This window comes from Topomyia yanbarensis, chromosome 2 (genome assembly GCF_030247195.1).
Source record: "Topomyia yanbarensis strain Yona2022 chromosome 2, ASM3024719v1, whole genome shotgun sequence".
Classification (NCBI taxonomy): domain Eukaryota; kingdom Metazoa; phylum Arthropoda; class Insecta; order Diptera; family Culicidae; genus Topomyia; species Topomyia yanbarensis.
In genome coordinates this window covers 22,064,779-22,186,674 of record NC_080671.1, presented here as the reverse complement: position 1 = coordinate 22,186,674, position 121,896 = coordinate 22,064,779, and the positions used below count along the sequence as shown (strand labels likewise).

At 39.4% G+C, this 121,896-nt stretch overlaps 5 protein-coding genes across 7 annotated transcripts; 3 read left to right on the top strand and 2 right to left on the bottom strand.

Moving 5' to 3' along the window:
• The first annotated feature begins 2,487 nt into the window (after positions 1–2,487).
• Positions 2,488–38,746, top strand: LOC131682638 (transport and Golgi organization protein 1). Of its 3 annotated transcripts, XM_058964288.1 has the most exons (11): positions 2,488–2,633; positions 2,849–4,429; positions 4,817–5,184; positions 5,241–6,035; positions 6,098–6,258; positions 6,330–6,431; positions 17,775–17,810; positions 17,941–18,149; positions 18,212–18,811; positions 37,639–37,671; positions 38,263–38,746. In XM_058964288.1, exons 1-10 carry the CDS (start codon positions 2,528–2,530, stop codon positions 37,641–37,643), a joined length of 3,963 nt encoding a protein of 1,320 aa, XP_058820271.1. In that variant the 5' UTR covers positions 2,488–2,527; the 3' UTR covers positions 37,644–37,671; positions 38,263–38,746. The 3 variants fall into 3 exon arrangements, with proteins under 3 accessions (XP_058820271.1, XP_058820269.1, XP_058820270.1); XM_058964286.1 differs by lacking the exon at positions 37,639–37,671; XM_058964287.1 differs by lacking the exons at positions 17,775–17,810; positions 37,639–37,671.
• Positions 38,747–39,364: 618 nt separating this feature from the next.
• Positions 39,365–40,547, top strand: LOC131682645 (uncharacterized). The gene is made up of 3 exons (XM_058964296.1): positions 39,365–39,857; positions 39,916–40,343; positions 40,402–40,547. The coding sequence occupies exons 1-3, from the start codon at positions 39,391–39,393 to the stop codon at positions 40,545–40,547; spliced, it is 1,041 nt and encodes a 346-aa protein (XP_058820279.1). The 5' UTR covers positions 39,365–39,390.
• Positions 40,532–96,945, bottom strand: LOC131682639 (xanthine dehydrogenase). Its single transcript, XM_058964290.1, has 6 exons — positions 96,650–96,945; positions 60,540–61,624; positions 58,953–60,477; positions 58,630–58,898; positions 40,720–41,761; positions 40,532–40,657 (listed from the first exon to the last, which is right to left on the bottom strand). Exons 1-6 carry the CDS (start codon positions 96,716–96,718, stop codon positions 40,607–40,609), a joined length of 4,041 nt encoding a protein of 1,346 aa, XP_058820273.1. The 5' UTR covers positions 96,719–96,945; the 3' UTR covers positions 40,532–40,606.
• On the bottom strand, positions 93,240–111,330 carry LOC131682647 (cytochrome c oxidase assembly protein COX20, mitochondrial). The gene is made up of 4 exons (XM_058964297.1): positions 111,230–111,330; positions 110,985–111,172; positions 110,793–110,915; positions 93,240–93,251 (listed from the first exon to the last, which is right to left on the bottom strand). Exons 1-3 carry the CDS (start codon positions 111,284–111,286, stop codon positions 110,795–110,797), a joined length of 366 nt encoding a protein of 121 aa, XP_058820280.1. The 5' UTR covers positions 111,287–111,330; the 3' UTR covers positions 93,240–93,251; positions 110,793–110,794.
• LOC131682640 (uncharacterized) lies at positions 108,025–110,693 on the top strand. Its single transcript, XM_058964291.1, has 3 exons — positions 108,025–108,678; positions 108,732–110,084; positions 110,213–110,693. The coding sequence occupies exons 1-3, from the start codon at positions 108,122–108,124 to the stop codon at positions 110,628–110,630; spliced, it is 2,328 nt and encodes a 775-aa protein (XP_058820274.1). The 5' UTR covers positions 108,025–108,121; the 3' UTR covers positions 110,631–110,693.
• Positions 111,331–121,896: the final 10,566 nt, after the last annotated feature.

Genomic DNA, 121,896 nt, shown 5'->3' with positions numbered 1-121,896 from the left:
CCGCGCTTAGCCCATCTGTCATAATATCGTGATTTTGGATAGCGAAGGGCTGAATGATAACACATTTTGTTCCAAAAAACAGCCCTGCGTTATGCAACACTTTGTGCAGGTTGATTATACCAGGTGCAAGTGGTGCCAAATTCACCAAGTTCCGTAAAATTCCCTTTAAATTACAGAATTGATAAAATTGCTTAAATGAGCTAAACTAATTAATCAAATCCTGTTTTAAAAACTGTCCTTGCGTTTAAACCAAAATGGGAACCTTATTACTACCACTACATTACTTAATTTCAAGCGCAAATAGCAAATACATGTGCTAGTTAAACCAAAAATTTACTGGCAACATCACAACGGCATTTAGGAAGCAGTTGCCTATTGGACGGCACAGGGTAGCGTACCTCCACAGCCACGGACTTCTAACTCAGCTACACTGGATGTGAAAACACACAGCGCAGTGATCTGCTTCGCCCGCCGTTCAACAAGCAACTGAGCTGGCTCAGCGAAATCGGTCCGTTTAAATAGTCGATGATGACGTCATCCATAGAAGCGTAGCGCGCTAGGTACACAAATCTGTCGTGCTGGACTAGGGAAGTGCTATCTTCTGTGTGTAAATGCGCGATATTTTGACTAGGTTGTTCATTATTTAAATTTTTAATGCGATGATATCAAAAATCTTCGGGTTTATCTATTGGAATCTATTCTTAGAAGTATTTCGGGGTGATATGCGCAAAAAATTTGAAAATTTATCGTGAGATGGCTGAATTATATGCGTTTAAAATTGGACCACTTTTCGTTACATACCATTTTTGTAGAATTTGCAACGTGCACCCCTATATCGAAAACAAAGACGTAGTCCTACGTCAAAAAAATTGATCTGGCAAAAACAATTTTTGTTTCGCAATTGTCATTAAAAAAAACTATTTTCTTACAATCGATCTTTTTGTCTAGAAAAATCGAGAATTTTCCGAGATATCAGTATAAAACATTACTTATTACTTGACTGTGCGGGGATTTGGCTGGGTTCAATTAAGTGTGTATGTATATGCAAGCCCTCCACAGTTAAATAAAACAACCTGCAGAATAAGTTCTTTTAACTTACTTTTGAGTTGTGCGTCGCTTTCGCACTTATTAGTGTTGTCAAAAAGAGAGAATCGACTCAGTCAAGGTCTTCCGTGGAGGAAGGTACTTTTGAGTTGTTTGGGGTGAACTCAAAATTAGGTAAATTAAACTTAAATTTGAGTATAAAAAACCTATCAATGAGTTGTAATTTTTGCCGTGGTTAAATGGAAACTACCTTCAACACGATTTACCTAATGTTAAGTTCCCCCACGATACCACGAGATTTAGTCAAAGGAACTCAATTTTAGGTAGTTTTTCGTTTCCGTGTCAGTATGAATTATTTTTTACGTTTACTAATGCATCGAACCAACGTGATAGCTTCTTTTTGTTAGCAGACATTTTTTCAGGACGAAATTGAAATTGCAAATTAACTGCATGAAATTATAACAAATAGAATAAGAAAAGGGATCTAAGTGAGAAGTATTTCATTTAAAAGTAAAAAAAATAATGTTCGTGTATTGGGACTCGAACCCAGGTCGGTTACCATTCGTCATGGTTCGCTAATCGTGTCAATTTTTGGAGTAGGTACAATTACCTTTGTTAAATACATAATTCAGCCAAAAGTCAAAGGTGGTATAAAGGCAAATGTATAGGTAGAAACAACCTTTTGAAGACATGTAGTGCAGCTTAATTAAAGGTAATAGTATTTGTAACATCATTTATTCAACTCGTTCAGTATATTTAAGATGGTTGAATAAAAGCATTAATATTGTCGCTACTACATTTGTTAGTAGTATAGTTCAGCCTGGTTTGACCTGGCGAATACTGGAGTTTAAATAGGCTGAATAAACTGTTAATGTTTAAATAGTTCAGCGAAAGTCTTATTCGGCTTAAATAGCCTTTAATCTGCTTTTAATCTGCAAGTAGTCTTATAGTTCAGCTCCTAATGTTTGTTGGGTTGTAAGTGGTTTCAAAATGTATGGAACCAATTTTTCACTGTTACATCGCTTAACGACCTCCCTTTTTCGATGTACAATCGGGTTTACAATGAAATTGATTGTAGAAACAACAAATTTGATTGTATATTCATTGTACATTTTCCAACATATCTAAGCTTTTTACATCGTATTTCATTAAAATGTAACAATGAAAATCACTGTAACTCCGTTATACATTTTTATTCGGGAGATCATCAAACAATTCAATTGCCGAACGATCTGTAATTAATTTAGTTACCGAACTGATTACCAATCGTTCAGACGTTGAAAGTTTGAAAAATAATTTCATTATTTTATTTAATAATTTTTATTTATTATCCGTGTACTACATCGTGAACTACACTGCCGCACATTCATTAGCCCCTCGTGGAGCGATTTGACTGTGAATTGACGTTTCATTCGACAAACTGTCATATTTGAATAGTGTGTGTAAAAGGAGTGATGTGGCTTTACGGACTGCGAGAAAAATCATGAAAAAGTTAAATTTTACTGGTTTTGTACATATTTACTGCCTTGTTTTAGTATTAACTTTAACCAGAAGTAGTGCGAAAGAATGTGGAGATCCGGATTGCAAGAGTAAGTTACAGGATCGGTGTATTTTGAACGGTTGAAGTACTCGTTGAACTTTCTTGATATAACTAGCGAAACAGTACAGTCTGTGGAAAGCGAACAAACAGCTCGTTTCATTGCTCATGTACTAGAAAGTGTAAATTTCTAGGACAACACTTTCAATGTTTTTTTTATGCAGACGTTGTTAACTCATGTTTTTGTCTTTCTCATATTTTTTTTAGCTTCGATTGCAACGGCCTACGCAACGCTAAATTATTTTGGCGGTGGCGATCAGAAGGTAACACTTTCCACGAACGACAAAGTGGAAATCCTGGGGAGAAATATAGGCAAGGATAAAGATTACCTGATCAGAAAAGCAGATGGTAAGGAAGGGTTGGCCAGCCGAAAATTTCTGAAAGAATTGAAGATTTTGGTCAAAAAGGATGATCTTGTTTTGATTCCGGAAAATGAACCAACTAAAATCAACCCTTCGCCAGCTGTTGAACCAAACGTGATAGCTGGCACTACCCTTTTAAGTAATCCGGAAATTACCGAGAAGCACATCACTAATGAACAGCCACAGGCTAGTGAAAAATCGCCGGATCTAGAAATTGTCCCTTCGGCAAACGTTAGTCCGCCAACAAATAGTCTTCCCTCGGAGCCCAATGAAGTACCTAAGGTAGAAAGTAGCGATGCAAAATCGAATGAGACAGAGGAAGAAGATGATGAAGATAATGAGGTTGATGAAGAGGCGGGGGTTGACGACGACGACGACGAAGAAGAAGAGGCTGAAGAAGATGAATCTGAGGAAGTTACAGGTGGATCTAGTGAGCAGATAGAGGAACAAACTGTTGAACAGACTGCCACTACACAGAGTTCTGAATCAAAAAATGAAACCGCTACTGATGATTTGAAGGCTAGTTTACCAGAAAAAACTGAACAACAAGCTGCTGAGAAGATGCAGAGTTCAGAGTTAAAAAATGCGACTGATTCTGTTGATTCCGAATCAGGTTTACCAGAGCAAATGAAAAAACAAACAGTTGAAAATGCTGAACAAATTGTGCAGGGCTTAGAATCAAAAAGTGAAACTATATCGATTGATTCAGAATCAAGCTTGTCGGAGGAAAAGAAAGATGCGCCTGAAATACAATTGACAGAGGAAAAACAGTCAACAATACAGTTAACAGAGGAACGATCAGTCGAAGTGCCACTTGTCGTGATGGCAGCTTCCGAACCGACCGTATTTACTACCCATACTCCTATAGACGAAACAACGAAAGAAGCAGAGCAAAATTCGAATCACATCAATGATACTGTTCTCGAAACATCAACGGTAAACGATTCGATAACTGCCACAATGGAAGAGATTCCAACAAGAGAACAATCTGAAAGCATTGAGTTTTCAACAAAAACAGTTTCGGAAGCCGTAACTACCACGATAGTTCCTGATGATCCGCGCCAAGAAATTCCGGTAACAGAGGAACCAGAATCGTCGACAGAGATACCAGTGACCACTAATACTAATCAAGCTACACAAGAGCAGCTACCACGGCACGAGCCTGATTTACCGAAACAACCTCATCAGCTGCTACGTGGTGGATTGGGCAATTTGTTAGCTCATTCGCATCACCACCATCATCACGGAAATGGTCATCATCATCATCACCATGGTCATGACCATCATCGACATGAAGAAACTAGCCAAGAACAGATTGATGTGCAAGGTCAAACAGACGACGGTGCTTTCCTGGGGAGCCTTGTAGATGGACATACCCGTTCAGGCATAGAAAACAAAGTTATCGATTCGCACGAGCAGCAAGAAGGTAAGCGCTCAAACTGTAGCATTACTTGGCGGTCAGAATATCGTAGATCGGGTAAAATACCAATTTCGTCTGATAAACGCAATGCTCGTGAGCTTTACATTAAGGATGTGTATTTTAGTCACAGTTACTTGCTTACATTCTCTCCGCGAATACAACAAACTGCGTCGTCATTGCTCAAATACACGCTTACGTTAAAATATGATTCACTTTTTGAGTATAAATAGACTGTGAGGGAAGGAAGTGCCAACCACAAAAATATAAACACGTATTTGTTTTATGTTTTTGCATCTTTGTCAGATCGCGTTCGTTCGTTTTACGCGCCTTCGAATACCGATTATAAAACCAAATCAGCGTAATAAGATTTGTTATATCTTCTTTCATTTCAAGCTGCTCCCGAAAACGGATACTGCGACCAACAATCATGCCCGCAGCCTAACCCGGCACAGCCACCATCAGTCCAGCAGCACGCAAATGGATTCCATCATCCAATGGTAGGCAACAAAAATCCATCGTCCGATTCGATGGCCTCCCAACATGAATCACCACCGGCGGAAGATTCGGTTGTTTCATCATCAACGATCCCCGATGAACCGGAACAAGATCATATTGACTATGCTCAAATGTTCATTCTGGAGCTGTTCAAGCTGAGTGATTTAATTTTGCTGCTGGCAATCACTTCCTTCACGCTAATTGTGTTTTCGTTGGGACATTATTTAATCAATAAAAACCGGAAGGAGAAACCGTTGATTTATAAGGTAAATATGAAGATGAAATGTATTCTTTCTCACACTTATACGACACTCATTTCCAGCTAAACATGATTGAGAGGGATCTGATGGCCTCGCACAAGGAGAACGCAATGCTGAAAAGTGATCTGATGGAAACCAGACACAAGCTGACCAGTATCGAAAATAATTCATTTGGATCGAACGATATGGTTATCGCACTTCGTCAGGAACTGGAAGATGCCGAACAGACGAAGCTCGAGTTGCAGGAACAAATAGCCTCACTGGAGAAGGAACTTGAAAATGCTGCGGAGGCAGGGCTGGAATTGAATAAAATGGTAGCGGAGTTGTTGAACCAAAGTGGTAGTGATTCAATTGCGCTTACGGTAGACGAACTGCAGCGGCAGTTAAATGAACAGCAGCAAACGATTCTGTCGATGAACACTACACTGGCTGACAAAAGTCGGGAAAACAGCGAACTGCAAATAGTTCTGTCCAATCAATCGACTAAATTTGCTCAGGAACTGGAAGATTTACAGCAGTCCTTCAACGATTTGAAGCTTGAAAAGCATAATTTGGAAATTGAACTGAATAATTTGAAGAGCGGTCAGAGTTCTCAGGTAGAAACTTTGCGCAAGGAATCTAGCTCCGAAATTAGTAAACTGAACAAGGAAGTTAAATTGTTTCAATCGAAGTGGGAAGATAGCAAGAAGTCGCTAAATGCGGCCGAAGCGAAGCTTGCGGCAATGCAGGAGTGTTTGAACGACGTTAAACGGGGTACCAATCTGGATGGACTAATCAAGCATGTAGATTTGAAGGCGGAGGTCACGGTATTACAGAAGGAAAACTACAACCTACAGGACCGTCTGCAAGGAGAAATTGTAATGAACATCATACTATTAGGGGAGTGATAATGTATCATGTTTTCAATGACGATTTTTAGGTGGCTCGACAACTCTTGGACGATCATGTCAAAATCGTTAACGAAGAAATTTCCACATTGAAGAAGGATTATAGCCAAGCAGAGAAGGAAAAACTGGAATCCGAAACACGATTGGAAGTACTTTCAACCTACTTCAAGGACAAGGAGACCCAATTGCAAAAGTATGTTCATCAGCCCGTGTAAAAAATGTAACATTGTCGAAGAACGACATATATACAATCTTTTGTTTTAGAGAACTGAGCATAAAGGAAGCCATGTGGATGCAGCAGCAAGGTGAAACTACAAGTACCGTGGAGAGGATTCGTACAATGCAGGATGAGATACAGCAGTTAAAGTAAGTATTTGATAAAAATATTAGGGTAAGGATGTACAAGATGGGTCACCTAAAGATTGAACATCAATGGTTCGATATCTCAAATTCAACTGCTTCGCGTGAATTTACCGCAATCAGCATTTAATTTTTAAAAGTCTATTTTATTACTTCCAAGCTGACCAAAGTTTTTCATTTGTCGTGTGTCGACAGAATGAATGAAGAAGTTGACATTTTTTGCATTCACAGCCGAGTTGGAAAGAAAAATCAATTTACAGCTGTAACTTGGCTTGAACCGCAATTGATTGAACGACTTCGCTGCACCGAACGAATGAGTGATTAAGTAAATAACCGAAATGTGGCCTTGAACGCAGCAGTGCATGAATTGACATTCGGTCCTCTTTCAAGCTCAAATAGAAAAGTCAATAATTCGCAGAACACGATAGGAAGCAAGTCAATTGCTTCTAGACATTTTACGTACTTACGTTAGACTATGGCAGTTGGCTTTGTGCTTCGGTACGTGTCACATCGCTATCGAGTGCTGTGCTAAACGATTCAATAACAATCTATTATCTCATCTCTTCTTCTTCCGAATATTGTTGAGCTAATCAATGCCCGCCGACCAGGCTGTGTGCTGTGTAAGGAAACACAGTACCCCAGATGTGGGGCACGGCAATCTAAACTGCTCAAAGATCGCCTATCAATCATTAAGTTATTTGAATTGGACTATGTATGAGCTTTTCCCATTTCAAATATTTTAATGATGCTGCCAATAAATTGGTTGCTGAAATCAACGATGATGTCCAGTTTACAATTCCTCAACGTTTTGTTGAATGCCTTGGAGTAGCATACATTGAACCTGAGGTGGACAATGCTGAACTGAAAACTGCGAAGGCTTTCGATATACCCAAAATGGCTGAGGATTGTAATCCTCTAATAATTGACGCACAACGTACTGTCAAGAAATCGGATGATGGTAAAGACAAACCGTTGCATATCATAATAATTACGTTTCAAGGATTAGATCTTCCGTCACACGTTGAAATCCATCAAGTAGGTACTGTACCCAATCAAACGATAAGTGTACCCGATTCGTCAATGTGCTGTCGGTTAGAACACCATAAATAGAGCTGTTTAAAAGCTCACTTCTTTGTAGCAGTTGTGTCGATGAAGTTGGCTCTGAACATGAATGTGACCAATCTACACCGCGTTGTGTGAACTGCAAAGTTTTCTCATCGAGCAAACGACGATAAAATTACTTAGCAAAAGAGAACAGATGCTGAACGTCGTCAAACCTCTCAAGGTCACACTGATTGGTTCAGTGTTGAAAACACCACACCAACAACATTAGCTGCAATACCACCCAGCGACAAAGAAGGAAAACGCGCATCTCCGCAGATTTATTATCCCGATGTCCCTCCACCCAAACGCAAATATGATTCGAATGCACTTGCACTTGACTTGCATGCCAGTCTCAAGGTACATATTTGTAAATATCGAGCGTCGGGTCAGACGAATTAATGACGACTTCGTCACCGATGTGCTGGAAGTGTCACTCGAAGAAGCAGATATGCGAGAGAATATTAATGTGTGTCTCATCGACCTATCCACAGTATGCAATTCCACTGTAATGTTTACGGTGGTCAGTCCCATATTCTATGGAATTCCCTAACTATATGGGACTGACTTGCGATTATAGGCAGAGCAGGAACTCAACAAACAGCTCATCAGTTCAGTTGTAGCGATGGAAAAATTACGATAATTTCAGTATGTGTACATTCGCAAGCATCAGTTTCTCGAGCCGAGTTTAAGAGCTTCATGTTGTCAGTACAGTACCTGCACCTTATACAATAGCAGGAAGTTTCAACGCAAAACACTCCTTGTCGGACAATTAATCGGAAAATCTCCATGGCCACCTTCTGTCTTAGGTCTGGGATTCGTGTAAACTGGCAATTCTGAATAACAGTGAACCGACTCGTTTCAATGCGAACCGGTCATGGAGCTCAATTGACATCACGTTTGTTTCATCGGAGTTGAGTTTTTTAGACTTTGGCATGTTCAAGAATCACCAATTGAAAGTGACCACTAGTCGATCATATTCGGATCTGCTGCAACATCAATCATAAAGCATAAGGGACCAGTAAAAAAATCACCGATAAACTTGACGAGCTCATAGACAACTTTTCGGACGAACCAACATTTGAGCGCTTTGTTGAATGCGTTTGCTATTGAATTTTTGGCTGTGATACCGAAATGAGTGTCTAACATCTCAAAAATTTCGCAACAATAAAGGGAAAAGGAACTTATAGCAGACAAAGCACTCACACGAGCTACCTACAAGCTGTGGAAACGCTTTGACTCTTTTATATTAAATTTTGTATTTGATTATATTGCTCAGTTTACATTACATTTCTAATTCAATATATTGGGTGTTCAGTGGAGTGACAAAAAAATACGACCCCTGGGTCGATTCCTAGTCCAATCAAGGGTGCTTGATACAAATTTGAGGCAAATCGGACAAATCTAGCAACCGGAAGTTTGTGTGGAATTTTTCGACAATTTACATGGAGAAAGCCGAATAGTTAGAATTTTCACTACTAGGTGGCACGGTATGCATCAGTATACAGTGAAATATTTGGATAGTATATTTAGAAGAATTTTAATACATAATATGAGTCAGCTCTCAGCTAGAAAATTTTAAATTAAGTAGCATTTTTTGTGTTTCGGATTCTCCTCGTCAGTAGCTAACAGCTGACTGGGCCGCTAGCTAGACACTAGATCCAAAACCCAGTCAGCTGTTAGCTACTGACAAGGAGAATCCGAAACACACACAAAAAATATGACAATTTGAGTTAGGTTAAATGCACCTATGCATAAATACAGGGGTTCACCCCAATTTACATTCTGAATTAGAAAATTTTAGTTCTATATGAGATAGAAACTAAAAGACTTCTACAAAGTTGTAGAACATACATTTCTCAGTAATTTATTTGAACATGTCCATATGCTAGCCTTCTTCTTTAAAAAGTTAGTGATGGCCCGCTGTATTCTGTAAAACATGGAACAAAAAATTTCTAGCCAAAAGATGACTCATTTTATGTACTAAAATTTCCACCACCGTGGGCTTGGTGGTGTACTCCAGATTGCAATTTTTTTATACTTGGGGCTTTGTAGCTTGGAGACCTTGGATTCTGTTGGTCTCCAGAATCTAATAGCAACATGGCGCGTGCCTAAGGTGGTGGATAGAAGCGAAGGGATACCCTGACGGCTGGCAGATTGAATTATTTTTGCCGTCAATTCAACTAGATCCAGACCGATGCAGTATCCTATGGTTGTTGGTTCATTACTTATAATCTAAATTCAATATCATTCAATTTACACATGTTTTAAAACTTAAGGTTGCACAGAGAATGCGCAAAATTCGCAAACGAAAAAAGCTGTTTTTTCCACACCGTATGTCAGATCTTCATAAAAAATCAATCAGCGTGTGTAGAATGTTGTTACAGTACTGCTGATTGATTTTTATGAAGATCTGACATACGGTGTGGAAAAAAACTGCTTTTTTCGTTTACGAATTTTGCGCATTCTCTGTGCAACCTTAAGTCAATAGGGATCTTTAATTTGGAAAAATTGTGCCAATTTTTCATATGTATTGATAGCGGGTGTTCTTACGAGTACACTCTTATCATTCTTAAACCTTAATTATTCTTTTCTGATTTTCAAATTAAAAAAAAAACCTGTTTTAATCCACCTAGCGGTGCAATTGTGCCTTTCTCATTTCTCTAAACTATGGCACGGAGGCTTTTTATGTTCAACATAATTGTGGAAATGTCCATTACATTCTTAGTACACTTTGCACTTATACACAATGGCATGCCAGCCACGAACTTGATGAGCTACGTGTCGACGGTGAAACACTTGAAACAAAAAAATATCATACTCCATTAGCCTAATCAGCATTAGATCAATGTTATCTGCTTGCTAACTCATTTTGTCATGCGGGGCTGGGTATGTGAAGAGGGCGAAAGTCCCATGAACGAACGACTCCCCAGCTTAAATTGGTATGCTTTGTGATACAGTGGTGGTTTAAAGATGATGGGGTTGAAAGGGAGGGGTATGAGGGCTGGATGGGGTGGTGGTCTGAGGGGTGATTTAAGGAGATTTTTAAAGGAGGGGCGCGAACAGTAGAGGGGGGGGGTGTAACCCCTCTCCGTAAACCTTCAACTACGCCCCTGTTAAAATCCAGAAACCCTAAACGAGTCGAAAAAAAAAATTGGCCGGGATTAGGTTGACGTTTTTCAGAGTGATTGCATAACCTTTCTATATGAGAAAGGCAAAAATGTGCCAAAATCCAAAAAAGTGAATCGTAGTCAAATTTTTTTTTCGAGTTTGCATCAAATCTCGACGTTTCATGCACCTTGAACACATTTAGCATCAAAAATAAAAATTCTATTTTTAATTTTTCCTATAGTTTATATGAGAAATTTCTGTGTGGCCGCACTCTGAAACCCGTAATTCCGGAACCAGAATTCCGATCGATCCAAAATTCAATAGCAGCCGATGGGAAGGTTGCACCTTTCATTTGAGACTAAGTTTGGGCAAATCGGTCCAGCCATCTCTGAGAAAAATGAGTGACATTATTTGACACATACGCACATACATACACACACACATACACACACATACACACACATACATACATACACACACACATACAGACTTTTTCCGATCTCGACGAACTGAGTCGAATGGGATATGACACTCGGCCCTCCGGGCCGGGATTAGGTTGACGTTTTTCAGAGTGATTGCATAACCTTTCTATATGAGAAAGGCAAAAATGTGCCAAAATCCAAAAAAGTGAATCGTAGTCAAATTTTTTTTTCGAGTTTGCATCAAATCTCGACGTTTCATGCACCTTGAACACATTTAGCATCAAAAATAAAAATTCTATTTTTAATTTTTCCTATAGTTTATATGAGAAATTTCTGTGTGGCCGCACTCTGAAACCCGTAATTCCGGAACCAGAATTCCGATCGATCCAAAATTCAATAGCAGCCGATGGGAAGGTTGCACCTTTCATTTGAGACTAAGTTTGGGCAAATCGGTCCAGCCATCTCTGAGAAAAATGAGTGACATTATTTGACACATACGCACATACATACACACACACACATACACACACATACACACACATACACACACATACATACATACACACACACATACAGACTTTTTCCGATCTCGACGAACTGAGTCGAATGGGATATGACACTCGGCCCTCCGGGCCGGGATTAGGTTGACGTTTTTCAGAGTGATTGCATAACCTTTCTATATGAGAAAGGCAAAAGAACAAATCTCGACAAACATATAATTACGGCCTAAAAGCCAACTGTCAAAATCCACTTTGAATGGAAATTCCGGACAAACCGTCACTAGTCGAACACAGTTCACAACAGTTTATGAAAGAGAAAACTTTTCTCTTTCGTTTACTACCAACATTTGTGATTGGCGTGTAACGGTTTGTCCGGAATTTCCATTCTAAGTGGATTTTGACAGTTGGCTTTTAGGCCGTAATCATATGTTTGTCGAGAAATTAAATTCAACCAATGAACTGACAGTTGTCCTACTAAATGACGTATCTGCAAATATCTCGTTCGCCTCATTGTTAACTGGGACAGCACCCCACACAGCATGATCTGGTACTTTGTCAATCCGCTAGCAGCCTGCCATCCCAAGTTTCATCTGCCAACTATGGTAAATCTGATGAGGCAACCTATAGAGTCGTGCAAGTCGTATGGGTTTGGATGTGTTGTTGTCCTAAAAGGAAAGAAACTAAAAAATGTTTTTTTCAATAGTTTCGGGCTTAAAAATTGAAAAAGGACTGAGATATTAACTCACGGTGCTAATCTGCATCAGAATATGCCTTAATCCGTACACCCCTAAAGATCCCTATTAGCCAAACTATTGGGATCATAGCAATTTAAACCCAAATATGAAGTAAACATCATTCAATTGCACAATGTATTAAATTTAAAATTTAAGTGAACTATCCAAAGTATTGGGACCAGTGTTTCAAATAAACCACACATTTCACACCAAGGAGCCTGTTTCCAAAGGAGCGGTGGAAACCAATCATTGTTATGCACGTTTCTGGGAGTGAGTAAAAAAATCAAAGCAATCCAAGTGGGTTTTGACTCTTAGGTTTTCGCTCCTGGTTTTGGCTCCTCCTGTCCACTCCGGTTTGTGATTCTTGTTCTGTCGCCGTTTCAAACTTTGCTTTGCTGTTTAATTTCTCAATTATTCCAGCAGAAGGTACAGGGTGCGCCAGCTGGATGTATCCTTTTACAACATTGAGCAACTTCGCCATTTTTAGCCGTTTTCACAAGTAAACAAGTTTTTTAGGATATTTAATGCCATTTATGATAAACCAGGTTTATTATACAATATTTATTTATTTATTAACAGATTAAGGCCGAAGTGGCCTGTGCCGTATACAAAAGATTCCTCCATTCCACTCGGTCCATGGCCGCGCGTCGCCAGCCACGCAGTCTGCGAAGGGTCCGCAAATCGTCTTCCACCTGGTCGATCCATCGTGCTCGCTGCGCGCCACGTCTTCTTGTACCGGTCGGATTGCAATTGAGAACCGTTTTCACCGGGCTATTGTCCGACATTCTGGCTACGTGCCCGGCCCACCGTAGTCGTCCGATTTTCGCGGTATGACAGATGGGCGGCTCCCCCAACAGCTGATGCAACTCATGGTTCATTCGCCGTCTCCATGTGCCGTCTTCTATTTGCACTCCACCTTAGATGGTACGCAGCACTTTCCGTTCGAAGACACCAAGTGCGCGTTGGTCCTCCACGAGCATGGTCCAGGTCTCGTGCCCGTAGAGAACTACCGGTCTAATCAGCGTCTTGTAGATGGTCAACTTCGTACGACGGCGAACTCTGTTCGACCGAAGTATCTTGCGGAGGCCAAAGTAAGCACGATTTCCTGCCACGATGCGTCTACGAATCTCTCTGCTGGTATCATTGTCGGCGGTCACCAGTGAGCCCAAGTACACGAACTCTTCAACCACCTCGATTTCGTCGCCACCGATGCAAACTCGAAGCGGGCGGTTCTCATTCTCTTCTCGTGAACCTCTTCCTATCATGTACTTTGTCTTCGACGTGTTGATGGCAAGTCCGACGCGCTTGGCTTCTCTTTTCAGTCTGATGTAGGCTTCCTCTATCTTCTCAAAGTTTCGTGCAATAATATCAACGTCATCGGCGAAGCCAAGTAGCTGAACGGACTTTGTGACAATCGTACCACTCGTGTCGATCCCTGCTCTTCTTATTACACCTTCCAGCGCGATGTTGAATAACAGACACGAGAGACCATCACCTTGCCGTAACCCTCTGCGTGATTCGAAGGGACTCGAGAGCGTCCCTGAGACACGTACTACGCACATCACCCGATCCATCGTCGCCTTCACTAATCGCGTCAGTTTGTCCGGGAATTTTTGAACTTAGCGTACCCGATTTACCCTAAAAACTACTATCACAACCCCGCACCAAAATGGCTGTCGACCAGTGTAATTGATTCTTCTGTCGTCTTCAGACACCTGTCTTTAAATGATTTCACAAATATTCAGATGTGCGGCTGGTGTTTACATGGAATGAGCGACAATCAATCACGAATAAACAGTTTCAGTCGAAAGTTCTGGAAATCGTTTTTTCGGTGTTTAGGCTAGTTTTCACCCAAAGGATATAAATAGGTATGGTTTCACCAATATTCAAATAAATTTCTCATATTGCATACTAGCTCCCATTATGAAGTTGCCAGGAAAATAACGAATTCCCCGACTGGAGAGAATTTTACCAAATGGTGTCTGCTATTAGCACATAACGAAACAAACTAAATACAGTAACCGTCAAGCTAGCTAGTCGCTGCTTCGAATAAATGTTCCTTTGGCGAATAGTCTCCCGAATAGATGATTCGTTTGTCACCGTCAAACTCCTGGATTCAAATGATACTAACATAAACAAATCTGTAGTATACTGGTATGTTCGATTGGCGCTCCATATTGATTACTCTGCCCGAAATATACTTTCGAGATATGTTCTCAAATATTTCAAATGTAATACAGAATTTGTGACCATATTTCCGACTGATTAGTGGAAAAATTATACAATTCCGATTAGTATAATGAAAAATACTAACGTTCAAAAACTATCAATCCTGTTTCTTCCGAAATTTTGAAAACGAATCACCATATTGAAAGGTGAAAGCACATGTGATGTAGCTATATATTCCGTGAGACTAAGCTCTATTTTCACACTTAGTGTCTGTTACACCTTATGCATTGTAGATCTAATACGAGTTTGTTTAAAATCAATCGAAAGTGTGTGGGCACGGAACATTGATCAATTTTTCTACATTTTTTCGAATAACTTTCTTCAAATCAGGTAGTCGTAACTGTTTGCATTTTTAAAACAAGTACTGGTACCCATAGATTGAAAACGTCCAAATTGTTTGGTAATTTATTTCGTTTTACTATCAAAATAAAATAAATTTGTTGTAAATTTTCATTCGTTGTTTTTGGGGTAACTTTGATCAGCAAAATATGTGTATCGAAATATGAAGTAACGCCACCGACAAACTGACATGACACTGTATTTTCAAATTTGGCAAGATATTATTAGAGAGTCGACGCAAAATTTTGTAACTCGTACTGTCAAACGGACGTTCGTTTGACAGTACGAGTTACGAAATTTTCAGTCAACTCTCTAATAATCATCGAAATTACTCTATGTAACTAGAGTTCCTCCAGTAGAAGTTTGGACAAGAGAAAATAGACAACCATAGTTTCAAGGCACTTGGCTCAAAGAAGTTGGGCTATACTTGAAATAGAAATCTATAACCTTAGAAATATATGTTCTAGTTTTGTTGAACATTTGATAAACAGCTGAATAAATTTTGTAAACATATATATAAACAATATTTGACAAAATATGAGGTAAATCAGGGCAAATGGCATACACTGCATTTTCGGCGAAAGATCTACGGTCCGATCGTAAATCGTTTCATTCTCGGAAATGGAATAGTTTATTAATCAATGTGATAATAAATCACGAAGTTGTTGTAACGGCATTTAATTAGCAAGGCACTGGAAGGTGAAGTATATTTTTCAATATTATGAGCCATAGTACTCAAGAGAGAGCAAGGAGTTGAAGGAAGAAAGTTTATAAAAGCGTGGAATAGAGTCATTTAAGCAAGCTTAGAGTTTGCCGGCGACTTAACCTTTTGCATGCTACCGCAGGAGTTAGGATCTTTTGGCATTAGAATGCAAATCACCTGAGTCTGCGGCATGTCCGGACGAGCGTAAAGTAACTTGTTACTTCATGCTGTCGGAACCGACTTGAAGTTGATTCAATTTTTTCGATTCACTTTTCATGGAGTCAACCAGAGAACAAAGCCAGTCAATACCGCAATATTGTCCGTGCTTTTCCAAAGGAGACACGATGATTATTTTTCGTCGCAGCAAGATTCGTAGCGCTATTCGGCGCACGATTCGGCGCAATGTATTTCTTATGGGATGACACTTTAATAAAAGGTGGTGCAATTTTGTGTAAAAACCTTATTGTAAACAAAACATACGAAAACCTGAAACTTTAGAAGCATAGTTTTAGTCAGTTTTATTGAGAAATTCAGTTAAAGTAAATAATTAGCACACATTAAACTTGAGTAATACATATTTTTCGACGTTCTTCGGCATTTATTATCAAATGCGCCCATTCAATTCGTTGCCTCAAAATGATTAAACGACTCGTTTCCAATGAAACGTACAATACTTTCTACTTAAAACGTTAATATATGATGCTCCGCTCATTTGAATTCGTAAAACTTCTGCTCGTTTGAATATGTCTTGTCCAGACTTTTACTAGAGGACATTTAGAAAAGACATGTTAAGTAATGATGTGTAACTCATTATAAAGATGGAGCTACTGTTCCGAGTTTAAATTATTTGCCAAAAAATTTCACTGAAATCGTTCTAGTTGTCATGTCAGTTTGTCGGTGGTAACGCTCCAAATGTTGTGTAGATTGCATATCTGCAGGCGATTTTTTTACCCGATATTGTGTCGTTTCGTAAAAAAAACAAAATTGCGTGGAAGGATACGGCCGATTTTTTTTCTCGAACTTTTTCGGGAAAATTGTCGAAATAAAATAGCAATAAAAACCTCGGATTTTTTAAATAAATTATTGGACAAAAATATTTACGGTTTCTAAAAAAGTGATCAGTTCAATTGAAGTTGGTTGATTTCATTAATATACAAGGAATTGTTTGAACGGATTGAAACGATGCAGGAATGCTGCATCATTTTCAATGTGAATTTGTGGTCATAAAAGTACATTAAATGACAAAATAATCGTTGTCGGTAGATGCTGAGCATGTTTAGAATATGGTTTGTATTTTGTTTGGATGATGTTGTTATGGGGAATCATCTTATCGTACGTCACTGAAAAAAGTCTCATTTGATCAATCTTACCCCGGTGATCAAAGATACCCCGTTTTACGGCACACAATCAGGGGCACGATACGTTACTGTTTGTCCAGTAAATAGAATTGATTGTTTATTCAACAGATAACTATATTGCCCATAACAGCATAAGAGTCCCATGTTGAAAAACAGCAAGCCGAGAAAAACGCTGTTCAAGAGTGTCCCATCCATTGAGCCAAATGGATGGGACAACCATGTTTTGGTATTTTTTTTTTGATATTTTCTGAACAAACCCGGTAATCTTGTTTGTGCAGTGTGATTAAGTGGTGATACAGAATACAATCCAACGGATAACTCATTTTCGACAAAAATCCACATGGGACTCTTATGCGTTTATGGGCATTATAGTGGAGTCATTATTAGCATTAGCCCATTGCGAGATGAGAAGATAGACTGCTCAAAAATTGTTTATCTGTTTCGAAGTTTCAAATTACCACATTTCACTCGATTTCCAATATTTCCGCGATCGAATATCCGAAATAGACACAATCGAACTTCAAAACGACTCAAAAACGCTGTTCCATGGGAAAGTCAACTGTGTTGGTACAAAAGAAAACTCGCTTCTTGGAACAGTCAAACTTAAAACTTACTATATTCATCATCTTCAACCGTTAATCAAATTAAAATAATATATTTTGTGCTTAAATGTTTGAATGAACGAGAGAAAAATAAACGGACAGTGATGAATTATGGAGTGTCTATTCCAAATTAGAAAATACCACGATCTACGGTTAGGATTAGATAGTCTTGTGACCCATCTTGCTCTACCTTACCCGGTAGGTTACATTCGATGTTGTTTGTGTTTCATGTGTCGACTCTTTCATGCAGCTCAGTTCATTCGCTTATTGAGCAGTACGAAGCACGGTATTTTGATTTTTGTTATGTTTTTAGCCTTAGTAAACGGCTAGCAATTTTGATCTTAGTATATTGCGTCTGTTTTTCTGACCTGTGTGTTTGTGAAAGGATATTTTCAACAATATTTTACTAATTTCAGATCCCAAAACGACAAGTTACGTGTAGAAATCGAAGCACAAACCACGGCCCATAAAGCTCAGTACACGGCTTTGGAAACACGGTCTCACGATGCATGGCTTGCGGCCCGACAAGCCGAACGACGACTCGAAGAAGCTCGCAACGAATCCAGCGCCTTGAGGCGTAAGCTGACAGCTCTCGGGGATGTTTCCGCAACTAACCCAATGACAGGTAAATTTAAAGCGGCATTTCGAAGGTCTATTCCGATAATAAATCGTGTATCATAATTTCAGATGGCATGCTCCCAAACCCGGTTCCTCCGCCAGACCTAAACCACGCAGCCTCTTCACCATTACGAGTGGAGTCTCCAAATGCTCCCATGATGGGTCTTCCTCCACCTCCCTTCATCCCGCCACCGTTCGGGCAACCGTTCCTCCCACCATTCATGCCTCCTCCGCTGCCAGGAGAGATGCGTCCTGCTCCTCTTGGGCGACTTATGTCTCCACCCCCGAATCGGTACAGTCCTAACATGATCGACACACGTGACCGGTTTAGTCCAGATCGTGGTCGATACTCTCCGGACAGCCGATATGATTATTCTGTGATGTCCAACTACGAAACGGAAACCGATTTCAGTCCACCACCTTCACCTCCACCCCATTCTCGGCGGTCCAACTATGACCGCGAACGCGATCATCGATCCGATCGGGATCGTGACCGTGATCGGGACCGAGATCATGACCTGCGTGATCGAGAGCGAGACATAAGGGAACGAGATGGTCGAACCAGTGGCAGTGGAGGAACTGGTGGAAAGTATCCGAAAGCGTTTTCACCACCCGGAATGAGGACCACCTCCCCGCCTATCCAGGATCCTAGGAATAAAAAATATCAAGGTAGTAGCAATCATTACTCCGATGAAGAGTTTGACGAGTGGTAGAGCCTGCAATAATATGCTCAGCGTGAATTGGAGTCGCTTTAGAATATTTTGCGGGAAACAAAATCTATTCAGTCTACCCATTCTATGTTGGATATTCTATACGCTTAGCTAGAGATGTTCATTTAGTAATGCACATTCATAAACACATACTAGTGGTGCTCGCACATTACTCTTATTGCCCAAAGATAAAACCAACCGCAATTGGAATGAGCAGTTCAAATTAACTTATTTGCGGTGCGTTCATTGCTAACCAATCATTAAAGGGCGCATCCTCCACCATCATCCCGGTGTCACTTCCGAATCTATAACCTTGTGCCCACTAGTACAATCGTTAACAACTTTGAATAATGTTCTGATTGGGCAATAGTTATTGGTCGAAAAAACTTACTAACGATATCAACAAAAAACAAAATAAGAAAATACAAACGGAACGTATTCAGAAGAAGTTGTGCCGTGTTCATATGTACAAAAGAAAGCTCATTATCAGTCGTTGTCCTCCCACGATCACTAACAAGTTGCTTGTTTAATTTTGGTTAAGTGCATGGCTACTATTTAATATAATTTATATTTGCTTACAAATTATGCTATGAAGCCTTTACGGACTTGTGTTGTTTCGTCCGTAGACGTCCTAGACTTAATATTGAAGACATTTCATGCGATTTTTCTGTTCTGGCGTTTTATTCTGTTCCTATATGTTAACGTTTTGATTTTACGCAGTTTGTGCAGTTTTTTGTTGGGTTAGCATTCTTCACATTTGCTCGATGGTCCCAAACTTTACACTTCATTCGCCTTCATTATAGTAGAAGTGGGGCTGAAATGCACCACTGCACGCAATAGAATCTAATGCACGTGTGCCTGAATCGCACAAATTTCCTGTTGGTTACCTCCTATGCCTCGACTTCTGCAGTGTTGTAAAGGGTTCTGGCATTCCAAATAAGTAATGAACCTAGACGAGACAAGTCTATTAGTTTCTTTCTACAATTTTAGAACTCGTTCAATCAAAGTGGTACATGAGTCACCCATCGTAGGAACAATGCTTTCATAAACTTCTCAGCACTTCTTCCTCACACAAAAAGGATTTAATCACATCTCGAATTTTCGATTCATGATTCAAAGTACCCGTATTTCTCGATCAATATAAACAATACACCAAATTCTTTTTTTGCACGGGGGATGCGTTCCGTGCAAAAAAAAACGTGTGAAAAAAATCCGTGTTATTTCGAGAAACCGTGTAAAAAAATCCGTGCTATTTCGAGAAACCGTGCAAAAAAAATCCGTGTTATTGTGAGAAACCGTGCAAAAAAAATCCGTGCTATTTTGAGAAACCGTGCAAAAAAAATCCGTGTTATTTTGAGAAACCGTGTAAAAAAAAATCCGTGCTATTTTGAGAAACCGTGTAAAAAAAATCTGAATTTTTTTTTTTAATTAACAGCTATTTTCTTATGGTATTTAACAATGAATACTGTTGGACATTTTAAATGCACAAGGGGGCTGTCAATGTGCCCAGTAGAAGTTTTTTAATTTTTCGAGGAGGTTTTTTAGAAAAATGTAAGTTTTTTTTTTCGTTAAAAGAAGTTATTGTCCTTTGAAAAGCAATAGTTAAAATGGTAAAATGTTTCAACTATTTAGAGTTTGTTAACTTTTTGTAGATTACACTGTGCTACAGTGATTTTAAACTTTTAAAATGAACTAGTATAACAAATGCGATACAAAGTAATGTACACACGAAAATTTGAAGCAAAAAAACATTTTTTGGGACCTTTGCCACAACAAAATTAGCTACGTTGTCATTTTCAGCCGATTTTCGGTTTTGTAACATTTGTTGAACGAAGAAAACTAGACCTTTCGAACAGTATGCGGTCATATACAGTTTGGTAAGAAACATTGTTCGATTCTGGGACAACAATATCAAAATTGTATTTTTTTGCGATTTTTTCATGTAAATGGTTATCTTCTCATAAAAAGAATTTTCATGAAAAGTAAAAAAATCATTTTGATGCAAAGACTCTTGCGCAATTGAAATGTCAGAAATTGTCAATTTTCAGCGGCCTATTGACTTTTACTTAATTAAATACTCTTTCCTGGAAAGAGGCAGCATTTGCCATTTTGCAATGTTGACATTTGCCATTTTGCAATGTTTGATTAAAAATTCTTTCCTGAAAAGTTGAAAAATTCGTTATTTTTCACTTAGCGAATCTAGTTTTTTTAACGACTGCAACCTATGCCATGGTGGATATCGGTCCGTCCCGCGAGGCAAACTTTGCAAAATCGTACGAAATTGCGACTATCTGCCAATTAAACACCGATCTTCAGGAGGACGATAAAGTTTTGTGCATGTGTGTCTCAAAAAGTGTGATGTCCTCTAATTTGTCTACTTCTAAAAAATATTCTCCTGCCAGTGCGTTTGAGTCGTCTATATCTATACTAAACCAATTTAGAATTAGAACCGCCTTTGTTTCTATTCTTTTCTTTCGTCTCCTAGGTCTGAAGCGGATCAATCGACTATTAATAAATATGATAAAATATGCCAGCAGTATTGGCCCTTATTCGCAAATACTTTATTCACTACAACTGTGCTATATTTCTTCTCGATCTTATAACAGAATTTGAAAATCTCTGTTCTAAATAGTCGATATTAGTAGTTGTTATGATGTACAATACATTAGGAAAATATGCTAGTAGGACCACTCATCCACAAACCAGTCATGAACACATCCGTACCAACGAGAATGGATCATACCAGACGAAGGCCACAGGTCCAGCACCAACTTGTCCCATCTCAGTAAAAAAATAGACTTGTGCCTGTTCCTAACTCTTTGAAAGCTCTATTAAATCAGAGATCACTAATTCGTTGATAAAAAGAAACATCAGTCGTTATCTACTCAGACCAAACAATACGTATTGCGTATCCCTGCATATTAAAATCTCCGCTATCAGTTTCTAGCTTATCAAACTGAACAAGCAAAATTAATATACATTGTGTAGTGGCACTACCCGGGGGAACTTGGCCAAATACCAATTGCTCCATTGCCAATGCGATGTGATATATGAACCGGAATATTATTTGATGATATCTAAAAAGCATACAATCCAATACAAACCATAGCCTAACATTATTGATTTTCAACTACCATAACTTGAATTTTGATTAACAACTCTTTTCCTAAAATTGAAAAATACGCGATTTTTACACATTGGCAGATCATCCCCATTTGTATTGCAAATATCCAATGCCATTTATTTTCAGCTGGCGTTACTAAATGCCTATTAAAAAAAAATATTTTTTTTGCACGGTTTCTCGAAATAACACGGATTTTTTTTGCACGGTTTCTCAAAATAACACGGATTTTTTTGCACGGTTTCTCGAAATAACACGGATTTTTTTTACACGGTTTCTCGAAATAGCACGGATTTTTTTTGCACGGTTTTTTTTTCACGGGATGATCAAATCATTAAACTGGTATATCGAAATAGGTGCTTTATACATAAAAATCGTGTTATTTTGCAAAACCGTGCAAAAAAAGTCGTGCAAAAAAAATCCGTGCAAAAAAAGTGCGTGCAAAAACAGAATCCGGTGTAACGGGAATAGCTCGTTCTAAAATTATTCATCATTAGTTTCACTAGGTACAAAGTCTGAAACAGTCGCGTCGCGGCTATCGAAAGCGGTAACAATTTTTTGCAGTCTTCGTGAAATAGAATGTTTTCTTATGGTGTAAAATTGAGTTTATACTTACGGAAGTTACCTTTATCCAGTTCCATCACCTATGTCATTCATTACTGATATCATTCAACAAGTTAGCTTAAGTAGATCGTTTCATTTTCAGAAACCTAAAACACGTAGTTGAAAGTGAATTGGAATTAAGATGTATGTAGAAGGGAACCGCGTAATGACCCCAAGTTCATTAAAATGCACGTGGTGATTCTAACGGTGTTTATGTGGCGAGGATGCAGGACAATAGACATATATCTTTCTAACTAATAATGCATCAGTACTTTAATTAATTTGACCTGCGAAAACATGGAATTTTCTGGAAATCACTGAAAAAAGAAAAATTTCAAACCGACATTTTATATGGTTTCATATAAAACCAGAAAATATTAATACTAAGCTTTTCTGGACCAATAACAGATTTTCCTCCTGAGAATATGGAAAATTGAAGCTCTCAGATACCTACAGTTGCCCACAATCAACTTCCATCGAGCTATCAACGCATACCGCTCTTTAAAGTTTGTGCAAATGCTAAGTACTCCGAATGCAGACAAACCTGTGACGTAATTCACGAAGTTTTTGGCGTTTTGAAAATACGAAAAGAAAATACTCATCGGTATCTTCAGATGTGTTTCTTGAAAAGGCTGTTTCCGCATCGATGTCTGAGTCATGTGAATTATTTGCACGGCATTTTGCTGGTACTATGCAATATTTAATCCCAAAAGGGAAAAATTGAATTTTTGTGATTTAAATTCATCTCGTCAGTAACTAGCACTAACTTGGGATTAAGCTAGTCGGTGTATCTAAACTAGTTCCCAAAATTAGCACTGGTTAGACACTATATCCAAACTGTCACACGACATATATGACACTGAAAATAACTGGCTTACCTTTAAGAATGTTTGAACATTGAAGTACTAGTTTGGATACATCGTCTAACTTGTCCCTAAGTTGGTGCTTGTTACTGACAAGATGAATTAAAAATTAAAAAAATCAACTAAACTTTTATTCTTCGATGTATCTATGCTTTGTCTCGACCGTTGAGTTCAATTTTTAATCGTTCGTTTGAGCAAACCCTATAATTTTCTCACATTTGGAAGCAATCGTCCATGTGTCTCATTTTTTTTTAATATGGCGATAGACGAAATATTGCAAATTATCGTGGAATTACCAGCTATTCAGCTTCTTCGAAATTATCTGAGGTTATTGCGAGAGGTGCTGTTTTAGACTGCAACGAACATGTAGTTCCGTGGATCAGTATGGATTCATTCAAGGGATATCAGTTACAACAAATTTGTTAAACTTCAAAAGGGAGCAACTTGCGTTGCGTAAGCACGGTATACTTCGTAGATTGCAGACTGATGACTCTCATTTCCAGCTAGACTACTTGAGGAGCATTGTTTGGGAATAACAATTGATCCAGTCCGAGCGAGATTTTCGCTTGAGAGCCACCATTGGGGGCCACGACTATCTTTACCGTAACTTGGGATGAGAAAGGAAGTGTTGATGTGGTACTTACTTAACGGAAGGCCCCGACTCAGTGACACTCCCATAAGTACCATGGATTGGGTAGTGGGTGGGTTGTCAGGATTCGCTTCAAGCAAGCGATGCGACTGAGAATATATTTTCGTGCATGTTTGAATAGTTTATTGACTGTAGGATACGTAAATCTTCTAGGCGTTTAAACTCTGGCTAATCGTTTATCGAGATTGTTTCATCGAAAATAACTTGAACTCCGGACAGCCGGCTGTCGTGAGTGTTGTCGACAATGTAAAATGGACCGTAAACAATGAGTTTAAAAGTGGTATGGTGGAACATTCACAAATTATGTCACGCAAAAAATACCCAATACTAACTCTCTGTCATATTACCGCGTTATTTTCCCCCATGGTCTAATACGAATCAAATTCTTTTAGTTTTTCCTTCATTTTGTAGTAGCACTTTTATGTCGCTACACGCAAAAGTGTTTATGTTCTATATAAATTCCTATATACATGGAGCAATCGTGCGTAAAAGGCCGATTGCGTCAAAGCACATGACGTGCTCCCCTCCCATTTATGTCACAATTACTCATATCTTGAGCGTTTTTTCAAAACGTCATATCTGCAATGAGTTACTCTCTTTGTTTACTTTCTCTTTCGATTTTTACGGCGTCACTACAACACTTTTCACTTATTTTACAGTACAGATCGAAAGACGGTGGTTTTAACTAGCATATTATGCAAAGAGCTGAGGGATAAATGTTAAAGTGACCGAATTATTAACAGAAGAGAAAGTAAACAAAGAGAGTAACTCATTGCAAATATGACGTTTTGAAAAAACGCTCAAGATATCTCTTCCTCCTAATAGCGTGGCAGAATTTATAAATGGTCCTTATTGGTAATCACAAGCATATTGAGATCCCGTAACTTGAAACGTTCCGATATTACAATGAAGTCGCGAAACAAAAAAATATAAATGCTGCGTTCCTAAACGATATTAACATCATGCACGAATCAAACACCCCCTGTTTCCAAATAGTACGTACATATTCTTAGCTCAGTATAATTGACTGATGAGTTAATGGACTAAAACTAAAGCATTAAATACGACCATAAAACATTTGTTCCTCGTGCTGAAATGATTGCCGCAAATTGGTAATTGGATTTGAATTGATCTTGCGAATTGTCAATTCTCCACCTTCATACATAATTCAAAAGTCATTCACTCAGAAAAGACCATGCGTATTTCCCACACGCATTAAAGACCCAGTGGATTCGTTTCCTAGTTGGTCCAATAAACACTAAACAAACAAATAAATTAGTTTGCTCAGTCTAAAGTAATGTCAGCTCGATTGGCATCAACCGGCGGATACGTGTTCCCTTACAATGCCATCAAATGAAAGTACATTTAAAATTACGAGAACATATGTGCAATTCAGAATATAACAAAATGAAGATTGCTTAATTTTTTGCATTTAAAAAAAGATCGGAAAAATTAGTTGTAGGGTGATGAGCCCATTTTCGCTATGTTTCTATTATCACCCTACCCATTTGAAGCCGTTGGTTAGAGCAGTGTCCGCCATCTTTGTTCAACGCATTGAGTCAAATGATAGCGCAACAATAGGGACACTCGATTCGAGTTTTCGTTGCGCTCAAACACGAGAATCACACTGTTTCCAGCGCATTTGTGTTATTATATTGGTTCTAAACAACGAAGCAAAGCTGTTTATGTCAATTTTTACGCATTCCAATAATTGTAGGCCGAGAAATTAATGAATTAGTGAGGCACCCTGCTTAGTATGGTGAAAATAGGCACTTTACCCTATAACCAAGGTAGTTCATTTTCAAAGATAGCACTGCTGATGAATCACTGTATAAAAATTGGTGATAAGGGACGCGGACGAAAATAGCTAACCACCGCCTAAATTTCAAAAGGGAGCAACTTGGGACCTTTACCATTTTTTACATTTTTTCAACGATATCGACATAGCACTGTACTTTATCTTTGCTATTATGAAGAATTGTTGGAGCCTTCAACTTTTGCTAAAGTTTTTTGTGGATGTATGTAACAAAACTAAAATTGTTATTAAGTGGAAAAATCCCAAGTGATTACGTTCCGTAGTATTTTATGCCCTGGGGGTTTTTAGATTTTTACGAGTTGTCTAATTTGTTTAATGTTTAATGTTTTGCGAGGGTCATTTGAAGTTTCCGGCCTTACCGACAAAAAATCATGGTACATTAAAATTTCAAGTCATTCCAATTAGTACAAAATACATGGCACCCTTCCAAAGTTGATAGGTGACATTTGTTAACAACTATGGATAAAATCGAGTATCGCACGGTGATATGCAAGGGATAAAACTCAAAAAGTGAATCAAAAATCAGAATATATTGGCTCAAATGGCAAGTTCTCCGTAGGCAGTTAAGAATTTGTGCGCAGTGCTGCATTCGGTAACCGTAAACAGAAAACCTTCCTACACGGTCGCAAGCACTCATATTCGACTCTCTTTCCGTGTAAGTTCTCACACTGAGACAGCAACATATACTGTCAATCCCTACTACGTGAGTGCCTTTGCGCAAAATTGTTCTGTCTTTTTGCTCTTTTGCTCGCTTGGTTTCGTTTCAGCTTGACTGAAACCTCTCGATGACAGTCAGTTTCGAAAATTATTGTCATTAAGTCTGGCAAGGGAAGTTTCAAATTCTGCACGTTGTATCGTCTTGAATTCAATATTACAGTTCAAATACATTACCTATTTAAAATTGGTTTGGTTGCTAGCCGAAGATTGTTCGAGAAAAATTGTATTTCAATTTCCTTCGCCGTTTTGACAAGAGTTGTAATAGAATTACGCGCATTCATAAATTCATTCGATGTATGACTGGAACATGCTTAAGCAATGTAATATTTTATAATATAATATTCGTGTTGTATTCTATGGGCTTCCCTAATAATATATAACTGATTTTTGTTTTTCGCAGTCTAGAGTATAGAGAAGATAGAAAACCTAACCTATTCCCAATCGCAGTAGCCAGAGTTAAAATGCAAAAAAAATCAAAACAAATAGATTTTAGTTTTATCGTCATGTTGATGTGTTCGGTTAGTTAAAAAATGTGCTCTATCTGTTGATAAATATGTTTACAGTAAACCAGGTCAAAAAGCATATAAGTGTCTTTCAAGTTTAAATATCAGTATATTACTGATTTCAATCGAATTTAAGGCAAGTGCGAAGGGTCAATAAATATTGGCTAGTGATTGAATCATATGGTGATAATTCAATGATTAAAAACGACGCTTGTTGAATTTGCGAGATAGACGAAGCAGCGCGATGTAAACAAAACGGAAAGAGGAGAATTTGCATAGTGTTGTCACTTGACTCTGCTCGCACTCTCCCTCGTCACTGTTGTTGGCACTCACTATGCTCAGTTTTGGTTGCTCAAGTTCTCTCAACTGAAAAAGACGATCATTTTGATGTGTGACCGAAGTTTTACGTACATTTTGATGAAAAAATGATAGTCATGATTTTGTGCAACTCTGTTTGTGCGTTGCTGCTGTTTCTTATCATTTCTTGGGCGGAAGGAAACGACAAGGAAGTGTGGGGAAGTAGAATTGGAAGGGTAGGAAAAATAACAGCACCAAAACGAAAAGCAGATCATTTAAACTCACAAGTAGTCCAAAACGCCTGCGAGTAAGCCTAAAGCTTTTTGCCACATTGGATAAGAAACTTTAGCATGTCTCTGTGTTTCAGTCGTTCAAACACGGTGTCGTCTATGTAAGTACGACCAAAAATTTGAAATCGCAATTACGCTACTGCTGAGCAGTTGCACATCAGGTTCCGAAGTCGGATTCACAAAGGTCACATGAAAATGACTCAGTGTGCTGAATAGTTGCCATGTGATAATTCAGTTTGCAGTGGCCGGTTAAAGCCCTGGTCAGTATGCCTCAGTGCAGTTTCGAATAATGTAGGAGATCTCTAGAAATAACTGGACACGCACGCCTTTGTTTGGCAACACGTTTGTGGATTTCTCCAACGATTGCAGTACTCGCACGAAGCCCCGGACCGTATTTTTCTCTTATCAAACTTATCGAAATTAGTAGGGCGGGCTCAAGACCAACGAAGTTAATCACTGCTTCTGCCATGGCCAAATCGTCAGCCCATTGATTTCCAGTAATACGGAATATCCAGGAACACAGACAAGATAGAAAGTGTTGGCAATGCTTAGTTCCTCGATTTGGGTTCGGCACGTGATCACTAGCTTGGGCGTGGTTTGTCTGAGCTAAGGGCCTTGATTGCAGCCTGACTATTTGAGTAGAAGTTTATAGCTGTCGGACAAGATCTGTTGAAGGGCCGATTGTACCCTTCGAGAAGATTTCAGCTTGGAATACAGTACAGTATCTACCTAGCGAATGAGATTGTTCCAATTTCATTTCGCGACAGTAGACACCAGTACCGACACGTTTCACCTTCAAAGAACCGTCAGTGTAACAAACCACTTGCATTTGTTGTGTATAGTCAGTCAATCACTCCCCTCGAGAGGGAATCTTCACACGAAATGTCCTGTAAGGAAAACTACATGTGAATGTAATATCGCACTGGTGACAATAATATCTTCAGCCCATGTAACTGTTTGTGACCACAGTCGTGTATGACTGTTCCAAATCCCAGTTTGAGGTGTATGGGTAATGGTTTGATATTTAGAGCCTCAAGGGCAGCAGTCGGAGTTGTGGTAAAGGCACCAGTCAATGCCATGAGCGCTATTTTTTGCAGATGTCTTATCTTTGACTGGACCGTCATCACTTCTCCCCTCTGCCACCACACAAGGCATCCGTATGACAGTATTGGACGTACAATTGTCGTGTAAATCCAATAGATATATTTAGGTTTGAGACCCCAGGTCTTTCCAAAAGTTTGTCTGCACGGCCCGAAGCCACGCAAATTTTCTGGACTCCGAACGCAATGTGGGCAGACCAGTTCAGCTTGGAATCCAATATAGCTCCAACGTATTTGACTTGATCTGGACTGTGCTCCTTCAGCTCCTTCTCTCGAAAAATCGGCAAGAAATCTCCAACGTAAAACATGATAAATAATAAGCCTAAAGCCTTATTCTGCATTACGACGGATCACATTTTCGAACGAATATGGTACGATCGAAGCAGGCTCCCGTTTGATTTTGTGATTATTTGCACGGCATGAAAGTGAAAAAGTGATCCGTCGTAAGGCAGAATAAGGGTGTTTATATCGTTACAGCGTCAGAACCCGAACACCATTATCGTAAAGGGTCTCTTATGATGAAACAATAATAATAATATCGTTGCATACAAGAATAAAAGTCGACTAAAGCACTTTGTAAGGAATGTTTTTTAATAATAGTTTTTTAATAATTAATCGCGGTGGCAGCTGTGGTACGAGCCACCTTGTGTCATTTTTGTTTGAACCAGGGGCTGTTCTGGCCCAAACTGCTGTCAGTTTATACGTTTTAACAACGGTTTAGGTTGTAACCTGGCTCACTTCCACTTTGGGCGATAGCGACATTGGTGAAGATCTGCGGGTCGTATGCTACCAGGAAAGGGAAGCAAAGGACGCGCGCGTGGAACTGTTAGCGTATCCGTCATACAAATTAAAGTTTTCGGTACAGTTAATACGTATTTTAGGCCGCTCAAATTTATTTCGTATTCTTTCCGATCCTGCTGCTTGCTTCGCGCTCGTTCCGATTTTTGACCGTCTATCCAAAGTGCACCTTCACTCTAAGATCTATTGTCTACCAAGACATACCTCCTGATCTTTTCCCTTTCCTACTAACACAATTTCGTTCCCGTGGCGCTTGTGGAGATGCAGAGATAAACTCGGCCTCTATATCAACAGAGAGTGTCGAACTAACATTTCTTCCCTTCTTCGGTAGAACAGCATTTGGCCTACGTCGTTATTTTATGAAAGGATTTAGTGTTGATTGCTCCTGCCAAGCATAATTTTTTGGTTCATTGTGCATTCTCACTGATTCGGTCAATCACAAAGTTCAACTAAAGGGCGAACACGAAATTATTGCGACACATTCAACAGGGCATAACTTTTTTACCATTGGGTAAAAATCAACCAAATTTTGCACACTTTCTCATTGATGTGTATTGTTTACATGCTGTCAAACTTGAAGTCGTGTTTTTTCGATTCAACGAAAATGGAGGTGAACCAACGCGAGTCGAGAGAACAAATTCTTTCCAAACACCTGGAATTTCCTGACCTGTCGCACCGGCAGTTGGGAAAAATGTTGAACATTCACCATTCAACCGTCTCCAGAGTGTTGAAGCGGTTCCAGGAGCGGTTGACGTTGGACCACGGCAAAGGAGCTGGAAGAAAACCGGGACCGGAGAACAAAAAGACGGAAGGAAAGATGAAGCGGATGATTAAAGCAAATCCCAACGTCTCAAGCCGTGATTTAGCTAAAAAGATCGGCATGTCGCAGAGCTACGTCCAGAATGCAAAGAAAAGAGCTGGACTACATACATACAAGGTACAGAACTTCCCAAATCGCGATGAGCGGCAACAATCGACGGCTAAAACTCGGACACGGAAGCTCTACGAGAAGATGCTGACAAAATATGGCTGCTGTGTGATGGACGACGAAACGTATATAAAAGCCGATTTTAAGCAAATTCCGGGGTTGGAGTTTTTCACCGGCAAGAGCCAGTTCTATGTGGACGACAAATTTAAGAAGAAGAAAATGTCGAAGTTCGCCCCCAAATATCTCATTTGGCAGGCCATCTGCTCTTGCGGACTGAGGAGTGAGCCTATCATGACAAAGGGCGCAGTAAATGGCGAGATCTACAAATCTGAGTGCCTCGAGAAGCGCCTTTTGCCGTTCTTGCAGCAGCACGACGAAGCTCCGCTATTTTGGCCAGATTTGGCATCTTGCCACTATTCTAAAAGTGTCCTGGAGTGGTATGAGGCCAATTCTTTCCATTTTGTTCCAAAGGACATGAATCCGCCAAACTGTCCAAAGCTGCGCCTGGTGGAGCAACTGAGAAACTGGTACCGGATGACACTGTAAAGACTTTGATGGAGGGCATCAAGCGAAAATGCGTTCAATTTTACACTTAAGGCTCCATCGATTAACATTTCTTTTGATTTTTTGAAGTAAATATATGTATAAAACTACCCTAAAATTTTGGTTTGATTTTAAACATTATAAGAAAATTGCCATGACATTTTCGGTGTCGCAATAATTTCGTGTTCGCCCTTTACGCACAGAGGAGCAACTGGGGTCGAATCCTGACCAAAATTATTTATTGCTGCTATTGCTGTTATTATGCCTTAATATGAACTAAAAATTGACAATAACTTGTTTTTGGAACAATTTGGCATCTATCCACATACCAGTGCACAGTGGTCCAGGAAGCGAAATTAGCGGGAAACAATTGTTAACGCATTCATCTTTAGGTTTAGAGATTTTGTGTCTTAGAAACATTTATTGTGCGTGACAAACTGCATCTTTTGGCTGAAACGGTTTTAGGGTGGCCCTTAAAATGTCAAAGTTGTAGACATTATTTCAAATTATAGTTCAGAGAGAATGATACATTCTTCTGCAATATTCTAGACCAATCAATTTTGAGCAACTTTGTTGAAGATACTAAATTTGTATCTCAAACCGTTTTCATTTTATAGCGAGTTCCATATCATAACTTAGGGTGTCTCTCAAAAAAGCAGTTTTCTCCGTACAGTTTTTTAATATGATTTTTCTCACAAAAGTACCCTTCAGTGTACTTTTAGAACATGATTAGAGGCAACTTTTGCTGAAGAAAGATCTTATCTTAATTTTATCTTGTCTGGTTCAAAAGTTATACTTAATTTTCACTAAAAAATACGCTCTTTTCAAATGTCGATATCTCAAAAGGGGGAAAACGAAAATTGATAATTTTGATTGCATTTGAAAGGCTGTACTTTTGCCTATAATATATTGAAAAATTAGAGAACGCTTTTTTGTCTTTCTCAAATAAATCAAATTTAAGTAAAAGCATTTTTGCGTATAATCCTACAGCGCTCATATTAAAAAAAATATTTGTTTTACGCGGATTCTGTGAATTCTTGTCAAGACTTTTCAAGGATCACATACACTTGCAGGCTTTTCATATTGCAAATAGGGTGATGACCCTATTTTGGGCTCACTCGTTAGGGTGGCGCACTCTATCAGTAATTGCTCGATCTATGTACAATCGTTGAAATGCATATAAATTATGATCAATGCGTTAGGGTCAATATATTTGCTTTATTCCTGAAAACCAGTATATTAAATAACTTGTATACGAGCGCAATAGAAACTAGAATCGATTTCCTCTTACTTCCACCCTACCATACCACCAACAAACATAATGGAGCTATCGAAAATGCAAATATACACTGAAGTCTTTTTAGGCGGTTTTTTATGCGCGCATCCCCTACATAAAGAAGCCTAAGTGTACAGTATGTAAAATAATTAAAGACACCCTCGTTCTTTTCTATTTAATCCCATTACCACTACTACTAGTATTACTGATACTGCTACCTGCTGAAACCGTTCCTGCAAATGAACGAAATCGATTGTAAATATGTGTAGATTTTGGGAAATCTTGGCAATAATTCAAAGCAAATTATAGGTCAAGTCATTGGTGATTGGTGGTCTTTACCCTATCTGCATTAGGAAAAGCCTGCAAATGTATGTGACCCTTGAAAAGTCTTTATAAGAATTCACAGAATCAGCGTAAAACAAATATTTTTTAATATGAGCGCTGTAGGATTATACGCAAAAATGCTTTTACTTAAATTTGATTTATTTGAGAAAGACAAAAAAGCGTTCTCCAATTTTTCAATATATTATAGGCAAAAGTACAGCCTTTCAAATGCAATCAAAATTATCAATTTTTGTTTGCCCCCTTTTGAGATATCGACATTTGAAAAGAGCGTATTTTTTAGTGAAAATTAAGTATAACTTTTGAACCAGACAAGATAAAATTTTTCTTTCTTCAGCAAAAGTTGCCTCTAATCATGTTCTAAAAGTACACCGAAGGGTACTTTTGTGAGAAAAATCATATTAAAAAACTGTACGGAGAAAACTGCTTTTTTGAGAGACACCCTAAGTTATGATATGGAACTCACTATAAAATGAAAATGGTTTGAGATACAAATTTAGTATCTTCAACAAAGTTGCTCAGAATTGATTGTTCTAGAATATTGCAGAAGAAAGTATCATTCTCTCTGAACTATAATTTGAGATAATGTCTACAACTTTGACATTTTAAGGGCCACCCTAAAACCGTTTCAGCCAAAAGATGCAGTTTGTCACGCACAATAAATGTTTCTAAGACACCAAATCTCTAAACCTAAAGATGAATGCGTTAGCAATTGTTTCCCGCTAATTTCGCTTCCTGGACCACTGTGCAGTGCAGAGGTTAATTTTTTATATCCTTTCGAATACTAATTATTTCGAGGAGATCTCTGTGAATACATTTGTTTTTGTTTTTCTAGTAGCATAAACAGTTGATCGGTCGAAAAGGGATTGGATATTCATACAAATACATACTATTTGAACTTACAGCATTTTGGTGTACTATAAATTAGTAAAAATTTCAATATTTTAAATCGCTTGGAATTTGTGGATTAGACTGTTGTTTTTTGGATAGCTGGAATCTTGTTTTGTAATATTGCTTCAGTAACTTTGACGGATGTTTAAATGTTTAAAAAAGGTACTTTTAAAGTAGGTGCCATACATAGCGGCACTACTGTTTTCAATTATTTTTAAGCTGAGGTTATTTAAATAGTTGTGTTCAACTACGTTTGTTATTATATTGTCTTATTTAATGCAGTCATCATCATTAGTAAGCGATATTGCTGGATACATAATGAAAAATTCTTTAACAATTTTTGACATACTCCTTATTTTGCCATATTATGCAGTATGCTTTTAGGTATGTAAAAAAATAAAATCAAACAAAAAATGGAGCAAAATAGAGTTTATTTGGTTATCTTTTCTACTTTTGTCGTGACTAACGACTTACCTTTCAATATAGGGGCCCCTTTTCAAAATTTTGGAAAAAAAAGATGATGTAAGATTTTGAACGCTTATGTCTTTTCTTGTACTGAATGGATTTAATCAATGTCTTCGGCATTTTGTCGAAAATATTTGTACCAATGTTGTATTAAATTTCGGAATATATAGGACATTCATTATCAACGGAAAAATAGTGTTTTGAAAAATCTTTCGAAAACGACTCGGAAAAGTGAAAATTTTCAGCCCATCCCGCACAGAGCCGTCAATATGGTGCACCAACCGAACAAAAATTTTAAAAATTGGTCCACTACATGTTTGTTCCTATGATTATTCGTATTGGGTTGCTTGACGAGAGCAGTTGGTGGGGGAAAGCCGGCATATTCGTTTTGGTTATGCCACTAAAAACCGGACGGAAATGTACGGCACGAGAACGAGCGAGAAAGCGATAGTAGTGCATATTAGCGAAAGCGTTACGTACATTTTGAACCTTAATAACAGGTTTTTGCAAATCCTTCCAAGAAACTCAGTGAATGTGGCAACTCTACCACTAAGCGAAAGCTACACCAAAACGAATGATGCAAATATTTTCATTTATCGCACAAAAGGAGGGCCTTTCATCTGCATCGAAAAGTTAATAAATAGGAACGCCTTGATGCAAAGCGTGCTCATTCGGTGTGACCTGCGAAAGGGGAATGATCATATGTGTGTGCGCATTAAAAACAATCGTCGGCAAGGTTTGAATCATTTCAAAAGATTCTCGTCTTGTATCAACATAGTTATCTACAAACCGTCCTTATTAGTACGAATGAAAAATGGAAAAGTATGGGTTGGTAATGTATATGACATAACAGGGGTGTCATGACCACACTTCGAAGTTATTTCAAATCTTGCAAAGCATAAATTTGATATAATTTCAATGATTGTTCCTATATGAATGAAATGAAGGTCAATGCGGCAATAACTTTGCAATCTATAGAACATTTTTATATTTTTAGTTATCATATATTAAAGTCATCTCTTCCAAACAACTTAACCCTCTGCTGCCAACCTCGTGGTTTTGCAGGGTTAAGGAGAATCATTGTAAAATGTCCAATACACGATTTTATGTTGTTACCTCCACTAAAACACTTCAGAACACTCCCACCTGTCATACATGTACATTGTCTGGTTGTTGAAGTCATTATGTGAAATTATTGACCTGTATTCAATGCGGAGAACTCGGTAATAAAATTGTTTTACTGAATATACTAACGAACGGGATCCCCAGGAAAATTTCGCTGAGCCCGGTGAATCGAACTTAATGCGTAAAATTTAGCCATTTGAAAGAGATACAAGAAGAATTTTAAGAATATGATCATCGCGGTTATGTCCCGGACATTACACGCCCCTAGTTTTTCGCTAAGCTTGTTCATTTCTGTACGCTAGGAAAAAGACTCCGATGGTTGTTTCAAGAGATTTTAACATTGATATTTCAAAGCAAGAAAATATGAAATTTGTTCATTTCATGATTGAATGTCTCAACGAGCTTAGAATCCAGCGCATTTCTTTCAAAGCAGACGCCAACAACAAAGGTTCTTTTCAGAACCACCATAATTATTACTAAGAATAACTTGAAATATTCCAACATATTTCACTGAGTATCATTCGATTTGAATTACAAGTCAAACGAGTAGTCACGACACTCCGGTTATGTCCTAGACATTACCCACCCATCTTTTTTACCTTTCAAAGCCTAAGACATTTAAGAAAAAAATCTCAAAACCCTTCAAGAGACACTTTAAAACAGTTTAAGCTTCTCGTTTTTTAAAGGATGATTTGAAAGGGGCTTCAACACTCCGGTAGTCTTGTCATTATCCACATTTAGATGACCGTCTGAAACTGTAAGACGACTTCGCCTGAATTTAATAATGATGTGCACTCAGAGCACTGCATGACTTCGGGAGGGTTAAACAACATTCTAATCAGTTCTCATGCGAACTTTCAACTACGGGTGTTTGGTGTAAACTTCTAACAGCAATTCGTGCAACTTTTAATGCGAAATTTCTTAGAACATTAAGTTCGGTTGATACTTTATATAGCTTACTATTCAGCGCGAAATTAAGCACATCAAAGTGTTCCAATTTAGATACGATATATATTACATTTTAACAATTTTTTGTTGGTATTTTAGAAAAATCTGCATTTTGAGCAAAAATCTGTTATCTGTATGTACAGAATCTTGGTCACAAAATCATCAGAAAAATCTGTAAACTACGGTATAATCTGCATATGAGGCAACCCTGCACGCCACACATAATTTAAAGAGCAAGAGAGTGGGGTCTCTCACGCCCAACCACCCCATCTCCAGCGCAAAGAAAAGAGCGTTCTGCTTGTTCTGTGGTATATGAACATTGTATGCATGAAACTAGCGCGTCTGTGCATCATTGGAATGATTGCTGACGGCAATCATGGAATACGCATATTGCCCCTGAAGAGTTTGATCTGGCACACATCGTTTGCTTACTGAGGTCAGAAAGCAAACTGACGATTTTTTCATGTGTTCTGTTTTTATATGTGTGCCGCATTTCATTGGATGACAAAGGGACAGTCCCAGCAGCGCTCGCTGCTCGGTAGAATTGTACGGGCCAAGCATGGAGTAGATAATTACTGCTTTCACAAAACCTATTATTTCCATTATTTTCAGTAATTGTACATATTACGGAATTAGACACAAAATTGTTGTATATATTTCCAATGAGATAGCTCAAAAATCTTATTTTTTCATTCAGTACAACGGGAGATATTCATGTTCAAAAACTCGGGTAAAATTCCGGCCAAAATTTGAAATGGGGTCCTTATAATGAAACGTTAGAAGTATTCTGCTTCAAAAGTATTTTGGTTATTGGCCAGGAATTTGTTCTAGTTACTCATCTGTGCTACGGGCAGCCTACCTAAGCTAAGCTAATGATTATGCTGTAGGTTTTAAAGCTAATGATTATGCTGTAGGTTTTAAAGCGACGCATACAGAGGAGAGTCACAGTCCGATCTTCACGTTTACAGTTAATATCCGATTTTCAAAGCGGTTTTTATGAAGTTAGTTCAGTTGTTCCTCGTTTTATTTATATGGTTTATATTTTGCTCAATATAAACCATATAGGGTGATGAGCCTATTTGCACCATGTTTCTATTATCACCCTACCCATTTGAAGCCGTTAGTTAGAGCAGTGTCTGCCATCTTTGTTCAACGCATTGAGTCAAATGGTAGCGCAACAATAGGGGCACTCGATTCGAGTTTTCATTGTGCTCAAACATGAGAATTTTACTGTTTTCAACGCATTTGTGTTATTATATTGGTTTTTAACAACGAAGCAAAGCGGTTCATGTCAATTTTTACGCATTCCATTGATTGTAAGGCAAGAAATTACCGAATTAGTGAGGCACCTTGCTTAGTATGGTGAAAATAGGCTCATCACCCTACATAAGTCGCACCGAAATCAGTTGCCAAATAATTGGCATGAGTTTCTATTCGTTTATTTAGAATATTCCTAATCAATATTAATAAATCTTCCTTTTACTTTTTTGAATAAAATAATGGCGCACTAGGATAACTTCCAATACTGGTGCATGATTTTAGAGGTAATAAGCTTGTCGAGAGCTAAATTTGCATTGGTCATAATTGCGTCTGAACAATAATTCAGTAGAATAGCCTCTTTCATTATTGCTATATCCCAAGTCCCCCATTTTTATGATTTGCTGTAGTAGAAAATACCACTCCCGTGATACACCTGTGAATGCAGAAGTATCCTCGGTTGCTAGTAACAATTTATGTCGGACTAACATTTCTTCGTACCCCTGCATTCTGATATTGTCGGCTTCTTAAGCGCGTGTGAGAAATGTAACCCAGGTCTGTTTTTATTTATTAAAACTGTTCGAACTATCGAACTTCCTGTGGAAATACTTGGATATACAATCTCATTTCATGCTAATCTAGCGTATGCTTTTTATGTTCACATTTGATTGTCAAAAATCATAAACCACCATCCCACTCACAGCAAACAAAAATAAGCTTCTTGTTTGACGGCTCGTAGAATTTCATTTATTTTAAAATGATTTTTCCTTCGTTTCTAAATCTTTCTTTCCGATTTTGATATCTTACGACTTGGTTGCCAACTTTCCGTTTCCGGTCTTCGCGAAAAACAAATACATAAAACAACGAAAATCCTATAGGTGGTTTCAGTTCCGGCTCACAGGACTCGACCGCGACCCGAAAGAGCGGCAAACAGTATACTAACGCAAATAGGAAACCTTCGCCATGAGCTGTATTCTGTATCGAGCTAAATGTAATATATGTTTGTGGATTCATTAGGCATTTTCGTAGAGGAATAATGTGTTTCTTAATCATGCAGCAGTACAACACTTGTTAGTTATTTTTACTTTTATTCAGCAGGCATTTATGAAACATTTCTTTTAACTATTCTATTGAGAAATTCGAAAATGTTAGCCATGTTAGGGAACAAGTTCAATTTTTGACGATAGTCAACTTTACCGGATTTCGCGATTGATCTTCTACTATTGGTACGAATTTATGTTGAGCTAGGATGGAAATGTAACCGTTTCCTTTATATGATTTAATATAGAGCGAAGAGAAGCAAAATAGCTTGAGCACGTTTTGGTTAACTAAATATTAAAGTGATCCCTATTTATATGAAAACCGACGTCTTTTCAAGTCTGATGACATCCCAGTAGCCTTTGAGTGTTCGCTTCAGATTCGCTGTCACCGATAATAATCGAAAACAACAAAATTATGACCTCCGTGAGTCAAACACTGCAAACCGTTCCAACTAGTCCGGTTACCGAACGACGAACTCCCTCGCGAAAGATACCGTCACCCTATCGTACCGTGCCGGCAAGGAGTCGATTCACCAAATCTCCCAACAAAGTGTCCCGTAACAATACGTTCATAGCGCCCAGTCGAGTGGAACACAATGGAGTCAATGATGATGAACACCCTCAGGAGGAGCCTTTCGAAGTGGTGTCCAAAGCTAAATGTGCTAGTGCTGGCGCGGTGGACGATCTGAGGGATCAGCAGGACGGTGCCAATTTGATTGATATTTTTCAAGGGGAGGATATCAAGTTTTCTGGTATGGTTTTTTTATGGTCATATGAAAACAAATAAGAAAAATATGTAACTTTGTTCAGTTATTTTATTTGGTTTAATTAATATAGTATCAAACTTTCATTTATTTGTCTATTGATAATAAGCTTTCCTTATCTCTGTCAGTCAGTCAGTCTTTCTTTTTCTTGTTAGATATGTAGTAAAATGTTCTACAATGTTATCCTAATTACTTTCCTTCAATGACATTAACAGTTCTACTAACTGCAGAAGAATCTGAAGCTCATGAGGACCCTTGTCAACTACCCCAACTTCCAGTAATCTCGGTGGCCAAAGTCTCCAAAAAGGCTAGCGCCATTCCTGTTAAAACTAAGTCTTTCCTTGGTCGGCCGATCCGATCACAGCGGAGCATCATCAGTGGCAATGATTCAAAAACCATCAAATTTCTGCTCAAACTGACCACTAAAAGCTACTTCGAAACCCTGAGATACGAAATTGATCGCATCAAGGAAAGTGATCGTAAAATGCAAGATCAAACTAGTTCACATGCACACTCGATCATGGCTTTGATCAGCAGGGGAGTCGATTTTGATAGAAAAATGAACGATTTGCGAGAGCAGAATGCAAGGTTACTGGTTGAAACAAGGGAAAAGGATCGAGCCCAACAGGATACAGTTAATGCAATCACTACTGAGTTGAATGAGCTGAAGTCAGTGCTGCCCAAACTGATTATCTTTTGATATGTCTAATTTTTCACATTATTACAGATCCGTTTGCAATCTACTTTTGAAGAACATCGAAAAAGATCACGAGTTGGAGGTTCTTGCGAGAAAGTTACGCAAATCGAAAAAGTTTGACTCAAATACGTACAAAATGCTCAAGTCCCAACTTAGAAAACCCATTCAGGGAAAGAGCGAATCCAGGAAATCAATGGTTAAATTAGTACAGCAAAAATCACCTTGTTCTCTCCCGTCGAAAACAAGAAGCGAAAACATCATAGGCAACCAAAAATCCAAAGGATCACGCCGATCGCTTGCTCGAATCAAAAGCGACTGGTCCTCGCTTTCCAGCATGTCATCGGTGTCCACCGGAACGGACATGTTGAGTGACATTGAAATGACCTCAGACAAAAAGAGTGGTAGCAGTGCAGCTTCGCAAAAAACTCCCAATACATCCGCCGAAAACTGTATTGTGGGTGAGTCGTTCATTGTTGGATATTCTGTAATTGTCTATAATTTAACATTTTGTTTTAGATCCAAATATCTCAACGAAAAAGCAAAAAACGAAAAATAATGAAACTAAGGGCAAGCAGTCAAGCTTAATGAAAATTTTCTGCTGCGGTAGACGTTCAAAAACTAACAAGGAAGTTAAATCTATTGAAAATTTCGAAGTAGTTTAACATCTTTATTTACTATTTATAATATACAATGAAACATGTTTTTAAACATTTATATAACCTTACGGCATAACATTCCACGGGGTATATGATTTTGGCTCCGCTTCCGTGAACTGAAAAATTGGACATAGTTACTCAATTTGATTCTAATTCATTGCCAGACAATCAAACTAACCTTCTTCGTAATATCATCCTGACACGCAAGTCGAATCCTAGATGAAGTAGCGGGCGAAACCATATTGAAATCATCACTAAAATTTTCCTCCTGGCGAGCTGCCGATATGGCCTCTCGAATGCCAAAGAATACCGAGGATGCCAGAAATAGCGGCGGTTCTCCAACAGCTTTCGAAGAGTACACCGCCCTTGGGTTCGGAGCTCCCGTCAGCAGAGATACATTGAACTCACCAGGGATATCGGCGAATCCGGGTATTTTGTATGCTCCCGGTCCTCTGGAGTATACCGTACCGGTTGGAGAGTATACCATTTCCTCCAAAGTGAACAGACCGTAGCCTTGCATGAATCCTCCTTCGATTTGGCCAATATCGATCGCTGGATTGATACTGGATCCCAGATCCATCACAATATCCGTTCGGATCACTTGGTGATCTCCTGTCAAACAATCAATTTCCACTTCAGAGCAGGCGGCACCGAACGTGAAATAGTTGAACGGATTGCCAGAATTTGTAGCAAAATCATAACCGATGTCAGGAGTAGCGTAAAAGCCGGTTGCGGATAACGAAACTCGATCAAAGTACGCTCTGGTGATCCAAAAGTCCCAATCTTTATCGGGGAACTGTTTCCTGTAGGGTTCCAACCGATCGAAGATAATTTTACATGCATTCATAACTGCCATTCCATTCAGATCTGATCCTGCACTAGCGGCCGTCGGTGGAGTGTTGGGTACCTTGTCAGTAGCCGTCTCGGAAATGTGAATTCTCTCGAATGGAATCTTCAAAGTTGTAGCTGCAACCTGAATCATCTTCGTGTGCAAACCCTGCCCCATTTCAGTTCCACCGTGGGACAGCAGTACTGCGCCATCTTGATACACGTGAACCAGCGCTCCAGATTGATTTAGGTGAACAGCGGTGAAGGCAATGCCGAACATGGTTGGAACAATGCTGATACCACGCTTGCGCCAGCGGTTTTGTTTATTAAATTGGTTGATCGCTGCTCGACGATCCTCGTAGTCGGACGATTCGATTACTTCCGTCCAGCATCTTGAACAGAGATAAAATACAATTGTAAGATTTGTTTCCTTCGATTTATGTTTTATATTGTTGGTTGTATTTCAACAAATTGCTATTGAGCCTAATAAGGTTTTATCAAATTGAGATTTGGAAAAATACAAAAATATAAGTATAAAAAAAATGAATTAATAACAAAATGATGCAAGATACTATAATACCGATTGTACATGCAAATAAATCCATTTGACCGAAAGTAGACCAATAAGTTTGTGAATGATACACTCTTTAATGTTGAACATCGTATGTACACTCCCACTAACGTCGTCGAGATTGACGTGGTTATCAAATAATCTTACGCCGATTAAGATACTTCATGTTTACCAGTTAAATTCAATATCAAGACACAGGTGAAGAAAAAGTGAGTACTCTTTTGAAATCATTTCGGTTGTACTTTGAAGGTTATCCTGTTGGATAAGCTTCGATATCCGACATTCCTAAAGTCATGACCCACAGTAAATGCATTGTAAAGCGGCCCTTGCACGTTCAATATATACGAGTATTGTCGATATTGTTTCAATACGTCAATCCCATTTGAAATGTACATCGTCAATACAACTTTTTTTCATTACACGTACAATACTTTAGTCAATACTGTCTAGTATTGACAAAAATATTAAACGTGTAAGGCCCGCTTAACGAATCGAAGTACTCAAAGTGCAAAATAAGCTGAAAAAGGTCTCCTTTGTGGTGGTAATCGCAATTCTGCACATAATTGTCCGATGTACAAGCGTTTGGATAAGCTTAAATGTTTCACAAAGATGCGATCCATATACACTTTTGAGCAAACTTCGAAGCTTATTGCATTGCAAAATACATTTTCCAACCTATCTGACGATGATGTGAGGAGTTCGGAAGGGGATAACGAAACATTTCAACTCTTTATGTCAAAAGGAAGATAAACTATCGCGCAAGAAATGGACAGAACTATCCAAACCATCTGCTTCAAAGAAATAAACGACGATCAAAATAGGTTCCCCTGGTTTGAAAATTCAATGATAAATCAATTTTAAACAAGGTTGATAACAATACAATTGTGGAATGTATTTACAATGTTTTTGAAGTTCTGAATCCACTTAAAAATAGCATCTCTTCCTGGCTCCCAACTATTGGCGAATTATCCAAGCAATTAGTCGTAAAATGGGCTTTTCCAACTTCACTAATCAGTTTCAATGGCTCAGTGGCACAGTGACTCTCAGAGCGTGTAGATGTGTTTTTGAGTCCGTACAGTGTAGCGTAGTAAAACAAAGTTTGCTAATTTGCTGTCAAAGTTATCCTGAGCCTTCTTCGCCTCTTCGAGGTTTTGGAATTTTGTGTTTACCTGTTAACAGTTATATGACCAACAGAGCAGTGGCAGTGTGTATCATCTTGTGAGTTACCGTTATAAATAAGTTAAGTATCGCTATTATATTGCGTTCCCCTCTCTTGGTTCTCCTACTAACGTGCACTGGGCACTAGGCCCATGCAAAAATGATTCCGCTGACAATGACTCGCCTCAAGGTAAGATGACGTAATCTTCTTCCAAGCCAAAGACAAAAAGTGTTTGAATTTACTGAGATTTTTCAAGCTCTGACGGAACGATATTCGGCCGTGACAGAAATATCAAAAACGATATTGCTGGCTACAGGCCCTTTGCGAAGAAGTACGGAGTATATATACCAACTAATCGGGTTGAAGCCTGCGGGGTCGTCTCCGATTCGAGTCTGATTTGCGAGGATTTGCTGACACATGGGTGTACTATTTTAAAGACCCCATGCTCCAGCTAGTGAAGATATTGGAGTGCAAACGTTTGCATTCAGCAGCAGTCGCAGCTGGCGCAAAGAGGAATGACCTTCGTCGGGTCGACTCTACCCAACAACCTCTAAATTTACAACATTTAACACTTTTAAATGACCCTTAAAAGAATCTTTATAAGTTTTCTCCCTGCAGTAAAACATTTTTGATGCATTTGACTGCAAAATGCCCCCTTCCTTTCAGCGATTGTATCGTTTGATGGCTAATTCATCATCGAGGTCACGGATCTGATCACTGTTCTACAGTGGAATTGCAGGAGTGTAACCCCGAAAATCGTTCCTTTGAAATTTAAATAAAAAATTTGTAATGCGATGCAATTGCATTATGCGTAGCATGACTTACTTCAGAACTTTCACTTTTTTAATATTATTCGACTGGATCGAGAAGACTCTCACAGAGGAGTACTTTTGGGGATCAAAAAGTGCCTTTCCTTCAATCGAATCGACCTCCCCTCGACACCAGGCATTGAAGTTGTCGCTTGCCAAACCAGAATTAAAGGCAAAGTTACCTTCAGACCAAAATCGATCAACCTCACTCCACGAGCTTTACGACATCTCCAATATGACCATTTTGAACACGGGTAAAATGACACGGATTCCCGCTCCTCCAATGCGCCCGAGCGCCTTAGACTTGTCCTTCTGCTCGACTTCGCTGCGGACAGATTACATGTGGAAGGTATCATAACAGTTTTTGCAACCGACCGAGACGGTTGTGCCTCCAGGTGGAAGGTTTTGTTCTCGAGAGAGTGACGGAGTGCGAGACGCTGTATGCGTTATTGTGGGAGAGAGAGAGATAGAGACCAGTTTGTTAAGTGTGAGTCGACAGTTGATACGTCGGAGGCGTGGTCAACGGCATCCTCGACAAGTGGTGTTTTCACAGCAAACCGCGGGTAGACGAATTTGCCTACCGCGGTGGCAGAAATCGACAGTGATCGTGCCTGTACACACAGAAAAAAATATAGTGTATTGGTGTCGTCGGGCAATTCTAATCGACGAGAGGGAAGCGTCACAGGTAGACCCATTTGCTCTATTTGTCTACCGCAGAAGTGGTACGACGAATAAGGAAAACAAGTGGCACCGAAAAGTACCGCATCGACAGTGGGATTTTCGCAGCAAGCCACAGGTAGCCACATTTGTCTACCGAGGTGGTGGAAACGGAGAGAGCGCGCTTGTGGTGGTGATACCGACGAGCAGCTTAATCGGAGAGAGTTTTGAAGTGTTGTTTCTCTACTGAAGAAGCAACGCGACGAAGAAGGACAGCAAGTGTCACATTGTCAAACAACGGGCACCGAGTTTACAACGTAACACATGAGGTGTGTTCTACCGGTGTCTTCGTCACCTAATAGATAGCAGATAACAGGTATATTTTTCATTCCTTTTTGTGATAGTTTTTCTTATTAGGTAAAATGGATGAAGAGATGGGAGAACGAGTAACAGACCCTCCCCCTAAGCCTTATGCTGAAAATGTAAATCCGACTAGAATTAAAATTTACCCAGAGTCGTCAACGGGACCATGGATTGTATTTATTAGGCGTAAAGCAAAGGCGCTAAATATCATTCAAATTTCTAAAGATTTGACTTCGCGATTCTCGGATGTAAAAGAGATCGTCAAAGTTAATAAAGATAAAATACGCATTGTCGTTGGTAGTTTCAAACAAGCCAATGCAATTGCTTCTTGCGAGCTTTTTACGCGTGAATATAGAGCGTATATTCCTTCAAAAGAAATTGAAATTGATGGGGTCATCACAGAATCGAGTTTGACTGTTGATGACTTAGTTAAGCATGGGGTTGGTCGTTTCAAAGACACCATACTTAAAGACGTAAAAATACTTGAATGCAAGCAATTGCATTCAGTATCACACGAAGGAGATAAAAAAGTTTATCGACTGTCTGACTCATTTCGAGTGACTTTCGCTGGGTCTGCGCTGCCCAACTATGTCATTATCGATAAGATTCGTCTCCCTGTTCGCCTTTTTATCCCTCGTGTAATGAATTGCCTTAATTGCAAACAGCTTGGCCACACAGCCACTTACTGTTCCAATAAGGCACGGTGTGGCAAATGTGGGGGTTCTCATCAAGAGGATACATGCAATGAAAATTCAGAAAAATGTTTAATGTGCGGAGAAAACTCACATGAGCTCCCTGCATGCCCCATTTATAAATTGCGAGAGGATAAAATTAAACGATCCTTGAAGGAGAGGTCTAAGCGCTCCTATGCAGAAATGTTGAAAAATGCTACCCCTAAACCCATCTTCTTAGAAAACACTTACGCATCTCTATTTTCGGAACAGTCTGACTCTGACGGAGCGTGCGAAGGTACATCATTTGTTTTACCCGGAAATTCCAGAAAAAGAAAACAGTCTTCTTTTCCCAAGCTGCCAAGAAAGGGCCTTAAAATTTCTCCACCAATAGATAAACTGCGCCCAAAACCGAAAAATTCCGATTCAAAACCGAAATCAATTCCTCCCGGTTTTGGGAACGTACAATCCAAACAGAACACCATTACTGGAAATAATAAAATTTCGACTTCCTCTGAGCCTCAGCCGGGGGTAGGATTATTGAAATTTTCTGAAATTGTTGATTGGATTTTTAAAGCATTCAATATTTCTGAACCACTAAAGAGTATACTTTCAGCTTTCCTCCCAACAATTAGAACATTTTTAGAGCAGCTGATTGCTCAATGGCCCATCCTTGCAGCGATTGTATCTTTCAATGGGTAATTCACCTCCTCCAATGAAAGATTCCATCACTGTTTTACAGTGGAATTGCAGAAGTATCATACCTAAAATTGATTCCTTAAAAATTTTACTGCATAATTTAAAATGCGATGCTTTTGCTCTATGTGAAACATGGCTTACCTCAAACATTGATTTCAACTTAAATGATTTCAACATTATTCGCCTAGACCGAGACACCCCGTATGGAGGAGTGCTTCTAGGAATTAAAAAGTGCTATTCTTTCTATAGAATTAACATCCCCTTGTTTGCGGGCATTGAGGCTGTAGCTGTCCAAACGAACATTAAAGGCAAAGACATGTCTATCGCTTCTATATATATACCTCCCAAAGTTCAAATTGGACAACGTCAAATTTTTGAGGTAGTGGAATCCATGGCTGCTCCGCGTCTGATACTGGGAGACTTCAACTCGCACGGTGTATTGTGGGGTTCCCTCTACAATGATAATCGATCCTCTTTGATATACAATGTTTGTGACGAATTTAATATGACAGTTTTAAATACTGGCGAATCAACACGCATCCCCAGACCTCCTGCACGTCCAAGTGCATTAGATCTATCTCTGTGCTCGACATCACTTCGGTTAGATTGCACGTGGAAGGTTGTACCTGATCCTCACGGTAGCGATCATTTGCCAATCGTTGTTTCAATTAACAGTGAATTAGGCCTTACGAATTCAATCAATGTTCCTTATGACTTAACACGAAATATTGATTGGAAAACATACGAAACATTAATTTCCACTTCTCTTGCTTCGACAGAAGAGCTACCCCCTACCGAAGAATATGAATTCCTAGCGGGTTTAATTATTGAAGCAGCAGAACAAGCCCAAACGAAATGCAATCCTGGAATGACAATAAATAGACGGCCCCCTAATCCTTGGTGGGACAAAGAGTGCTCTGATGCATATGAAGCTAAACAAGTTGCCTACAAAGAAATTATGAAACAGAAAGGGGGTATACGTGAGAACTTTGAAAATTATTTCATTTTGCAAAACAAATTTGACAGTATACGTCGTGCCAAAAAATCTAGTTATTGGAGACACTTCGTTAATGGCTTGTCAAGAGAAACATCAATGAGTACTCTTTGGAGCACAGCCAGAAGAATGAGGAATCGAAACGTGACTAATGAAAGCGAAGATTTTTCGAATCGTTGGATATTTAATTTTGCCAAGAAAATTTGTCCCGATTCTGCTCCTGCGCAGGAAATCACTCGCGATGCTCCCACAAGTAACGATTTCATAGATTCGCCTTTGACAATGATGGAATTCTCAATTGCACTCCTCTCATGCAACAATAATGCTCCGGGACTAGACAGAATTAAATTCAACTTGGTGAAGAATCTGCCTGACCTAGCAAAAAGACGCTTGTTGAATTTATTCAATAAGCTTCTTGAGCAGAACATTGTCCCGCACGACTGGAGACAAGTGAGAGTTATCGCTATTCCAAAACCGGGAAAACCAGCTTCCGATCATAACTCGTATCGACCGATTGCAATGCTATCCTGCATCAGGAAATTGTTGGAAAAAATTATCCTACGACGTCTCGACAATTGGGTTGAGGCGAACGGCTTGCTATCAGATACCCAGTTTGGTTTTCGGAGGGGAAAGGGAACGAATGATTGTCTGGCGCTACTTTCGTCAGAAATCCAACTTGCTTACGCAAAAAAAGAACAAATGGCGTCTGTGTTCTTAGACATAAAAGGAGCATTCGACTCAGTCTCCATTGATGTTCTCTCGGAGAAGCTACATCAATGTGGTCTTTCACCAATATTAAATAATTATTTATACAATTTATTGTCAGAAAAGCACATGCATTTTTCATATGGCGATTTGGCGACACTCAGAATAAGTTACATGGGCCTCCCACAAGGTTCTTGTTTAAGCCCCCTTCTCTACAATTTTTACGTGAATGATATTGATAATTGTATTGTCAGCCCATGCACTCTAAGACAACTTGCAGATGATGGCGTGGTTTCTGTTACAGGACCAAAAGCCTTAAATTTACAACAACCACTGCAAGATAGTTTGGATAATTTATCAAGTTGGGCTTTGAAGTTAGGCATCGATTTCTCTACGGAGAAAACAGAGTTGGTTGTTTTTTCAAGGAAGCGTGATCCAGCTCAGCTTCAGCTTCAGTTGGTTGGTAGAACGATAGCCCAAGTCCTGACTTTTAAATACCTTGGAATTTGGTTCGATTCTAAAGGCACATGGGGAGGCCACATTAGGTATCTAATAACGAAATGCCAACAAAGGATAAATTTTCTGCGAACAATAACTGGATCATGGTGGGGTTCTCATCCAAGTGACATGATAAGATTGTATCAAACAACAATACTTTCAGTAATGGAATATGGGTGCATCTGTTTCCGTTCAGCTGCGAACACTCACATTATTAAACTGGAACGGATACAGTATCGTTGTTTACGAATTGCCTTAGGTTGCATGCAGTCGACCCATACGATGAGTCTTGAAGTACTAGCGGGAGTTCTTCCTTTAAAAGACCGATTCTGGGATCTCTCTTCTCGTTTACTTATCCGATGTGAGGTTATGAACCCACTGGTAATTGAAAATTTTGAAAGACTTGTCGAGCTTCAACCCCAAACCAGATTCATGACAGTGTATTTCAATCACATGTCACAAGAAATAACGCCTGCTAGGTATGTTCCCACATACGTCAATATACTAGATACTCCTGAATCCACTTTATTCTTCGACACGTCCATGCAAGCAGAGATTCGTGGAATTCCGGATCATCTACGCTCGCGGGAGATCCCTAAAATATTCACAAGTAAATATCAACACATAGACTGCCTTAAAATGTTTTACACTGATGGGTCACGAATCAGTGAGGCCACTGGTTTCGGTATTTTCAACAATAATTTTTCAATTTCTCTCAAACTTGCAGAACCCGCCTCTGTTTATATAGCGGAACTAGCAGCACCCAAGTAACCATAAGCATTAAGCCATTGCACTATATTGGCTATACATTTGCACTAATGTTGCATTGAAACTCCATTACAGCATTAACAACGCAATAAAGCTCTTTATTAGCATCAATAATGCATAACTGCACAGCCGACATATAGCATTATAGCTTGCTCTATATGCGTATATAAAGCTGATATAACGCATACATGCTTCAAGGATCTTTAAAGCATGTAAGCTTTACAAGTGCATTTAATGCCATTATAGAGCCTATAAAAAGCTGATATAATGCTATTGTAATGCTGTGGGTTTATTTGTTATGCAACTCTTCTTGAAGATTATATTCGGCATATTTCATTTCAATCGAACATATGCAATATAGCCCAGGAAGCAAACGCAGCGCACTTACCGTGAAGGACGAGGCAAGGTACCTCAATTCGAGACTTACTAAAGGTAATTTTCGTAAACATTCATATCCTGTGAGAACAAAAACCCATTAAGGATATTCATTACAATGCATTAGAACAGAGTCAATTACGGTTTTAAACAGAATATTTTATTTTAAAATTTTTCCTTTTTGCTCATCATACCGAAAGGAAACATAAGAAATGGTTTTAAAACCATGGCGGACAATGACAACCAACTGAAGCTTTTTAATAGCATTAGTAGTGCCAATATAAGGCTTTGAAATTTGACATTTGTACGCTTTTGCTATATAATAGCATTAGTACTGCAGAAACGAGCTGTCAATCTCCGCACAGTAATAGCACTATATTTCGCCTTTTCTGGCATAATATCAGCATTAAATAAGTATTTAGGGCTTCACGGCTTTAAAGGACAGCTTTATATGTGGATCTAAAGCTGATATTAGGCTACGTTATAATGCTTATTGGTTACTTGGGCAGTTCACTATAGTTTTCAAATAATTAATACTTTACCCCCGAACCATTACTTTATCCTCACTGATAGTCTCAGCACAATTGCAGCTCTACGCTCAAAGAGGATTGATAATCACGATTCATTCTTTTTGGGGAAGATACGAGAATCTCTGAGTAACCTGACAAGAAAATGTTATAAATTTACCCTAGTGTGGCTCCCCGCCCATTGCTCTATTGCGGGCAATGAGAAAGCTGATAATTTAGCCAAGATTGGTGCACTAGATGGTGAAATATATGAAAGACCCATCGCTTACAATGAATTTTATAGCGCTTCTCGACAGAGGACACTTGCTAGTTGGCAAACATCTTGGGACAATGGAGATATGGGACGATGGCTACACTCAATTATCCCTAAAGTATCAACGAAGGCATGGTTCAAAGGATTGGATGTAAGTCGAGACTTCATCCGTGTGATGTCTAGGCTCATGTCCAATCATTATACTTTAGATGCGCATCTCCGTCGTATTGGGCTCGCTGAGGGTAATCATTGTGCTTGTGGAGAAGGTTACCATGACATTGAGCATGTTGTTTGGTCCTGCACTGAATATCGTGAAGCCAGATCACAATTAGTAGATTCTTTACAAGTCCGAGGAAGACCAATCCATGTTCCTGTTAGAGACATCCTGGCGTATCGCGATCCTCTATACATGGAACTTATCTATCATTTTCTAAAAACAGCGTCTGTCAAAATTTAATTAAATTCGTCTCCTCATACTCTCATCCAAGGCTAATCATTCACCAATTAAAGTGTCCTAGAATATTTAGTTTTTAAATTTAGACAATAACAGAAAAAAAAGTAAATAAATACACCCGAAAATACTAGATCAGTATGAAATACAACAATGTAAGGAAAAAAGCAAACAATAAAGTGATTTCAGTGTTAGTTTTAGACAAAGTACTAGTATAGTTAAAATTAGTCTTAAGGATTTTTGTAACGTGCTATGTAAAAAAAGAAACTGGCGTAAAAAGCTTTTGCAAATGCCGTGTCAAATAAACGTATGGAAAAAAAAATGTGGAAGGTAATCCCTGATCCCCACGGCAGCGAGTATCTGCCAATCGTAATTACTATTGCTAACGGTTCAGGGCCATCGAATACAATCAATGTTGCGTATGACCTCACACGAAATATCGATTGGAAGAGTTACGCGTCCGCGATATCCAGTTAAATCGGGTTAAAACAAGTTCTTCCGGAGGAAGAGTGCGGGTTCCTGGCTGGCATTGATTCTCGACACCGTGATTTAAGCTCAGACTAAACGCGTACCAGACGCGAAAGGCCCAAACGCAATGGCGACGGAAGCGGAACGGCAACGGTACGCGGAATTGTCGCGGTTTGTACTAAAAAAACCGCGACCATTGCCGCGTATTCAAAACGCAATGAACATCAGCGGTTAGAGCTCGAATAGCGCTTGACATTCCTTTGTTGACAAATTTGGACCAAACCAAAGCGACTTTCCTTTTACGAAGCTCATCGCAGTGAATGTCTGCTTTATCAATCGTGGTCGGTCCACTCGATTCCTTGATTAATACAGCAATGATGTAGTAAATAGTGGCACAGGACTACTGATACTATCCATCCGAACTACAATGCGACAACCTTGTTCACGGATTCTAATACAAAAATTGGTTTAATCATTGCATGCTCGAATAATATAAACCTGGTTTAATCATGTGAAATATTTTTGTTAGATTGTCCTTGATGCTTTCACTGAAGGGAGAATAGATTAGATATCTGGTGATTGATTACAATCGCTTCACCTGCTGCGGAGTATATGTATAGTTGGATAAAGATGTAAATTATGGATAGCGTAACGCCAAATATTCAGGTCATGGCAAGAAATTAGTATAGCCATGTCGGAATTCGGTAGAACAATTTGCATGACATCTATATTTTTTAAAGAAAAACGGTTGTCAATTCTACCAAGTGGGTGCTATGGAAGGACATAGACATCGCATTTGTCAAAATAGCTGGTCATACAACTTCCGAATCCGAACCTAAACTGATTGAAATAATGAAGAACACCAATAGAAAAACGAACAATGAAGAACACCATCGATTCGAAAGCATCCAACGACTTCAGATCTTTTGACCAAACCTGTAACCGAATCTTGAGAATCGCAGGTTTGATTATATTCAAAACTTTCTACCAAAGACCCAACCATGAACCAGTATCTTTGATATACTGCAGATAAATGGTTTACGTATCGTATCCGGTAGCGGGTTTCTCCTTTTCAATCAATGTCAATTAGTTTATCCTGGCTAACGCTTGCTTTGTACACTTGCTTGCAAAGTGGCTTACGAAGTTGGTCTGTGCATCCAAATGATTTTTCGCGTTTGTCAGAACGTAAACTGTGAACAAAACTAGAGTAACAAGAAACGTAGCTGTCTAGTAGATAAAATAACCAATGTTCCGTAGTATGCCCACCGACGTGCCAGTTTCCTTAATTGTTTAAATTAAAATACTTTGTTACACTAGTGGCATCTGTATAATGGTTCGTTTGGTGGACGTCGATAAATCAACAGTACGCAAAATCCAAAGTGTATTGACGTTGTACCAGATGTGCTAGAACGAACAAACTATCTTTTATTCTTGTTAAAAAATCGTTTCTTATCTTTCCCAGCTTTTTATTATCTTGTGTATGCACTAATTCACAAAACTGTTCGTTAAAAGAACAAAAAGTAACAGAGATCTTTTTCAATGAGTACAGTTTCAACAGTGAATTTCGTTCATGTTTTTCATGCCGCCATCTTTGAATTTCTTCTGGTCCATTAGTACGCACACGAAAATTGCTTATTTGGGTTCGATTCCCAAAGCCGCACATATGATTGGAGATTTTTAGAAAAAAGCTTTTTCTACTCCAAAAAAGGCGAATGACCCTAAGGTTAAAACCTCTAAAATCGAATGAAACAAAAAAGCTGCTATTAAGTTCACTCTCTGCCCAACCTAAATATCCGCAATACAATATGTTAGATTCCACTGAATATGGAATTCGGTGAATTTGAATTAAAACAATCTGTTTACCGCGTTTTCGATTGCCGCTCTTTTTGAATTTTTTCAAAAAAACGCGGTTTTGTTCTTTTAGTACAACGGGGCGTTTACCGTTCCGCCATCATTGTGGACAGCCGCATTGACTTGCATATATTCAATATTATAATTGACAGCCGCTTTCCGTTGCCGTTCCGCTTCCGTCGCCATTGCGTTTAGGCCTGAACTCTTGTGGACGGCCTTCCACCCCATGGTGGGGCAAAGAGCGCTCAGACGTGTACGCAGGGAAGGCCGCCGCGTATTAGACCTTCCAGAACAACGGGTTACTCGCTAGTTACCGACAGTATGCGACGTTAGACACGCGAACGTAGAGTTTGATGAAAGACAAGAAACGAAGTTACTGGCGCCGATTCGTTGATGGACTAACGAGAGAAACATCGATGAGCACTCTTTGGGGCACGGCCCGGCGTTTGCGAAACCGAAACAGTACTAACGAGAGCGCGGAATATTCAAACCGATGGATAATCGATTTCTTGACAGCCTCCGACCAGAAGTCGTATCGACCGATTGCAATGCTGTCCTGTATCCAAAAGTTGTTCGGGAAAATGATCCTATTTCCTATTACAATTGAGTCGAAGCAAATGGCTTACTATCAGACACATTTGGCTTGCACAAAGGCCAACGATTGTCTTACGTAGCTCTCCACAGAAATTCAAATGGAGTATGCTAGCAAAGAGCAGATGGTATTAGTTTTCTTAGATATTAAGGAGGCTTTGGACTCAGTTTTTATTAAAATTCTTTCTGAGAAGCTGCATCAGCATGGTGTTTCACCGATTATGAACAACTTTGTGCTAAACTTGTTGTCTGGAAAACACATGCATTTTTCGCATTGTGATTTATTGGCATCACGAATTTACTATATAGATCTTCCCCATGGCTCTTGTTACAGCCCCCTACTCTACAACTTTTACGGGAATGATATTGACCAATGTTTTGTCAATTCCTGTACGCTAAGGCAGCTTACAGATGACGGGGTTGTCTCTATTACAGGTTTCAAATCTGTCGATTTGCAAGGACCATTGCAATATAACTTGGATAATTTGTCTGCTTGGGCCCTCCAGCTAGGTATCGAAATCTCCACGGAGAAAATCGAGCTAGTCGCATTTTCAACGGGTCAAACTATTGCTCAGGTTTTTTTCGAATATCTCAGGGTATAGTTTGAATCTGAAGGCATCTGGGGACGTCACATTAGGCCTCTGAAACAGAAGTGCCAACAAAGGATCAACTTTCTCCGTACAATTAACGGAATAAGATGAGGTTGCCCACTAGAGTGACAAGAAAAAAATGACCCCTATCGGCTAATCCCTGAGTCGATTCCTACACACTTAATTTAAATTACTGGGTACAGTAAAATTATACTGGGTTTTTGAACAGCAAACCGTTCGGTAATCAATTCAGTAAAACAATTCTGTTACCGAACTCTCCGCAATCCGTTCTATCCAAACGTCAAAAAATACTGGTCAGTCAGTAGTTTCCTCTGAAAATGGCGATTTGACAGATGATTTGCTGTCCCTGTTTTGTAAGTTTTTGACGAGGTTCGGTAATGTTGGTACAATTTTGCCGAACAATCAGTCAGTTTTTTACTGGATAATGTTTATGTACCGAAAAAAAACAGAAGTGCTGATAAATTCAGTGAAAAATATTGCGGGTTTCAGCAAATTATTCGAAAAATTACTGAAAATCGTTAAAAATGAAAACTTTACCGCAATTTTTTAAATAATTTGCTGACAGCTCCGTAAAAATATCACTTTACTGTGGTAGTCGTCAAAAGAAATTACCGAACAACTTTTGGCTGGCTTAGTGTGTAGTATTTTTGTGAGTGAATGGTTAGATTTAGCTGAAAAGTGTGTTCAGAAGAATTGTAGTATGTGATACGAGTTATGTTTTGGTTAGAAAATTTTAGTTCCACCTGTGACCGCATAGAAGGCGCCAACACTAACTTTTCAACGGAGAGAGATAGGAATTAGATGTCTTCTACAAAGTTGTAACAGTAATTCTTCCGAACATCTCGATATTCTATCTCTCTTCGTTGACAAGTTAGTGTTGGCGCCTTCTATGTGGAACTAAAATTTTCTAACCAAAATATAACTCGTGTTATGTACTACAATTCTTCTGAACGTACTATTCAGCTAAATCTAACCATTAACTCACAAAAAATAATAGTTGGTGGGAATCGAGTACCGATACACAACCATGCACTGCTAGGCCCCATGCAAAACTGACTCAGACATCACTTCGTTAAAATTTTAATAACTTCTTTTAACAAAGCCGGATTGACTAGCAGTCTTCGACAAAGTTGTAGACAATTAAATTATTTTCCTTATTCTCACTTACAGTGATAATGTGATGCATACAGTGCCACCTAGCGTCGAAAATGCGCGCTTGTTGGCGCTTGTTCCCATACAAACTTCGGGCAAGTTGGTCCAGTAGCTAGACTTGTCCGATTTGCTTCAAATTTGGAGCAAGTACTCCTGGTGGGACTAGGAATCGACTCAGAGGTGGGCCGATTGAGTTTTCAAAAATTCATTATTTTCTAGGGCAGTCTTTTGTCCACCTAGGAGATTTGATCAGAGTATACCAAACAACGATATTATCGGTGATGGAGTACGCGAGTTTCTGTTTCCGCTCCGCTCCGTTCAAATCTTCCTCACGTTATACGCTCATCTCCGGCGTATTGGGCTTACAAATAGCGGTTATCACAATATCGAACATATTGTCTGGGCATGCGCCGAGTACTGTTCTGCCAAATCTCAACTAGTGTATTCCCTTCAGGCCCGACGAAGATCACCCAATGTCCTGGTTAGAGATGTACTGGTAAGCCGCGATCTCCTCTGTATGTCCCTCGTATACATCTTCCTAAAAACCAACAACATACAGATTTGTCTGCCCCTTTTATTTTCTTATCGTTCTTAGAAGCTCCCGCCTGCACCGTACACCAACGCTGGTTTGATGAGACTTCAAGGTGACATGAAACATTTCTGTCGACTGAGATAACAAACACGGGACCTACAAACATCACACGCGCAACCCGATCCACATCAGAGCCGTAAAGGGCGAACACGAAATTATTGCGACACATTCAACAGGGCATAACTTTTTTACCATAGGGTAAAAATCAACCAAATTTTGCACACTTTCTCATTGATGTGTATTGTTTACATGCTGTCAAACTCGAAGTCGTGTTTTTCGATTCAACGAAAATGGAGGTGAACCAACGCGAGTCGAGAGAACAAATTCTTTCCAAACACCTGAAATTTCCTGACCTGTCGCACCGGCAATTGGGAAAAATGTTGAACATTCACCATTCAACCGTCTCCAGAGTGTTGAAGCAAACCACGGACCACGGCAAAGGAGCTGAAAAAAAAAGCGGGACCGGAGAACAAAAAGACGGAAGGAAAGGTGAAGCGGATGATTCAAGCAAATCCCAACGTCTCAAGCCGTGCTTTGGCTAAAAAGATCGGCATGTCGCAGAGCTACGTCCAGAATGCAAAGAAGAGAGCTGGACTACATACATACAAGGTACAGAACTTCCCAAACCGCGATGAGCGGCAACAATCGACGGCCAAAACTCGGGCACGGAAGCTCTACGAGAAGATGCTGACAAAATATGGCTGCTGTGTGATGGACGACGAAACGTATATAAAAGCCGATTTTAATCAAATTCCGGGGTTGGAGTTTTTCACCGGCAAGAGCAAGTTCTATGTGGACGACAAATTTAAGGAGAAGAAAATGTCGAAGTTCGCCTCCAAATATCTCATTTGGCAGGCCATCGGCTCTTGCGGACTGAGGAGTGAGCCTTTCGTGACAAAGGGCGCAGTAAATGGCGAGATCTACAAATCTGAGTGCCTCGAGAAGCGCCTTTTTCCGTTCTTGCAGCAGCACGACGAAGCCTCGCTATTTTGGCCGGATTTGGCATCATGCCACTATTCTAAAAGTGTCCTGGAGTGGTATGAGGCCAATTCTGTCCATTTTGTTCCAAAGGACATGAATCCGCCAAACTGTCCGGAGCTGCGCCCGGTGGAGCAGTACTGGGCAATGATGAAGCGGAAACTTCGGAAGAGCAAGAAGACAGTCAAAGACGAGAAGGACATGTTAAGAAAATGGAAAAAAACTGAGAAACTGGTACCGGATGACACTGTAAAGACTTTGATGGAGGGCATCAAGCGAAAATGCGTTCAATTTTACACTCTAGACTCCATCGATTAACTTTTCTTTTAATTTTTGAAGGAAATATATGTATAAAACTACCCTAAAATTTTGGTTTGATTTTAAACATTATAAGAAAATTGGCATGACATTTTCGGTGTCGCAATAATTTCGTGTTCGCCCTTTACTACGAAATCATTTGAAGGAACCCCTGCCGGCTCGAGGAAGACCACTCGGTGCCCCAGTACATGATGCTTGCCGATGAAGACCGCCGGAGTATTTGTGCATTTCAGATGTTCATTGACGTATCTTGACATATTGTACGCTTAACTGTTGTTAATCAACATTCAAAAGTCTATTATAAAACCACTTGTAAGTAAACAGCATTTTTAATACACAACAGCAATAAAAAAGAATTTTAATGGCAGCACACTAATGCAGCCTCATATTTTGCCAAAAGCGGCTTTTAAATTGCATTTAAAACTAGTCGTTGATCTCTACTTTGTGGGCTAGAACGCAGACACGGTAGTCTTTAATATAATATTTGTCGTCAGTAATGTCATTTGCCAGCTTTTGATAGGTTATCACAACGTTAAGCTAATCGGGGCGCTCTTTCGAGATATCGCGGCTGAATATTTATGTGACAGTTCTTTGGAATGGGTCTTTTTCAGGCGAATTCATTTATGCACGGTCCTAGAGCTTGACATAAAGTGAACAGTTGAGCAGACAGAAATTACGCGAGATATACGAAATTGGAAGACGAGGCGAAAGTACATCAAAAATGTGATAATTTGTTTTTTCTTGAGGTATGGATGGATGCTACCGATACCAAATGGCAAAACGAATGTGTAAAAAGTTTTAACAACAGCAGATCATAAAAGTATCAACTGATTTCACGAATCTACAGATCGAAATTGGTGGCAGGACTTTGCATGAAATGAACAACAGTCAAACAGTCATTTGGATGTTTTTACAAGTTTTCAACCTACGGAAATAGTTGACGGATTGAATTCCCTAATACATCATCTGCTCGGTTAACCAATCTGCATGTACAGTCTTCCGGAAAAAAATGCTCCGTCCGTCGCCTTCAAACACCTAGCATAAGGAAAAGCCTATCAACGTGCCTTATCAAATAAACGAATAAAAAACAGCACAACATGAGCAGTTAATTGATGTACAATTAAAAAGAACCAGGAAATATCTACAAGCTCCAGATATGCAGGGACTGTATATTTTGAACATTAGAAAAAATGTCTTACCTTCGCACATTACAGTTCCCGATGATTTCGTTATAGTGTGTTTTATCTCCTTCCTGATACATATTAAGTTCGGCCAGCTCCATATAGTCTCGCTTCATACACCTAGCCACGTGACGCATCATGGTTTCTGCAACCAACATACCCTGAGGTCCCCCAAATCCACGAAAAGCAGTATTGGATGGTAAATTGGTCCTACAGACCCATCCCTGCACGCGTAGATTTGGAATCTTGTACGCATTCTGAATGTGAAACATTGCGCGTTCTAAGACCTATAAAAATGATAATTAAATATTGACATGACACTGATCTCAATCAAAACCTACCGAGAAGGACAAATCCATGGAATAACCGGCATTATTGTACGCCTTAAAATCTCCGGCCAGCAGTCTTCCGTCTTTGTCAACTCCAACTTTGTACGTGAAGTAGAACGGATGACGGGTGCCGCTAATAGCCATATCTTCATCACGATCCAGCATACACCGAACAGGCCGGCGAAGTGTGTAAGCTGCTAATGCAACCGGAACAGCCAACATGGCCGCTCGAGATTCCTTTCCGCCAAATCCTCCACCCAATCGTTTCACCCGCGATACCACCTTACACGATGGAATTCCCAGGGCATGGGCGACATGCTGCTGTATTTCGGTCGGATGTTGTGATGAGCTAAATACCTCAATCTCATCCGAATCCTTCGGGATGGCCACACAGGCCTGAGTTTCCAAGTAAAAGTGCTCCTGACCACCCAATCTACAGTCTCCCTCAACAATATGAACCGCTTTCTGGAACCCTTGTTCAATATCTCCCTGAACAATCGCTTTGGGGTATCCCGAGTAGAATGAACCTTTTTCAATGGCGTCTTCCAAAGTTACAATGATCGGTGATAACTCTTCGTAGACAACTTTGACCAACCGAGCTGCCTTTTGAGCAATAGCCTGGTTGTCTGCCACAATCGCTCCGATTATTTGCCCTTGGCTTGTAATCACGTCTTTGTAGAATACGAATTCATCATGAAATACTGCTCCGCACTTACTTTGCTCTACGGTCAAATCATCTGCAGAGAAGAAGCGATGGACTCCTTCCAAGGCTAAGGCTTTTGATGCATCGAGCGAAATCAGTTTGGCGTGGGCCTTCGTACTTGTTACCAGTGCAAGATACAGTTCATTACTATATTTTGGTATGTCATCACAATAAACTGCCTCTCCAGTTACCTGTTTGAATGCCGATGCATGAACTTTGGGTCGCCTAATCGGATCCGTAACGGGTTGATTAGTAGCAACTTTCTCGAACAACTGGGCACTTTTTGGGACTAGTGTATGGAAGGTGTGAGCGCCACTCTTTTCTCGCTCATGGATTGGGTCGCGATCAGGAAACTCTAGCGAAAGTACTTCACTGATAGCAAGATAAGCTTTGAAAAATAAACTTAGTGTCAGCGATCTGCGATAAAGGATCATTCCTCCTGGTGCACTTGGATCCAGTGGCAGTTCTTCCACCAGCATATCGTTTGTTTTTTCCACCAACCTGTTGTCCCATTTCTGTCCTACCAAAGCAGCAGCAGTATTTTTGGCAAGTACCGTCGTCGGTGCCATTCCTCCAAATGCCAGATGTATTTTTTCTATAACATCCGTATTCGATTGGAAGAAAACATTGAACGCTCCGTTTACTATAGCGATATCATCGTCTCGTCGCTTCGCCTGTTTGTAGGCAATGAAGTGTTGGCTTTTACTAGTTTTTGGTACAAAAATAGAAACCAGAATTTCTTCCGGTCGAATCACATTTTTGCGATAACCGGTGAAGAATCCATCGCCCATGTGAACTTTTCGAAATCCGCCATCCAGACTGGCAACTTCCATTCTAAAAACAATTTTTAAATTAAAATCAAAAAACAACAATTAGTAAAGCGTTTCAATACTCACTCAATACCAGCAGCTGTAAAAATTGGATTAAGATCGGAAATTGGACTACCAGTCATGATATTTCCACCAACCGAGGCCACATTCCTGATTTGTTTTCCTGCGAACCAATGCAGCATATCGACGATCGCTCTGTACAGCCTTGTTTCGTACTCGGGACACCTAGCTATTTCTTCTTTCATGACATTCTCCATCTCCATAAGCGTTGTGGATGAACCAATTTTCAGCCCTCCTTCCAACCTTTCTAAACGGGTCATTTCAGGAATCTGTGTTGGGTAGGCCAACACTGGGTACTCAAAATGTTTGAACTTCACTTCAACACCGACTTCAGTATTTCCAACAATGATCTTTGTCTCTGGGTGTCGTTTTCTGAGGGCTAGTAAGTGCTCGAGTTTCGTTGGACGATACCAACTCGTAGTGGTCGATCGAAAAACCAAAGCGTCCGCATCTAACGTGTTTGACAGTTTCAGTTCCGGTGGGAAAATTGGTTCCTGAGACGGGTCGAATGGTGTAAATTCACTGGCATCGAAAAGCTTATCATCGATCTCTACTTTGCAGCCGTTTTCATTACCGTTCGTGTTCTTACAACATTTATCACCCATGGCACAGTATCCGTTCTGAGAGCTGGTATACTCCTGTGCGAACGTTTTGTATCCTTCAATAATCGGTCTGTACCCCGTACAGCGACATAGATTACCCTGAAAAGCCACTTCCAATTCTTTCATTGTTGGCATGGGTGAATTACGTAGCAGAGCGTACATGGACATCACGATTCCCGGTGTACAAAATCCACACTGTGATCCGTGAGCCTTCGCGATTCTCTCCTGAACCGGATGTAAACGAGTCCGGGTGCTTCCAATGCCTTCCACTGTTGTAACCGACATACCATGAACGGAGCAAACCGGCGTGAGGCATGCATTGGCCGCCACGTGCAGTATACGATTGGTCGAGCGATCGATCTTGGAGATCATTACGGTACAAGCACCACAACCGCCCTCTCCACATCCTAGTTTGGTTCCGCACAGTCGGAGTTTGTCGCGTAAATACGTTAGCAGGGTGCATTCCGGGTCTGGTTTAGGGTCGATGATCTGAAAAAGAGAAAGAGTAATTATTGCCTCGGTCGGTGTTTAGTCAGAATGTGAGGTCAACTTTATACGACGTGCGTGTATAGCGAAACATACGATTGTAGCTATACATATGGTAATGTAACATAAGTTTAAATTGTGATGTTCGTTTACTCAAACAACGTATATCACCTACAAAATCAGATTATAGACACATTATTAAAATAATTATACTTGAAAACTCTGAAACTTATCCGGTACCGAGCAGTACCGTCTTTACGCCTGAACACACTGGGCCAGGGCCAGGGGCCCCGGGTTTTTATGGGCCCCCAACTTAGAATGAATATCGAATCATTCTAAAAATGACTCCTGGACTTCTTGAGGTCTCACAATACTTTCGCGGCCAGATTAGGCATTTTCCACTATGCCGTCGTAGTCTGATATTGTACCAATTATGTTATTTTTGTACGAAATTCCGCCTTATCGAAAATATTTGAGGCCGTCAGAATCAGGAATCAGGCTTTTCGTCTTTGACGAGCTTCGTTGGTAAATTGTTGCATTTCTGTTTGTGGCTGATTATGAATGAACTCCTAAAAACTGTGGTAGTGAAATGAATTGTGTTGCTCATATTAATAGGTTTGAGTAATTTTGATGTTTCGCTATGTTCGTTTGTTTGCGTGACAATGAAAGTTTGAGCATTTGTATATTCGAAAGGTGAAAAGGCTATTTATTGTTATTATTAAAAATCTTTCCTTCCGTCTCCTTCTGCACTGAATTATCACCGACACCAGAGTGGCGACTCTACCATCAAAACACTAGACTTGCCATTAAACTACGGGTGCTGTCTTTGAGATACTAATTCGTTGAATATGAAAATATTGATATTACTTATAATGTACTTGTTTGCTATCGTCGCCACTCAGAACCGCTCGCTATAAAAGAAACCATAAAACTTCTGTCAGAATATATAACAAAGATTTACCTCACCGTCAGAATCACACACTACAATTACAGACGAGACAGGCAATGGCGCCCACTAAAACACTTCCTTAGGCCAATTGTAGCGGACCGTGATTCTGAATGTGATATTTATTGTACGATTCAGGTATGTGCGGGCGCAGGGACTCCGCGATCGCGTGTATCATCGCGAAGCACTCGAGTATTTATATGTTAACGTGTTCGATTGCGTGTTCGTTTGTATGTCGCGTGTGCTAACGTGTATGTAACTTCCCGTGTATAAATTCTACAGTAAAACCGTTTGCACTCGCATTCGAGAATGATCGCGCGCGGACCGTGAATCTAATACTTAATTTTTCGTGGACAGTTCAGATTCTAGAACAAAGTGGGTTCTTCCATATCACTAATGTTCCCAGTCATGTCGCCATGGAACGTCTGGTCTAGTAGATATGAGCTTTATTTTTTGATGGCTATAACTGAATGTATGGACCTAAGTTGCTAGAATAGAGAGTAAAGGTTTCCGGACGTGACCGATTCATGATCGCGCACGTTCGTGTTTGAGATCCGTTTGCTGGTTCGCGTTTGACCGTAAGTACTAAAACGTTCACATTGTTACCGGAGTGTTATAAAGTTTGCGCGATTGCGAACGTAGGTGTAGGTGGACCGTCATTCTGATATTTAGTTTTCGGTGTACGGATCACATTCTGACAGGGAGTGAGTTACTCCATATTACTAGAGTTCCCGGTCATGTCGCCATGCTTGATATCGTGTTTGAATGTTTATAAGTGCTGAGACGTTCATATGATCACCGGGATGTTATCATGTCTGGGAGAGCGCGGGTGTAGGTAGCGTGGATGATCGCGGAAGGCTTAAGCATATGTATGTTTGTTTACCGCGTGTATGCGACTTCGTGTTTATAAATTCGATTTTTATGTCGCCATGGAACGTGTAGTTTAGTGGATTTGAGCATCATCTTTGTGATTGGTACACCTGAAGGCATTGGACTTATGCTACTAGGGCCGGGAATATGGATTCCCGGACGAAACTGATTCATGATCGCGCGAACACGGGCGAGGTTCACTCTTGAGACCGCGTTTGTGAATTTATAAATGCGAGATAGTGCGTGCTGTTGTGTGGATGATCGCGAAGGACTTGAGCGATTGTATATTGACGTTTTTGTCGCGTGTGCTAGTGTTTATGTAATTTCGCGTAGACATTATTTTATATAAGCATGTGACCATTCGCAACCCGCCAGGGTAACAATTTAGCACTGGGTGGAAATATACCATTTATTGGGTATACACTCCGTAGAGTGTATTTGTTTACATGTAAAATTATGCTCACCGCTGTTCGGTACCGTTCACTTCTTCTTGTAAATTTTTTCATTTTCGCGTATGTGAACGGTTTTGTCCGTGCAGCTAGGTTAGATAATTTTTGTTTTATGTTTGTGAATAAGTAGCATAGGGATTAGATAGGCCACCGCTCTCTTTTTGCTGAAAATGTGTGCTGATAATGGAACGGACCGGCGGTGACAGCTATGGTGTTTGTTTTGGCCGAGTGCGAAAGGCGGCCATCGTGATATGGGAGATAGTGACGGACCACGGCATCGAACAGACGCCCGATCAGTTTTGTTTTTTTTTCGGGACAGTTTCCTGCCACCACAACCAGTACGGTATAGTGGGCGCGTGCGACGGTAAAAATACCCGCCAGAAAGTGCCGGCCCGTGGTTCGGGTACTCGTTTGTTTCTGGTGCTGGATCGCCATCGGGGGAAGCTAATCAACAAGGAGTTTTCGCTTCCCCGGCTAACCGCAAAGGATCCAGACGCACCAATCCGCCCTCGCTGGGAAGGATAAGCCGAACGAGCCTTGCTCTCCTTCCCAGCTAATAGCCAAGGAGGGCGAAGCAGGGTGGACAGCGGCTCCCCCTGGGAAGAACACTGCGGTGTCTTCCGGTATTCTTTGCGGGGAGCAAAGAATCCGGTGATTCTTCACAACCGTCGCTAGGGAGGTTCCAACAAAAGAGTCCTGCTCACCTCCCTGGCTAATTGACAAGGACCGCTACTGGAGCAGCGACCCAGTGTAGTGTGCAGTGAAGGAGAGTTGGTGAAAATAAACGGTAAAGTGAAATTTTATTTGTTTGTTTACTTTTTGTTGTGAAACGAAAATCCGAAATTCTGTAGAAGCACCTAGGCCGCCCAGAAAAGAAGGGTTCGCCGGGCAAACAAGAACCCCAGTAGTGGGCAAACCCCTACTTACAGCTTATCCTTAAATGATTGCGCTTGGATGTCTTGTCTAGCTTTTATTTCTATTGGTCCAGCTGAAAGCATGAGTTTGGGCTGCTAGGATCAAGGGCAGAGACTTCCGAACGTGACCGATTCATGATTGCGCGAGCGGTGAGTTGATGCTTGAGACCGCGCTAGTAAATTTGTAGGTTCAAACGTTCACTTAATCACCGGGGTGTTTGAATGTTGGAGAGATCGCGGACGTTCGCATTTGTGACCAGGTTTGTGTTATCGCGAAAGTCACGTTTGTACGTTTGGAATGAGAGATTGTGAGTGTATATGAGACAATAAGCAATTTGTGTCAGTGAGTGTTAGTATTAATTTAATACATAGCAACAAAAGAAAGGTGCCTCCAGCAAAGATAATTGGGCCCTAAACTCACATTGTATATTATTTGACCATGGCAGTGGATAATAAAGGTGACCAAGTTAAGTACTAAAATTGATCACAACAATGTAGCTCAACTAAAAATAAAATAATCGTATCCCAAGTTTCTGTGATATAATCACTGTAATACTGCTTTGGTGGAAAAGCCCCCGAACAACATTAAAGTACAGTATCATGCCGAGGGCGGAACAGAAAGAAATTAAGAACAATATTGTACGAATCAATATAACTTTTGAAAATCACGTAGTCGTAATTTACTAACAAGTTGAATTTTATTGGCATATTGTTAAACATTTTTTTTCTATATTGTCATAGTGTAGGGACTATTATTGAATAAGACATCAACACCGTCTTACTCCATCATTTCTCATTATTGACGGAGGCACTCTTCAGCCTCAAACAATGTCTTACAACTATGAAGGTCAGATTATATCATATGCAGCTAACGTAAGTTCGAACTCCCACAACCGCATATAGTGTGTTAGGCCCATTGTCACTTTCGGTCAAATTGGTCAGAAATGCTAATATCTTTTTAAGATCTATCAAAATCATCTTCCGTTTTTCGACGGTTCTTGGACATTTACAATGCCGCCTATAGTCTATAGTCTGGAAATCTAAAAAAATGTCTCCATATATTTTAATTACTACAGTATTTTTAATATTTCACATGATTTGGCTTAAATTTGAAAAATAAAACTCAAGGTGGCATAGATGGGTCTCTGATGCTGGGGATCATTTTTAGATCATCCTACCCTACAGCAGTTTATATCTGTTCAATTATAGGGGCCCCTTAGCTCAATTGTGCCCAGGGGCCCCGAGTGGTCTTAAGACGGCTCTGGTACCGAGATGAAGCAATAGGTCGAACTCCGACTGAGAAGCATTGTTCTGACAACCTGTGACAAGAATACAATTTATAGTAATGGCAGGCGAGCTTGATATCGGACATGGTATAAAGAATGAATTTAGTTGGAGATAGAATGTGGTTGACAAAACAAATTTCCTTCTTTTCGGTAATAATTACAATTTTGTTTAGAGTGATCCAACTGGAGCTATAGAACTTGATTCTCGGAAGAGCTCCCTGTCAGAATCACTCATTGCAATTGCAGACAAGACGGGAAATGTCACCCACTAAAACACTGCTTAAGGCCAATTGCAGCGGGTGATTGTGATATTGATCCTGATGTGAGGACGTTGAGATTTCATGATCGCGTGGAAACATAATGATTCATTCATGATAGTTTATATGTTCGCGCTTGAGATCGCGTTTATAAATTTATAAGTTCTAAAGCGTTCACTTAATCACCGGGGCGTTTTGAGATCGTGGGCGTAGATGTGCAAGGATGATCGCGAAGGGCCCGAGCGTTTGTATGTTAACGCGTTTGATCGCGTGGGCGACGGGTGAACGTAGCTTCGCGTGTGTAAGATCGACTCGATAACCGTATCGCCAGTCGCATTTTCGTGTGGCTAGTTGAATGATCACACGGACCGTGAATCTTCTCTTAATGTAGTGCACGGTTCAGATGCTAGAAGAGCGATTTTCCTCAGTGGCGGCGCTAAGGGGGGGGGGGCGAAGAGGGCAACCGCCCCGAGCGGAAAAATCAGGGGCGGCATTTCCTACTCAACAAATTTCTATTTCATTTTTTAGTAATTGTCCAAGTTTTCAAGTTTCATTAATCACGATAAAAATCAAGTGCGGAGGAAAAGCTTAAATTTATATTATTTTCGCATCTGTTGACAATTAAAAAGGTAGGAAATCGGGACGACGGATGCGATCGAACAAAACTATATATTTATTGATCAGTCTCAAAAGATTCAACGGAGATGAGTTTCCGAATGTCCTTGTAGTAGTGTGAGTATTAGACCCACAACAATTTTGACTTTTTTCGAAACACTGTTAAATCAAACGGTAATTGGCTTTACATACAATTTGTCAAATATGAGCTTTATTCGAAAACTCTAGTTCACTCATAAGAATTTTCAAGTTTGTATGTGACGATATATGGAGAATGGGCAATCGAAACAATAAATTCAGTACAAAATGCCAGCATCAACTTGTGCATCCCTAAATCTGCAGATATATAGCTTAAGGTGTAAGGATCAACATTACCGAAGACTGCAAATTGATACGATTTTGCAGTAAAAAGATATTCTCATGTAAAGTTATGTGTTGCCTCTCTTTCTCGCACACGCTTAGAATAGAAAATTTCGAAAAAAATTGGTTGGTCTTCAAAGTTAAAAAAAGATGGGTGGGTAATGTCTGCGACATAACCGGAGAGATGTAGAATACATAAGGAACACGTTCTTCAAATATGTTGATATTCATTGGAATTTTCGGACAAAAGGTGATTTGGGCGAGGAATATTTCAAATTATTCTTTACAAAAATGATGGTGGTCCTGACAAGGACCGTTTTTGTTGGCGTTGTTGGCCTTGGTGGGGAGATGCGCTGGCTTCGATTTTCGTTGGATGCTTCTGACTTCTTACTATTTCCGGGCTTAGCTGTTGTCCAGGAGGTGATTCTGACATGATTGGTGTAGGTGTAGGTCGTCAACCGGTTATAATTTTTCAAGCGTTGTTTACATTTGAAATTAAACCACTGGATCAATTAAAAAAAGTATTGGTCTGTGATATGAAAAGTACGAAATATATCTTCGGGTTTCTGCATTGACGTTTTTGACAAATACAAGATCAATGCATGTGCCTGCAAGTGTAGTTGCTTGTGATGGATCAGAGATCAAACGAAGCTTGAAACATTCATTCATAAAATAAACAAATTTCAAATTCTCTTGTTTTGAAACATCTATGTTGAAGTTGCCTGAAACGACCATTGGAACATTCTGATTTCTAGACTAAATATTCTACATTAAAAGATGGGTGGGTAATGTCTGCGACATAACTGGAGTGTCGTAACTACACTTGTGACGTTAATCCAAATCTAATGATATGCAACGAAATTACGTTTGCATGTGAAATTTTCAAATGATTCGTTATAATTATGGTTAAAAATTCTAATTGGGAATTCTTTTCCATCACCAACTATTTTTCTTTTTTTCGAATCTACAGCATTCTTTGAAAATATTGTTGAAATGTTATTGATGAAAAACTGAAAATGCGTTTGGCAACACTGCTCACTAAATGGATGGTGGGAAGACGCACATTCGTTTTGATTATGCTAGTATTAATAGCAGGAAAGAATGAAAAGGAACATGGCCCGAAAACGAGCAAGCGAGAGAGCGATAGTAATTCGTATTCGCTCTACTAAACTAAAAAAAGATGGGTGGGTAATGTCTGTGACATAACCGGAGCATCGTGACTTCACTTCGAGACGTTAATTTAAATCTAATGATTTATGCAGTTAATCAAAGGAGGCTGCCAAAAAGTTCGAATAAAAGCACGCGACTAGTGTACTTTGCACGTTCTATATTTTATCAACACTAGAGAGAATCGAAAAAAAAATTCAAAGTGTAATAGCAACATGCAATTGTGGCAACACTGGCCATGGGATGGTGGGGAACACGCACATTCGTTTAATTTATGATGTATTAGCAGCAGAAAGGAATGGAAAAGCAGTGCGCGAAAACGAGCGAGGATAATTTAAATTCTCTTTCTATCCACATATCGTATTTCTAACCTACTTGCTGAAAATTGTTAAACACCTCAAATGGATATTTCAGTTTAACTCTTATTAGAACACAATTAATTGGTCCTGAAAAGAACCGTTTATTGTTTTATTGCGGGAGCATAATTCAGACGCACTCCCCGCGACACGGTGAGCCAGTTTAATATATTTGGCCTGAAAGTTATGCGTTTGGTGCAGTATTTTGCATTCTCGAACAAACCAGGCGCACTATTTTGCATTCTCGAACCAGTAGGCATCGTTGGCTTCTCGGGGCATCATTACGACTGAGGTTTGTAAGCGTAGCTCGACTTTGCAGTCCTGTACAATCTCACGAACCAGACGCTGGAACGATAGCCTACAGATTAGTTGCCCTTTAGTTGGGGCGAAATTCTTGCAGGGCGACAGTTCCGATGAGTCACCAGTAGCTGGGGCACTGTTTCCGTCCATCGCCATTGCCAACTGCTTTCCTTCGGTGGACTGGCTGCTTGCTAGTGCTTGAACGAATACGAATGATGAGAAAAACCGACTGACCAATATTCATATATAAACACACGAGAAAGCACTACTATCGCTCTCTCGCTCGTTTTCGTTCCATTCCTGCGCCTTTCCTTTCCGTTCGGCTACCAATACTAGCATAACCAAAACGAATATTCTGTCTTTCCATCGCCTTCAATGTAGTGGCCAGTGCTAGCAAACTTGCATGTTCAGTTTTTCAATAACAACATTCAAACAATATTTTCAAAGAATGTTACAGATTTGAAAAGAAGGAAGGAAAATATTTTCACAAATTTAAATTCTTTTGTGTTATTTGTTAGCGCTGATAAAGGCTATTTAGTTTGCTACTAGCAAGGAGCTGCACAAACAAATCGATTTATGCAGTTAATCAACGGAGGCTGCCAAAAAGTTCGAATAAAAGCATGCGACTAGTGTACTTTGCACGTTCTATATTTTATCAATACTAGAGAGGATCGATAAAATAATTCAAAGTGTAATAGCAACATGCAATTGTGGCAACACTGGCCATGAGATGGTGGGGGAACATGCACATTCGTTTAAGTTATGATGGTATTAGCAGCAGAAAGGAATGGAAAAGCAGTGCACGAAAACGAGCGAGAGAGGATAATTTAAATTCTCTTTCTTTCGTTCCACACATCGTATTTCTTATATAGACTCTGGAACGATAGCCTACAGATTAGTTGCCCTTTAGTTGGGGCGAAATTCTTGCAGGGCGACAGTTCCGATGAGTCACCAGTAGCTGGGGCACTTTTTCGGACCGTCGTCATTGCCAACTGCTTTACTTCGGTGGACTGGCTGCTTGCTAGTACTTGAACGAATACGAATGAGAAAAACCGACCGACAGATATTTATATAATCGCGCTAATATGCACTACTATCGCTTTCTCGCTCGTTCTCGTGCCGTGCGTGAGCCTTTCCTTTCCGTCCGGCTTCTAATGGCCTAACCAAAGGAGTATGCCGTCTTTCCCCCACTAACTGCTCTCGTCAAGCAACCAAATACGAATAATCATAAAACAAACATGTAGTGGACCTATATATAAACTTTTCATTATTTTATTGTTCGGTTGGTCCACCATTTTGACGGCTCTGTGCGGGATGGGCTGAAAATTTTCACTTTTCCGAGTCGTTTTCGAAAGATTTTTCAAAACACAATTTTTTGTTATTAGTGCATGTTATACATACTTAAAATTTTAATACAGCATAGAGGAACATATTTTCAACAAATTGGCCTAAAAATCAAATCATTCTGTTAAGTATGATAAAAGTTATTAACGTTCAAAATCTGACGCGGTGCCGCAGCCGATATTTTGAAACGGGACCCCTATATTGAAAGCTTAAATGTATTCTACATTAAAAACTTTTTAGGCGAACCTCCAATCAATATGCGATCTTTAACAAAGCTGTTCGTTATAAGATAAGCTACGCGACCGCAAGTTTTGAGGTATGCAGAGTTACTGTGAATTTTTTTATTGGAATTTTATTTGTTATTTCCGAATTTCCATATATATTACTATAGAAACTTGAAACCTCTTGTGGGTGAACTAGAGCTATCATAAAAAGCTTATATTTTGCATATGATTACCATTATCAATTACCGTTCGAATTAGCAGTGTTCCGAAAAAATTCAAAATTGTTGTTGGTCTAGTGAGTATGCAGAAATTTACTGAAATTAAACCAGGCAGCTCTACCATACACAGGGTGTATCAAATCAACTGTTACAAAGTTATTGAACTTGCTCGCATGAACTTTTAAGGGGACGGTTTCATATAAAATTTTCAAAAAATCGAATAGATGATAAATAATTGGACTCTTTTGAAAATTCATTATAAAAGGGGCGGCAAATTTAATTTTTGGCCCCTAGCGGCAAATCATCTCGCGCCGCCACTGATTTCCTAATATCATTATAGTTCCCGGTTATGTCACCCTGAAACTTGTTGTCTAGTGTATATGAGCACAATATTTTTTTTTGAAAATGATCTCGTAAAAGGCATAGACCTAGGCTGCCAGGTCCGACATTAGGGGCTTCGGAACATGGCGGATTCAAGATCGCGTGGGAACGCGCGTTTATATAATCGCATTTGAGATCGCGTTTTTAAATTCTTAGGTGTTTTCGAGATCACGAGCGCTGGTTTGCGGGCGTGGATGATCGCAATTGCATGATCGCGTTTATGACCAATGTTGATTATCGCGCAAAGCTTTAGCATTAGTATGTTTACGGGTTTAATTGCGTAAACGTGTGACAGAAGCGGTTACACCAACCGATGCTGCTCACTTTTATCCAGAATCGAGCTAGAAATGTACGACCAAGATCTCTGCACGGTTCCTGCCACATCTTTGTCAGATGTTTTGCTCGATTCGTGCTAAATTCTACCAGGTAGGAATTGCCAGGATCTTTGCACAGTTTATGTCCGAGTTATGCCAGGGTTTAGCTCGGTTCCTGTCAAAATTTGCCAGAAAACGCGAGCGAAACCGAGTTCGCCCTAGCTCAAATAACCCGACAGGATACGCGCAGAAATCTGACAGGGCTGCCAAACCAAGACTTACAGAAATCTAGCAGAGTGGTCTCTGCCAGAAAATTTGCTCACTGGGTATTAGCACGTTAGTATTTTCCTAGTTGACACTTTAAATGGAGATTTTTGAATAAACTAGTATTTAGTCTTCATATTTGATGCACGAAGTTAATTCAAACTGATACATGATATATTGCTTGAAGAGGTCATTACAAAATCAATATTGCCGCATAGTGTGAAGTCGATCCTTGAAACTCTGAAGCGGCTATACGGAAGACCAGACCTACTGGTAAATAATTTTCTAACGAAAATTCGGTGTGTTGAAGCACCGAGACCATAAAGACTGGAGTGGACCTTACTTAGCTTCGGCATGACGGTGTAGCAGTTACGCGACCACCTCGAAGCAGCGAACCTGCGAATATTCAAATTTCTTCAAATTAAAGCAAAAAAGTAGAGCCTACCGCATATGCTCTCTTTGTGACACAAACTGACCTGATTACGTAAGGGAAAATATAAGTTGTTATATGAAATCACTGATGATGTGCAATGATTGATGTAAACAGGTGTCGAACTCACACAAAAAAGTATGAAGATTCTATGGTAGCTAAATATGCTCAGTAACGCCATCTATGAGCAAACAGCGGATTTAAGCTTATACACCTGGTATAAGTATAGTATACAGAATAGTATATAAGTAAAAATGTTTGTATAATGTAATCTACGATTGATTGACGAATAAATAAATCGACACATTCTTGTATTGGCAAGAATTCCTACTTGCCAGTTCCTAAGCATTCCCAAATACAAATTAAATACGCCAAGGTCCCATACAAAAGCGTGATCATTTTTTGGCTCATCGATCAAACCAAATACGCTACCCAATTCATCTGATTCGTTTTGATCTTTTGATAGACTAGATTTATATTTGTATTTGGCATTCCTCTCATTAGATAATCAGCAGTGAAATATGTCAGGATGCAATCCGCCAAAATCATCACCACAAATCAACGCAAAGTAACGCAAAATGTCATTCAAAGACGTTAATACGGCTCCGACAAACATTGCCTTGCATAAAAGAGTTCCTTCTAGAGATGGACAAATGAATCACGAATCGATCAAAAGAATCGACTCATCATCGAAGGATGGCGTGACCTATAAGCAAACAACGCTAATCACATATCACGGCCAGACCTCAACATGCCAATTCTGTAACCATACAGCCCACTACGGAAAAACATGCGCCGAAGCATCTAGTCAAAACTCATCTATTACAGCCAACAAGCCTAACAAGCAGCCACCGACACCTTCAGATAAACCAAAAACAACGATCCAATTAACCAATAATGCAGGTACAACGACCACGACACCCGCTCCCAAACCAACAACTACCATCGCCAATAAAGAAGCAAATACCGATGAAGACGGATATACAACAGCGATCCGTAAGAACAAGAAACAAATAAGAACCTCTGATCGTGAACAACAAGAAAGTAGTACCGATGACTACATGGACAGAACGATAACGCGAGAGAAGGCAGACTGAATGACCCCCAAGCGTCTTCACCGACAAGGAAAAAGATCTCAACACGCAGCAGCAAACTGCGTCAACAAGATCTGGCAGACCGACATTCTTAGAATTTTTTTTTTTTATTTTTACTTATCGTAAAAAAAATAAAAGACCCATGGCTCAGTTGTTCTAACGCATTGAACCGTTTCAAATAAAAATTAAAAAAAAAAGAATCGACTCTTCAAAAAGAATGAGTAAACCGCGATTCTTTTTTTAAAAAACTGTGATTCACTGCAAAAGGGATTAATTATTATAAGCCCAATAAGATCCAACAAGAACTGAATGCCCTCCCCAAGGTTTAGGGGTTTGACGGTATTGCAAACACCATCAAGCATCAATTGCTTTAAGATGGGTATTGCATTACGCCTCGATAGTGGTGCATCGAGGAGACCGAGAGGGCTTATGCGCCTTTTTTATGTTATATGTCTTTTCATACTCTGCACCAGCGCATACCAACGCTAAACCACTGGTCTATGCGTGGTGGCGTGGCCGACTGGCGGATCGACATAGATTGACTTTTGCAGTGTGCCATGTTTGCAAATATTGCTCTATTGGTGGTATTCGTGGACGGGGGTCACGGAGGGAGTCATTGTGTGTCATCGTCATCGTGCATATACTAATTAAATTAATTTAATAATTAAATTAATTTAATAAAGTAGAATAAGTAGAAACCTATTAGTTGTAGCTTTGTGATAATCGTAGTTTTTCGTACTAGTGTACAACTGTTATGTGCTAGTCGTATGTGTATCTATGTATGTATTCGTCTGAGTATTTGTGACAGTTGGGTCAGGGAATGGATGCAGAACTGACGTATATGATAGAATAGTGGCTAATACTTCTTTTGATCAATCTAAGCATTTGGTTCCATTCATTGGGGAAAGTCAGGCTGGATAAATTAGGGTGAAATAAATTTACCAACGCACGTGAGTCATCCATTCCCGGCCAGCATAACATGATGAAAGTCTAACAGCATGCAATTGTCGTTAATGATAAATATATATTCATACGTCTCCCAACCTTTGAACGGAACGGATCGTTATATTTCACAGTGGTGCTCGGTGTGTAAATTTTAGTGAGTCAAGGTCATCCTTTGTTCGTTCGTTAGCAGCCGTTCTGCTGGTGCCGACAGTAAATCCAGTACATTGTTTTCGCTGGTGCGGAACAATCGACGTTGTTTGCAGATAAGTTTTGCTTTATTTTTTTTCCTCGTTTGCTTTCTTTCCTTTTCCCTACTTTTACTCTACCTTGTAATCAAATAATAAGACACATTCCCGTTTATATAACGCTCTGCCCTCGTGCTTAAATGGCCGAGGGCGAAATACCATCTGATGCAATCATGGAAGTCCCTGATCCCCCTAATACTCGCATTGCTCCCCGTATAAAGCAGTACCCAAAAGGTTCCTCTGGGCCATGGGTGGTATATTTTCGGACCGGAGAGAAACCGGTTAATATATTAAAACTTTCTCGAGATCTGACTGCTAATTACCCGGCCGTAACTCAGATAACACGTGTTCGGGCAAACAAGATACGTGTTCTAGTGAGTGATCTCGGCCAGGCAAACGCGATTGCTTGCTGTGAGCGCTTTACGCGGGAATTTAAAGCGTACGTGCCTTGTGTGGCCTGTGAAATCGATGGGGTAGTGTCCGAACCGGGCCTGAAATGCGAAGAACTGTTGGAGCACGGGGTTGGCTGCTTTAAGGACCCCTCTCTTGAACAGATTAAGATCTTAGAATGCAAACAATTGTATACCGCAAACACCGAGGGAGGTAAGACTACCTACTCTCTATCAGGCTCGCTTCGGGTGACATTCGCCGGTTCCTCTCTTCCCAACTACATCCTCCTTGACAGGGTTCGCCTACCAGTTCGCCTGTTTGTACCGCGGGTCATGAGCTGCAGCAATTGCAAGCAGTTGGGCCACACAGCCACATATTGTGGAAATAAGAAACGATGCGGCAAATGCGAAGGAGAGCATGAGGATGACTCTTGCGACAAAGAAACTGAAAAGTGTATTTGCTGCGGGGGCCCTTCACATGCTCTTAAATCATGCCCTGCGTACAAGCAGCGCGGGGATAAAATTAAGCGCTCCCTTAAGGAACGCTCAAGGCGTTCTTATGCAGAAATGCTAAAGAATGCTTCGCCATCTGTCCTGTCCGAAAATCCCTATGCTGGTTTGGCTAACGTTGAGCAAGAATCTGACGACCCACGAGAGGGAACATCTTTGGTTAACCCAGGGGAATCCAGGAAGAGGAGAAATCCAGCCTCCCCTACATTGCCTCGTAAGGGTGCCAAGGTGTCGTCCACTCAGAGTGCGCCATCTACAACCAATAAATCCAACGGAAGTGATGCACAAAAGCCGAAGCAATTTGCTCCAGGACTTGGAAATATTAATTCTAACAAGGAGTACCCACCACTTCCAGGGACATCCAAAACCCCAAGTGTCCCCTTTTTTCAAACAGATACTCAGTCCAGTAGCGGACTAATGAAATTTTCTGACATAGTGGACTTAATTTTCACAGCTTTCAATGTTACTGATCCTCTTAAAAGCCTTCTGATACGTTTTCTCCCTATAGTGCAAACATTTTTGAAGCAGTTGACTACTAAATGGCCCCTCCTTGCAGCGATCGTATCCTTCGATGGCTAAGTCATCGAACGAGGTCACCGATTCGATCACTGTTCTACAGTGGAACAGCAGAAGTATCCTCCCGAAAATCGATTCCTTTAAATTTTTACTAAATAGTTTAAAATGTGATGCTTTCGCATTATGTGAAACTTGGTTAACTTCCGATATAAATCTCAACTTCCACGACTTTAATATAATTCGTCTGGATCGAGAAAACCCCTATGGAGGAGTACTTTTGGGGATCAAAAAGTGCTATTCTTTCAACCGAATTAACCTCCCTTCGACACCAGGCATTGAAATTGTCGCTTGTCAAGTTTTAATCAAAGGTAAAGACCTTTGCATTGCTTCCATCTACATTCCTCCTAGAGCCTCGGTAGGGCACCGAACGCTTTGTAATATCACGGAATCCTTACCGGCACCGCGGCTAGTTCTGGGAGACTTTAACTCGCACGGTACGGTATGGGGCTGTCTTCATGATGATAATAGATCAACATTAATCCAAGATCTTTGCGATAATTTCAACATGACCATCTTAAACACGGGAGAAATGACGCGGATTCCTACACCACCAGCACGCGCAAGCGCGTTGGATTTATCGCTTTGCTCGACATCGCTACAGTTAGATTGCATGTGGAAGGTGATCCCTGATCCCCACGGTAGCGATCATTTGCCTATCGTGATTTCAATTGCTAACGGTTCAAGACCATCGGAAACAATCAATGTATCGTATGACCTCACACGGAACATTGATTGGAAGAGTTACGCGACCGCGATATCCGTTAAAATCGAATCCACTCAAGAACTTCCTCCGGAGGAAGAGTACAGGTTTTTGGCTGGCTTGATTCTCGACAGTGCGAATCAAGCTCAGACTAAACCAGTACCCAGCGCGAATACCCATAGACGGTCTCCCACCCTGTGGTGGGATAAAGAGTGCTCAGAGCTGTACGCGGAAAAGTCCACTGCATATAAGGCCTTCCGGGAAGACGGGTTACCCGCTAGCTATCAACAGTACGCGTCGTTAGAAAGGCGAATGAAGAGTCTAATGAAAGCCAAAAAACGCAGTTATTGGCGCCGGTTCGTCGACGGGTTAACGAGAGAAACAGCGATGAGCACTCTTTGGGGTACGGCTCGACGTATGCGTAATCATAATAGTACCAACGAGAACGTGGAATATTCAAACCGTTGGATATTCGCTTTCGCCAAGAAGATCTGTCCGGACTCTGTCCCGGTACAGAAAACGTACCGCGCCGCGTCTTCTCACGATACCGCGAACGAAACACCGTTTTCGATGGTGGAGTTCTCACTTGCTCTCTTATCGTGCAACAATAACGCCCCAGGGTTAGACAGAATCAAATTCAACTTGCTGAAGAATCTGCCTGACACTGCAAAAAGGCGCCTGTTGAATTTATTTAACAAGTTTCTTGAGGGTAACATTGTCCCTTATGAATGGAGGCAAGTGAAGGTCATCGCCATCCAAAAACCAGGAAAACCAGCCTCCGACCACAACTCGTATCGGCCGATTGCAATGCTGTCCTGTATTCGGAAGTTGTTCGAGAAAATGATCATGTTTCGCCTCGACAATTGGGTTGAAGCAAATGGCTTACTGTCAGATACACAATTTGGCTTCCGCAAAGGCAAAGGGACGAACGATTGCCTTGCGTTGCTTTCTACAGAAATCCAAATGGCCTATGCTAACAAAGAGCAGATGGCATCAGTCTTCTTGGATATTAAGGGGGCTTTTGACTCAGTTTCTATCAACACTCTGTCAGAGAAGCTGCACCAGCATGGTCTTTCGCCAATTTTAAATAACTTTTTGCTAAACCTGTTGTCTGAAAAGCACATGCACTTTTCGCATGGCGATTTAACAACATCGCGATTTAGCTACATGGGTCTTCCCCAGGGCTCATGTCTAAGTCCCCTGCTCTACAATTTCTACGTGAATGACATTGACGATTGTCTTGCCAATTCATGCACGCTAAGGCAACTTGCAGACGACGGGGTGGTCTCTGTTACAGGGCCCAAAGCTGCCGACTTGCAAGGACCATTACAAAATACCTTGGACAATTTGTCTGCTTGGGCTCTTCAGCTGGGTATTGAGTTCTCCACGGAGAAAACTGAGTTGGTTGTTTTTTCTAGGAAACGTGAGCCGGCGCAACTCCAGCTTTTAATAATGGGTGCAACGATCAACCAGGTTTTCACATTTAAATATCTCGGGGTCTGGTTCGACTCTAAAGGTACCTGGGGATGTCACATTAGGTATCTGAAACAGAAATGCCAACAAAGGATCAATTTTCTCCGAACAATAACTGGAACATGGTGGGGTGCTCACCCAGGAGACCTGATCAGGTTGTACCAAACAACGATATTGTCGGTGATGGAGTACGGGTGTTTCTGTTTCCGCTCCGCTGCGAACATACACTTCATCAAACTAGAGAGAATCCAGTATCGTTGCTTGCGCATTGCCTTGGGTTGCATGCACTCGACCCATACGATGAGTCTCGAAGTGCTGGCGGGCGTTCTTCCGCTAAAAAATCGATTTTGGGAACTCTCATATCGATTGCTCATCCGATGCGACATTCTGAACCCGTTGGTAATTGAAAACTTCGAGAGGCTCGTCGAGCTTAATTCTCAAACCCGATTTATGGCCTTGTACTTCGACTACATGGCACAGAGCATTAATCCTTCTGCATATACTCCCAACCGTGTTCGTTTGCTAGATACTTCTGATTCTACTGTATTCTTCGACACATCCATGAAGGAAGAGATTCGTGGAATCCCGGACCATATACGCCCGCAGGTGATCCCCAATATATTTTATAATAAATTCCGAGAAGTCGACTGCGACAAAATGTTTTACACTGACGGATCAAATCTCGATGGGTCCACTGGCTTCGGTATCTTCAACAATACTATCACCGCTTCATTCAAGCTCAATGATCCCGCTTCAGTTTACGTCGCAGAGTTAGCTGCAATTCAGTACACCCTTGGGATCATCGACACTCTGCCCACAGATCACTACTTCATCGTTTCGGACAGCCTCAGCTCTATCGAGGCTCTTCGTGCGGTGAAGCCTAAAAAGCAATTACCGTATTTTCTGGGGAAGATACAGGAGTCCTTGTGTACGTTATCTGAAAAATCTTATAAGATTACCTTTGTTTGGGTCCCCTCTCATTGTTCTATCCCGGGCAATGAAAAGGCCGACTCATTAGCAAAGGTGGGCGCATTAAATGGTGACATATACGAAAGACCAATCTGCTTCAATGAATTTTTTAGTATTTGTCGTCAGAGGACGCTCAACAGTTGGCAAACCTCGTGGAGCAATGGTGAACTTGGACGATGGCTACATTCGATTATCCCAAAGGTATCAACGAAGCCTTGGTTCGGGGGGATGGATGTGGGTCGGGATTTTATTCGTGTAATGTCCCGACTTATGTCCAATCACTACACCATGGATGCGCATTTGCGGCGTATTGGGCTTGCGGAGAGTAGTCTGTGCGCTTGTGACGAGGGCTATCACGACATCGAACACGTTGTCTGGGTGTGCGCCGGGTATTGTGACGCCAGGTCTCAGTTAAAGGAATCCCTTCGGGCCCGAGGTAGACCACCCAATGTACCAGTCCGAGATATGCTGGCAACTCGTGATTTCCCCTATATGTCCCTTATTTATACCTTCATAAAAACGATAAATATCCCAATTTAGCCCCTCTCTTTTATTTCTCGTTTTTAGAGTTTCCTCCTGCCTTGTGGAACCGATCAGCTCCAGAGTGCCACTATGTAACCGCCGTCGCCCTTACCACTACGCCTGCATAGAAGGAAACTGAAGCGAGAGCGACTCGAGGTCCGATGACTTTTGAAGGATTCCCCGCGGGTCCGAAGAATACCATCCGCCAATCCGGTACTCGACGACTTACTAGACTGAGGCGCAAATTTGATACGCTGATCTCCCTCCCCCCCCCCCCCCGCCGTTCGAGCGAAAGTTGCAAGTTTTGCTCTTCTTTCCCTGTCTCTCCCCTGTCTTTGATACAACTGCTGCTACACTGATGCGGAAATAAGCCACCCTTTGAATATCTTGACCAAGCATAAGTTTTAGTTAAAAAATTCAAATTAGTATTCTGTATTCCTAGTTTTAAGATAGCTATAATTTTTACTCTTTATTGAAACTCTTGTCCTCCATCTTGTAAATAGAATTGAATCCCTAGTTTTAAGATTTCTGTGAAATTTCTCATAAATATTTGTTCCCCCTTTTGTGTACTAAACTATATTGTTAGTTTTAAGATAACCGTAAAATATTTCGTAAAATACTATTACTCCCCCTCTTGTATATCAAAGTGAATCCCTTGTTTTAAATTTTTTTCATAAAAAAATCTTTTGGCCCTCTTTTGTATATTGAATCTTATTTCTAGTCTTAAGATAGCTGTAAACTTTCTTTTCCTTTGTAAAAAAAAATATTTCAACATTGTAACCTCCTAGTTTTAAGATATCCAAAATGTAAAAACAAAAGCATTTGGCACCGCCAAGCTAACGCATTTGTGCCTATCAAATAAACGAAATGAATAAAAAAAAAAAAAAAAAAAATGATAAATATACAACATTTGCTGCATTTAGACGAGTTTGATTGCATGTTACATGTGTTTTTCTATTCTACTTCATTGGTCTGTGTCTTTTGTGCATCTATTAGTTTGCTTTTCCACTATTTATACCAAAATAGTATTGTTCAATTTATACACTTCTAGTCAAGCTCTTTGCATCTTTTTTTCTTTATTCGGCGTGTTGTGATTCCTTTTATTAGTATATCTCTACTATACGCTATATATACTCATATAGGTACAAACGCTCGTGGCCTTCGTGATAACACTGGCCTGGCCACGGGCGCCTCCATGCAGTTGCAGTAATCCACATATACTTGCGCCCGCGATTTCGCCTACATGAAAACACCCCGGTAGTTAGGTAAACGTGGCATCTTTAAACTTCCAAACGCGGTCTCAAACATTAACCCACCATTCGCGCGATCATGAAACGGTCACGTCCGAAAGTTTTACCAGTCTGGACTAATGCCTTCAGTTGAACCAATCAAAAAAGTGACGCTCATATTCACTAAACAGCACGTTCCATGGTGACATGACATGGAACTCAAGTTTCCCCATAGGGAAACGGACTACCATCTGTACCATACACTAAAAATTAAGCATCAGATTCACAGTCCGCGCGCGATCAGACAAGAATACACGCTACATCATTATAAAATCAAAATTATACACGCGAAGTCACACACACACGTGACAATCACGTTAATATACAAATGCTTGAGCCCTTCGTGACCATCCCCGGCACCTACATCCGCGATCTCGTAAACATGATAACATCTCGGTGATGAAGTGAATGCCTCAGCTCCTATAAATTTTCAAACGCGGTCTCAAGCGTGAACCTAAAAACTCCCGCACTCGCACGATCATGAATCGGTCACTTTCGGATGTATCTATCCTTGATATCAGCAGACCATGCCTTGGTGCGTGCCTTCAATTGGATCAATTAAAAAAAGAAAGCTCTCATATCCACTGGACACCACGTTAGATGGTGACATGACCGAGGACTCTAGTGATATGGGGTAACTTACTCCCTGTCAGAATATGAAATTGTACACCAAAAACTTATTATCAGAATGAAGGTCCGCGTGACCATCCAAGAACGCACGCGTATATAGGAAATGCCACACGGTTACAAAATCCAGTCTTGTACACGCGAAGTCACATGAACGCGAGCACACGTGACAAACACGTTAGCATACGAACGCTTAAGCCCTTCGCGATTAAAAACGCACACCTACGTTCGCGATCGCGCAAACTTAGTAACATCCCGATAATAAGGAGAACGTTTTAGCACTCGCGAAGTTTCAAACGCTGTCTCAAACACGAACCTACAAACGTCCGTTTTCGCGCGCTCATGAATTTGTCATGTCCTGAAACCATTACTCTCTGTCCTAAAAACTTAGGTCCATACATTCAGTGGGACCAATCAAAAAAGATGGGTGGGTAATGTCTGCGACATAACCGGAGAGATGTAGAATACATAAGGAACACGTTCTTCAAATATGTTGATATTCATTGGAATTTTCGGACAAAAGGTGATTTGGGCGAGGAATATTTCAAATTATTCTTTACAAAAATGATGGTGGTCCTGACAAGGACCGTTTTTGTTGGCGTTGTTGGCCTTGGTGGGGAGATGCGCTGGCTTCGATTTTCGTTGGATGCTTCTGACTTCTTACTATTTCCGGGCTTAGCTGTTGTCCAGGAGGTGATTCTGACATGATTGGTGTAGGTGTAGGTCGTCAACCGGTTATAATTTTTCAAGCGTTGTTTACATTTGAAATTAAACCACTGGATCAATTAAAAAAAGTATTGGTCTGTGATATGAAAAGTACGAAATATATCTTCGGGTTTCTGCATTGACGTTTTTGACAAATACAAGATCAATGCATGTGCCTGCAAGTGTAGTTGCTTGTGATGGATCAGAGATCAAACGAAGCTTGAAACATTCATTCATAAAATAAACAAATTTCAAATTCTCTTGTTTTGAAACATCTATGTTGAAGTTGCCTGAAACGACCATTGGAACATTCTGATTTCTAGACTAAATATTCTACATTAAAAGATGGGTGGGTAATGTCTGCGACATAACTGGAGTGTCGTAACTACACTTGTGACGTTAATCCAAATCTAATGATATGCAACGAAATTACGTTTGCATGTGAAATTTTCAAATGATTCGTTATAATTATGGTTAAAAATTCTAATTGGGAATTCTTTTCCATCACCAACTATTTTTCTTTTTTTCGAATCTACAGCATTCTTTGAAAATATTGTTGAAATGTTATTGATGAAAAACTGAAAATGCGTTTGGCAACACTGCTCACTAAATGGATGGTGGGAAGACGCACATTCGTTTTGATTATGCTAGTATTAATAGCAGGAAAGAATGAAAAGGAACATGGCCCGAAAACGAGCAAGCGAGAGAGCGATAGTAATTCGTATTCGCTCTACTAAACTAAAAAAAGATGGGTGGGTAATGTCTGTGACATAACCGGAGCATCGTGACTTCACTTCGAGACGTTAATTTAAATCTAATGATTTATGCAGTTAATCAAAGGAGGCTGCCAAAAAGTTCGAATAAAAGCACGCGACTAGTGTACTTTGCACGTTCTATATTTTATCAACACTAGAGAGAATCGAAAAAAAAATTCAAAGTGTAATAGCAACATGCAATTGTGGCAACACTGGCCATGGGATGGTGGGGAACACGCACATTCGTTTAATTTATGATGTATTAGCAGCAGAAAGGAATGGAAAAGCAGTGCGCGAAAACGAGCGAGGATAATTTAAATTCTCTTTCTATCCACATATCGTATTTCTAACCTACTTGCTGAAAATTGTTAAACACCTCAAATGGATATTTCAGTTTAACTCTTATTAGAACACAATTAATTGGTCCTGAAAAGAACCGTTTATTGTTTTATTGCGGGAGCATAATTCAGACGCACTCCCCGCGACACGGTGAGCCAGTTTAATATATTTGGCCTGAAAGTTATGCGTTTGGTGCAGTATTTTGCATTCTCGAACAAACCAGGCGCACTATTTTGCATTCTCGAACCAGTAGGCATCGTTGGCTTCTCGGGGCATCATTACGACTGAGGTTTGTAAGCGTAGCTCGACTTTGCAGTCCTGTACAATCTCACGAACCAGACGCTGGAACGATAGCCTACAGATTAGTTGCCCTTTAGTTGGGGCGAAATTCTTGCAGGGCGACAGTTCCGATGAGTCACCAGTAGCTGGGGCACTGTTTCCGTCCATCGCCATTGCCAACTGCTTTCCTTCGGTGGACTGGCTGCTTGCTAGTGCTTGAACGAATACGAATGATGAGAAAAACCGACTGACCAATATTCATATATAAACACACGAGAAAGCACTACTATCGCTCTCTCGCTCGTTTTCGTTCCATTCCTGCGCCTTTCCTTTCCGTTCGGCTACCAATACTAGCATAACCAAAACGAATATTCTGTCTTTCCATCGCCTTCAATGTAGTGGCCAGTGCTAGCAAACTTGCATGTTCAGTTTTTCAATAACAACATTCAAACAATATTTTCAAAGAATGTTACAGATTTGAAAAGAAGGAAGGAAAATATTTTCACAAATTTAAATTCTTTTGTGTTATTTGTTAGCGCTGATAAAGGCTATTTAGTTTGCTACTAGCAAGGAGCTGCACAAACAAATCGATTTATGCAGTTAATCAACGGAGGCTGCCAAAAAGTTCGAATAAAAGCATGCGACTAGTGTACTTTGCACGTTCTATATTTTATCAATACTAGAGAGGATCGATAAAATAATTCAAAGTGTAATAGCAACATGCAATTGTGGCAACACTGGCCATGAGATGGTGGGGGAACATGCACATTCGTTTAAGTTATGATGGTATTAGCAGCAGAAAGGAATGGAAAAGCAGTGCACGAAAACGAGCGAGAGAGGATAATTTAAATTCTCTTTCTTTCGTTCCACACATCGTATTTCTTATATAGACTCTGGAACGATAGCCTACAGATTAGTTGCCCTTTAGTTGGGGCGAAATTCTTGCAGGGCGACAGTTCCGATGAGTCACCAGTAGCTGGGGCACTTTTTCGGACCGTCGTCATTGCCAACTGCTTTACTTCGGTGGACTGGCTGCTTGCTAGTACTTGAACGAATACGAATGAGAAAAACCGACCGACAGATATTTATATAATCGCGCTAATATGCACTACTATCGCTTTCTCGCTCGTTCTCGTGCCGTGCGTGAGCCTTTCCTTTCCGTCCGGCTTCTAATGGCCTAACCAAAGGAGTATGCCGTCTTTCCCCCACTAACTGCTCTCGTCAAGCAACCAAATACGAATAATCATAAAACAAACATGTAGTGGACCTATATATAAACTTTTCATTATTTTATTGTTCGGTTGGTCCACCATTTTGACGGCTCTGTGCGGGATGGGCTGAAAATTTTCACTTTTCCGAGTCGTTTTCGAAAGATTTTTCAAAACACAATTTTTTGTTATTAGTGCATGTTATACATACTTAAAATTTTAATACAGCATAGAGGAACATATTTTCAACAAATTGGCCTAAAAATCAAATCATTCTGTTAAGTATGATAAAAGTTATTAACGTTCAAAATCTGACGCGGTGCCGCAGCCGATATTTTGAAACGGGACCCCTATATTGAAAGCTTAAATGTATTCTACATTAAAAAAATTAAAGGGTTGTGTACAGGACACGACCACGGTGACATTAAAAATATAGCTTTTTTCAAGAGCGTGCAAATTAATTTTATCTATCACACATATCGACACACGTTCTTGTTCACTCGCCTGTTTTCATATGTTACAATAGACCTTTCTCGTCCGACCTAACCCCCTTTTTTCTTATTTTTATTCAAAAGACTACACATTTTTAAGAATATTTCCGCTGAAATGAGACTTTTTAGAGCTATCGTGATTTTTTAACGATTTTTTTAAATTTGAAAAATGCAAGAATGTTGAGTATTTTTTTCACCTTTGCAAGAATGGTGGGACTCAAAATATGTGTTTGGGCAGCACTGTTTTGTATATTTTTGCTTGGCTTCCTGGCAACGCGGCAAATGAAGTGGTGAGTCGCGGTACAAAGTTCATTGGATATGTAAACAAACTAAAGTGAACCTCTCGGTGGAGAACGTTGCATGGTAATGTTTAACCTCACTTTTTTGACAGTTCAAAGAGATTGTTTACATGATCTTGGAATTTTTGTTGATTCGATCATAGTATGAGAAACTTGGTTTGGTTCGCTGCCAAATGTTAACACTTTCCCAATAAGGTCGCTCAGCTGTATTTTGTAATTGATGTCGGCATCATACATTGTTCCGTTAAATTTAACATTTTTACTTTTCTTGTACATGATTCATTGAAGAAGCAAGGAATTTCCAGCTAAACATTTGAAAAAGGCCTATAAAATGATTATAAAGGATTATTGTAACTGATTCCAAAAGGATTATAAAGGCAGTGAAATACGTACTCAATGAATTAAGGGGTGTGTCTGATGTAAACAAGATGCGCAATCAAACTAAATAAAACAGTATTCAATTTTTAAATAGAATTATAATGAATTCGACCAAAACTTCTTTTGCCTTTTTCTCATTTTCAAATGTTTGGGTAGAATTTAGATTATTTTATCGTTGTTGCGATCAATTTCGTTTGGTTTGTTTTGTTCACAATGTTCACGCAGAGCATTTTGGTGATCTATGGCAATTGATGACCTTTACACCCCATACTAGGTCCGCTCCTGTTGCAGCTGTTTCGCCCTGTCCGGCACCGAGTCAACCGATGGTCCAACCTGCGCCGCACTCGTCTGTCGCTATGTCAATGGCAGGGACTTGGATTAAAGGCCAAAATTTCAACTACGGTTGGTGCAATCGGTTTGCCTTCGGCCACGTTGGACATTCGGCTAACGGGAATATTCAGCGATTCCGATTCGAAGGAAGCAGCGCCAGTAGCAGACTGCTTCGGTTCAGCAATACGCTCCGGTATCGGACGAAGCTAACACTCCGACAGGACGAAGGTTTCAACGAGGGGCTCAGGCATAAGTAGCAGAGTCCTTGCACTTCCTGCTTGTCGAGTGAAGAATTCCGACGAAACCACTGCCGCTCTCGCCAAGTTAGATCACCGTAATAAGTGCGACGTCAGCGGTATAGTGCCAGGATTAGTCGAGAACAGTGCCAGGACTGACTTGCCAAGAGCTACAAGATTAAATAGCAATGCGTTTTTAAAGTGACCATAGTATAAGGTAGAGGCTTTGGCCAGATGATTTATTCAGCAGAATAAGATACCAAAATTACCCAAAACATAAGACCTGGCTGCCGAAGTGAATCCACACACATCATCACCTACAGAGGCAAGCAATATTGGAACGCAGCGAAATTCCTCACAATGAATTGATCTCGTTAGGTGAAATTCCAGGAAGTACAATTTTCATAGCACAATTTAGTCGACCGAAATTGTAGTCCTCAGTCGAGAGAGAGAGACTGATAGAGTAGCAGCACCTAGGAATTTTCTTACGAAAGCTAGCAGCGGTTTCGCGTATCCTACGCTAAGTAGAGAGCGTTAAGACAGATCTCCGAAACATGTCAAGTGCTATCAGATGAGAAAAAACGTCGCATTTATGACCAGTGCGACAAGGACGGTCTGCTGACCAACGGTTCCGTCCGGTACCACCATAACACACGGCACCGGCGACACATATATATTCACAACATACTAATTACTTATCCTTCCGAAAAAGTAAATAAATTGACTATGCAATTTATCATTCGCTGCCTAGTTATTTCCTGCCAATTTGAACAAGACAGCAGTTGCAGAAAGCTTTATTGCGGTGCAAAAATGATGGCAACTCGGGATATAATATAAATTTACATATAATTTCTCCTCCCTCCAGAATGTATAATGCTCTGCATTCTTATCACTCCTATCAAATCCTTCTTACTCCTTAATGTCAATGCCGAGCACTGTTTTGCATTTGCCGGCTAAATCAACGACAATGCGATAATCGTCAATCGACGAAACTTTTGCTGTAATGGAACTTGAACACGAATAATAAATAATTGTTCCATTCGAAAGCGATAACCTTGTTGTCCTCATGTTTGCAGCTATCATACGCTGGTAGGCATTCTGACCAAAGGAAACTTTTTTCGTTACCTATAAAGTTCAGGTAAACTTCACCACCTAAAAATGAGTAATAAATCGGATCATCTTGTTAGGACTTAACCCACGAGCAAACAAACAAATGTGTACAAATCCTTATCCATCATCCAGAAAGCAATCGTTTTATAGCCCAATGCTTGATCTTACGATTCAGCATATGCCACCGGGTTTTGCATCCAGCGCCGATTGGTCAATGTATGAACCAGGGGTGACATTACTCATCTCGAAACGAAAGGTTTATTGTATTCAAGCTTGTGTGAAAAGGTCGATTCGAATTGGTTGCATAATGTGGCACCAGGTTCCCATTGTTCCAATCCTCATCCCTCTTGAGTTGATAGGCTTTCAAAGAGCATCGAAAGTATTCAAGTAATGTAAATTTTAAAAGTCCATGTAAACAAGTCTTAGGTAAACAAGCACACTGAACTGTCAGAAAAGTGAGGTTATACATTTTCATGCAATGCTCTATGTTTTTGACAGGTATATGAATGAATCATTTCAGCATCAGTGATGCCAGGTCTATTTAAACAATAGCCTGCAGTGAAAATATAAAAGTCTGCAGATTGCTACAAAAATCTTCAATAAATTTGACATAGAAATGTAGTATGTATATATTTTAAATGATCAAAAATGTTGAAGGCTTGTGTATAAATTGGCTGGCATAGGCTTTGCTCTGCTAAATATTTGTAATCTGCAAAACATCTGCAGTGAAAATGCAAAATCTGCAGATTTACTAATATATATGCAGATCTGGCATCCTTTTAGTATTCCCCACAGGAAATTCATCCAAATGGTGTAAAAATACGGGGAAACAAGGCAAGATAGGTATTCAGAATATGGGGTTAAATGAGCAGCTTGCACTATTTTTGATTTTTTCAATAGTTAGAGGTACCAAATCAACGCGGCAATCGGCAGTAACGAATTGGGGAATAAAAAGGAAGCATCCTATCATATAAAATTTTTTGACGAGAAAGGTCTATTTGCTATATACCCTCCCCATTAAAACATAATTTATTGAAGGTCTTTTAACGGTAATCTATTAATTAATCAAGTATCTCACTAGGTGATTGGCATTATTTGGCTGATCCATCTAGTAAAAATAGGCTGGTCTGTCCAGAAAATATATTCAAAAGAAATGTTCCATATTGAGAGCTGTGATGAGGAAACCCACGCCCGCCAACGGAAATATACAGATTCTCCATAAAATATGAAATTTCATTTTCCATTTAAATTTTCAATAATGTACTAATGAACTTAAGTAAACAATCTTAAGTTTAAGTATTTCTTGATCGATTAGTGGTGGAAAAATGAAATTATTTGATAAATTACATTGTTATGCAACGTTCGCACTACCAGCTAAAACGGGTTTTTATGCTATCTTGGTGACATTTTTCTTGTTGCTAATTATTAAAACGTGTTATAACTCTGTAGTGTAAACATTGTATTATTAAACCAATTCTGCAGCGTTTTATGTTATATAGGTGTTTTATGTGGTAATAGGACTGACATAATTATATCTTCAGTACAGCGGTTTGTTTCATAATTTAAAACAGATTTATTTTAAAATTTAAATTAGTATACTAAACCGTATTTGTTGTACACCTTAAAACGCAATTAGAACTGTGTTTTAAATACATAGGGCAGGACAGATATTCTGACTGGTTAAACTGGGAAAACAATTTTAAGTCCAGTAACGCTTAAGACATGGCTTGAATTTGAATCGAAAAAGAACACCCGCTTCAACTGCTGCTGGGACGGTAAGTTCTGTTTTAAAATTTTCCGTTGTGTGCAGTACGAAACAAAAGTGTTTGAAATTAGAAAACAAAAAGTTCTGCTGGGAATGTGATTGTTTCCGATGCAATTACACTCAGATTTTTCACGCAGGGGATACAGGCCGTGTAAATGAAAACCGCGTAAATTTAAAAAAGATGGGTGGGTAATGTCTGCGACATAACCGGAGAGATGTAGAATACATAAGGAACACGTTCTTCAAATATGTTGATATTCATTGGAATTTTCGGACAAAAGGTGATTTGGGCGAGGAATATTTCAAATTATTCTTTACAAAAATGATGGTGGTCCTGACAAGGACCGTTTTTGTTGGCGTTGTTGGCCTTGGTGGGGAGATGCGCTGGCTTCGATTTTCGTTGGATGCTTCTGACTTCTTACTATTTCCGGGCTTAGCTGTTGTCCAGGAGGTGATTCTGACATGATTGGTGTAGGTGTAGGTCGTCAACCGGTTATAATTTTTCAAGCGTTGTTTACATTTGAAATTAAACCACTGGATCAATTAAAAAAAGTATTGGTCTGTGATATGAAAAGTACGAAATATATCTTCGGGTTTCTGCATTGACGTTTTTGACAAATACAAGATCAATGCATGTGCCTGCAAGTGTAGTTGCTTGTGATGGATCAGAGATCAAACGAAGCTTGAAACATTCATTCATAAAATAAACAAATTTCAAATTCTCTTGTTTTGAAACATCTATGTTGAAGTTGCCTGAAACGACCATTGGAACATTCTGATTTCTAGACTAAATATTCTACATTAAAAGATGGGTGGGTAATGTCTGCGACATAACTGGAGTGTCGTAACTACACTTGTGACGTTAATCCAAATCTAATGATATGCAACGAAATTACGTTTGCATGTGAAATTTTCAAATGATTCGTTATAATTATGGTTAAAAATTCTAATTGGGAATTCTTTTCCATCACCAACTATTTTTCTTTTTTTCGAATCTACAGCATTCTTTGAAAATATTGTTGAAATGTTATTGATGAAAAACTGAAAATGCGTTTGGCAACACTGCTCACTAAATGGATGGTGGGAAGACGCACATTCGTTTTGATTATGCTAGTATTAATAGCAGGAAAGAATGAAAAGGAACATGGCCCGAAAACGAGCAAGCGAGAGAGCGATAGTAATTCGTATTCGCTCTACTAAACTAAAAAAAGATGGGTGGGTAATGTCTGTGACATAACCGGAGCATCGTGACTTCACTTCGAGACGTTAATTTAAATCTAATGATTTATGCAGTTAATCAAAGGAGGCTGCCAAAAAGTTCGAATAAAAGCACGCGACTAGTGTACTTTGCACGTTCTATATTTTATCAACACTAGAGAGAATCGAAAAAAAAATTCAAAGTGTAATAGCAACATGCAATTGTGGCAACACTGGCCATGGGATGGTGGGGAACACGCACATTCGTTTAATTTATGATGTATTAGCAGCAGAAAGGAATGGAAAAGCAGTGCGCGAAAACGAGCGAGGATAATTTAAATTCTCTTTCTATCCACATATCGTATTTCTAACCTACTTGCTGAAAATTGTTAAACACCTCAAATGGATATTTCAGTTTAACTCTTATTAGAACACAATTAATTGGTCCTGAAAAGAACCGTTTATTGTTTTATTGCGGGAGCATAATTCAGACGCACTCCCCGCGACACGGTGAGCCAGTTTAATATATTTGGCCTGAAAGTTATGCGTTTGGTGCAGTATTTTGCATTCTCGAACAAACCAGGCGCACTATTTTGCATTCTCGAACCAGTAGGCATCGTTGGCTTCTCGGGGCATCATTACGACTGAGGTTTGTAAGCGTAGCTCGACTTTGCAGTCCTGTACAATCTCACGAACCAGACGCTGGAACGATAGCCTACAGATTAGTTGCCCTTTAGTTGGGGCGAAATTCTTGCAGGGCGACAGTTCCGATGAGTCACCAGTAGCTGGGGCACTGTTTCCGTCCATCGCCATTGCCAACTGCTTTCCTTCGGTGGACTGGCTGCTTGCTAGTGCTTGAACGAATACGAATGATGAGAAAAACCGACTGACCAATATTCATATATAAACACACGAGAAAGCACTACTATCGCTCTCTCGCTCGTTTTCGTTCCATTCCTGCGCCTTTCCTTTCCGTTCGGCTACCAATACTAGCATAACCAAAACGAATATTCTGTCTTTCCATCGCCTTCAATGTAGTGGCCAGTGCTAGCAAACTTGCATGTTCAGTTTTTCAATAACAACATTCAAACAATATTTTCAAAGAATGTTACAGATTTGAAAAGAAGGAAGGAAAATATTTTCACAAATTTAAATTCTTTTGTGTTATTTGTTAGCGCTGATAAAGGCTATTTAGTTTGCTACTAGCAAGGAGCTGCACAAACAAATCGATTTATGCAGTTAATCAACGGAGGCTGCCAAAAAGTTCGAATAAAAGCATGCGACTAGTGTACTTTGCACGTTCTATATTTTATCAATACTAGAGAGGATCGATAAAATAATTCAAAGTGTAATAGCAACATGCAATTGTGGCAACACTGGCCATGAGATGGTGGGGGAACATGCACATTCGTTTAAGTTATGATGGTATTAGCAGCAGAAAGGAATGGAAAAGCAGTGCACGAAAACGAGCGAGAGAGGATAATTTAAATTCTCTTTCTTTCGTTCCACACATCGTATTTCTTATATAGACTCTGGAACGATAGCCTACAGATTAGTTGCCCTTTAGTTGGGGCGAAATTCTTGCAGGGCGACAGTTCCGATGAGTCACCAGTAGCTGGGGCACTTTTTCGGACCGTCGTCATTGCCAACTGCTTTACTTCGGTGGACTGGCTGCTTGCTAGTATTTGAACGAATACGAATGAGAAAAACCGACCGACAGATATTTATATAATCGCGCTAATATGCACTACTATCGCTTTCTCGCTCGTTCTCGTGCCGTGCGTGAGCCTTTCCTTTCCGTCCGGCTTCTAATGGCCTAACCAAAGGAGTATGCCGTCTTTCCCCCACTAACTGCTCTCGTCAAGCAACCAAATACGAATAATCATAAAACAAACATGTAGTGGACCTATATATAAACTTTTCATTATTTTATTGTTCGGTTGGTCCACCATTTTGACGGCTCTGTGCGGGATGGGCTGAAAATTTTCACTTTTCCGAGTCGTTTTCGAAAGATTTTTCAAAACACAATTTTTTGTTATTAGTGCATGTTATACATACTTAAAATTTTAATACAGCATAGAGGAACATATTTTCAACAAATTGGCCTAAAAATCAAATCATTCTGTTAAGTATGATAAAAGTTATTAACGTTCAAAATCTGACGCGGTGCCGCAGCCGATATTTTGAAACGGGACCCCTATATTGAAAGCTTAAATGTATTCTACATTAAAAAAACTCGTTAATGAAAACCGCGTAATTTCAAAATCCGCGTAAAAAAACCTGAGTGTACTCTCCTATATAAAATACTACGCTGCTGAACAGTGCAATAACAACAGAAGCACGTTGTCAGATGCCTTACTGATAAAAAACATATAACCGAAATATGAAACATGAAAACCAATAGGCTCTTTACCCTACGCAGCTACAAAGCGCCGTAAACATGGATTAACAAGTTACAACGCACACGCATGCATAAAAATATATTTTTTTCAAACGCAACACTCTTAAGCAGCACACACCGTATTGAATTAAATCCAAACCACCCCACCCACCCACTTTGCAAACCATTCTGTGACACCATGCTGGTACCCGACAAATCCGCACACGGCCACCGCTGCCGAAAATGCATAGCGTCTACCGCTTATTGTAGTGCCCAGACGCTGCAGCCATGATCTTACCCGTTCGACATAAGAACAAAAACTGATTCAAACGGGTACCCGTCACGGTTATAAACTAACCGTATATGGTTTAGTCACTTAGGTGCGAGTGTGTGCAAATGCCAACGTTACCGAAAATCGATAGCGCTTATTGCGTCGCCCGGAGACGACGTTGCTCGTGTGGGATAAGAGCAACAACTGATTTAAACGGACATGCGTTGCTTCTATTTATGACTTTTCGTGTTTCATTGAGCAACTAAGCTGCCCTCTTTTGACGGCTGTGTCTGAGAAATCTGCCTCACGAATGGTATTTTTCCCGTTTTTCGTGAACTTTTTAATTTTACCAATTTCCAAAAGTCTACTTTTATTGGGGAGATATTAAATTATTACCAATATTTAAGTTAGGTGTTTCTGAATCGGTTGGTGTATAAATGATTAAAATCCATCTAGTAATATCGGAGTTATAAGCGTGCAAACCTTACATAGTTTCGTTACATGGGAGATAGTTTAGATTTTAGAATGACACCTAGCCCCAGATAGTGGAGTAAGACATTTTTAATGTCAAAATAAAGCAAATATCCACTAGACAACGCGTTCCATGGCGACGTCACCGGGCACTCTAGTGATATGGAGGATCTCACACTTTTTTAGCATCTTAGCAGTACACCAAAAAATAAAGTATTAGATTCACGGTCCGCGCGCGATTATCCAAGAACACACGCGAATATGCGAAAGGCACACGGTTATAGAATGGAATTCATACACGCGAAGTTACATACACGTTAACACACGCGACATACAAACGCACACGCGATCGAACACGTTAACGTACAAATGCTCGAGCTCTTTGCGGTGATACACGCGATCGTGCGTCCCGTCGCTCGCACATACCTGAACCGTACAATGAATATCACATTCAGAATCACGGCCCGCTACAATTGGCCTAATGCAGTGTTTTAGTGGGCGACATTGCCTGTCTCGTCTGCAAATTGTAGTATGTGATTCTGACCGGGAGCCCTTCCGAGAACCTAGCTCTACAGCTCCAGTAGGACAACTCTCGAAAGAAAAATAAGATCCAACAAGAACTGAATGAGTCGATTTGACAGTTTACCAAGATTATGTATCTATAGAGCGAATGAAACGAAATGAATGACAAACATTCAACACTGTTTGTCTACACGAAATAAAACATGAACAAAACAGCTGTTGTATCCAACATGTGAAATGTGTGTTTTAATCAACATGTAGAATGTGTGTTTTAATCAACCGAATGTGAAGCAAAACCCTCTCGTGGTTTCCAAATTGACTTAGCTACTGCTAGATGGAACATTTGAAAAGACTTTGATAACATCGCGTCTAAATGGGAAGTCTTGTCAAATCCAATGGTTGTAGTTATATTGGAGATTGTCAAATAATAGCAGAACCTCCTCTCACACTCACATATGATCCAACTATTTGATGAAAGGAAAGAAAATTAGTTCACCCTACTCTTTTCGAAATTATGCTAAAACGTCTATACGTACTTTCAACGTTAACATTCTCTCTAATAGTATTTGAGAAACATAAAATGAATTGAGTCCATTATTGAAAATGGAACTATGATACAGAATTACTTCAAATATGTGTAACACGCAAGCGTTTCTTAAAGCATTGGATTTTTTCTCGTTTTATTTTAAAAATCATTTTTCAACGTACGAGTTACTGAATCGATCCAAAGAGTCAATCCATTTTAGTGAGTAAATCGGATTCGGTTCACTCACCAAACTGAATCGGTTTGCCCATCTCTAGTTCCTTCGGTCAATAGGCATTCGTCGGAATGGCCCTTCCGGTCTAATGTCTATCGGCCAAACGACCCTTTTCAGCCAAATAGCATTCGCCACAACAGTATTCGTATAAACGACCGAATTGGCCGAAAGCCATTCGACCGCATGTCATTTGATCGAATGGCTTTCGGCCAATTGACCTGGATGATTTCACGTGCAGTTAGGTAAGTTCGTAACCAATTGGAAAATGCATCATCATCGTTATCGTGGGCGGATAATTCGGGTACTTCGAATTGTTTCAGGTTCTCAACCTTCTAAGCTTTACTTTTGCTGATCCCTCTGCTTTTCAAGAAAGCAGTAGCTGCAGATTTTACATGCACCAACCAGCTGCTTGGCAATCCGCACAAATGAAAATGCAAAATTAAAGCAATAATGTTATTTGGAAACTTAACAAGAAAGAACCTGGTTTGATAAACAGTAAACGGGTGCGTTGGCGATTGGTCAAACGCAGTTTGCGAATTGTTGTAAGTAATAAATGACAATGTTTAGTTATAATCTTAGGTACTTTTAAGTGTTATTCTTAATAATTATGACTGTTATACTACGTTCACACTATGAGTTAAAACGTGTTTTAATGCTATCTTAATGACATTTTTCTTGTTGCTAATTATTATAACGCGGTTTAACTCTGTAGTGTGAACATAGTACCTTTCATTTAGTACTAGCACATGCGCCATACAGAATGTAAAAATCACAAACAAAATTATTCTATCAGAATTTTTGATAATAATTACGATGTTCAATTATTGATAAAAATTACGATGTTCACACTTTTAGAAAAATTGGCAAATTCTAAGGAAAATAGTCTTGAGACGCAATATCATGGGTTGAACATGAGAAGACGAATGCAACACTTGGATCGGACATGGCGAATGTGGTTTCTATTCAAGAATTCCGGATTTAAAGGCAAAACAAGAAAAACAGATCAAAGCCGGCAAACTTGCTTTTTTAAGGGCCACCAATTTTCGTCATGTCATAAAAAACTGTTTACGTGATAGATGTATTCTACCGTTCTTAGCAACAGAACCGGCACACATCCTCCTTTTTTATTTCGAAATATGTTGATTATTTCAGAACTCAAACGATTTACAATAGAAACCTTATCAATTTCTTCAACTATCAATCAATGTAATCTACTTGAAGGCCTTAACTTACTTCAAAGCAGTTGTTTCCCTATAAAAGTAGCAAAAAATGTGTCCGAGTCGTCATGATACTAGAAGTAAAATACTGATAAGATTGCTTTCGTCTTCACTAAGTAAATCTAATACGCGCTCATCTACGTTACAAGTGGACGTTGTCAGTGCAAAACAAACCTATATGTATGCTCAAAACTTGTTTTTGGTTCTTAGATAATAAATACCGTCATGTCTTACTTACTCCAAACTAACTAAGAATTCAGCAATCAGCATAAAATCAACATACCTTTTTCCCATTAACGAAAAATATCAGGGCTTGTTGCTCTTTGAATTCGTTTAGAATTATGTTATCCATTCTTGGTGCAAATGTATCTCTACCCGAGATATCTTATCATTGATGACACTATCGCTCGACTTAACTAGGATATATGCTTATAGATTGCCTCTGGTTTACGTTACTTTCTCTACACAACTACCGACCTCGTAGTCCAACCAACCACACTTGACACGCTTCGGAATAATGATCTGCCGTAGCGATCTTACACGCTTGAGAGATGCCGAGAGACTGGTTTGCTCCAATCCAAAACCAAGTCTCGCGAGACTGGATTGGCTATTTTCTTTCTTTGCCCACTCCGCGGGGTCGCAGACAAAACACACGGGTCGATCTCGTTGTTGTTTTATATTTTAAATTGTATTTATTGAAGATTGTAATGCCCGCGTGGGGGTTTCGTTGATTAGTTACTGTGAGCGTATGTAGTTGTGATACCATGCGTATATGCTTATAAAACATCCTGATCGGTCAATATCGGATAGGGTATGTATTTGCGGACCTACTACGGCGTTGATCTCATTTGCTGCTCAGGTTGTTCTGTCACCCGTCGTGTGATTATTTTAGCTTACCTTGTAACCTCGTTAGCCGGTTTAACTCTGCTCTCACTTCACTGCAATAGTAAGGCATATTAGACTAACAAAATATGTTTGTTCAATTACAATATGCGGTTTAAATAGCAGTCCATGAAAATGCAAATTCGATAATGAAAGTGTTTTTCTACGTTGATCTGACTGACTATAGATGTCAACCTTAAGGAGATCAACAGGTCGTCGACTTTCGAGTCAATTACTGAAAAAATACGATAGGGGAGACTGAGGAGACTTGATCCCCTTTTTTATTTTTCAATCCTACTCCGTGGAATAATACAAAAACTATGTATTTTTTGTAGTTTTATATTGTTTCTAGAGTTGACTGATAATTATAAAAAAATTACATGGAAATATTATACTGGACATGAGCTATGAGCATTTTTGGAAAACAACAAAAAACTGGAAAATTCTTTGATTAGTGGAGACTCGATCCCTAATTTGGGGACACTTGATTATTTTTTGAAAACGTGTTTAAAAGAGCATGTATGGTAATAAGCATATTTTTACCCTTTTTCTATTATCATCCTACCCATCTGAAGCCTTTGGTTAGAGCAGCGTCTGCCATCTTTGCTCAACGCATTGGCTCAAATGGTGTTGCGATAATTGGGGTACTCGATTAGAGTTTTTGCTGCGCTCAAACAGAAGATTTTCACCATTCTCAAGACAATTTTGTTATTATATTGGCTCTTAATAAGAGGCGAATGACCTTAAGGCTAAAACCTCTATAATCGAAATAAAAAATGGTTCCTAATAACAGAAGCAAAGAAGCTGAAATAATAAAATTAATAATGAAATAATGTGGTACCCTCCGTAATAGGACAAAAATAGGTACCTAACCCCATTCAATGTTTTAAATGTATTGAGGTATTGATTAAATTGTTGTGATTACATATTACTATTTTTGTTACTACATATTACGCATCTCTCACCTGATTTTTTTACGAATTCCCCAAATCTCCGTGCAATTATTTGAAAGCTGTCTTTATTATGGTTGAGGAACGTCAAATGTGGGATGAATAGTTGCTACGTATACTGTAGTAAACAATTACAGTTATGTTTCTTTACGATGAAGCGTTCATTTTTGACATTTTTTATGACAATAATGACTTCAATTGTTCTGGAGTGAATTTGGTTATTTTCAGTGGTGTGTATGAAGTATGGCGAAGGGGATCAAATCTCCACGAATTTGAAGGGATCAAGTGAACCCATAGCATCTATTTCAGCAAACTTTAGTAAAAATATAGTTGAACAAAAGAATCAGCTCAATCATAACGTATTCATATAATTGACATTCTCCTGTAATTCTGTATGCAAAAGTAGAGTATGTAGTGGGTGATTTTATCAATTTTATAAAAGTTTGAAAATTTGAAAAATAAATCTTCTTCAGTTCTTCTGAGACTTTTTTTTAAATCGGTAAAAATTCGGTTACACAAAAGTCCAATTTCTTTTTTCTGTGTTAATGAAATTTATGTTTAGATAAAACTACGCAACTTTATAGTATATTCGATTAATGTATTCTGATCCGCCTTTGAGTTACAATGATGGGATCAAGTCTCCCCGGGGATCAAGTCTCCTCAGTCTCCCCTACTGTTTACACCGTTTTATTGGTTTGTGAATCTTGCATTTTAGACCCCTTATTGATATTATGCTCATCACGTTTGTCTTGGCATAGTGCCTCACCATCTGCTCACTTAACCAGAATTTAAAAATAAAATTTCATGCTTAATCCAGTTATCGATGAACTGATGTATGGGGAATATTTAAAAAAGACGTTTGAGCCAATTTCTAATTTTGTAGCATGGCTGGGCTGACTTTCAAATTCGAATACAATACAAATAAGAGATTGCCTGTGTACTGCTATTCCGGTATAGAACAGAGCTAGTTGAGATTGCAAAATGTCCATAATGGTCATTGGAAGCTTGGTCCTTGCATGCTGACTAATACTGACATACCGATCACATCTGAAGGCAGATCTACGGGGGAAAGAGGCAGAGTTCGTTCGGTACATGTAGCAGCTAGAAATTGTTAGTAAGTGTGCCAATAGTGTTATCATGCAATAATTGTTCTGGGCAGCCGGCTACCAAGATTTTGTTTATGTTTGAAAAATATGCAATTTTGAACAGAACAGACTATCAAAAATATTGTTTATTTAGAAGTATAATACTTCTAACCAGTGTTTCAAAAATTACTCCAATCAGCAGGCGTTGATAAAACCATAGTTTGACAAATTATTAAAATCCATGATTTCATCACTCATGGTTTTTGGCTCCTCAGGAGTGAAAACCGCCAAGGAGTGAAAACAGGTTACTAGATTATAATTGAAGCATGCAGTTTAAAAGCCCCAGCTCAATTTAGATTTTCAATTTTCATTTTATCAAGCACAAAAGCAAAACAGATCCTTGGTACAGTTCATGGCGGAACCTTCTTTTCGAGAGACCGCGAAGGCCAGCATTCAATGGTTAGCGTACTAGGCTAGGCTTGGGCCATTACAGTAATAAATAGTACACCTGTTTTGCATCCTTCCACTATGCATTTGAACTTTTGGATTTCATCACTTCAGCAGAAACTGTTTGGGACGGAGTGTGCTCCAAAACAATCATCGGTCCTTTTTTTCAAATAGGGAGAGACCATCGACAACGTACGCTACTGTTGGATTTAAACGCACTTTGTCTGTCCAGAAATGCATAAAGAAGGTCTGAAAAACTACTATATCCAACAAGACAGGACACCTTACCACACCGCAATCAAGTTCTTACAGAGCACATTCCCAGGACGCGTTGTCTCAAAAAATGTGATTTAAATGCCCTCCTCGTTCTCCGGATTTAACGGCGCCAGACTTTTCTGTGGGGTTATTTGAAAAGTAAAGTGTATTCTAGCTAACCTAAGCATCTTGACGAACTCAAAGCTAATATACGAGCTGAAATTGCGGCGATTAGGCCCGAAACGCTATCCAATGTCATGCAAAATGCCCGCAAAAGAGCTGCTTTTCGTGTATCAAATGGGGGTGGTCATTTAATCGACGTTGTATTCTAAACCTGGTTTATACTAAATGGGATAAAATATCCTAAAAAAAACTTGTTTACTTGTGAAAACGGCTAAAAAATGTTGAAAAAGGATACATCCAGCTGGCGCACCCTGTACAATCTGCTGGGCTAATTGAGAAATTAAACATACAAATCTTGAAGCCCTACTATCAAAAATTAAATTCGGTCGTCTTCACATCTCGCCCTGAGCAGAAGCATAAAATCGTCCCGCGCAAGTGAAAGTCAATTCTACCTAAAAATCAATCGGTGCCTATCACACAAGCAGTCCATATAACAATAGCCTATACCTACTGTGCGATATAGTGATGAGTGACGGTGCCCAGCAAAAAGCAATCCAGATGCGGCCGAACTGTGTTGCTGTTGATTTTTCAAAATGCCCCGTAAGACCAGCCATTCGGGAAGTGGACCAGTTATTAAAAGTGCAGATGGAACTCAATCTGGCTGAAGTGAAAACCCTACAAATGCATCATATCAAACATTGCGTGCTGATTTCGTTCAACAACATTAACCAAGCCTCGCGAAACAACATGCAGCACACCGCCGAATGCGGCAATATTAAATATAGCATTCCCGTATACATCGAGAACGGCGCTGTAGAAGTTCGGGTCCATGATTTGACTACGCGTACCCCTGACGGCGCGATTAAAAAATGCTTGCAAAAATACGGAGAAATAGACTCCGTTACACATGATACATGGAGGAATTTTTCCCCGGGCATCCCTAACGGTGTTCGTGTGGTGAGAATGCGTGTGACCAAGCCAATTCCCTCATACTTAAGCTTCACAGTGTTAGGAAGGGACGATGCTCTCATTCAACGGACATCACTAGTCATGTACCCAGGGCAAATTCCTACGTGCCAGTTCTGCACGAAAAAGCTGCACCTCGGAAAACCTTGCGTAGAAACTGTAGCCCCTCGACTTGCTCAGTGGGTGGTTGGAGGGGGATTATGCTCTCTACTGCTGGTATACATTCAGGGTTTTTGGTTGTACTCACCACGGAACTCATTCACTTCGGGAACAGGGGAAACCGGACCATCAATCGCTGCTGCAACCAAGGTGGACAACTAAAAAGGTAAAGCAATATTTTAATATGCTCAAAATACATACCGCATACCGTGAATGCTCTTTCAGCGGAAACATCCTAGGACGAGGACTGACGACTCCTTTCGAGTCCGGAAACCGATTCAAAGTAGTGGTGTTATTGTACGGACAATGTTATACGAGAATATACAGATGATACAGAAATTTAATTTATACATGCAATTTATTACCATACCCTAACTAAACTTAATGCTATGTGACGTCACGATTTAGCTACTTGCGGATCTTTTTATCTGGTGCAGGTTTACAGTGGTTGTGCGGCTGACTATTACAGCCATGGCGAATTCCGGTGGTTTTGGGTTCGCTGGTGGCAGGAAAACGGTCCGGAAATTTGAAGGCGACAAACCTGCCGACCTCGTACTTGTACACCGTCAATAACAATGGCGGCGTTAGCTCACTGGCGGAGTTGCCAAAATGGCGGCGAATCTCCCAGCGCGTCGGATCTAGGGTTCTTCAGCAAGGACTCTCGGTTCTCTAATCGGTTCGCTTTGAGGATTTCTGTTTAGCGTGCTTCCTGCGAAGAAGCCCTTCGGACGTAGTCCGAAGCCAGAGAAAAAAGGCCCGCTGTGGACCTTTTTAACTTGATTTTAATTTGCATGTGATTCGTGCTTTTTAATTTCTTCGTTTTTTCTTCGTTTTGTGACACGTACTATAACCGTTTACAATTAATGTATATATAATAACTTTTACTTTTACTCTAATCTATTTGTTTATTGAATAATGAGAAAAACCGCGCGCACTTCTGACTTCCTCGAATGTCGAGAACCGAAAGAACTATCTTGGCGACCGCCGAGCCTAACTCAGCTCGGATGATACCGAAAAAACCTCAATTTTTGCGATATCATCCGAACTGACATTTAAATTGTCAAAACATTGGCAGCCCTTCCAATGGCTGCGACAGCGATGGATAGCATGTTGCGCTACGTTATGCTCACACCGTTGTGATGAGACACCTTGGGTGAGCGCCTGCAACCCTTCTGCGTGAGTGACCCACCCGTCTCAGATGACAACCTGGACTTGGAAGGCCATCACTCACACATTTTGATGTTTTACACAGAGTAGGAGTTAGGGATTGGGAAAGGGAATGAGCAAACCTAGCGGCACTTATCAATTTGGCAAAGCCAACTAACAACTGTCGTAACCGGGGGTTACAAAACTGTTAAGGAAAACTTAACCAATCCAACTGAAATCAGCCCAGAACTATCTTACGCTAAACCACTAACAGCTGCAAAACCAACATCTCCGGATCAAGCATCAACAACCTGCAACAACAACAACAAACGGATCGAACCTCAAATATTTCGGCCCCTAGAAAAAGGATCTCAACACGCAGCAGAAAGCTGCGTCTGAACGAGACAAAAAACTTGACTTAGTTGTTTTTTTTTTATTTATTGTAAAAAACGAACAATCGGCCTCGTCGAGCTACCGCATTTGGGCCTAAATAAATTTATTAATTATAAAAAAATAAATTCGGTCTATAAGCGACGCCAGAACAAGAATCACAAACCGGTGTGGACAAGAGGAGCCAAAACCAGGAGTGAAAACCTAACTTGGATTGCTTGGATTCTTTTATTCACTCCCAGAAACGTGCATAACAATGATTGGTTTCCACCGCTCCTTTGGAAGTAGGCTCCTTGGTATGAAATGTGTGGTTTATTTGAAACACTGCTTCTAACGTTTCAATACTGGGGTCCCATTTCAATAATTTCTGTTGAGATTTTTCTCATTTTTTAAAAGGCAAAAAACTTCCGATGTACTGAACAAAATCGCAATATTTTTGTACTTTCTAATCGGAAATATGTGCATGTATTTTGTATTCGATTTCGCAAAATGTACATCTACTATAAATAAAGCAAAAACGGATTTTCAGAAAATCTTTTGAACACGACGAGGAAAATGCGAAGCCTATTTAAGCAGAGCTGTCAAAAAGAAGTTGCTAAGCATTTCATCACATACGGGAAGTTTGTTTATATAGGTCCCACGTGCTCATTTCATACCAGTCGATGCTCGCATGCCAAACAAACAACATGTTGGTATGTTTTGTTTTCCCAAGTGCGGAATGCTTTTCTCGGTAGTTCGAAGGTGCTTGCTGAAGCAGATTTGAGCGATTTTAAGATGTAATTTTCTGTATTACGGATACAAAAGTTATTCGGCACGGCTTTTGTATTGACGAATTTCGCGCCAACTCGAAGAAATGTTGGCAGCACCCTCTCAGATTTTAATGAATCTTTCTGTACATTTTACAGAACTTTGCCACAAAAAGCCACTTTGCATACTTTGTTTTTCCAAAAATGATCTAGACTGTCCAGTGGCGTAGCCAAGGGGGGTTTTTGGGGGTTAAAACCCCCTCCAACCCAAAATATTTAAATCGAAGAAGAAAAAGTTTGATGCTGACTAGTTTATTAAATATTCAAATAATAATTTTAGATGTTTATTATCTGTTCATTACATTGAGAACCTAATGTTTCAAACGTTACAGATTAAATGTCATCAATAGACCAGCCAACATTTTTGAAAAATCTAAGATTTTCGTCAAAACCCCCTCCAAACCAAATTTCTGGCTACGCCACTGAGACTGTCTTTTGAAAAGGGTCACACTTTTTTTACCATTTTTTTTCAAATGGCTATAGTCTAAACATGACAAATCCTACAAAAAAAATGTTTTAGGAGTGATTTTCACAAAATTAGTCAAATTTTTAAATAAAAATATTTAAAAAATTCTTCATTGATTCCTACACTGAAAAATATCGACTTTAAAAATTTAAAGTCGATTTACAAAAAAAAACTCATCTTTGATTTGGATGTAATTTTGTTCCAAGGTAGGTTATTATGTTCCCTACCTACCGTCAAAAATTCAAGTTGGGCACTTTCAAGGAAAAAAGTTATTTGAAAAAAACTTTTCTTTGTCCAAACTGAATTTTTTTTCAGCATATTTTTATCGAAAACTAAACCACTGAAAGTCATAATCATCTCAGAATCCAATTTCCCAACTGCTAGTTGCTTGATACGTGCGAAAAGTATCAGTAGCGAATTTGGTGTAGCATCTCGGACTGGACTGGAACGAGGCCGAAAGGATTCGTTTGAGGGGTTACATACCTTTTTATTTTTCAAAAAATCGATTTTTTTAATGCTTTACCTGAAACTCCTTGAGAATATTTTCCCCAATTTTTATAGAGATCCGAGAAATAGATCGAAAGTTACAGTGCTTCCAAACGTGTCTACCAAGAGCAGTGGTAATTTAAAATTTTAAACTTGATTATCTCGAAGTTCGTTTTTCCAAAAATGATTTTCCGTGATCACGATTGTCCAAAAACCACTCAACCGATTTTGTTCAATTTTTTTTTCCATTGATCGTAATTAATTCTTCTCGTACCTTAACGATTCATTTTAAAGCAAAAATTTTTGTTTTGTGGATGAGAATTTTTTAATACAATTTTTAGAGCAAAACGTTCCCGAATGCAGGAAAAAATTATTATTTATTCAACTATTAGTTAAGGTATGAGGAATACTCATTTACTAACGGGATTTTTTGAGTTTTGGGATTTTAGTTGATCTATTGGTCTTCAATCGTGATCACCGCGAACCTCTTAAATAAAAAAGGTTTTGGAACAAAAGCTATAATTCCGTCAATTATCAACATATTTCAATAAACTTGCTTGTACTACCAAAATACTATAAGTTTGATGTAATGAAATCATTGCTTTGTGTCTTTATGTACATTCAAACTTTCTTGTAATTTTCTTATAAAACGGTATGTAACCCCTTAACGGAGATCTGGTACTAGAGCACGGGCAGACAACATGCTTAATGTCGCGATAACCGCCACTACAAGCGCAGAGACCGCTCTCCACGACCCCAATACGCCGGAGATGGGCATTTTACGTATAATTATTGCACATGACCCGAGATATCACCCGAATGAAGTCATGACCCTCATCCATTCTCTTGACCTTTGGGATTCCTGAACATTCATCGCTCCACGAAATTTGCCAATTTTCGAGCGACAGCTGAGAAGACATATTTATAAACTTCTAATGCCAAAATGTCCACCTTCTCATTGCCCGGAATGGAGCACTGCAAAAGAACTCAAACTAAGGTAATCTGATATGATTTTTCAGATAAAGTACTCAAAAACTCCCATGTTTTCTCCAGGAAATGCAAAGAGTGTTTTCCATGCTCCATCAAACGGAGAGCCTCCTGCAACTGTAACGATGTGGGCATGTTCGTTGATAGGTAAATATAAAACCATCAGTTTTGTGGGGAGAATGTTGGCAGCACAGCCTCTTTTATGATTACACTCACCACTACTATCATAATAATATGCATAAAAGCGATGCATAGCTGTCATCAAATGACGAACGTTCCGTGTATTCCAATCACAGGATGAATCGAATACACAACGTACGCCCTAACCACCAGACAAAGCATTGCTTCTCTGATGATCCGTCCGTTAATCCGTTGACGGACCGGTGCCAATAATCACGTTTTTCAGCTTTCATCAAGTTTTTCATTTGCATTTTTAGCGTCGCGTATATTAGGAAAATTTCGCGCACAATTCTAATCAATCTCTACCCCCCACGAAGTAGGAGATACATGAAAGTTAATTTTAATTTTACATATTGTAAAAATCGTAAGATCCACGGCTCAGTTAAGCTAACGCATGGAGCCGTGTCAAATAAACAAGAAAAAAAGGGAACAGCATAAATGAAAAAACACGAACGATAAACACAAAATAAAAAGAGTCAGTGTGCAATCCCTCCTGAAGTAATACTTAACGGTGGCCTCGGAAGAATAAGAATTGGGAGGAACAAGATGTTCAGGTTTAGTCGGTAGGCTTACACAGCCATCAGCAGGGGGCGGTGGTGTCTGATCAAGATTCCTTCTCGATAACAGACATTGTCTCAATCTGTTGAGCCGAGTCCACACAAGACTCAGCTTTCTGGACCTCGGAAAAAAATCGTTAACGTTTGGGGGTTTGTATATCCTCCTTATATAAGAAACGAAAAAATCAAAACCCTTGCCTTGAGAATTTTCTGCGCACGGGCCTGCTCGGCCATGATTAAAAAGATTCAGTCAGATTAACTGCGGGTAGTCGTTACTGACTTGAAACAGGCAATAGCCCCTTCACGATGGAGTATCGCGTCTACATTCCTTCTCGCGACGTGGAGATCGGCGGTGCTGTAAGTGATGCGGGTCTAACTCTCGATGTTCTGATGAATGATGGGGTTAGCCGCTTTAAGGACCCTAACCTTCAATCAGTTAAGATTTTGGAGTGCAAGCAATTGCACTCAAAGTCCATCGAAGATGAGAAGCACTATCTATTAGACTCGTTTCGCGTGACCTTCGCCTGATCTGCACTTCCGAGCTACGTTGAAGAGGGAGGAGCTCGTCTACCTGTGCGTCTGTTTGTACCGCGGGTCATGAATCGTTCCAATTGCATGCAGTTATGTCGTACGGCCACCTACTGTAGCAACAAGCAACGGTGCGGCAAATGTGGGAAACGCGATGCGGATGATGCTTGCAGTAGGCCTGCTGAGAAGTGTGTTTATTGTGGGGAGAATCCGCATGCACTTTTGACATGCCCAACGTACAAACTTCGTGGGGATAAACTGAAGCGATTCGCCAAAGATAGCTCCAGATGCTCTTACGCAGCAATGCTTAAAAGGGCTGTTCCACTTATCGCTGAAAACACATACGATCTCTTGCTCTTCTTGAATTGCAGAATTATCATCCCCAAAATTGATTCATTAAAACACTTGCTACAATTATCGGCCATTTGGGACTAAATAAACTTATTTAAGTAAAAATTCCATTTAAATCTTCTTATGAAACGAAAAGTCGAAAATAAAAGCAAAATTAGATCAAAATTTGATGCCACATTTGAACAAAAACTTGAACTGAGATCAAAATGAGATTTTCATAATCCATTACATTTGGCATACTTTCCAATAATGGCGGAAGTCTCAAATGGAACTATGTTCGATCATTTGGAAACACAAGTCAACCAAAAGCAGAGAAAACTAGGGCGGGAAACTTTTTGCTCCCAAGATATGAACGTAGCTGATACAGTAGGCGAGACTGAAAAGACTTGATCCCCTTATGAAATGATAAAAAAAATATATTTGTTGTAGTTTTGTAGAGTTTCTAGGGATGACTAATTCACCGTGAACAGCGATGACTTTTGTATTCACAAGTCCGCATCGATTCCGTTCACTCCTGCGGTGAACAAGTGAAAACTACGTTGTTTTCAAAAATCACGCAAGAAATATCCACTGCGAACATATTTCACTGTGGTGGAATATTTAAAATGATCGGGGAATAGCATTGATTCAATTATATCTAATAATTATGCATGAATTCTCTGAATATATTTATGTACTATCGTTTAATTTCATTTTCATCAATCTATGCGTTAATAAGTGAGATATTGAAGAAAAAACAATTTGGTGTGTCTCAAGTTTACGTTCATTTTCACCGAGGGTGTAAATAGGACTTTAACTAAAAGCGACTTTAATATTAGTGTACACGCACCTTAACAAACTTCTCAGTAAATGAGATTTTGCGTGTAGGTTGACATGTTTTTAAAAAGTATCAACAATCAGTTTTTTTCTTTTCTGTGCAATTTTCATGATTCAATCAAAAAAGGTGTTATTTTAAAAAATTTCCTGCTCACAATACAAAACAAGGCAAAGGATGTCCGGGCATCCACTTAATTCCCTGAAGAACTACGATGTGGTGGATGAAAGCGAGTGTAAAGTAGATATTTCGACTTTCAAGTCCATCGAAGAACGTTCCATTGCTGCTAAGGAACCTCCTCCAAATGTTGCGGCTGCGGCCGACGATGAAAACAACTCTAAACCTGCCAAACGCAAAAGGAAAAAGCGACTTTTAGTTACCAAAAAAGAGTTCAAACGATCCGAAGGACAAAAAAAGCGCCGTCAGGCACGGCAAGTGGTAACTGAGGCATGCTCGTGCTACCTATCCTGCCCGCGTAAGATTACGCCCGAGCAGCGCCAGGACCTGAACAATCGCTATTGGGAATTGGAACATGTCGAGCAAAAAAAGTTTATCAAGAGGTATTCGGTGCAGGGAAAGGTTAAAAGAAGACGGGTTCCGGTGGATCCCTTGGGAGGTGTGGACGTAAAGAAAGCCTATACCTATTCGTTTTATTTGCCCGATGATAAGGGAGAGTTGCAAACGGTGTGTTGCACTTTCTTTCTCAATACGCTGGGATATCGAAAGGGATGCGGGTAAGAGTTACTAAGTATATTTCAACATAAATTTAAGTATGCTTTTCTTTTAGTAATCACATTTATCGGGCACATATGAAAGACTCACTTAGTGATAAACGAGGAAAGTACGAACGAGATCGTTCGCTGCGAGATGCCATCTGGGACGACATTTTGTCCTATTCACCGCGAACGTACCATAAGGGTCTGAAGTATAGTGCAACAGCACTTTATTTGCCTATTCAGCTGAATGCAAAAATGATGCATGCAGATTTCAAGGCAAGAAGAGAGCCTTTCGGGGAAAAACCTGGCAGTGCTAGTTTTTATTGTGCAATTCTTCGTGAAATGGATGTGCACTTTGTGGAAATGGATGATTTCGTAATACCTGAACGAAAACCGATAGTGGTTCCACCACCACCAGCGCCCGAAACATTTCTACCTCCAGAGCCTATAGCTGCTGCAGTGCCAGTCTCGGAAGAAGTGTATACAACTTTTACAGACTTGCAACCGTCTGAAAGTTCAACAGGTCAGTCTTACATTCATCCTCCTCCAGTCCAACACCTAGCACCAATCCAAACATTGACTGTTGGAGAACCAGCCACCATGATTTATACGCACACGGTTGAACCCAAACCAGTTGAGTCATACTATTCGATGGTACCACAAGATTCTTCATCTCCTTTCGTCGAGAATGTGAAACAAGAACCGTATTATGGACTTCCAATAGAACCTGAAACTGTAGTCGAGTCACACTATATAAAAGATAATGATGATTTCTCTGATTCTTACTCCAATATGGCGTCTGAACCGAGCTACACCGAACCTTCTTATCATGCAGCTTCTTGCGAGATAGTTAAGTGCGAAGATAACAAGAACGATCTAGTGCGTGAGATGTATCCTCCAGTGCAGGGGGAGATGACAGCGTTGAAGTTTGAAAATCCTGCACCCAATCCATCACTTGAGGAATTTGCAGATGAAGCCAAGTTTGTTGCTAAACCACGAAAAAGAAGAGCGGTAAAATCAAACATCAATCCGCCAATACCCGTACTACCTGAAGGCTATCCACCCGTTAAGCGAACAAAAAAGTATATCGCGAAAGTGAGCAATCTAGTTAGACGAAAAATGTCGCATCCCGTGTTGCACCTGGAGTGCAACTGTCACCTGAACTGTCGGGAAAAGATCAGCTCGGAACAACAGGAGCGCATCAATGACCAGTATTGGAGCATGCGGTTTGCCGATCAGCGCATGTTTATGTTAGAGCACACCGAGCGGCATGCGATCAAGCGGCGCCGAACAAAAATACCATCCGATGGTCCTGTTCGGAAAAGCTGCACCTACTCGTACCGGTTGACGGATGAAAGTGGCAACTACCAGGCAGTGTGCTGTCAGTTTTATCTAAATACCATCGGTTTTGGGGCGGGCAGTGGGTGAGTATAATATTATGCTATACGGAGGTACAACGCTATTGGAATGTTTTTTTTGGAAACCATCAGTTTCTTAAGCTTCAAATTGTATGAATGAAAATTACAATATTAAATTGTGCAATCCATTTCAGCAACGTGATCTACCGAGCCCACCAGGTTGAATTGAGCGAAGCCATCTGTGACAAACGGGGCAAATTTGCACGTGATACCACCTTACGGGATGCAATGGATGATGATATTCTATCATATTTCAGTCCCGAACAGCAAGAAAGTGGTGCCATATTGGATCTCTCCGCTACCAGTTGGTCACCGAAAAAAATGTACACGCAATATGTGCAACGGCAAGCGGCCAACGACATAGATAAGCCAGGTAGTTTTGGTTTCTACTGGAGAAGGGTGAAAGAATTGAATGTACAGTTTGCGCCGAGGCCCGAGCCCAAAACAAACGGGAAGAAAAAACCAAGGTCATCGAGCGTAACACAAAAACGAGCGGAAGCGGTTGTCAACGTTCCATCGACGTGTTCGTTTGGCTTCACAACGCTCCAATAGCTTGCTAAGTCATAGTTTTAATTAGTAATATTTCGCAATATAAGTATTTTAGTATTTATTGTACTAATGTATATACATAGATTTTTTGATTAGGATCATAAATCGTGAAAACTAAAATTGTTTCAAAACTTTATTGTATTCTAAAATACCCATATAATATGGAACTATACAGATTCCGCTTTTCGGTCAAGCTCTCTTTCTTTCTCGGTTCCTTCGTACATCGCATGTTGCTGCATCAACTTCTGAAGCTCCTCCACATGTTCACTCTGTTTGGACCAATTGTAGCTGTAATAAAAGTAATATATTATTAGGCACCAAAAATGATAAATGAAATCCACAGTATTCAAATCTAACCGGCATACGAAAAAATAGCACAGAGTAGTTCCCATGAAAGTGCCAAAGCCTACATGAGTCGACAGTTGGGGTCGAGAAGTTTTCATAAAAGCGGCGAGGCCACCTGCTATCCCAACACTGATACCGTACAGAAAACTGCTCCTGAAACAGGGAATCTGACTCAAATCTCGACCGAACAGGATGACCGACTGCAAAAGTAATTTTGTATGTAGTAATGAGTTACACAATCTTAACTATGATATTACTCGTTCTGATGTAGGGTAGGGCAAAAGTTCGTCGAAATCAACCTTGCTTTTGTCCATTATTCCAGTTGAAATCAGAATGTTTTGCTGCACAAAATATTCGAATCTATTGCAATGCAAATAAAAACATGAACATTATAATTTTTATAGACTGGAATCGCAGCTGCGATTTTGACATTTTGACCCACTGAAAAGTTTATGGTATGATAGATTGTTACACACTGCTAAAATAATGCGTATTATTAATGCATGCATAGACTTTTCTTCGGCTCATGTACGTATTGTCGCGCTTATAATAAAATCTCACATTGCGGGCATCAAATATATCAGCAGTTGCTCCGCAAGCAGTTGGTTTTTAAGCCGTAATCATATCTCGACAAACATATGATTACGGCTTAAAAGCCAACTGTCAAAATCCACTTTGAATGGAAATTCCGGACAAACCGCTACACGCCAATCACAGATGTTGGTAGTAAACGAAAGAGAAAAGTTTTCTCTTTCATAAACTGTTGTGAACTGTGTTCGACTAGTAACGGTTTGACTGGAATTTCCATTCAAAGTGGATTTTGACAGTTGGCTTTTAGGCCGTAATCATACACTAAGAAAAATTGTATGGTACATGGGATCTGTACCTTAGTAGTAATATTGAACACTACACCGTAAGAATGACCATAGAAAGCGAAATACTCAGCATAACTACGTGCATAGTTATCTTGAACTAACACTGTTTGTGATAACAAGACCAGAAGAGCATGATAGTAAAAATGAACATTCTATTGTATAATTAACCATTGTACGTTGATCGCTTGACATAACAATAAGCATAGTCACCTTGATCTGGAACTGTTTGTAATAACAAGAACATTGCGATTTTGACATTTCCTGGCTGGTTATTTTGAGGAATATCTGGTTTGTTTAGAAAATTTCGGAATATTTAGATAATTGAAAAAAATCTCGATTTTTTTACTTCAATACATACATATAATTTTTCTTAACCAAAAACAAAATATAAATGTTTAAAATATTTGAATTGTTAACAAAGTTGTAAATTATTTATAATATTTCTTCAACCGGATCAAATGCATGTTATCTATTTTATGAACGTGTATAGGAGGGCCATCAAATTCTTCTGCATCATGAACTGTAGATTTTAGCGTACTGTCACTCACTTCGAATGAAGCAAAATGATGAATGTATCCCAGTACAAGCCATTCGTTACTTACAATGAAAAGTTGACTACCACAGATAATAAGATCTTTAATCTCAAAAAGTTGTACACAAGCCAAGTTACTTGTAGAAAGGGTTAAAAAATATCCAATCTTATAATCTGTACCTTTATATGATACTGAATTGCTCGTGTAAAAGTTAATAGAGGGTAACGCGTATCTATGAAGTAAGGTTGAGTAATTTGAATTTCTAATGTCAAGACGAAGAGATTTTTTGTACGTAAGTTTCATGGGGAAAAAATTATTGTTTTTTAAATTATTAGCAAAAACTAAACTGGCTTTACGACAGAGTGTCAAACAAATATTAACTCGAGAGCTTATATTTCTACAGTACTGTTTGAATATTTGATGAAACGCTTCGAATCTGAAGCACCAAAGATTTCTAAGGGGTCCGGAATAATGAATCGAGTCAGTATAATGTAAAACAATGTGATGCTTTGGTTTTAACGTAGTACTGAACAACTTCATATACAGTGTGTGGTGATAAATAATTTGATCTTGTAAGGTATTTAGTATCTCAATTGTAAAAGACGGAAGTAACACTAAATCTACTAATTCTGTCAGGGAACAAGCAAAGTCCCATACTTTATCATTTCTTGGAATCAAGTCACCAAATATTATCGGAAAATAATGAATAAACATCATCATTTCACGAGCTGTCATCTTGAATGCAACCTTGGATATATGATGCCTGGAAATTTTTCGAAACGTGTTTCTTCTTTCCGTAAAACCAAAATCAAATACGCGAATTTTATGATTGATTGTTTTCAATGAAATTTTTAGGGTGCCGATCATGTATTCGAGAATATATGATAAATCATAATTACAAATGCCATGAGAAAAAAAATCATGCATGATATCAACGGCTTTGTTATTAACAACGTGAAAGCATCTAAGTCTATTGAAATCTGATGGTTCTTTAATACCAGATATTATCAAATCTTTACTTTTATCATTATCGTAATTTTCTATATTCCTCATCAACGTTTTATCTATTAGAACTATTTTTTGGCTAGTATATTTATCCGTTTTACAAAAGCGACAAAAAAACATTGCGCTGAATGATGGAGCAAAGCCAGTTAATGTGTTTATACCCAAATTATCACCTAAAACGTTAATCAGCACAAAATACACCTTAAGATTTTTTCCAGTAACGAATAAATCTATCCCTACTTGCTCTAATTCTATCATGGTATCTACTAACTCTTTGAGTGCAAGTGACGGTCCAAGTTCAGACATAATACTAGAGTTCAGAAATCCAGCTACGAAAATATTTTGTAAACGCGAACGGTAATATGTAGGTATTGTCGGAAAACTGTAATATAATCCGCAGACTTTATGTACTCCCGAATGAGCACCAATCGCATCGTTAAGTTCTACATCATCCGAAAACAAATAAAATGGTATCACTAGCTTATCCTTGTACTCATTTCTTATAGTTTTCCACAGAGATCCGTTTATTAAACTATAAAAAAAATCTTTTGACTCTGAAGAGCGAATGTAGTCAAATGTTTCTTCTAAAATATTCCCTGATTCAAAATATTTCTTGATTTGGAATTTGATCGGCATTAGGCATCCTTTTGGGCAAGTCTTTCCTTCTCTATTTATATATTCTAATGGCACTAGATCATCATTCAATCCATGTAATTTTAACTGTGTTTTAAATCTTTGTTCTGAATCAATAAATTTAAACGGATCTTTCAAATCGTCAAGTAACTCTCCAATGATTCGATTTTGTGGGACCTGGCATATCTCTGTCAAAGCATTAACGATTGGACAAACAATTTCTGATGAGATAGTTTGTTGTAAGTTTATAACTTCGTTTCTAGGAAATGTTTTTTTAGCATACATATTTAACGAAAAATTCAAAATCTTTTCTCTCAGTGTATTTCTAATGTCAAGTAATTTTTCCTCTTCCTCGAGATTCGCAACAGATTCTTTTTCCGATGCTGTTGACTTTGATGGTGTTAAACGGTACGTTGAAGATGCGGCCGGTTCATCATCGTTTGATTTCGTGACGGCAGGCAATACTGTTTTAGTGCAATGATCCGGATTGGAATATTCAACATTCTTCGCTGCAATTTCCAATTCGTTCTGGTGTTGCTTCAAAACGTGTCGTTTGAATGAGTAAATGGAGTGAAACACGGATCGCGGGCAGCAAAGTGTACATATGTAAGACGAATTAGATGGTATACCATGAATACCAGTGAGGTGTTTGAAATAAATTGATGCTTGATAGAAAATATGCCTGCACTTGAAGCAGTTTATTCCGTTCATGTTCACTGCTTATTTGATAAGTATCGCTCCAGCAGCAAAAGTTGGTTGTTCTTTGACTTATTTTGGTAGTTTATTTGGTAGAAATGGCGCGTTAAAAACCCCCAAAATAGCTCTGCACTTTCTGCAAATTCTAGGTTGAAGACAAATTTTAGTTTCAACGCCACGTCTATGGAACGCAAAAATGAAGGTAATTTATATTCCAGTCCGTTACATACGACATAGAACTTCGTAAGTTGGCTTTTATCTCTGATTACGAAAATGCGTGGAAATAATGGTCGTCGAGCTATATTGTAATCATCCCGAATTGCTTTCACAGCATTAACGTACTCGTCCTCGCTGTCACAAGCCATGCAAACATCACTTTGAGCTTGAGCTATTGTTGGTAACTTATTTTCTGATGTGCGGACGGGTTTTATGATGGAATGGAATAACACAGAGATGATATAGTATCTGTAGTCTATAAGAAAAATGAACATTAGTTCTCATGAGCTTAATTTTTGATGTTGTTTACCTCTTTGTAAATCTTTTGAATCTAATTCTTTGGAAAGGGCCAAGCTAACTTTCTCTTTGATTTGTGATTGCTTGAGGTATACTTCAAAGTCATTTGAAAATTTATCCCACTCGTTGAAAAAACATGATGACTTGTCCTCGCCAAATAATGCTGCGAAATCCGAGTCAACCTGTTAATAAAACAATATCAAATTTTGAAATACGGGATGAACAAAACTTTTGAATAAATTTAAGTCGGATCTTATCGATTTGGATTGATATATTTATGCTAGAAACTAGAGTTTAATGAAAAATCTAGTTACTTTGGCGTAACTTACCAACAAATACCCCTCAGGATCGTTGAATCGTGGCCACTGTTCGATAATCTGGTGTCGATCAGGTGTGGTGTCAGCCAATATATCCTTAAAGCGTATGAAGAATGTATCGTTCCAACAACGCATCACCTCTTCACTGGGCGCTATATTATTTCGCAGCCAATTTTTTTCTGTATCAAAGCACGCAAGTTCTGCAATCAACGTTATAATTAACACATTTAATGTTAACATAATAAAACATTATTACCAGTATCTGTCAAAGCAAAAACTTGCTTCTTTACTGCTTGTAAACAATCATGGTTTTGTGCTCGAAGATCTCTTTTGCGTTTTAATGAATCCTTTTTGTTACGGTTATGGAAGCGGTCGTATAATAAACCGGACGGATTCTTTTTGCCAGCGTCTTTATTTCTGGGAGAGTAATACAATTCCTGCAACGTAGAGAAAAACAATAGAAAATATTGCGAAAGAATTGATATTTAGTCGAACTTAACGGAGAACTCATCGGTAAATTTTTCGGATATTATTTCCGAAAACGCTTTCATATCCGCCAGAGAAAAGTACTGGTTATTAGCAATATACCGATCGACTATAACGTGTGCTAGATTCTTCCGGTGCTCGAGATCCAGCATACCGTGTTTCGCATAGTAATTTGTGATTATCTTCCCTTTCTCGTTATTAACCAACAGCGAATCCAATACTTGGGTCGTGACTTCGGTGGGTAGATACTTGAAGCGTTGATTTGACGGGCCAGGTTCGTTCCAGATATCGTGCTGTCCACAGCTGTTGGGACAACACATGCTTGGTGCATCTCGTGTAAATAAAACACTTTGTTCCCAACAAACCAACTTTTGGCGGAGGGCGTGCTTGTGTGCCGTCCACTTTGCAACCGAAAATATATCCGCCAAAGCACGGTCATCCAATATTTTTAAATAGTTTAAATTGACGCCGTGCTCTATCATAGGGGAATAAAATGCGTATTACTTAAAACGTTTGGAAGAATTACAAATATAAAAAATTCTACATCCAACATAACCTCAACTTACGGATCAAAATGGCATAAATTTCAGCACAAAGCGCAAATTCGTTGACAATAATGTCCTTTAACTCTATATCTTCATCTTGCTCTGAAAAGCAATATTCATTACTCGAATGAATTACAAGTATTACATTTACGCAAGGTCGAAATAATTACCGATCAAATATTGAGGATCCGCAAGGTAATCGTCAATTATAAACTCAGCTTCTTCTTTCCCTGCCATCACGCTTAATTCAAAGAACATCAAAAAATTGATGATTTTAAGATTTCGAAATCCTTCTATATAAATTTTCTGAAGAATTTGCTCACCTGATGCAATGGTAAAATAAAACAAATCCGACGAAGTAAATGTGGAAAATTTAAAATCCGGGAAGTAAACTACGCACGTGTGTTACGCATGAAAATTTTCACTATAATGGCGGCGTTATGTAGAACTACAAAATGGAATGAAAAAATTTGACAAGATGCATAGTTGGCACAAATATAAAGCACAGTCGGCTGAAAAATACTATACGCCAAAGGTTATGTCGCCGGGGGTCACGTTCACATAAACAATGTATTTAGTTATTTCAACATTAACATTGTGATATCAACTATATATATAGTCTTCATGGCTTATTATTATATTGCGAAGAAGACAATAGTATTTATGACATTGACACTGGTTATACGTTAAATAGTTCATATTTTCATTTTACTTATATATAGTCACTCTAACAATTTTAGCATCTCAAAACTGACACTGGAATCAAATCACCACAAAGGGTGATTCAGACTAAATCATTGTCAGTTTAGAAATGGTATATGTATAGTTGGAGTGACCACATTCGAAACGTCATAAACACCAACAGCATTGTTAGGTGGTAATAAAGTTTTCTAGTATATTCTGCAATTCAGAAGTTTGGTATTATCAAACTCATGGTCGAAACTACTATTTTGACGAATAGTTAAATGAACCAGAAATGCCCGGTCAGTAATACTATATTTTTTTCCTCAGTGTATGTTTGTCGAGATATGTTCATCGAGAGATGCTGGTTGTAAACGAAAGAGAAAGAGTTTTCTCTATCATTAACTATAGTGAACTGTGTTCGACCAGTAATGATTTATCTGGATTTTCCTTTAAAAAAGAATTTTGACGTTTGGCTTTTACACCGTAATCATAAGTTTGTCGAGATATGCCGAATTATTACATGATGTAAACAAAACATTTTGCACTGCAAATATAGTTTGAGATTAAATACCCAACCAGAATAATGAAAATAACCCAAACTACTTCGACGTGTCTTTGCATCAGTGGTTGTAACAGAAGAAATGTCTGAAATCTTAATGCATCCAGCTGTCGCACTAGCATCAGCTGTCTATCCAGCTTTTTACATACCACAATGGTGGCGAGTGCCGTCCAGTTTGCAATATGTTAACAGTCCTTTTATTGACGATAGTTATTTACGTCAACCGACCAGTAAAAGGAAGTCATCCTATGTTATTCCAATACGTTGGATGTTTATTCAATGAACGCCCGACATCCTCAACTGGACGGTGCCTTCAAGCTGACGCAAGTGACAATTTTCAAAGAAGGACAATTAAATTATTACGAACTAAACAATTTGGGCCAGCATTATGGCACGTAAAAAGCTGGATAAATTGTCTGAATGACATTTCGGAGTATAAGTTGCGTATTAGAGTGACAGAAAAAAAATTACCCCCATCGGCCCACCCCTGAGTCGATTCCTAGCCCCACCAGGAGTGTCTGCTCCAAATTTGAGCCAAATCGAACAAGTCTAGCTACCGGACCACCGTGCTTGAAGTTTGTATGGGATTTTTCGACAATTTATATGGAGAAAACCCTCTTGCACACATTTTCGCCGCTAGGTGGCACTGTATACATCAGATTATCACCAAAAGTGAAACTTAAGAAGATAATTTTATTATCTACAACTTTGTTGAAGACTGCAAAGCGATCCGACTCCAATAGGAAAAGTTATTAAACTTTTAACGAAGTGATGTCTGAGTCAGTTTTGCATGGGGCCTAGCAGTGCATGGTACTACCATGCACTGCTAGGCCCCATGCAAAACTGACTCAGACATCACTTCGTTAAAAGTTTAATAACTTTTCCTATTGGAGTCGGATCGCTTTGCAGTCTTCAACAAAGTTGTAGACAATAGAATTATCTTCTTAAGTTTCACTTTTGGTGATAATCTGATGTATACAGTGCCACCTAGCGGCGAAAATGTGAGCAAGAGGGTTTTCTCCATGTAAATTGTCGAAAAATCCCATACAAACTTCAAGCACGTTGGTCCGGTAGCTAGACTTGTTCGATTTGCTTCAAATTTGGAGCAAGTACTCCTGGTGGGACTAGAAATCGACTCAGGGGTGGGCCGATTGTGTTTTCAAAAATTCATTATTTTTCTGGGCAGTCTATTGCGTATATGGCACTAGTGAAACGTTAGTTTCCAACGTTTGTCGATTTGAAAGTATACACAGGTTTCTAAATTGTTTTAGCCCCAACATTTGTTATCTGTGTTCAATTTTAACGTTAGCTAAACAAAAGTTGTGCTTTCATGTGATGTCAGATAATACCCAAAAACTCTTAATATTCAGCAATTCAATAAAAAAATTAATTCAGGTATTATATTTCTAGGACAGCATATTTTAGCAATGAAAGTAAAGTCAGTATTTACTCCAGCACTTCTCAGATAGCTCAGTACAGTCACCCTGCAGAAAGATAAGATTTCAAGTAGGTCTATTTTTTAAATAAGAATACATACTTTTTTATCTCCGCAAACCACATGAGAAATGATTTTTCCCAACACCCAGCTCGTACACAGAAACCGTAAAGTAAGTAATGTATTTAGTTTCTTTACTTAGTATTGACTCTCTGTACAGAAAGCATAGGATGCTGAGAAGATGCTTGTATAACGAAGATTGGTACCAGAATTTCAGCCTTTTGTTTACTGTTTATCAGTCATTTTTATTTCAATCGGGCATTAAAACCACTGAAAACTTACATACAAGTAAAGTATTCAAAAGTAAAAGTAAAATTGTTGTTTGGAAATACCATCAGCAATTCGACATAGATTTTTCATTAGGGCTTAAATGGCAAATGTAAACAAACTGCGTTTCCGCTATTACGACATTATGCAACAAAAATACTACAAGATTGAGGTGAAAATTAGTTTAAATGGTTTTTAGTTCGATGTATAATTAAAGAAAACAAAACGGCGAAACATGCATTTTCTTCGAGATTTCGACTTAGGCCCTTCTTCTCATATGGAATATAAAGGCCAAACTTACATTTTTAGACAGAAGCGGGCGTACGGTTATTATTCACAAATAAAAGAATAAACGGCGGTTCTGTTATATAAATGATAAGCAATATCTACTATGATCATGTCTACTCGATAGTTGTTGCACATAAACATTCGAATATTTCGATATTTTCATGAAATTTGAAGAAAAGATTCACGCGCCCTTTCTTTTACATTGGGTTTCTATGCGCCCATTTGCTGAGCCCTATTAAAAAGTATACTGTCAAGCTCTCCCATTTACCCAGCCCTACCCAGCAAGGCAGAGTCAGTTTAGCCCATTTACCGCGCCCTTCTGAAAATTATGTACACGGTTTAGCCCTTCCGCAAATGGTGGTTGCTGAAGGGCGAAATCACGACTGGGATGCAAATTGGGCGTAAGCATTTTTTTAGTTTCTACCCACTAAAAGCACATAGGAATTGAATTCTTTGTTATATTGTCATAAGGTTTAACGAAAAATGCTTCCGGAAAAACACGGTCATAAAGTAATTTATACCTACAATAAAAACTGCATTTAGAAAACCTTCGCCGAATATTGAAACTGATTTTTCTCCATTTGAGTACATTGCGACTTAGGCCCTAATGAAAGATCTGTGTCGAATTAGCGAAATTTGCCATTAACTAACGCCATAATCAACCGGCAATCATTATACGCCCAAATGGAATGTACAGTAATAAAACCATAATTTTCACTGTGACAGCACTGTGATTTTACAATAATTTACAGTAAACTTCAATGTTATGCTACAATATAGAAACTTTAACGGCCAATTTCTTCACCTGGGTGAAAACCGGTTTTCGGCTAATTAGTCACCAGCAACCTGAAAACTGGTTTTCAGTGAAAACCGGTTTTCATCCAGTGAAGAAGTTGGCCGTAACATTTCTACAGTAAATGTCGAAACAGTAACAACCATAGTACCTAATTTCTTATGATTGGTTGTAGGATAAATAATATTATAAATTTCCATCCGGGCGGCTTTGTGTACAAACTTGAATATAATGGTTATTTACGCTTGCAAACCAATGCGCTATAGAGATTTTCAACGTATTTTAATTTGATTGTTTACACAAGTTTTTCCGAAATAATTGTTCTGTGTTAGAACTGTCAATACCCTTTTTCGAGAAGGATTTGAAGAAATTTTCCTCGGTATTAATGTTGTAGACAGGTCTCGTGTTCAGAAAGAAACATTTATTTTTTTAAAATAAATATAGCATCGATGTTTAAAAAATTGTACACTGATATTATCGTTACAGTTGACACCTGGAAAATCCAACCAACGACAATCGTTTATTTTCTTATTTAGTGCTGATCCATGATGCCGTGGACATGGATGTAGGCTTGGATGTAGGGCGCTATATAACGCATCATTGTACGAATACAGCGCTCTACTTCCGACGTGATTCCATTGTATAGAACCAGAGAAAATTCGATTGTTGCTAGTTGGATTTTCCAGTTTTCAACTGCAACTAGAATACTTTATTATGCGAAAGGTTAATGTGATTTTAATTATAATAGGTATTTGTTTTATTCCACATGATTGACGCGCACGTCGCATATTCAGAAAATTTTTACCATCCTTTTTCCGCAGTGTATATAAGAATAGATCACTTTATTTTTTGCACTGGGTGTAAATTTAGATGTTGCGACAGGGTCGCACTACGGATAGTCGATTTTTCTCTCTCCATAATACACTATCCCTCTCTAGCTATCGCCAAAGTGTATATTCTTTTCATGTTGCATGCGGTACACGCAAAGCAATTTTCCTAGCCAGGGTGGCCAGACCTACCGATCTACCGGTAGTCCTACCGATTTTGGTCTTCCCTACGGATTCACAGACGACCAAGGCAAAACTACTGATATTTTGTTATTCCTACCGAAAACTTCCGATTTTTATTGATTTTGGACACATCCTACTCAACATTCATTTTTGGGTTGGATTTCGTGCGAGATCTGTGTTATCAGTATTTTACAATTCTATGTCAATACTACGTTTTTGGGACAA

What these genes read in the sequence shown, in the direction of transcription:
- LOC131682640 (XM_058964291.1), top strand. Translation starts at nt 108,122, where the DNA reads ATGTCCGGGCATCCACTTAATTCCCTGAAGAACTACGATGTGGTGGAT. An exon ending in GGATATCGAAAGGGATGCGG is followed by an intron (nt 108,679 to 108,731) that starts GTAAGAGTTACT and finishes CTTTTCTTTTAG; the next exon opens with TAATCACATTTATCGGGCAC. An exon ending in GGTTTTGGGGCGGGCAGTGG is followed by an intron (nt 110,085 to 110,212) that starts GTGAGTATAATA and finishes AATCCATTTCAG; the next exon opens with CAACGTGATCTACCGAGCCC.
- LOC131682638 (XM_058964286.1), top strand. Translation starts at nt 2,528, where the DNA reads ATGAAAAAGTTAAATTTTACTGGTTTTGTACATATTTACTGCCTTGTT. An exon ending in AGAAACCGTTGATTTATAAG is followed by an intron (nt 5,185 to 5,240) that starts GTAAATATGAAG and finishes ACTCATTTCCAG; the next exon opens with CTAAACATGATTGAGAGGGA. An exon ending in GATGAGATACAGCAGTTAAA is followed by an intron (nt 6,432 to 17,774) that starts GTAAGTATTTGA and finishes TCTTTCATGCAG; the next exon opens with CTCAGTTCATTCGCTTATTG.
- LOC131682639 (XM_058964290.1), bottom strand. Translation starts at nt 96,718, where the DNA reads ATGGATAACATAATTCTAAACGAATTCAAAGAGCAACAAGCCCTGATA. An exon ending in GGGAACTGTAATGTGCGAAG is followed by an intron (nt 41,762 to 58,629) that starts GTAAGACATTTT and finishes TCTCTGTTCAAG; the next exon opens with ATGCTGGACGGAAGTAATCG. An exon ending in AGGATGATATTACGAAGAAG is followed by an intron (nt 40,658 to 40,719) that starts GTTAGTTTGATT and finishes CCAATTTTTCAG; the next exon opens with TTCACGGAAGCGGAGCCAAA.
- LOC131682645 (XM_058964296.1), top strand. Translation starts at nt 39,391, where the DNA reads ATGACATTAACAGTTCTACTAACTGCAGAAGAATCTGAAGCTCATGAG. An exon ending in ACTGAGTTGAATGAGCTGAA is followed by an intron (nt 39,858 to 39,915) that starts GTCAGTGCTGCC and finishes ACATTATTACAG; the next exon opens with ATCCGTTTGCAATCTACTTT. An exon ending in CGCCGAAAACTGTATTGTGG is followed by an intron (nt 40,344 to 40,401) that starts GTGAGTCGTTCA and finishes ATTTTGTTTTAG; the next exon opens with ATCCAAATATCTCAACGAAA.
- LOC131682647 (XM_058964297.1), bottom strand. Translation starts at nt 111,286, where the DNA reads ATGGACAAAAGCAAGGTTGATTTCGACGAACTTTTGCCCTACCCTACA. An exon ending in CCTACCCTACATCAGAACGA is followed by an intron (nt 111,173 to 111,229) that starts GTAATATCATAG and finishes TTACTTTTGCAG; the next exon opens with TCGGTCATCCTGTTCGGTCG. An exon ending in TGCTATTTTTTCGTATGCCG is followed by an intron (nt 110,916 to 110,984) that starts GTTAGATTTGAA and finishes CTTTTATTACAG; the next exon opens with CTACAATTGGTCCAAACAGA.